The following is a 143,725-nucleotide window of genomic DNA, read 5'->3' as shown; positions in this document are numbered from 1 at the left end:
ACCAGTCAGTTTGCATGAATTACTCAGCTCACTGGCCTTTCCCCTGTTCTCGCTTGTCCCCTGCAGGCATGTCCATTCTGGTGGAAGTGCTGCTGACAGCCCAGTCTTGTCCCATTAAAAAACAAGGGTTCTTTGACACTGACTTAGAAGTGAATGTGCTAAAGGTCATACTGCAGAGGGAGTTTCTGTGGATTAAGGTAGGCTGTGACATTCAAAGTAGAATATCCTCCTTCCAGAAGAAGAATGCCCTGTCAGAGTACTTTTATCCAGGGGCAGCTGGGAAAGAATCTTTCATTTAGTTTTACTGTTTGGGAGTAGGGCCTCACAGAAGCTTCCCAACAGATACTGCTGGGATATTGTTTCAAAACCCCAAATCTCCTCATTTGTCAATGAAATAAATCTTTAGGATTTTTGTCGATTTTTTCCCCAGTTGTTTGTGTCTAAAATTAAGTCCTGAAGCTGTTTCCAGTTTTTTAGGTAGCTAAAGAAATAGATTCTCAATATTCTCCTGTTCTAACAGCCTACTGAAGATAAGTTGATGCTTTTGAAACTGTCATTAATTGTCCGCTTGTACCTTTTGGCACTAACATACCTGTGTGAAACTGGCCCACAATTCCCAAGGACCAGAGGTAAGTAGAGGTGGACAGACCACCTGCAGATTTTGAAAGATCTCTTCATGCATCCTCAGTGCAGTGAGCTCTTCACTTCATCAACATAACCAGGTTCTGTTTAGAAAAATATGAAACCAGATGTTCCAGAACTGACTTTTTGTTCTGTTTCTTTTCAAGGCTGAATTTAAGCTGTCACTCAAATACCAAATTCTGAGGCAACTGTCAATCCCTGTCAATGGGATCAGCACTGGCATACAACCTCACCTGATCCTGTTTCCTCATATTCACCTGTTGCCCGTGTTTCTTTTAGCCACTCCCTAGGCTTTGTGTCTACTGCTGACTTGGCACCGTCACTCATGCTCACCTTTTTTCCTAGAACAGCCTCCCACTCATGCCTGTCCATTGCCCACCATCCCCCATCAAAAATACCTTTATCCCAAATGAAGCTCCTTCTTTGCGATCTTTCCTCAATGTCTGGAGGTGTGATCTTTGCCTTGGTGAGATGGTATCTGTCTCAAAAAACTGATGCACTGTCTGTGCACTGAAGTCAGTAGGAGGTCAGCAGGAGCTGACTAACTTTTGTCATAAGTGGATCTGTGATGGTCTTGCACTCTCATAGGCCTGGTGCTGACAGTCTGTAATTAAAGGCAACTATTTGCTATAATGTTCTGGGATTCCCATTCATGTCTTTGCTCTGTTATTACTGTTGGACAAGAACTGCTGAATTCTGGTGTTGTGCCTTTCCTTCTAGAATCACTCTACACCAGAATGTTTCCACCATTACACACAAGACACTTTTATAATCCACGAATGCTTTTTGTGTAGTATAATGGAGCTTTAATACCCTTTTATTGTATTGAATGTGTCAACATCATAACCATGACTGTAAGTAATCACAAAAAATAAAAGGGAGAGCTACCCCTTTTATGTGGAAAAAAAATGATGACAACTACTAAGGCATTCTTAGAAGTGGCCCTAGAAAGACACAAAACAATGAAGTTGGCTAGGTACAGAACCTGCTGCCTGCATATTATGCTTAAACAGGCAAATACTGTTTAGATATTAATGCTGCTTGATAAAGTCAGTGAAAAAGAAGACCTAAGGATCTTCTGTATCCATGGAGACTTGCAGACAAGAACAGAACTGGGACAAGAATCTGAAGATGTGACTTTCACCTTCATAGCCTTGCTTCCTTGGTCCATTTCTGAATCTACTTTGTCCGTTGTCATTCATTCTAACCAGATCTTCCACACAAGGTAGATTTTTCCATGTGATGGTGTTGCATCTGTCCTTCTTGTCCAGGTCCATCTGTTTGGCGTGTACCTGTGAATAATAAAAGCAAGGAAGAGAAAGACAGCGAGCAGTAAAAGAGGAAAAGTCAAAGAAAAGTAGCTAGCACCAGCAAAACAGAGAAAGAAATGATGGAGACAGTGAGTGGCCTGCAGATGGAAGAACAAAAATGTATCATAAAGCTAGGACTTATGTGTGCAGGCAAAAGGAAGGTCCATACTAGTAGGCACTGCTCACTGAGAAAAATTGCTGTTCTGGTTGTCCTCCTGTGTTCAGGGAACAGCAAAGCACACTGGCTTGCCACATAAATTGTTCTAGTACTCATTTCTGACAGCTAGCTTTAACAGGTGGCCAGAGTAAATCACAGACCTGTCAAGCATAATGCCAGACTAGACGAGGTACGTGGAGTCAGAAGTTAGCAGTAAGCCTACAAAGCATGGAATAAAGCATGGATCGGCAAGGAAAATGGTGTCTGGACAACTGCCAAAATCCAACTGATTTCAGCCTTGTAAAATTGATTGAAACAAACGACACACTTCTTCACTCTATAAATAAAAAGAGAACAAGGAAGAGGAAGTGGTTCTACTTTGCAGTGAAAAGCAGCAGAGATGAAAGATAATATAGATCTGGCTCCAAAACTAAACGAGTACCTTGCTTGAGTTTCTCATTAGGACAGCAGCATGAAACCTGTGGGCAAAGACAACTTGTCTAACAAGAGAGTCTCTCTGTAAATGGAAACTACAATAGTCATGGTGGAAGCAAATTCTAAAGGGTTTGCTGTGCACAAACCGAAGGAAGCTGGTAGTATTTTTCTGGCAATATTAAAGAACTGCTTGGTGAAATTGCAGTTACAGTGAGGAGCTGGGTTACCAAATTCAGCTTGGTATGTTCTGGCTGGAGAGTTGCAATCAGAGTGCTTATTCTGAAGGGTGGACAAAAAGCCATGTGGGAAATTTGAGTCATTAGTCTGACCACAGAAGTAAATAGGATTTTGAAAAAAGTGTGATTGAAAAACTAATTAAAGTCATGTGGGTAAATGGGAATGAAAAAATGCTATAGAGATTTAGCTAAAGATGAAGAGTGTAGAAATAACACGCTGTCTTTCTAGACAAATGATACCTTAGGGAACTGCAATACATCTAGCCTACTTAGACTTCAATGAAGTCTTTTTTATTGTACCAGATGGGATAACATTAACTATAATAGGGTTAAAAAGAGGATGGCAGCCAGGTATGCCAAATGGGGAGCTGATGGACTGGAGGGAGAAGTCCCTCCGTGAAGGAAGAGAATTTGGGTGGGAAATACTTAATAGACTTACAAATGACTGCAGCAGGAATGGCAAAAATCCAGAGTGCAATAGTGAAATACGATGATGGCCATCATCAGTGCAGACAAGGACACTCATAATACCGAGTTAATTTTGCAAATTCGCAAGTACAATAAAAAAGCATTTTTTTCTTCCAGCCATTTCTGCAAACTGGTTAGAGCACCCTCCCATTTCTAAAGAGTATTTCCGACTCCAGTGACAAAGAACTACATGATTCTGAAGAAGGTATATATCAGAAGGTAATTCAGCTTACGTTAGCTTTGCCACATTACCCAGAGGAAAAGCGAAGTAAATATTTATTTTGGCCTGTGTATGGCATTTGTAGAGAAGATCTGATGAATAAGATTATGTCATTTTTTTTTCTGATTTCAACCTGGGTGTAAAGGTAAGAGTTAGATTAACAGCTCTTGGGCAGGTCTGTCACTCTCTGCAGTGAGATGATGAAAACCAAGGAAAGCAGGAAGAAATGCAGAAGCAAATTGCAGTCTGAACACTGTGATTTGCTCTATCATGGGCACTGTGCTCTGGGGTAGATGGAATGTTTAAGACCAGGCTGCCCCAGGGCTAGCCTGGGAGGTGGCAAGGAGGGCAGTAGACTGCAGGGAATTTGCATACAGACAGCTGTGGTCCCCTTTGGCTTGTATCAAGGTCCTCAGAAACTGAGCCAGCAGGGAGGGATATGTGAACCCTGTGGCTCTCTTTGGCTTGGACCATCACTGTGCCTTCCCGTGGCATGGCCAGAGCAGCCAAACCCTGAGACTTCATCCATGGGAACACAGAGTTCAGTTTTGCCTTGACTGATGGAAAGCCTCAGATTAGCCCCAGCCCAGAGAAATCTGTACTGACTGTGCCGTTATAATGACTAATGTTACAATATGGGCCATTTTCGGTCTCAGACCTGCTTGACACCACTTCCAATGCTATGCAGACTTCTTTAAGGACAGGTCAAAACCGCCAGTGAAGCACAACACAGAGCACACTGAATCAATGAAAGGCACTTCCCAAAGCACCAGCCTGCATGGCAGCACCCGGGCAGAGCCCAGCCAGAAACCAGGGAGGATGGCAAGACCCACAGCTGGTAGGAGCCACCAGCTGCAACTGCTCCAAGATGCCCAGAGGCCACAGGTGAAGAGCAAGGACTTGTGGAGAGGGAGGCAGAACCTCTTGGGCCACACTGCTTGGGGGATGCAGCACTTGTTGCCTTCCTCTCCATTGTGCTCAACAAGGGGATGCTTTATGAATATTTTTAGAAACCCATTAGAACTGCATCAAGCACTTTTCAAGTTCATTGGTCTTGCACCTTGGAGCCTCCGTGCTCCTTACCTACATTATCACAGGAACGATTTGTTCTGTTTCTTGAAGTCATCCTGCGGCAATCAGGTATAGCATTTCTTAACCTCTGCTGGCACTATGCAACAGATAAACTGAACAGCACCAGGGAGGCTGGCAGGTAACGCACAAAGCAGCTCTATAAAGGCATGTCAAAGAATGAGTCATTGTCAAGCCTGCAAGAGACAAAAAGATTGATTACAGAAGAGCTGAGAAATAGGTTGTGATGGTGACTCATCATATCCCGCCCTTTCTGCATTCACAGACCTGCCAGCTGATTCATAACTTGCATTCTGCATTGCTTCTTCCCCCTGTCAAGGCGATAAATCAAGTAAGGGTCCATCAATTAAACTTTCCACTCAAAAGAGGGGGGTTGTGTGCAGGATCACTCATCCCTTTGTGCATCCACACCTGGTGAACCCCTTTTTCTGCCCTTTAGCCTTCTGTAGGGCCCATCATTTTGGGGAAATGAGGTGCTGTAGAGTCAGTGTACAGGACACCACAAAAACTGAGGGATGGAGGGAGAGATGATATTTCCTTGCTGAATGTCTGGATTTTATCAAGTGAGATTTACCGTGTTCCCTATCTTCACCATTCTTCTGAGGAGATTTTTGGAGGAGTTTATCTGTGGTCTAACAGTTTTCACTGAAGCTGCTGCCTTTGCCCTCACAGCCGCATCTGGCCACCTCAGCACTGCCATCCACTCTGCTCAAAGGACTTTCCTCTGCCAGGGACATCCTACTCTCCCCATTGGGACCATCCTGAAAAGTCCCTCTGTGAGCCCATTTTTGCTACCCATGTGTTATCACTGAGAAGCCAGGAGACAACAGGGTGGGAAGGGTCAGAGACTGCAGGATGGGGGAAGCCTCTGGCCCTGGCTGCCATCGTGCCCAGAGGGCTGAGCATGCAGGTGCTCACAGGAAGGGGTTTGTTTGCAGGGAGCTGCGTGTTGACCAGCTGAGTATCAGCAGAGCAGGCTCAGACTGGAGCACGGTGCGGTGCTGCCAGCAGCGTGTGGGCAGAGGGCTGGCGATGGCTCCCAGATCCCCAGTGAGCATGCCAGGCCCACTGGTAAGGGCCGCCTTGGCAGGAACCTTCATCAGATGGCCATGGGAAATCACCAGCCTCTCAACAGCAACATCAGGATAGCCCAGACATGGGCTCGTTTCACCAATGTCCACTGAAAGGCACTGAGATTCCTCCACCAGAAATGCTGCAGAAGGGAAAGATGTATGGGAATGATGTGGAGAAGGAGCTGGGTCACCTTCTGTTGGCTTCTGAAATCAGAGGAGACTTAAGGGATCACAAGCAGAAAGCAAAAAGACACAAGTAGATGTCATCAGTTGCAACGTGACAGGCAATACAGAGCACTTCTGAAAATCCCACCCTGTGTTTTTAATATTTTCCAGGGCACCTAGAACCCAGGATAGACATCTTTTAAGATCAAAAGAGAACAAAAAAGTCAAATTTATTTTATTTTGCAAGGCGTAGCCTTTTTGATCTTTTGCCTACTTGCCTGAAGACTGTCAGAAAAAAAGAAGGTGAAATAGAATTGTCTTAGGGAAGGGTAAATACATGTCTATAACAAGAACCAGTCAAACACATGGAGCTCTTATCTAGGATACGGCTCTAAGAATAGCGCTGTAGGGTTTTGGGAGCGCTCACTCTCAAGAGGTCTCAGTGACTTCACCAGCCTGTTTGCCTGGGTTTACATTTACAAGTGGTGTCATCTGTTAGCACCTTTCCAGCACACCTGGCTTAGCTTCCCAAGACTCAGCTGGGTTCTCACTGCCAAATGTATCATCACCAGCAACACAAAATCCAAGGGGCAGGTTCTGCCACCCAGTACCCTGACTCGGCACTGGCGTGTTGGGGGGCTCGTGCAGACAGCAATGAGAAAAGGAGCCGTTCCTGTATCTGTGATGAAATCAGCGGTTCGATTTTCAGCCACTGAGACTTAGTGATGTAGTTCCTGAATGTTCACAGCTTCTTTTCACTGTTTCATTGAGCAAGACAAGGAAGGAAAAGCCAAGGGAGAACCTGAGTTGAGCCGCAAACAAGGAAAAGTGGTCAGCTTTGCTTTTCAGCAATGCCAAACTACGCGGGAGACTGGGAAATGCAGCAGACATTAGATGAATGCAGCTGATAATGCCGTTTGTGTGAAGTAGTGGTGCTTACACAGGACTGGGGTGTCTGTGTAAGAGAGGGCTGCTTTTCTTGGTCACTACAACTGGACAGCCACCTTTCCTCCACCATGATCCCTTGAAGAGGCTTGTGCTGTGTGATTACTGCCGAGGCCCAGAGCCTCTTCATATCTCAGAGCTGTAAGCCACATCCATTTATAAATGCAAAAACCTGCAAGTGTTACTAGCTGGGGTATTTACAGGTGCCATGTACTCGTTAATATATACTTACATGAGAACACCCTATTAACGGCCAGAGATTTTTGCATTCATAAATTCTGCACTGCACTTTTTCTGCACGTCTCCTTCCTTTCCCTCCTCTGAAGCTGCAGCTTCTTCCTACCACACAAGTGTGGTAGCAGCAGCAGCCCTCAGGCTCTTCCCTCCTTTCCCAGCCAAAAAAGAAAAAGGAAAGAGAGGGTCTTGTACTTGCTTGGCGCCTCTTCCCCGTGAAGCAATTGTAGTGGTGCAGCTGAAGGGCCAGGGCGGGAGGAGACCCCAAAAGCCGCTCCTTGAGCCCTGGCTATAACCTCTTTGCCTGGTGTTTGCAGGGCACCGAGCGTGGGGACATCCCCACCCGTGGGTAAGGGCTGTGAGCTGCGGTGAGGCTCAGGGGTGGTGCTGGCTGCTCAAGACAGCTCAAGTGATGCTGTTGGTGAGAAAAGGTTGGGGAGCAAATGAGTTCAGGAGCTTCTCAGTTACAGGTGAATGGGCACCATGGACTGGACCCTGGCAGAAAGTGTCCATTTGTCCCCACCACGGATCTGCCCACATCGCTGCAAACAGCATTTTTAGCACAGCTAGTGCTGCACCACAGCTCAGTGACAAAAAGAAGGTCACCGCTGTCCCAGGGGACTCCTGGGAGGTGATGACTTCCCTCCCAAGGACCAGGGCAAAACCTCCTCCCAGCCCGCTTGCCGGCCCCAGCGTGGGGTGAGCGGGCACTCACTGGCCCGGCACACAGGAACAAATTTCATCCTGTATTTCGATCCTTATTACTTAATACTTCAATTGTACTTAATTATGTGTTTTATTTTATACGCTGTTTTACTTTATGACTGTTCTCTTGGGTGGATTAATCTGTCATTAGTGCATCATGTTTTAAAGGCTTTTCTTTTCCCCTTTTAAACAGTTTAATTGGCTCAGCGAGACACTCCTGGGTGTGTGCTCTGCGGTCTGCCTGCGCACGGCTGGGGTGCAGCCAGGTGCCCCACACACACCCAGCGGGTGCCTTGGGGGCCAGCTGGGGCTTTTGGGCTGGGTCTCTACAGCCGTGGCTGGCAGAAAATGGACCCTACACCGCTACCTAGCAGGCAGTGTGTGGGACCCAGCAGTAAGGCTACAGACACGCACTTGTCCCTGCTACTGCATGCTGCTGCCAGGGTGTCCTGCCCCTGTGAATCCTGCCTGTTCGCAGGCAGGCAGGCGATGCCAGCCTGGTGTGGGGCAGCGTGTCCTGCGTGTACGGGACGAGCCTGGGTTCCCCCACACCCTGGGCAGAGTGGGGCACAATGGGGGAGCAAGGATCCCATGCACGCTCAGGTAGCACCAAGTCAGGCTGCAGCCAAAGTGGGAGGCAAAGCCAGGCTTCAGCAGTGGTCCAACCCTATGCACACTAATAAATACATAAATGAATATTAAGAATATGCTTATAGCCTGTGGTAAGTAAAATTAATTATCCTTGCTCAATCGTACACAGCAGCAGGATTAAGAACAAGTGGTAGGATTTCAACTTGTTGGTTGTGTTTGCCTTTACCTATAGTCATCCATGTATGAGAACAGATCATATTTGTGCTTTCTTTATATGGAATATGAAAAAAATAATGTATCAATAGTTGTTTGATTTCCATAATAAGAGATTTACATAATAGACCCACAGTGATTATTTAACCTACTGTGAGATCAGCTTTGCCTCTGGTATTTTCAGACAATTGTAGGGTTGGAGGAACCTCAGAAGGTCACCTTTTCCATTTCACCGCTTCTGCCTAGCAGAATGATCTGTTGGGGCTGACAACACACATACATAGAAACCTCTTTTCTTATCCACCTAAATGAATACTAACATGAATGAAAAACTTACCACAATGAATAAGCTTTTACATCCACCTTAAACACATGCGTGCATAGAGGAAGGTGAAACCAACCATCTGCCAAGGGATAATTCATACATCTGCAAACATAAGAGTCCACAAAACTGCTGACACGCGCAGAACAGCAGCACAGCAGCATGAGCTCGTTCCAAGACAAGCATTTCCCTTTGGTGAGTGCAAAGCTCCCAACGGTAGGTGCGATTGGAGTTGGGCACAGGCCTCCAAGCGATACCACACAGAACCAGATCCTAATCTACCCTGAACTTGAAGGGCCCTGATCCTGCAGATGTTTGAGTAGGAAACAGACTTACACTGCGACAAGGTCCCTGCACCACTGGCATTGCTATGTACAGCCCTAATTTTGCAATTGAATGCATGCACGTGTACAGTCATGCTTCAGGGAGGTCCCTTGGACATGTGAAGGGGCTTGGACAGGCGTGGGACCTCACCTGCACTTCTGGCTGCAAGATCGAGGAGATTTTTAGATCTCCTGTAAAACAAAGGTCTCAGACAGCAGCTGGGAAGAGATGGAAAGAAGGTAGTACTGATGTTTGTACAGAGATCCACCTCAGATAGTCCCACCAGTGTGTACTTATTCTGGCTCCTCTGAATGATCAGCTCTAATTAATTTGATTCTTCCTTTCAGCAGACTAGGCAGGAAGGAAGGTTTCAAAGTTTGATGCAGTCATCATGAAGGTGACCGTCTCCAGTGCCCCTTAATCTCAGGTCCAGAGGCTCCAGTTCAAACCAGCATTCAGAACTGCGCTGAAGTGATGTAGCTTACAGGACTTGAGCTCAAGGTTAAAGTCGAACACGTGCTTAAGTGCTCTTCTGCACCAAGACTGTGGCTTCACAGTTGGTTGTCCAAATACCTGGGCAGGACGGATCTTGCTGAAAGCCTGAAGAGGGAGAGGCAGAAGGCAATGACGATGCTGCTGGGGATGGCTTTGCTTGCAGTGAGGAGTGGGGACGAGGTTGCAGGGAGCAAGGGACATGGGGCATGGCACAGCAGGGACAACATGGTATTTGAACTTGATGCAGGGCTGGAGAAATCTCTTGTTTGAATGAAATCTCCACCTGGATATTCATGGTGAAGTTCCTAAGGATTATGCTTGAAGGGCTGGTAAAAGGGACCATGGGTGTAGCAATAAATATACAGACCAAGAGCAGGGAATGGGATTATCCCACCATCCCCACTCAAGAAGGTCTGCCATCACTTTGGTACTAGCACTGATGAGTTTCTGACTGTGTTTATTGCCTGTGGCAGAAATTTTCTACCCTTTCAAAGAAACTTTCTTTGGACCAAATGTGGACAGTGGAAAGGATGTTGATTTTGAGGTGCTGTGTGGTTAATTTAAATTCCTTCCTTGAAGAAAGCAAGCTTTGCTTCTGGCTTATGAGCCTGAACATCTCTGAGCTCATCTGAATTAGGTCAGTAAATGGTGAAACTGTAAATGGTAACTGCAAATGGTGCTCCACAGTCTCACCAGCACTGAGCAGGGGCTGCTTAACCTCTTGGGGAGAAACTTTCAGGCAGAGTGAAGACCTGAGATCTTGGGGCTCAGCAGATGTTACAGATTCCCTCTGCCTGCTGGCACATAACCACATGCTGCAGACAACCCCCAGTTCAGTTACTTGCTGTCACCCAGTTCCCCTGCCGCCCAGGCTGGACGTGCAGCTCTTCATCTCCCCGCTACCACCGATACTCCTGTAGTACTGTGCAGTTACTGCTCTTGACTCCAGAGTCCTGGAGGCGTAGTGAAGGATGATGATCACATTTGACTATACTAAACAGAAACAGAGGAGAAAGTCCTGTTCTTTCCTCAAAACATGCTCAGTCAAGGCAAGAGATGAGAGAGAGGAACAGGAGGAGATAATGAAGTGGAACTGGTCAGAATGACAGACCATGGGTGAATTTAACAGAACAAGAACATAACTAGGGTATTTTTTTTTTTTTTTGCAGGCACGTGGCAGAGGATAATTGAATTTGAAGGAAATTTGAACAATGAGTGCAGTTCAACATTATTCTGCCAGGTTTTGTGTCTTTATTTTACTGCTTACTCAGGGAATGCTTAGCCTGAATCATCCCTGCACCATACTTGCCTTTTTCACAGCCGTCACCAGCTCACATTTCTCCTAGCTCTGGCACATTAGGAGCTAACAGAGCCGGGCATGGCTCAGGCACTGTCCTATGGCACAGGTCAGGACAGTTGTCCCCAAGGGGCAAGTCTGACAAGGACACTCAGCTTTGGTGGGGGCATGTGGGAGAAGAGTGAGAAGACTCAAGCACGAGGAATCCCAGCAATAACCCTTGCAGACTGTTGCTAATAACCTCTTTCCAACCTCATACTTCTCTCTTCACCTTACCACCTTCCATGCAGTGAGCTCCCTGCCCACCTTGCAGCTCATGTACTAACCCGCAGCAAATCTTCAGTTTCTTTCAGAGGAGCAGCAAAAAATGCAAGTGAAAATCACGGGGGGGGAGGAGGGCAAGTATCAGGGAACCTCGTCCCTCTATAGCCACTGACTTCAGTAGTGCTTGTGTGAACTGCACTGAAATGAGTTACCAGCCAGTGGTATCATACCAAAAGCACTCTGTGGGGACACAATAAAGCTGAAAGGTTAAACGATTTATTAGATCATTTCTAGGAATGGAGAATGAATTTTTTTACAGCAGGTTTTGCACTGTGATCTTCAAACAGGCCGAAAAAATGAAAGGTTGCTTCAACCAGCTACCTCTTTGCCTCCAAAGAAATGTTGGTTTCTTTCTTTTAACCTCTGTGGATCACCTGACAGACATTTATGGTGGCTCACTGAAAAAGGCAGAAAACAGCAGTGCAGGGGCACAACAGAGCCGCCACGTCCTTGAGCAAGACAGCATTTCCCAGAGCACCTTTGCAGCCAGAAACACTGTGACGTGGAGCGGCACCTGCAGACCCAAACCTTCCTCCAGCCGCCGCTGCCTGGTGGTGACTCACACTCATGCCCAGGATTCCTGCAGCTTTGGGGGTGAGTGACTGCAAGCACATTTTTATCAGCTGAGTTGCTAGCCCAGCGGGAAGAAGATTTTAAGGAGAAAGAAAAGTGCCATTATCCTTTTGTTTCTCCTTTTCCCACAAACAGTCCCACGAGCAGCCAGACACCGAGAGGGGAGCTATGGTGGGTCAAGTGTCTTTCCTGAGTCCCAGCGGTGAACTGCAGTTGCCTTCTTGTTCTGCTGCATCTTAAGCCATCCGTGCAATGCAGGCCATCCTTCGTGGCAGAAATGTTGCCAAGAAGTGGGAAAGATGCCACATTTATCCCAGGAAAGTGAACAGGAGTGAGCAGGGCGTGGGCCTGGCCTTTGACATATGACTGCCTGTGCAGCTGGCACAGTCCCTGAAGTGGTTTTGGTAGAGACTGAAGTATTCTACCCATGGCCAGGGCCAGCCTGGAGCATGGCGTGGGCCAGGGACAACCAACAGCAGATCTCTTAATGCAGACTCCCTGTTCCGGAGACTTGAGTTGGTTTGCCCTCGGCTGGCCTCAGGACCAAAGAACAGCCCACAGCCCAATTCATTCTCCAGTGCAGATGTTGCTGATGCTTCTGCAGAGGAAAGGTTCGTTCCTCTGTGCTCCCTGCCCCCTTATTGTTATTTGTTCAGTTCATATATGAGTGGAGAGGGTGATAGCAGCCATTTTAGTAAGGTTTTTAGAAAGTCTGGTGGTGAAGTGCTTGTTTGGCAAACCTTCGGAAAGTTTAATTCCATGGAGCAGTGGGCTGCCTCTTTCAAAGTCTTGCTGTGGCTGGAGGTGGGCCAAGTACAGAAATCCAAACCTAGATTAGGTTTAGGCTAGGACTCGGTGATTAGGCCAGGGAATAAATCAAAGTTTTGGTCTTAGTTTTGAAGGATTGATTTTCATGAGAGCTTTTCTTGCAAAATTTAACCTCAAAACTCTGATACCTTCTGGCAATGAGATACCAAAGATTGCTAAGTATTACTGAGACTGTTACTTGTATATTAAATCTCACATTTAGTTCATCCAGTGGTCTCCCTCTGTCTTCTATTTCCTAAGAAGTTTCTGCCAAATAGTCTTGGAGAAAGAAAAACATTTTTACTCCCTTTCATAACATCCACATTTTGTAGTGCCTTCTCTCCAACCACAAAATCGGTGGCCATATACAACATCCAGCCTCATTAGCAGAGTCAGCTGCAATGTGTCTCCAGATCTGGTTACATCACGGTTCTCTTTATAACCTAATTCAGACGAGCTAATGCATTTTGCTCTGCAAAATGAGGGAGTGAAGATAGCCAGTAAGAGACTCTAAAAAGGGAACAAAAAATGGAACCATGTTATTAGTAGGTATGGGCCAATAATACATGGACTCACTTCTTGTGCTGCCATAGGGAGCTGGAGATGTAGTGTTCATGGGGTCAAAAAGGGTTTTGATGAACTCATGGTGACAGGTCCATAGACGGATACTAAAATGACTGGATGGCATTGCAGGCCTGAATGTGGCAGTGGACCAGAAAGGTGACCATGCTCGTATGCTCTCCTTAAATAGCATCTCCTGCTGCTGTCCTCAGACACCGGTTACTGCCTGGATGGACCACTGGTCTGACACTTCAGGTCCTTTCTCATGTCCTTATGCCCCTTCTGTCAGTATGTGCTTGGTGTAACATCTCTGCGTGCGTGGGAAGGAGACACAAGACAAAGCTGAGCCCAGCCTAATCGTTTCTGGGAGACTTTTGCCATCCCCACTCCACTAAAAGTCAGATGGCAAAATATCACACCCGGAGTCAAGTGTGAGCATCCCATACTGCTCAGCACGGTTCTCATGCCCAGCTCCTGCAGGAAGGTCAGCTTTCTTACCAGTGTCAAAACAGTGCCGTCCATAGAGATCAACAATTCCATTTTCAAACATCTGTTTCTAAAATAGCTTAACCTGCATATTTTCTCTACAACCTGAAAAAGTCCTGTATACGTTGAATTCAGCAGAGTTTTGGTTTCAGCAGGATTTGCAGGAGGTGTCTGCTAATCTTCTTTCTTTTTTTTTTCTTTTTTTTTCCTATAGAAAATACAGAGGAAAAGAAGTAAGCCAAATTATCACTGCCAAATACCACAACTAAGCATACTCTGTCGATCATACATGTCATTATCTTTATTATGGCAGCACTTCATGTGGATTATAAAATGTCATAGAAACGTCATTGCTCCCTCTGTCCAAAGATATATAACAATAATAATAGTCTCTTACAAGTTTATTTTTTTCATCTGTGGATGTCAGAAGCTCTTTAAAAAGGTCAGCATCATTATCCTCCCTTTATGGCAGGGGAAAAAAGACAAAGGCCAAGCTGTTCTTTCTATCTAGCTTTAGGCGTCTAGGATCCTTCTACCGTCAGCAAAGGCAGCGAGTAAGAAAGGTATGTGCAAGGAGATCTGAGTCACTTTTTGGAAGGGACACGTCCTCTCTGTGACTCCCACAGAGGATTACTGCCCAGGAGACCCCTGGTGCCTTGCTGGGGCCCCAGTCACATACCTAAAGTCTGGAGGGTGAATTAGAGCCTGGCCATTAGTGCCAGGTTTCTACCCATTCAACAACAGAGCACAAAACAGAGCCCAGCTCCTGATTCCCACCCTCATGCTGTGCCCTCTCTTTTTCTTTCTGAAATAACGATGATGGCGTGCTTCCAGCATTACCCTTGCTGTCAGGCTAGCACGGCTCTGTGTGTAGACAAGATTTAATGCTCAGTTTGTGGCAGAGCAATTTTTGCCTGCCCATGCATGATGGCGTAGTAGATAAATCACCAAAAGAAACGTGTACTGAATGTACTCTGCAGCCCTGCTTTCCGAAATACCTAAACTGTATGCTGTACTTCAGCTGAGGAACCTGATCTTCCCACTGCTGTGTTATGTCTGGCCACGGCTCTGCTCTGGGATGTGCCAGGGGGGACATAAGGCAGAAGCAGAGCCGTGCTAACGTGCTCCTGTTGCAGGTCCGCAGCTGCCAGAGCCGTGGCAAGAAATTCATCCAGCCAACAGCCCTCCCTGGTTCCACCAAGGACACTGCAGACAGCCACGGACCATGAATCATCACAAAGTGTGATTGTCTTTGACCATGAAAATGTCCTTGAATTCATCTCTTCCCTTGCAAAGATAATCCTAACATCGTCAGTGTTTTCCTAATTGCCTTTTTCCTTTCGCAGTGGAGGGTATCAGCATTATTGCCAGTGATTTCACTCACAGCACAGGCCAGCCTGGTGCGGTGGCTTTCCCTGCGTGCTTCTGGTATGATTTTTCCCTCTTGCACCTTTATTACACTTTAGTTCTCCTGGAAAAAAGATATCACAAGTATCTTGCAAATGCTGCAACTTCCACACAGGAAATGGTTAAGAAACACGATGCTTATAATAGAGAAAATAAGGGAATTATTCATCTAATTCCACACACACTTACACTAACATTAATGTTAATACAAATGTTAATGTAGGCATGTGTAAAATACACAAAGGAGTCCCACGACCCACCTGCAGAGAGGAGTTCGAATCTGCCAGGCATTTATGCATGCTGAATGGCATTCAAACTCATGAGATGCCCCCAAAGTTGGGACTTGGGTTACAAAAGCCACTTGCCTTGTAGCCAGCAATCCCATCTGCCTGGCTTCTGGGCTGGATAGGTCTACAGAGAGCTGAATTCCCTGGTCACCTCTGTGCTTGGTCTGGCAGCCCTCTGGATGCCCATGTCCAGTCCGGAGGTCTGTCCCTTCTCAAGTGCTGTAAAAATCCTTATCTGTGCAGAGTGCCAGCAGTCAGGGTGAGTTAATTTTGAAGACTCCTTAGAAGTCAGATGGGTATTGGTGGTGTAAAGTCCTCCTCCTGCACACTGGCTGAGTGGAGCAGAAGTTGTGAAGGAGGGATTTTATGCTGTGCTCAGACCACTAAGAGGTGACCACCGTGGGTATCTCACCTGGAAACACCAAGCTTCTGGCTGAGGCTGAGTCCTCGTGCAACCAGGAATGTGAGCAGGGAAGGCAGGAAGGAGAAAGCCTGAATCGAGCCTTGTGACTGGGACATTCACCTAATGGTTTGGGGACAGGGAAACCTAAGCATCTAGCAAACTGGTCTGACCCCATAGCTCACCCTACTTTGAGCAGGAGGTTGGATTGAATGACCTGAGATCCCTTCCAACCAGAATTATCCTGAGATTATGATCTCTTATTATGAGATTATGACCTGCCCCTGAAAATGCTTTTATTCTAACAATTTAAAAGGGGAAAACCATGCAGCTGACTTCCATCCCTTCCAGTTGGCTGCTCCAGCCATGGGCAGCAGGCAGGCTCCAGGCTCCCTTGCTGGTCCCACAGTTCTTGGCTTCAGCAGGAAAGGCCAAATGCTGTCACTGAGGACAGACCTCATCTGGTGACAGTGGTCTCAAATGTGGGTTCTTTCCCTCAGGCTGAGAAGTGCTTGAGATCTCAGTGTCCCATTTTGCAGATGTGCCCTCTGGCACTTAAAGTTGCAATAGCACAGCACTTCACTGAAGCCCTGAAAACAAGCAGAGTGGATCTGATCTGCAGCAGGGACTAGGAAGTTCAGGAAGGGCAGGTGAGCTGGAAACAGGGACCGAGCATGGGAGAGCTTCAGGGAACAGGGCAGAGCTCTGTGCCAAGATACCAATCAGCGTTGTCTAAAAAGTTTTCATCTAACAGATCAGAAAAAGCAGGAAGACTAGAACAAAATGCTCTCAGGTTAAAGAAATAATTGAAGATAAATCCAAGGCTTTTTCATACCACAGTAATCAGTTTGACGGGTTTCACTGTCACCCATGGAAGGACTCAAGAAAATAACAGCAGGTAGGTGACTGTGGCATGTTTTAACAGTACGAAGCTGCTTATACTGATTAGTCCTCCCATACTTCTTGCTTCAATAAGTTAGTACTCAGATCAAAACTCAAAGCATTTCTCCTGCTGTGTCACCTGATGTCTGAGGCTGTACAAGGTGCTGGTTAACAACAGTGTGCAGCAAAGGCCACTGCCCAGGGTGCTACACACGGGTCCCTTTCAGATGTATGCAGCTTTCCAGAGCACTGCAGTACTGACCAAAACAACCAGTAAAGAATAACCCACCCACTTCATTTCTATCGTGTTTGTTGTCTGCTCTGTGCCCTTTTGTATGAAAGAGCACATGCATGCAAAAAATAAAATAACTGTTGAAGGACACATTTTAAATTCATTAAGACCCGAAAGTAGTGCTTTTATTCAGGTTACCTTCTCGTCCTGTTGAAACCCTGAAAATTGTCTGAAAAGTAAGGTACAATTTGACATGAGTAAGAGCAGAGGAATCAAGGTCTTAATTTCTTAGAAGCCTACAAAATACTTTGGTCTTGCAGCGCACTTCTGCTCTCCCTTGATAACAGCACTGTAACAAAGCTGATAACAACGGACTACATGTTACACCTGTTGCACAGCTATGAATGGAATGAAAACAAAGGCCAAATGTTACCTATCCACATAAGGACAAGGTCACTCAATCACAATTAGTAGAAGAAAAGACGGCAAGGGTTTGGCTAACTCCATGGCATGATCACAACTAAATCCTGGTATCAGACTATGAATTGCTGCACAGTCAACACATTTATCTATTGTACTTAGTCAGAAATAATTCCTATCTGAGCACCTTTGGAGTTTTTTTCAATGTCAATCGATTGATCTGTACAACCTTCCAGTGGTGAAAGGGAGGCAGTGCTGACCCGTGGTGTCCCAGGCTGACCCTGGCTGGTGCCGGGGCTCTGCTCTGGCAGCAGACACAGCTGCTGGCTTCACCGCAGGCTGTCTGCCTGGCCACGGGCTGAGTTTTGGGTCTACCTGGGCCACCAGGGCCCACCTGCCCGAGAAAAGCAGACTATACTTTCTTTTCCACCTCTCTTCTTGGTATTTAGGCTTGGAGGGCTTTCACAAAGGGGATTCTTCCTTTTGTCTGTATCTGAAGGGCTCAGTGCCGGGATGCAGAGTCTCTCTGGCCCTCCATTTTGAGTAAAATCCACTTTTTTTAATAGCCAGTTCCCCCTGGATCTCCCTGATGACTCTATGCCCAGTGTTTTCAACACTGCAGACACTATTTGCTGTATGTACTAACCACATGTCCTCGAAAAACACTCCAACAATCAGTTTATAACAGATATTACAAAACCTGAGTCATTTGTGGACTGCGCTTTATTTCTTTTAAGTGTGGCTTAGGAAGAGTCATGAAAACACAGCACCCACCAAACCAGGCAGTGGTGTGTGGTGGGACAACATGCCACATCCCACCCAAGGGCTGCAGCATCGCATGGGCACGAGGTGGCTAATGTGGAGTGTCATGGGCTCCATCCCTTGCTGCGGGGTTTGAATCATTCCCGCACACCCGAAGGCGAGGTGAGAGCATGCACCGAAAGCTGTGCAAGGCACGGCGCTGCACCCATCACCTCCGTGGGGGCTAGGTGCTGAGCGGGGCCCTGGGTGAACACAGAGCACAGGCTCCCCCGGCTGAGGAAGCATCCCTGCAGGCAGTACCACCCTAAAAACACCTGAGTCATAATCCCTTGTCCTCCTCCTTCCTCCTGGGAGTGGCAGCAATTTGCTATCGGCGTAAGCCTGCTGGAGCAAACTGCTAACCCCAATCCGCAGCCAAGGGACAAGCCTCTGCCCCGCTGTCCACCTACACCTTGCCCTCCTGTAGCAGGAGGAAGGGAACAGGAAAAAGGCTTCTGCTTTCTCCTCCACGCCCGGGCCCCAGGTCTGAGCAGCTCTGAATAGTCAGAGGTGGTTTTTCCTGGGCTGGTTTTCTTTTTCTTTTTTTTTTTTTTCTCCCCTGGCGTGCAGAGGAAGAATTTGTTCTTGCTCTCCATCCCTCATGCAGGCACACTGCCAGATGCTGGCTCTCCAGCTGTCTTTGGCAGCTTCTTCTTAAAGGTGATATTCCACCCGTGATGCCAGACCATCCCTGGGACTGCTCACCCATCCTTTTCTGAATATTTTTAAAGATTAACTCTCCAAAGGGGGTAACACATGGCTCTCGGCAGTTTCTTCTTCATAGTCAGGGCCAAGTGCAGCTCCTGGAGAAGGACCCTTCCATTTAGAAAAGCAGGCCACCTCCTGCACTCATCTAGCTCACCAATTTAATAAATAATAGAGTGGGTAATGAATAACCATTTACCACCTTGGGATCTCCGTGCTGGCAAGTTATGGAGAAACAAGTGTCAATCCCAAATTCTGCATTTCCCTCCCCTCTGGACTAATGGAGCATGTGCATTAGTTCATTCAGGGATATATTCCTGGTCTCCCCATTTAACCTACTTATCTTAAACTATCTTATCCTATTTGCCCCACAATTTCTAAAAAGATCCTACCCAAGGACAAGATCATGCTTGTGAAATTTTTGTGTGTATTGGTTTAGTTTTGGCAAAGTTAGGAGGTACTTAAAATGAGACTTATAATGGAAAGCTAGCTGCTAGCGTCTCTCCATAATACATGTCTACCTTGCAGGAGAGTTGTGAGGATTAATTAATTTGTGTTTGTTAAGCACTTTGAGATCCTAAGATCAAAGGTTCTATAGAAATGCAAATTGTTATTATAATGATAAATTCTTTATATGAGCTCATATGTTTTGCCTTAGAGGCACAGTCTCACCCTGAGTTGCGTAGTTATACACGTAAATCTTCAAACATTATGATGAAAATATACCTCTGAGGGCCTGATCCTTCCTTTTGCTCTACCGCTTCATGCAAAGAGCTCCCCTTGACTTCAGACAGGTCCAGTCCATGGGACAATTGAGGGATTCAATATGTTTGGGAAATGAAAAGACCATTGTGTGCCTCTGGGCTTCGCACTTAACTTTCTGTCTCACTCCATAAAACCGCTGCTGCTGCCAGTAGCTACATCCATCTTGTTAATGAAAGGACTGAGCAATGACAAGACTCGGATCTGAATTTTGACCCTCCCAAAGCTCAGGTTTTCAGAGGCTTATTTAACCTGCTGGAGAAGAAGGGAGGTAAAAGCCTAGTTCAGCTGCAGCTTGCTGCTGTCTCTAATGGGTATCTCACCAGCATGGCCAAATGTCATTCCTGGTGCACAAGATATGCTTGTTTGGCCCTTCCCCCCCTTCTCCCTGCGTGCATTTGCAAGCGAGTGAGGAATACAGGTTTTCAAGGACTCGCTGCACAAGTTCCCAAAGGACATCAGGGAGCAAGGGCACAGCCGCACAAGCCTGGCAGCCCCGTGTCCCCCTCCCAAAGAGACCTTTCTGCTTTTCCTTCCCCCTTGCACAGGCTCAGAGCACCATGACATTCATCCCCTGCCTCCAAGGGCATCTGACTGTCCTGCACAACATCCTTGTCTGAAGCACTGGTCCAACACGCGGGGGCTGCACAACAGCTGGGAAGCAGGATTCTTGGGAGCAGCAGTCACCCATCTTCCACCACAACATCCCTCTCTGCCTTCCTTTCCGTGTCCCTGGCGTGCAGGCACCTCTACTCATACCTTTAATGAATTGGGTCAGAAATGTGTCGTGAGGTTTGTTTGCATCACCCATGGGCTTGCCTGAATGCAGAATGCAGAGCCAGAAAAGCTGGCTGGAAAAGAGGTCTCCTGTCCTGCCTCAGACTCAAAGTAGGGCTATCACCAGCACCAAATCAGGTCAGTCATGGCTTTTTCTAGCTTAAGCTTGAAAATCTCCAAGGACGGCCACCCCACCTCTGTCTCAGGGCTGCACTGCTCCCGTGAAGAAGTTTCTCCTGATGTCCAGATTGAACCTCCAGTGCCACAATTTATGGCCATTGCTCCTCGCTATAGTGTCTGGAAATACTGAGAAGACTTTTGCACCATCTTTGTAGCTACCCTTCAGCTAGTCACCTCTTAAACTAATTCTGAATGAAACTGCAGTCATAATCCAAAATTTGAGGCTTTCAGCTGTGAGGTGTTGCTTCATGGCTGTTTGCAGTGGGTATTGTGTAGGTGAGACCGCAACTTTTACATGCCCCTGAAGACAAATTCAAAGTAAGGAACCAACACACTACCTCTTCTACCGTTTGTTGTGTTGTCTTAAAAGATTTCTGTTGCATGAAAGCCTTTCCAGGAGCAGAAGGTATGATCCAGATACTGTATTATTATTCTCTTCCCCTGACATGGAAATGTTCAGTAGTTCTCAGTTAGTCTGGGAAGCCATCTGCTACATGATATACACCTAGTATTACCACAGAAGAGTATGAATAGTTGTCATGTTTAACATACCCAGAATTTATAATCTAAAGTTTACACTTGTCTCTTTTTGTCCTCCAAATGTTCTGGGCCCTGACACAGATTTTATGCCCTATCCAATATATTCACTTCTACCCTTCACATCATCAATTCCTCCCCTTGGAGATGACAACAGAAGTCTAATGTTGCCATAAAGCCCAGGAAACCATGCTACTTCTGAGGTGTTTCTTATTTTTTACATTACTGTAAGAGAAAAAGATGTCCTACATGTTCCTGTCACTTGTCTATCTGAAGACAGGAAAAGTCAGAGGAAGGCTGTAGTGAAAACCAAGACACAAAGCTTTCCAGCTGTCCTTACTTTTACTGCAAAGCATTAGTGTGTACTCAGAGCTCTGCGCTGGTACATCAATTAACCAGAAGACAAACTTTTGTGAGCAAATGTCAGTATGTGCAACATCCACACACAAAGTCCTACAGGGCTGGGCTCTGCTTACCAACACACGCTGCAGGCTGCTGTCATCCCCTGCCTCCTCACACCGTGCTGCACTGAACTTGCCACCAGCAATCGCGAGCGTGCTGGAGCAGTCTGTAACTTTGCTGTGTTTGCACAACACCTGAAGACCTGGTCCATGGGCTAGATCTTAGGGTTTAAATCTGAAAAGTGTTATTTTCTTCAAATTGAAGCATATTTCATATGTTCAGCTTTGGGCCCCTCACTGCAAGGGGGACTTGGAGGTGCTGGATGTCCAGAGATGGGCCACAGGGCTGGGGAAGGGGCTGGAGCACAAGTCTGATGAGGAGCGGCTGAGGGAATTGAGGTGGTTTAACCTGGAGAGGAGGAGGCTGATGGGGGACCTTATCGCTCTCTACAGCTGCCTGAAAGGAGGCTGTGGGCAGGTGGGGGTCGGTCTCTTCTCCCAAGGAACAAGTGACAGGACAAGAAGAAACGGCCTCAAGTTGCGCCTGGGAGGTTCAGATTGGATATTGGGAAAAATTTCTTCCCTGAAGGGTCATCAAGCATTGGAACAGGTTGCTCAGGGAGATGGTGGAATCATCACCCCTGGAGGTATTGAAAAAAAACACATAGATGCAATGCTTAGGGGCATGGTTTAGTGGTGGACTTGGCAGTGCTGGGTTAATGGTTGGACTTGATGATCTTAAAGGTCTTTTCCACCCTAAATGATTCTATGATTCTATTATTTCAGGTCCTGCCGCTGCTCTACTTGCCAAACAGTGTTCTCTTTTCTCAGTGGCCATTACAACATGTGCCAGGCAAGACACATATGGGGGTCAGATCCAGCACCAACATCATCAATGGTCATCGTCTGATGCGCCATTTGATACGCTTACAAGCACCAAATGCTTCCTCACTCAAAACCTGAAACCTGCTCAAACTCTCAGGCTCCTTCTGGAGTAAATCAAGGTCTTGCCTGTGGTGGGCTCAGAAGCTGGCTGTGAATTATGTGTGACAGCAGTGTCCCTTGACCCTAGCAATGCCTTTACCATGGCAGAAGCCAGTCCTCCATGAGAGACAGAGATGCAGTCTATAGGCTGCACCACAGTGCTGTGCTAGCAGGACAGGCCATTGCCTCCCCACTTGGTGTAAGCAGCACTCTGTGGGCTGTACACACAAATTCAGTCTTTCACTTCCATGGTTCCCTCTCCACTGATCCCACAGCACAGGCTGACCTCTGCTTTTCAAGATAACGTTTGTTTGCAAGAGCTCTTCTCACTCTTCCTGACTCTCATAGAATTTTGACATTGTCTTTGTTGAGAGCACAAAGAGATGAAGGGTCTCTTAAAATACAAAGTATTTTAAAACTCCATTATACCATTTTAATTGGCTATAGACTCCATGTATTAAATGTAACAAATGGCAGAGCCAAATCTTAGGATCTGGCACAGTTCTGGTGGGTGCTGAGCTCATGCAGGGGATGATGATATTCAACCTTGCTGTATCAAGTATGTTTATGAGAGCATTGACTTTTTCCTATTTCTTTTTATTTTTTTCTCAAATCTGTAAATGTGAAGGACTGGAAAAGCCTCAGACACAAAACTGGTGCTGTAATGTCAGTTATGTGCTTCACCTCATGGCATGTGTCTGTGAATGACTCATTTTGAACATACTGGGGCTACTTTGTCCTAAAAAAAGGCAAGTTAGAGAACAGAACTGTAAGCATTTCTGCAGTTGAGCTGCAAAGCAAAGATTTCCAGTCACTTCACAAGGATTTTGGTCACTCCACAAGGTTTTTGGTCGTTCCGTCTCCTTTAGTTTTGCCACTGCAAGGAGCTATTTTAGTTTGTTGCTATGACTCAAAAAAATGCAACATCACATTTGCAGCACTGAGTGGCAAGAAACTGCATTTGAATGCCTAGAAAATGTGTAATAAAAGATGGCAAAAACATATCCTGGAAATATGTTGTTTCATCTAATGGTCTTTTTGGAATGACAGAGACAATTCACAGTTTTTTTTCTCTGTGCAATGGCCAACAAACTGGAAGGGAGTGAGGAGCTGCTGCCCCAAAAGGGCCAGAGGTAGCCCCACAGGAGTCCCCCATGCATGTGTCCTGCACCCCACAGCCTGCGGAGGATCTCCACCTTACACAGGTCCACAGCTCAGCACACCCCAATCGGGATTTTATTCTCCACAATCCTGGGTAAATCACTGGAGCTCCCTCTGTGCCACTTTTTCATCCATAAAGCGGAGACACTATCCACTTACCTCCACGAGCTGTCGCAAGGCTTTATTTCTTAAGAAATGCAAAGCCCCTGGATAGACTCGGAGGGCAAGCAAGCAGCTGAGAAATGCCAGATGTTACCTTGGGGTTTCCTCCAGCTGCTGTGATGGTGTTGGCTGGGCACCCTGCCCCTCTCGCGCTGGGCAGCTCTCACAGCCTGGCAGGTGGCTGTAGGAACCTGGGGCTTGGTACCAGCTCCTCCCAAATTCAGGGGTCTGCAAGAACCAGGAGACCCACTGCTCAGTGAGACCACCAGGCTGCTGCTGCTGCAAGATGTAGGAGACACTGACAGCTATGGGGCAGCCAGGCAGTCCTCCCCATCCCCTGTCCCTGCAGTGCAGCAAGGGCCCTGCTTGGAGAGAAAGCGAGGAGGGGAAACATTAGGAAGATGTGGCCACCGTCTCCTGCCAACAAATGCTTTTCCAGTGCCCTCTTCTGGAAAACTTTTTTTGGCCCAAGCAACTGCTTCATGTAAGGTAGTTCGAGACTGGCAGTGACTTGTAAGGAGCTGCAGGAGCTTCTCCCAGCTCTTCAGATCGAGGATCTGCTCTGCTCCTGTCACCCGTGGATCTGTGCAGCTCCACACACCCTTCAGAGCAGCTTGGCCAGACCCTCAGGGCACTAGCCAGAAAATGGGCAGCGAAGGATGTGCCTCCTTGCTCTCTCCTGATGTGCCTGAGGGCCGTCCCTGGCTGTCCTCTGGATGGAGACCCAGGTCCAGACCCCTTCCCTCCCCGTACTGGGACACCTTCTGCAAACCTTAAACTCTTCACAGCCTGCCCTTACCACCGGCAGCTCCCAAGGAGCCTCCAGAGACAAAAAATGGGAGGGGGGTAAAACATTTTGGTAATCCCATCCTTTTGAGGAGTTGATATAACATTGCTATTAATCACCCAAAAACAGCTAACGAATGCGTCAGTTCCTCCGATAATTACACCCTGTGGTTGTTCTTGCTGCTTTTTTCCCTGGGAGCAGTCCAGCCTTTGCTCCTCAGGCTCAGATATGTCTCCGTGTTGTCGCACATCCATACCTGAGCGGTACCTTCCCACCAGCACCTGCCCTCCTGCCCCAGCCAAGGCTGGTCAACCCAGACCCCAGTGGAGATGGAGCCACGGGCTCTCCTCCAGCCCCAGCCAGAGGGTGGAAGGTGAAGGGGGAACAACAGCTGGTACTGGGGATGCAGTGGAACACCAGGGCCAGGTGATGGTTGATGACCATCCCCAGCCCTCACCTTTCTGCCAGCTCAGTGAGCAGCTGGCTCCTGCGGTGGTGGCACAGCTGTTCACTTTCCTCTCTGGTCACTTTTCCAACACCTAAATTGTATCTGCTGCCCACGAAGCCAAATCAAGAGGTTTGCAAGCCCCATTATTTGCCCCATTGACTGGCAGAGGAGGTGGTGTGACACCCCTCTGGGTTTTTGAGGAGTTACCTCAGCACAGGCAACACTCGTGCAGCGACAGGAATAGCTGTTGAGGCAAGGTAGCATCCTGGGGACCACCTGGTGTGGGTGCTACATGCTGGGATGGTTTTTCTCACTGCTTGCTTGCTGTTACTTAGAAAACCTTCCCCAGTTTGTGCCCCGGTGTGTGGCCACATACGCACATACTAAAAAATCTTTTAGGAGCTTTTGTTCCTTATTTCATTTAATTATTTTAACCAAAACCAGCTCGGTCCCTAGACATTTCTTTTGGCTGTGGCCCAGCTCACCTTTTGTCTCTTATCTGCTTGATCTTGGTGTTTTCCTTCATGTTACTCCTTCAAGGGATTCTTGTGCAGCCCCAGCCTCGGCCGCCCTGCACCCACCAACCCAGCTCTGGCCACCAGGGCCTGGGCTGGGGGGACAAGGATATCCCATTAATCCGCTTCTGCCTGAAATATGGTGGTTTTTCCAGCTGGGCCGTGTGGGATTGGTGGGAGGAGGGGACCTCTGAGGCCAGTGGGAACAGCCTTTTTGGTACCTCCACGCTTGGACACTGCAGGAGCCGGTGCCTCCCGTCACCCTTACCCACGTGGGGCCAACGGTTTTGCCCGCGGTGCCGTGCCCACCGGCCCGCTCTGCAGAAGGGCAGGGGTCCACCAAATGTCTCTGCCTTCAGAAAGCCATTAGCTCTGAATGAAAATAGCCACCAGTGTCTCGGAGGTGGGGAGCAGGAGCACCCTGAGCTCTGTCCCACAGCATGGGCTGCAGAAAGGTTTCCTGCCCGTCTTACACATGCCCCAGAGCCAGCTGGGTGTAAAAATCCGCTTCTCAGCCTGGCAGGAGCAGCCCCATCCTCCAGCACTCCCAGTACAGGGGCAGCGCTGGGGCTCAGTCCCCCGGGGCTGCGTCTGCCATGGGGTAAGGCCCGAGATTTTCAAAGTGCCGCTCAGAGACGCCTGTCCTGGCCAGGGCAGGAAGCGCAGGCGTCCCAGGGCTGGAGCAGAAACGTCGTAAAATCCTTTATACCTGCTATATATACCGGTATCCCTGCTATATATACCTGTATCCTGTATATATACCGGTATCCCTGCTATATATACCTGCATCCCTGGCCTTTGTACCTGCTTCCACCTCAGCTCGCATTTTAAACTTTTTAATTTAAATTTAACATTTAAATTAAAGGCAGCACCAGCCGTGCGGCGGGGGCAGGTACCGGGTCAGAGCAAAGCCAAGGGGACAAGAGGGTGAGCGCTGGGAGAAGCGCTTCGGGCTCGCCCAGGGCGGGCAGGGACGGGGCAGGCGCCGCACCGCTGCCGCACGGGGCCCACGCGGGCTGCAGGCGGGACGGCTCCGGGGGGACAAGCGCTCCGGGGGGACAAGCGCTCCCGGTGTCACGCCGCCGCCGCCCCGGCTCGGCGCTGCCTTTCTGCGCCCGGTGGCCCCAGCCCCCCGCCCTCGCGCAGCGCGGGACGCGCCGGGGTAGCGGTAGCGCGCGGCGGGGTGCGTGCACCTGCTGGCAGCGGGCGGGGCCGGGCTCGCGCGCACCACCCCGCAGGGCCGCGTGCCGTGAGGGCCCCGCGCGGGGCGGGGGCGGGGACGCGCCGCGGGGGGCGGGCGGCTGCAGGGACCCGGGGGGCGTGGCGGGGGGGCGTGGCGAGCCTTGCGCATGTTCTTCGCCGACGTCACAATAGCGGCTGGCCGGAGCCCCTGCCCGGTCCCAGCCGATCGGCGCTGGTTTGAGCTGGTGCGTTGCCATAGCGACGCCGGCTGCCCTATATATAGGAGCGCCGCGGCGGTGGCGAAGCTTTGTCAGCCGCGGCGTCCCGCTCGCTCCGCCAGCCCCGCTCCTCCTCAGGCGGCAGGGCGCCTCCCGCCCGGCTCCGCGCACCGCGCCCGGCTCGCAGGGGGAGGAGGCGGCTCGGAGCGAGGGGATCGGCTGCCGCCGGGGCTTGACAGCAGCTGCCACCGCTGCCTGAGGCGAGGTGAGGCGGGCGGCGCGGCGCGCCGGGCCGCGGCGCGGGCGGAAGGAAGGGGCCGGGGCGCGCGGCGGAAGCCGGCCGGCGCGGGGCCACGTGTCTCCGGGGCCGCTGCCAAAGCGGCGCCGGCTCGTGCCGCCGGGCACGGGGCCTCCCTGCGCAACCGGGGCGTTCCCGGCCCCGGCGGGGCGGGCTGGGGGCAGAAGGCAGGCCCCGGGCGGCTGCGAGCGGCCCGGCCCGGCTCGCCCGAGGCGGCGGCGCGTCCCGGGAGCAGGGGAGGGGGCGGCCCCGCCGGGCTGTTCGCGGAGTGGGGAGGGAGAGGCAGGTGCGGGGCGGGAGCGCGGCCCGTGGCGCCTCTCCTCGCCCTTGGCCGGGCGGCGGGGGTCACCGCCACGTCCCCGAGAGCGGCGGGGTAGGCTGCCGGGTGAGGTAGACGTCAATGAAGCCGTTTGCCAGGGGAGAACCGAAACGCCACCTCGGGAAGCCCCGGTAGCGTTCGGTGGCACAGCCCCAGCCGCCCGGGCCCCGTATGCGTCCGCCGGGAGAAGGGCGGCCCGCCGCTCCTTGCCCCGTAGCGCTCGGCAGCCATCTGCGGCCCTGGGGTCAGGAGCGCCTCGGGCAGCCGTTCTGGGCGCAGCTTTGCTGTGAGTGCCGAGCCTACAGGCGTGACTCAGCTGTGCCTAAATACAGCTGCTGAATAAGGGAATGTTCTGGAGAAGAACTTCCAAATGAATCCACATTGCCGTTCTTCTGGGAAGGTGCAGACCCTTTGCACGCAGTCCAAATAGAAATATACACAGGGAGGCAGGCTACAGTTTGCATCTATGTGAGCGTGTTCTGTCTGTATTCTGTGTAATTAAGCTGTAGTTAAAATTGTGCAATAAGCTGGGGATGGAAACCTTGCAAGAACTTCATAACAAAGTCTGCTGTGGCGGGCAAAAGTAACTCCCCATTTAGAGGTCGATAGGAAAAGTGCAGCTTTGCAGAGAAGAGGGTAAATGAAATTCTTCCTGATGGTATTCAGTTTGCTTAACCCACAGCTAGAGTGGTTAAGAGAAGTTAACGAAGTCCCTGAACTGCTTTGTGCAAAACTGCACTGTCTTGTTGAAATTGTCCTGCCATAAGATGCAGCTTCCCGAGAAGTTGTTTAGTTTGCTGTTTCTTAAGGTCCTTTCAAAGAGGCTTTTAAGAGAAGACTTTAATCCGGCTTCTGGGAGAATTAACACTGCATGTGAATGAGAGCGAGGGGAAGATGAGGCTTGGTGGATTGCTGGGGTTTATTTCATTAGAGTTAAAGCTTAATCTAGCTTGCATCTCAAATCTAGTTTGTCTCTGAGTGAGAAATGATCAAAAGGTGAGGTAGTTCTTGACACTGGCGTTCAGGTCACAGTTCTTGACACAGGTTCGGGTGCCCTGTGTGGCTGAAGGCTGAAATGAAGGTGTATAAAAACTGACTTTGAAAAGTCATTCAGTAGTAAACTTTCATTCTATACACTGTGTATACTAGAATCTATTAATGATTCTGGTCTTCGAACCTCATTAATCTGTAACAGGTATAAAACATGTTATTCTTCACACAGCTTATAGCTAGCCTTTTTGAAAACAGAAGGAACAGTGATGTAACTAGATGATGTTAGTGAACAATTTAAGGGTTTGCATAATCTGCAGTCTGAATCTGTATGACTAGGTTGAGTGCAAAAAATGCTGAGAGAAGGAAGAGAGCTGGACCCGGTTACATGAAACCATATCTTCCCCGTGACTCACTTGCAATGCTGAGGTCTCTAAAAGGTAGCGCACACTTCTGCTTGAATTAACAGCTTAATGGAGTAGACTGTCATTCTCTATTTGGGCTACTCACTTTGCCGTGGGCTTCATAGGTCTTGGGTGGCAGGAGAGTGCTTTTGTTCTTTAGTTCTGGTTCTCAAGGGACCTTCTACTTGGCTGGTAGATTTCTGTTAACAATGAAGATTTGTTAGGGACTTCTGTAAAGTCCTGTTACAAAGTGTTAATTGGGATCCATGTTAAGGCTTTGTCTGCAGATCAAGTTAACCACTCTCTTCAGTGTGTATCTGCCACTCCTGACAGCTGAGCTTTTCTTTTCATGAAATCTGGAGGTCATGGGTAGAACAGGGAAGCTGTAACCACCAACAGAGCAACTTGGTCTCATGGATGGTTTGTGTATAGTCTGAACTGCAGTGAGAAGCCAGGTATTGAACTGGCTTGGACCTAGTGAGAGTTGTTGCTGAGAAGTCAGTTAACATCCTCAGATTTGGTCTGTAGTTACAGGTAAGTCCTTTTCCCAGAAACTGGTGAGCTACAATAGTGCTTAGAAGTTGATTAAAAAAAAAAAAACCAAAAGAACCGCCACCACCACAAAACTAACAAGTAAAGTGATAAGTAGATTTAAACTGGCACTAGCCATAATAGTGTAACAGCTTTCATGTGGAGGTGAAGGAAAAGACAGCAGAAACTTCCAGGGACTTAGACTAAAAGTATCTGACAGTATTATTTTTTTTTTTCCCCTTGAATAGGTTGAGTACATCATACAGTTGCTGAACAGAGAAGAACTTGCCTTCAGACTAGCAAGATTTTGTGGAGTGCCTCCTTGGTTCTAATTAAATCTGAACTGTCATCTAGGTAAGCTCCTAACCTATGCCACTATTGGTGGTCGCTGTAGAAACTGTAAATTGTATGACCACGATGTAGTGGTCATATAACTATGTGAACTTCAGTGACTGCAAACTGTATGAATTTAAATGAAGTAATGAATGGTGGGGTGTGTTTTTTATCAACAGTTTGTACTTAAATCCTTAAACGTAAATCTGAAATCTTGGAAATCATGAATAGCTTCAGCAACGAAGAGTTTGAATTCACCTTCCTTGACGAAGGCTTTACTGCCAAGGATATCCTTGACCAAAAAATAAATGAAGTGTCATCTTCTGTAAGTATGATAAGAAAATCACTGCATTTCATGACAGTACAAATTTTTTTGTATAAATTTATACAAATTTGTTCCATTTGTTGTAACTTTGTATAAATTTATACAAGTTGTCTTTGCAGATCTTCTGCAAGGCAATCTCCTCCTCAGATGCTTACCTCTAGGCTTAACCTGTTTGTATCCATTGTTTGTAACTCTAAAATGTGTATTTGTTCTAGGATGATAAAGATGCCTTCTATGTTGCTGACCTCGGGGATATTGTAAAGAAACACATGCGATGGCATAAAGCCCTTCCTCGAGTAACCCCCTTCTATGCTGTAAAATGTAATGACAGCAAAGCTGTAGTGAAGACACTTGCTGTTCTCGGCGCAGGATTTGATTGCGCCAGTAAGGTAATATCCTGACTGTGTTCTGATCTGAGACGTTAGTGTATGTTCAGCTTTACAAGGTGTGTTCATGTAAAATTAAGCATTACCAAATGGTGTTGCTTTTTGTTGTGATTAGTTTGATCCATTTAAGAATACCTTTTACAAGTGTAATCTGGTCTTTTTTCAGACGGAAATACAGCTGGTGCAGAGCATTGGTGTACCTCCTGAGCGAATAATATATGCAAATCCCTGCAAACAAGTATCTCAAATCAAACATGCTGCCAGCAGTGGTGTACAGATGATGACATTTGATAGTGAAGTAGAGCTAATGAAAGTTGCAAGGGCCCATCCAAAAGCCAAGTAAGTTATGCTAATTATTCTATAATTCTTGCTTGGGTTCCCAAGTTATGGAAACATCTGCTGTTATCTGAAAGCCGTTCTTTCTTAGTTAAGACGGGCTGCAAAATTACGGGAAAATGAACATAATTTAGCCAGCAGAATCTAATCCTGTGTAGCTTTATCCTGTGGCACATTAGGAACAGACAGACAGGAAAGCTTGTATGTTTTAAGCTCAGTCTGATTTTAAGGTCACACCTGCCTGATAATGATGTGTTTTATACTAGAACCTAAACCCTTGTTTTTCCTGTTTCTAGGTTAGTCTTGCGCATTACAACTGATGATTCCAAAGCAGTTTGTCGCCTGAGTGTTAAATTTGGAGCTACACTTAAGACTAGCCGGCTGCTTCTGGAGCGTGCAAAAGAACTTGACCTTGCCATCATTGGAGTTAGGTGAGTTTGATAATGTCAAAATACAAAATACATTAAATATTATCATCTTTATCATATTAAATAAAATACCTTTAAGTGGTCTACCTGACTAGAGATGCCTTTGCATGTGGAGACTTAAGTTCGGTATAAACTTCTCAAATAACTTGCCAAATAGCAACTGATACAGTGTTTCTCTTTGTAGTTTCCATGTTGGAAGTGGATGTACAGACCCAGAGACCTTTGTCCAAGCAATTTCTGATGCCCGTTGTGTGTTTGATATGGGAGTAAGTCTAGTTCTACTTTCTCTAGAATTACTGCTCAACTGTTGTGGCAAAACAATCATGTATACAACTGTTAGGGGGTTAAAAGCTAGCTAAAGTAACTAATTTCAAGTTGGAGTTTGAGGTCATGATAGCTTGCATTGATCAGTTCTGCAAAGTTCATCTACAGATGCACTGAAATCAGCAGCTCCAAATCAAGTGGCTATTATTTGAAAATGAAGAGTTAGCTTTGTACCAATTATTAGTGAAATTACTTTATTGGTTTAGCGTAGAAAGTAATGTAAACTAAGAACTGCTTTCTTGACAGTGTTGCTGTTAATTTCATTTTAGGCTGAACTTGGCTTCAGTATGTATCTGCTTGATATTGGTGGTGGCTTCCCTGGCTCTGAAGATGTCAAGCTTAAATTTGAAGAGGTATAGCTTTGCTAAGACCTTGTCAAGTTGTGGAGTCTTTTGTTGATCTGGATTAAACAAAACCTACTTGTATGCGGACACGCAAGAAGATTTGTCTGCTTGGTCAGAAATTCAATTCAGAGGAAAAGAGGAATTAACCTGAAAACAGGAAATTGGATGAACCCATTAGATACATAACTAGATGTCTGCATAAACATGCAGAGATATCAGATTTGTAAAGCAGGTTTTAATTGCAGGCTTGATTCTTACTGGCATAGACTTCTTCCAGTTGATGCTGAACTTCAGACTATCTAGATTGGCAGTGCTCCCAAATAGGGTGAAAAGGTAGTCCTGAACCCATATTTTCCTGGGTGGCAGCAAACCAGACCTAGTTTAGATCTGATCTAGTTTAGAACTAGCTTTTGGATCATTTTTTAATTGTTCAGTGCTCTTCTGTCTATTTTCACACAGAAGCAGTTCTGCTTTCAGAAGAGACGAAGTGGCTGGGTATTTAGCAGGACTTCCACTTAGAGCAGTGCTATCAGAGCACCTGCCAGTCTAATGTACTGTGGCGGTAAATGATGTTAGGTATTTACACAAGGAGACAGCAAATAAGTTACATAAAGTTAATTTTCTGCTAATAATCTGGGCTGATGTTTTCTCCCCTGTAGTACCTCTTAATGAGGGCTGGCTTCTCACAGTGCAGTATTGGCTCACATGAAGCGTCAAGAGCAAATGATGTCATTGGGCTTTGTGGCATAACACAGTAATGCTGTGGTTGGCAGCAGCTTAATCATGGATAACATCAGAACTTGGAAAGAAGTTTCACGAAGGCAGCTGAATTTCAGGGGTGATGACAAAGCCTTCCGTATTAAGATCCTGTGAGATGACTTCTCTAGGATGCAGTGTGCTGGGCAATACTGAGTGATGGACAGAACTACAAGTGGACTAGAAATCAAAACCGAGGTGTAGGTACTTGCAGGGCATTAGTACTGGTTTAACGATGCTAGGAGGGGTGATTTCCTTTAGACTCAAACATGAGCTGTTTGGTCACTTAAGTTGCAAGTGATGCCTGCTTTCGGTGCTTTGTACAAACTTAATAGCAAACAAAACTTTGAATGGGAAAATAAAGCAAAAGCAATCAATGCAGATTACAGTATGCTAATAGCTATTGCATAATTGACCAGTATGTCATTGTGAGCATGAAAGTCTGACTTCATCTCAGACTTCTAAAATAGCACCTGAGTAACTGCTGAAGTTTAATATTGGCAATTGATTCTTACCTAGATCACAAGTGTAATCAATCCAGCACTGGATAAATATTTCCCTTTGGATTCTGGAATAAATATTATTGCAGAGCCAGGAAGATACTATGTTGCATCGGCATTCACGCTGGCAGTCAACATCATTGCCAAAAAAATTGTATTAAAGGAGCAAACAGGTTCTGATGGTATGTCAATCTAGACCTAATCTTGCTTCTAGCCAACTGTGAGGTTCTCGCCAAGCATTCTCTTACTTGTATCTCAACTTCTTCCAGATGAAGATGATGCAAATGACAAAACTCTTATGTATTATGTGAATGATGGAGTCTATGGATCATTCAACTGCATCTTGTATGATCATGCGCATGTTAAACCCGTTCTGCAGAAGGTATGCTCATCCGGAAGCATCGTGCCAGTCATGTAACGGTTGTAGGAGAATCCTAGTCACAGCAGTCACTTCTCAGTTCATTGCTCCTTTCACATTGCCATTTGAAAAACTTGGCATTTGACTTAATGAAGCATGCAGTGGACATAATTCAAAGCCAAGGGTGGAGAAGGATGTGCAAGCAGCTCTTCCTCCTCTTCCTTGTGAAGTGGAATGTTGCACTAATTATGATATTACTTCTGGAAGCTTTGTTTTGATAGACTAATTATACTCAACTCTCTTCCTCAGCGGCCTAAGCCAGATGACAGCTGCTATTCCTGCAGCATATGGGGACCAACATGTGACGGCCTAGATCGTATTGTTGAGCGTTTTAATATGCCAGAATTGCAGGTCGGTGACTGGATCCTGTTTGAAAACATGGGTGCCTATACTGTTGCAGCAGCTTCTACTTTCAATGGATTCCAGAGGCCAACAATACACTATGTGATGTCAAGACCAGCATGGTTAGTAACAGAGTATCTTGATCCATCAGTGCTTTTGATGCAGATGACTAGTGAATAGCTCATGTCAGTTGGTTGCCCCTTAACAAATAGGGCCATAGTTTTGGTGCCATAGCTCTTGTAAAACCTCCTTGTGGTGTGGAAGAAAGCAATCCTCTGAAGGTTTTTCCTGTGTGTTTAGAACAATGCTGACACTACTAATTACTCTTCTCTCTGATGTACTCACTTCCAGGAGAGGTGCTTTTAAAGGGGTGATGTTAGGAGTCTTGTCATTAACCTGGGCTCCTAGCTGTTTTTTCACTCTTGCACGACACAAAAATCATTACAGATTCTTTACAGTTAGCTTCTGTGACCAATAAATAGAGACTAGTCAGTCACAGTTCCAATAGTACACTGTCTTCTAAATTGATAGCTTGCTAAATCCTGACTGCAGGACACAGGAACATTCAATAATGGTGTTTCACAACATGATCTGTCTGTTTATTTGAGAGCTGTTCCTTGGTTTAGGTTGAGCTCTGGCTCATTGCTCAGTGCAGAGTGCTAGATCTTCATGGGAAGTTATTAAACAGGTAAGCAAAGAAAGCAGGACTGCCTCTTGGGTGCAAGGATACTGTGAAACTGCACCTTAAACAGTGGTTTAATGTTGTAACCTGGATCTTGCTCTGTGCAAGACAGGTTAATGGATTGCATTTTCAGTAAAAGTGGGGTTTCTTGTAAGAGCCCTTACCTCTGTATTGAAGTCTGTCTCGCTAAACTGGCAGAAAGCATCTGGGCAGGAGTATTACCATAAAGCATGATTAACTTTGATATTTAGTTGCTTTCAAATTTACTGAAAATGGAGGGGAATAACTGCCGTAGAAGAGGAAGCTTCCTCCATTCTTCTACTAGCCTTGCCTCTATAAGCAAGGCTTGTATTGCTTCTTTCCTTAAGGAAACATCTTGTCAACTGAAGCATTTCTCAAACCAAATGAAGCTTTTAGACTTCTCTTAAAACCCCAGACTTGTGTCTAATTGAACTAGAAGTGGCTCTGCAGGAGAATAGCTTTTTCATTGTAGCACTGGGTTTCTGTTACAATGTAGAACTTGGTCTGAGGCATGCTGAGCTTAATTATGCAGACATAACCATCGTCTAAGGCTACGGCCCTCTTTCAACCCTACATGACCGCCTGTGTTTTCTGCTTTGGCAAGAAGGTTGTGTGATACAAACTGGCCCTTAATGAGGGAGGAGGGGGCATGTATCAAGTTATGGTGCAGGTCTTTCTAGCAGAGACAACAGCTCTTTGGAATGTATTCTCCATGTATAAAGGTGTAAACGAAATTTGTGGCTAGATAGCTGAAAGGTATGGAACAAGATGACTATGCATGTCTAAGTAAAAGCTAGTTGTATATGGCAAGCCATGTAGTAGCACAACTTCTCACCTTGTGTTATAGTATAAGATAACTAAGTCCAAAATTACAGTCAACTGAAGTTCTTCTGAGCTTTTCTTGCAGTACGAGACCTATTTGAGTGTGGAAGGAGTTGCACGGCTCTCACTGGTCAGCTACTTTACATTCTCAGTCTGTCATGCATACTTCTATTTGATTCAAGTTACTCAATGTGAGGCTGTGGGATAAGGGATAATGACATAGGTCTGAAATTCTGAACTATTGAGCACAAAGTCACTAAATCATGTGGTATACAGATGTAGCTACAGATATTTAGGTGCATCTTTGCAGATCTGGATCCTAACCAGAAATGGCAAAAACAACTTGATATTGCCATTTGCCTTAAAGCAGAGACAGCCATAAGTGACCTGCATGGACTCTGTTTTGATTTCTTCCCAGTAATATTGTCTGGATTGCAGATCATGAGTAAAGAGTTAATTTCATGCTCCCTGGCAGTAAAAAAAAAAAAGCCAAAAAACCCCCAAACCCACCACCAACAAAAGAAAGTACTTTGCTCACTTTTTTGGCACGTCATTGTGAAACACTTCTTGACCATTATTTTTTTTTCTTTCCAGGCAACTAATGCAGCAGATCAAGGAGCAAGGGTTCCTAGCTGAAGTGGAAGAGCAGGATGTTGCTAGTCTGCCATTCTCTTGTGCCTGGGAAAGTGGAATTGAATATCCAGCGACTTGTGCTTCGGCTAGTATTAATGTATAGGTAATACTTAGTAATTTACTGCGAGGTTAGTCATTGAATTTAGGGCATTTGGGGGACCATTAACTTAATTCTTGCTAGAATTTTAAAGTGGTTTTTTTAAAGTTTAGGTTTGGCATAAACACAACAAAAATGACTAGGAGATGGGTCACAATTATCTGTGTTCCTATGGAAACTATTTGAATATTGTTTTATATGGATTTTTATTCCCTTTTCATGTATGCTACTAAAGACTGACCCTCAACTGTCAAACAAGTATTTGTAGCTTGTGTATGGCAGAATGGGCTAAGCTTAGTGTTTTGTGACCTACCTGTTTTAAAATAAAGTATATTGAAATAACTGGTCCTGTGTTTGGTTAAGCCGTAGAAAATTAATCTGTCGTGGATGGCTCTTACAGCATGTATGAAGACAGACCCAGATGCTGTGAGCCCAGAGCTTTATTAATGAATAACACTTGCCATCTCCTCCCCTACCCTTGCCCTTTGAACTTGCTGAAGTGAAGGACCACCTTAATGGGTAGGGAAACTGTCTTTTTTTTGTGTCATTAGAAGAAATTGACTGTCAACAAATTGAATTTTGGTGACATCACATTTGTCTTTCACTGTTGAACACTGGCTTAACATAGTCGCATAATGTACATGTGGCTGACTAATAAGCGATGACTACTCTTTTACTGTTGTTGCCTAGGGCTTCAGTATAAAATGGATGATAAGAGATGGGACTCGACATCCTTTGTGTGTTCAGTTCTGTTAGAAGCTCTTAGTTAATGTCATGAAAATACATGCTACCCTGTTAAACTTCTGACTTTAGATTAAATGTGGTAGATGACAGTAGTAACTACTAGGAGCTAGTAACAGGGTGTGTTGATGATAAAATTGTTGTCTGCTTACTGCAGTAGAGTATTCTGACTTCTGTTTAACCTGATGCTAGTTTGCTGCCACTTGTTGCATGAAAATTGCAAAATGTTTCTGGCAAGTTTATTGGTCCCAGACCTGGATCTGTTTTGTTTGCCAGAAGGTCCTGGACTGCAGGCATCCCTTAGCAAATGTAAAGAGCAAGTGTAAAGAGTGAGGACCTTAGTTTATTGAGAAAGTGTAAAGCTTAAGCTTGGAGTAAGTGTTAAAGTTGAAGGGTCATCCAGAGGGTAGCATTGCTGATAGAAACCGTGGCAGTTGCAAGACGAGAAATAAAGCTGCTTTCCTACAAAGTGTGAGAGAATATTCAACCTCTTTCAGGTGAGACTACATTCTTCACTAGCTGAACTAGTAGGGTGTACGAAAGCGATGGTACCTCATTCCTGCTTATTGAAGCATTCAAAGTGATTTATTTTTTAAATTTATTTGCTTTACTCCTAGCTTCAGGCTTGTGATTGAAATGGCACTTGTGTTTATTCTCATGCATATAATAGCAGTTGTTTGGCTACTGAACTACACTGGTGTGAACTTCAGTACATACACATAATAGAATGATAGCTTTGATCTCAAAGAATCTCCCAGCATCCAAACCAGGCTTTCTTTTAGCTTCTCCAAATTCATGTGGAAATTTAATGATTCTTGGCATGAAAGCAAAAGTGATATAGTATTAACATTTGGTTACCATTTAACAATTTCACATCTAATTCTTGCCCTTTGAGAGCTAAGTGCATTTGAATTGTGGGGGAAAAAACCTTAACGGGTATGCAGAAAAAGGGCTCTTGGAAAGCCTGTAGTTGTTTAAAGGAGATGTATCTACTTTTTAAACCTGCCTGTTGGAAGGCTGTGGATGGTTGAGCCAGAAGGGGGTACAGTAGTAGCGTGACCCAAGTTGCTAGTGCAAGTATCACGCAAGTGTGCTGGTAGGCAAGTGGCACAGTCTGGCTGCTTTTGCTCAGAGCTGGCAGAGACTATCTCCAGCAGGTAGTTTGATGGCAATTGCTTCTGGCAGCTAATTAGTAAGCTTCCCTGAGAAGAGTTGGGCAGGCTGCCAATTAGTTTCTTGATCTGTGTTTAATGTGATTGATTGTTCTAGTTACTTCATTGGGTTTTTTCTAAAAAAAAAAAAAAAAAAACAAACCACAAAACCACAAACAAACAAAAAAAAACCCCAAAAAACCAACAACAAAAAAAAACCAAACCAAAACCAGCAGCCCAAACTTTTTCTTAGAGTCCAGGACAGTGGCAACACTTAATCAAAATGTGTTTAACTACAGATGTTCCCTAAAGGAGATGTAGCTGACCTCAGCTCTGTACCTTCCTTTTCTATGACAGGCATGTCAGAGTCTTAGCTGGTGCTCTAAGCTACGTCTAAGGAGAGTATAAAGCACCTAAAAAGAACTGCTAATCTTGAACATCTTGTGTTTAAAAAAAAAAAAAAAACACACCCAAAACCAAGACAAACCCTCAGCAGAACCAAAAAATAACCAAAACCCCAAGCCAAACAAAACGGGGAGAAAAAAAAACCAAACCCAAACCAGAAAACAAATGGGTTTTATTAGCTGACTTCTAGTACCTGTGGCAATAATAAAAACACACCACCATTTCTGTAAAGATTTAAGCAAGGCCCATTTCTCATTTAAAGTTTGGGTTATCCTGAGCAAAAGTTTTGAGTGTTCTGAGCTTTGTAATATTAGAGAGAGATATATATCCTTTATCTCATACCTTCTATAGAATCTTAGTGGTCCATTTCCACTTCTTAAATTGATTTTAAAACACCTTAAGTGACAGGAATCTCAGTCATATGCTGCCTGGGGGGCTTCCCTACCATCCAAAATAGGGAGGTATGTTTCCCAGTGTAGTCTGGAGCACCATGTGGAGCAGCAAAGATGTAACAAATTAAGCAGTGAACTGCTGTGGTTTAGTTTGACCTCCTTTCCCCAAGTCTTGAGCTATCAAAGCCTTTGCACTGTTGTGCTGTGTTTATTGATCAAATCCAGTTGTTCTAACTGTACATCTTAGTTATTCTTCCCTGGAGCAAGCTTGTCTGATACAGGAGGGAGAGAGCAACTGCATCTTTCTTACATAATTAGCTCAACAAATATCAAAGTTGGAGCCAAGAATGGACTGTGCCTTTCAGCTTGCTTCTTGCTAACTGTGCTCCAGATGGTGCTGTGTCTGTCTCACTGCAGACTGCTGGCTTGTTTGCAGTGACTGTGGTGTTCCTGCTCCCAGTATCCCTTGGTAGTCGCTCCCCTTGCTGGCACTGGTGATGGTGGCGTCGGTTCTCTTGGGATCACTCTCAGAAAAAGAGTAGTATCTGAGACAAATACCAAGACATGTCCCTGACATGAGAACATGGTATGTCATCACCCCATTCCTCTTTCTTGAGTGGTGAAGCCATTTGAGATCTGAAACAAGTCTGAGACCTTCTGTAAGTCCACTTACAGCTATAGATGGCCTGTAGTAGAGTTCATCTGACATCATTTGGTGCAAATGTGGTTTCATATACCAAAAAAAAGTTGAGAAATGCTGGTCCTCTGAAATGATATCAGATGGAAAATCAAAGGTGGGAATGTTTTAAGGAGGGAGTGGAGCATGCTGAAGTAGAAGGAGTAGACTGAAAAAAGAAGGATGGGACGAGGGGGGGAGTTGCTGATGGCAGTGTACCATCAGGCAGATTTCCTTTGGGTTACTGCATGAGCGTTTAACTCACAATTTAATTTTTAAGCTGCTAACTTGTAGGCTACAACACAGACAGGCCTTGCAGACAAACTGTCAGTGCATGAGTCCCCTTGGCAGAGGCCTTGTTTGCACCAGGAGGCTAACCCAGAGCTGGGAGTGGCACAGAGCAGGAACCCCACAGCTCCACTGGCAGGAGCAAGGCTTTAGCTAGGAGCAAACCTGGAGCTGAAGGGAGAGCTCCTGTCACAGACCTCACCCTCAGCAAGTACTATTATTTAAACAGATCTTTTATAGCTAAACACAGTACCAATTTGCAGTGAGACTGAAATGGAAAGCTTTCTTCCCATATCAAACCTAACCCTCTTCCACATAAAAAAAAAGTCATTATCCACAGCAATGGATACACAACAGCTGAGATGAGTGTATTATTTGATTGTAAAAAAGTAAAAGGTCATTAATCATTGCAATATTAATGTTTTTTCATTCTCTCTTGAAGTAGGCACTGATCAGTACCAAAAGAAGTGAGAATAATTTGCTTTAGAAAAGTGTCCCTGGTTTTGATGAGTATCACCTTGGTTTTTTATGGTTTGAAGGCGGTTGGTATCTCAGTGGGTATGGTCTAGTTTCAATGCCTGTGTCACAAATGCCTCCAACTGCAATTTGTCTTTAGCTAGTTAAAACACTGTATTTTACTATCCTGAAAATACATCAACAACAGGGAGCATATATGGGGCTGGGACTTATATTCTGGCAGGCTTTGTTATTGCTTTTCAGAGCAGCTGAACCACAGCGGTGGCACTTTTGGAAAGCTGATGATGAATGCTCGGAGCGGTGCAGCCACCAAGACATTGCCCTTTGCAGTGCGAGTCTGTGGGCTAATGCAAATGTGAGAACTTTGGGCATGGACAGCAGCGGCCCCTTGAATTCCCTCCGTTTATGTAAGGAGAGGCCATCCAAGTCACAGGCAAATGCTTGAGCACCGGCAAGGGAAGGGAGCTCCCTCGGGGGAGCACACTGCACTCCTGCGTATGTCCATGTTGTCTTGCATGTATCAGTACACTCCAACTGGTATTAGACCCATATCTGCATGTGTTTCTTGATGCTTATACTACAGCAACAGTTTTCCTCAGCGTGGTCTTTGTGTAAAGACAAAACCATTAGCACGCTGAAACCCCCCCCCCCCCCCCCCCTAATTTTGGGAAGCTGGTCCCAGTCTTGCCCACAGTATTCCCACAAAAAAGAAGTGCCTTCCAGTTATACTCTCTTCATGCCCAGAGTGCTTTGCAAAGGACTAATTGGCTCACCCTGCTTTTGTGGTATGGAGCCAACTGCCGTGTTCCAGTCTGGAAAGCAGTCAAGGGACAGCAAGGCCGTGCAGTAATTCAGGGAAGGAGGCAAAGGCAGAGACACTTGCAAACTGGTGATGTTAAGAGACCAGTGCTCCCAGCTGGGTTGCTACCAACACCTTACCGTTGCTGGGGAAGGGCAGGGCTGGTCTATGACCCTCGGGAGCGCAGCAAGCACCACACACTGGCTGAGAAAGGGCACTTGTAGCAGCGCAGTGTGAAGGGTTCCTGCAGTGCTTTGCAGTCACAGGTACTGTTCCCAAGGTCCTGCACATGGGTTGGGGCAGCCCCCAGTACCAGTACAGGTTGGGCAGAGGTTGGGTTGAGAGCAGCCCTGAGGAGAGACTTGGGGGGGTATTCATGGACAAGAAGCTCAACGTGACCCATCGATGTGCTGTATCCTGGGCTGCAGAAGAAGCAGCATGGGCAGCGGGTCAAGGGAGATGATTCTGCCCCTCTGCTCTCGTGAGCCCCCCCCTGCAGTGCTGCATCCAGCTCCAGGGCCCTCAATATAAGAAGGACATGGAACTGCTGGAACAAGTCCAGAGGAGGGCCACAAAGATGATCAGGCTGGAGCACCTCTTCTATGAAGACGGGCTGAGAGAGTTGAGGTTGTTCAGCCTGGAGAAGAGAAGGCTCCAGGGGAGGTGTTACATCCTTTCTTGTAGGATAGCTGGAGAGGGACTTCTTAGAAGGGCATGTAGTGGTAGGAAAAGGGTGAGTGGCTATAAACTGAAAGAGGGTACATTTAGACGGGACATAAGGAAGAAATTTTTTATGATGAGGGTGGTGAGGCACCGGCACAGGCTGCCCGGAGAAGCTGTGGATGCCCCATCCCTGGAAGTGTCCAAGGCCAGGCTGGATGGGGCTCTGAGCAGCCTGGTCTGGCAGAAGGTGTCCCTGCCCTTGGGGTGTGGGTGAGTGGGAGTGTGTGTGTTTGACTAGGTGATCTTTAAGGTCCCTTCCAACCCAACCCATTCTATGCTCCTATGATTCTGTAAAGAGCAAGATACTAGCGCTAGGTCGGTACTTTTGCAAGGCATGGCACTGCAATGCTTGAACAGGGTAACGTGGATGAAGTTTTCAGTAAGGTAACAGAGGTGCTGCACAAGAAGAAAATCATCTATCGTGTTGCTAGAAAAAAAATCCTCTCAAGAACTCCTGTTACTTGCCGTTAACTCCAGTTCAGCAGTAGCAGCAGCATTTTGCCGTTACAGCTCCATAAATGCTCCTCAGCAACAACTGCCCTGATTTCCTGCAGTCAGAACTCACATTAGACCATTAAAGTGTCTGACCCAAGTGAAAAGCGAAAGAAGGTCCAACTGCCCAGGGGACTGCTGATTCGGGAGAGGGAAATTCCTCCTGCGCCCTGCCAGGACGGCTCGCCAAGCTCCCCAGGAGGTGGGTGCTACAGGGCTGTCTGCTGTGCCCTGTGTGTTTCATCCCCCTGCGGGCTGATGGTGCCCGACTGCGAGCAGAGGGAGGGTGTTCCTCCGACCCGGGCCAAGGGAGATCCTCTTGCAGATAAACGTGTGGTGACTAATTAGCCAAGCAAAAGCCCGCAAGATGGAGCTCGGCTCAAAAAAAGCAGAAAAAAAACCCCCTGTCTGTCAGAACCAGGAAGTCGGGAAAGAGAAATGGAACTTTTCCAAATGAATCCCAAACTGGTGTTAGACCGCAGCACGCGTGAGATGTTACTAGAGAGATCAAATGCAAATAAGAAAGTACAAGGAAAAAGTATGTACAAAGTAATAATTAAATTACAGCACAGCTCCAAAAAAACCCCGCTAAACAAAGCTGCCTTCCCATCTGTTCACAGAAATGGGAATCACAGTTTGAGGTTTTTAATACGCAGAAAACTTCAGAATGAGTGGCTTTTTTAAAAATTTATTAAGGCTGTTACCTGAAATGTCCTGTCAGCTTCCTGCTTGGAGCCCTGTCCAAGGCTTGGCTTTTCCAGTAACTATTTCTGTGACATTTTTTATTCTCTTCTATTGCTTCTGGGGGTAATTTAGGTTTGCTGTTGTCAGTTTTGGGTTTGGGGTGGGTTTTTTCAGGGGTTTTTTTGGGGGGTGGGGATAGGTCCATGGAAGAGATTCATGCCAACTTCTGTAGAGCGGCTTTGCAGGATTGCTGATGTTAAGGGACAGTGGACACATGCTGGAGCCAGGTGGTCAGGCTGGGTGCAAGGAGAAACTTGCCCCAAGAGGACAGCCAGGAAGGGACAAGGCTGCTGGTGGAGCTGGAAAGGCTCCGTCTCTGGAGGCTTTTGAGACCCGATGGGCCAAAGTCCTGAGCAGCCATGGACTGATCTTGCAGCTGATCCTGCTTGGAGCAGGAGCTTGGGCTAGAGACCACCTGAAGTCCCTTCCAATCCCAGTGTGCTTGGCCTCACCCTGCTCTGTGGTGGGTCTGGCAGTGCCGTGGGGCTGAGCCCCAACAGGGCTGTCCCCCACAGTCCAGCAGCAGTTCTGCCAACACCACCAGCTCCTCGGCTGCCTTCCCGTTGGTGGGGCTCTGCTTGGTGAGTGCCTGTGCCCCAGTGCTAAAATGGATCTAAACTGGGCGGCTACCTCTGAGGAGCTGCTGAGGAGAAAGGACCCACTCCTGCCTCACCAAAAAAGTGGGGAGAACGGGAGCTGGCAAGAAGTGCTAAAATGGATGCTAAATGAAAGCCACAGTGGGGCTGCTGGAGCAGAGGAAAGAGCCACATCCTGCTCCTCAAGGTGAAGAAGGTTCCCCACCCGGGAGCCCTGACCCTCATAAGCCGGCATCTCACCTTCCTGAAGTGGTTTCCCTGCATCCCCAGCTGAATGCGCTGCCCGTCAGAGTGGGGACCGCCGTTTGCCTCTCCTGGGTCAGCCGACAGCTACAGGCATTGCAGGGAGGAAAAAGCAGAGACCTGTCCCCAGCTTCAGGCTTAGGGCAGCGGGCATGGCAGTGGGAGACCCGCTGGGTCCAATATCCATGCCAGCATCAGGGCACGGAGGGTGTCTTCTCCCAGGGGTGGTGAATCTCGCTGGGTGGAAGGATGCCACCCAGCAAGCATGACCCCACAGCGCTCGCTGGATGCGAGCCCATGGAGCAGTCCAGGGCTAGGCAGCTGGCATGTGCCACACTGGGTCGCCCATCGAGCTGCTGCGTGTCCTGGCCCTAGGTACTGCAGCGGCAATCTCAGAAAGGGTGGGCTAAGTGCAGGGACCTTCAGCCATACCTTCTTCTTGGTGGGTCAGAAGAGGAAAGATGCAGAAAAGCAACAACTGGGACCAAGAAGCGGGAGCAGGCGCAGGCTGCGCCTGAGCAGCAGGCATGGCTAGATGGCAGCAGCAGCCCACACTGCGGCCTCGCTCCAAGCGCTCCCCAAATAAATCCCAAACCTGGGAGTCGGTGCTCGCTGCTCCTCAGCAGTGCAAGGCTTTCAGCGCTGGGGCCTTCCCCAGGCTATGTTTACTGCCTGCACGCTTCATTTTTTGGAGGGGAGAGCAAGTTTATTACCAGCAAATACACTGACCTGCACTGAGGCGAGCTGAGAGGGGAAGGGTGCTTGCAAGGAAAATGTAACTCCTTCAATCTTTGGCTTTTGAGCTGGGGGGAGGATGATGGGAAGGGAAGAGGCCAGTGCAGACCGCACCAGCACACCTTGCCCAGGATGCATCTCTCCAGATGGGTTGCCAGCCACCCCAGGCATCCTTCTACCTGATGCCACCCACCAAGTCCAGGAGTTTGCAGGATACGGCAGAGACTCCCTGGAGTATCTGCAGCTGCTGAGAGATGAGGGCAGGCTGGTGGAGTGAGGGCTCCCTAAAAAACCCTGTGTGAGATGAGCCTGGCCGTGCCCAGCTCCCTGCACCCCTGCCCATGTTCCCTTCCCAGGGCCAGGCAAGTGCCTGGTGGCCCAAGGAGGGCTGGAGCCAGATACCTTCCACGCGTATTGCATGTGGAAAGTGGGGGTCACCCCATACCCAGGGCTGAGCAGCTTAGCCTGGATGTAAGCAAAGGCTTGGATGCACCCTGCCATGTGGATGCACCCCAAAACGTGCCCTGGGAGAGGCCCTGAGTTTCTCCCGCTGCTGTCCTCTCCTTGAGAAGAAACCCCTGCTTTGGTACCAGGTTGTACCAGCAGGGCTGCAGCGAGGCAGAGCACATCTCTGCCTAGCTTCCCAGTGCTGTCCCCAGGAACGCCCAGGGACACCCTCTGCCACCCTGCCAGCCCCCCTGTGCTTCCCCCAAGCCAGAGTGCACATGTGTGGGCAGAAAGGGAAAAAGGAAACAGAGTGGGAAAGGGACAAAAAGCTGCCCTGGTCAAGCTGTGTATTACCTAATGAGTTTTTTTTTCTATCCTGAGCAATACCATGCCATAAAATATGATTTAGGAGAGATGGATGCAGCTGAGCTGGTACCAGACTATGGACAAAAGAGTATTGACGTCAGTCTCAGGAGCCTGGTGGCAGATGTTTAGCATCGTCTCCAGCCTCAGGCCAAAGGTACAAGCCTGATACACAAATTACCAAGGCAGATTTGCCGGTCTGCATTAGTCGCAGGGTCAAGATGGGCTGATCAAAACGTTCCCTGACGGCATTAGGCAGCTGCAAAGCTATTTACCATCGGTCTGCAGAGTACTGCTGACACTGTACGTGGCTTAGCCAGGTACCAGCTGCCACATAAATAGCCTGAAAGTTTAAATTGTCAAGCCAGGAGCTCCGGGCACAGAAACATGGGCATGCAGGCTGCACAGGGAGGACTGGCCACCTGTGCCTGGGCAGAAGAGGGAGGGTTTGGAGGCTGGTGTGGCTCTACATGATGGGTGCAGTGCTCGGGAAACCACCCAGCTCAGTAACACCCTAAACCCCAAAGCTCCCCAAAAGCTTATTTGTGGTAGAAACTGAGCACTGACCTGGTATTTTCAAACCTCTACCCAAAGTGATCCCAATATCATGTTAATCTGGGCCCTGAAATGTACAAATAGATAGAACTATGTTTTTTTGAGCACTTTTTTTTGGTAGTTAATAATAGGTAGCTTAACTAATCTTTTTACTGCCTGGTCATCAATATGGAGAAACACTTCTGCAATATTTTGCACCATTTCTGATGACCCTAGAAAATCCTCTATCACTAGCAAACTTCCTTACCTCAATGTATCTATCTATCCATCCCTCCCTTTTCAGACCATTTAGGAATGTGGTACCTCTTCATTCCTGCAGAGACTGCAAACGGATTCTTCAGGCAAGACGTCCATTTGTAAAAGCCCTTTTTGACTCTTCCCTAATACATCCCATTTATCCTAGGATCTGCATGTCTGCAGTTTGCTATCATTTCTACCAAATTTTTTTCTGGTTCAGACATCAGGCTTACTGATCTGGAGTTCCTCAGACTGTGCTCTGAAGTAATTTTAAAAAGTACTGCTAATAATCTGGTATCACGTTTGCCAGAGGTGATCTAAACGAGAGGTTACGCTGTTGTCCTTCTGCCGTTTGGGTGCACTCGGGTGAGTACTACCTGGTGTGAGCAATTTGTTGCTGCTCATTCTAGCAGGCTGCTGGAAAACCTTTTCTGTGGCCTTCAGGTGGCGACAGCTCCTCAGGCTGGGTCACTGTCACCTGTGGCTGTGGGGGACCACGCTGTAACTTTTGATTAAGGAAATGAACTGTTGAAGTTTGGCTTCTCACTGCCACGCTGGTGGCACAACTAGTAAAATATGACTATTCTGAGATGAAAAAAATGCTTGCTACTCTCAGAGATACAGATAAAGCTAAAAACCTGCCTGGGTCAAAGCCATTCACATCAGTTCTTCTCTGTATGAAACCTAAAGTTGCAGCAGGTGTCTTTGGGCACTGGTTTCATCCAGCCCCAGCTCACCCAGGTCCTCACTGTGTGACTCCATCCTCTCTCCCAGAATGAGACAGGGGATGCCTGTTGGCCCCAATTAATTGTCAATCACTAATTAGTCATCCAGAATGTCTGTCCAGCCTGTTAAAGATGTAGTCGATTCTCTAAAGTACCAAAAATCTTCTTGATCCCCTGGAGAGATCTAGTGAATGTGCCTTTGAGCTTGTCTTCCCCCTGCAGCTGGGTCTTAACACCTCCCAGCATCACTATTTTTTAGATAAAAAAAATTAATTTCCCCCTATTTTTAAGGGAAAGGCATGACCTGGAGTCAAGCTGGAGGGTAAATCTCACCACCACCCAATGAGGCAGGTGGCTACATGCCAGCAGTGGGGCGCAGGCTCCTACGTTCTTCAGGGCACATTTGCAACTACCTTTTGATTAAGCACTGAAACCTCTGAGTTTTAGAGGGTGCTCGGCAATCCAGAAAAATGCGCCCACTGTGGCTGTCAGCTTCTGGTGCAGGTGAAGGCAGAATGCAGGCAGGGACCACCACAACACCCTGGTAACCCCTCAGGTGTCTCCTACGGCCCTCAGAAAGTGTTTTTCTGTGTCAGTGCCATGCACAACAGAGGGATGTGCCATTTTTTTCCTGTTTGTACCCTGTTCCTTCATATACTCACGGCAGAGGAACCAACTGATCAAAGGTTGGCAGCCCCTTCTTAAAAACCTGTTAGAAATTAAACCCATTTCCTAAAATTACCTTTCTCTCATTTAAGGTGCTAATTTGTCCTTATTGCCACAAGATGTGGAAATGACTAGTGATTGAAGGGCTATTTAAATCACATTACTGAGGAAGGAATCAACTAGCAGTCTTGCTTCAGAAAAAGCCTGTAAGACAGAGCTGCGCAGCTAATAGAGGTGAAGGCTTTGAAGTGATGGGTGCTCTGGGGCAGAAGTGGGAATTGCTCATCCCAGGGGAGAACAAGGCAAACCCAGAGGCAGGACATTTAGCTTTATCCTTAGGAAAGTGCTTGTAAGTAGTGTAAAGCAATGCAGCAAGGAACCAAAACTGCTGAGGAAGTAGCTGGGAGACTGCTAGCTGCTGTGTACCAGAATCGTACCAGCTAGGGACCTAATGAGTTAGACCTTTGGAACTGATGAGCCTGCCTGTGTACCTTCCCGGCTCAAGGGCACTCAAGGACAGGGGTTATTTCGCGAGGTTGGATTCAGCCAGTGGCTCTGGGAAGTTGTGTTTTGTAACATCATGGCCAAGCTGCCTTGGCTGTTGTCAGGAGGTGCTGGGATTTTTGCTGCCGAAGGTTATTCCGTGCAATTCTGAAGTTGTTTAGGAAAGGTTAACTGAGTCTGCTGAGCCTTCTTTTCCTCCAGACCTGGGATGGATCTCTCTACTCCATTTCTCTGGCTACCCAGTCCAGGTAAGATCTGCTGATCATGTATTCAAGGAGCATCTGTGCCTGGCATGCCAGGCCCAGTGAGGAACCTGCTCCAAGCTCATTACCTCCTCAGAGGCCCATGCCATTTCTTGTTCCCTTGGGCCACTGGCATACCCAGCTGCAGGGGGCCTCCTGGGCAGGCAATGGGGAAACAGCCCCCCATGGGACCTGCACAGTGGCTGAGGGGTAGGGAAGAACTGCTTGTCAACCCATGGGAAATGACAACTGCTTTCCTTGTCTTCGTTGAGCCAGCAGCCAGTGCACCAGCTCCCCCTAAGGCTCTTCCCTGCCTGAAGCCAGCAGGGAGCTGAGCAAAGGCCCCCCCCCCCCCCCCCCCCCCCCCCCAAAGGTGAGCTCTGGCCTGGCAGCACGGCTTCCTCCCCCCCACTTCACGCAGTCCCTGTCTGCAGGCAGGGCGTCCCCATGGGTTAACTTCCACCGTGCCCAGCAGCCCCAGAGCACAACCCCTTCTGCACCCCCAGGGGCAGGTATGCTGACGTTGGCCTCAGCAGGATGGATGTCTGCTAGGACCTGCAGGAGCTAGCTCTGCCTCCTTCCCTCCAGCTCACCTCTGCAGCAGATGGTGCCAAGCCAGCCCTGCACGCTTCTTTGCCAGGTGAGCTATGTTTTCTCTTTGTGGCTGGGAACTGAAAGTCTGCAAGGTGGGAGGTGCCAGGGCCATTGACACAAAGCTTGCCCCACTGGGACCTGCGCCATGAGGTCCTGCAGGGTTCAGTCCCAGCTGGATATACCAGGAATGCAGAAAAACTCTGGGGTAGCATCTGCCTCCCTTTTGCACAACAGGCATCCAGATGGGATTTTCTCTGAGGCCACCTGTGCTGTGGGACAGCTGCTGACACCAGCCAGGCAGGTTTTGTTGCAGATGCAGTTGTGATGTGCAAGGCCAGATCAGCTGAGGCCACTGGCAATAAAGGTGGTAGTCTACCACCTGATTCCTGGTGATCTACAGGGACCTGGAAGATGACCAAGTAACCCAGCTTTCAAGGAAGAGCTGTGTCTGGGCTTGGACCGTTACATTGCACCTCCTGTGTCCTGGATGGATGCTGTCCCAACCCCAAAACTCTCTGGGGATGGTGAGGGATTGCTGGGCACCAAGCAAGCAGAGCAAACCCTTGCACAGAGCTGACCATGCATCTCTGGAAGAGCGTGCAGGAGGATGAGCTTGGTAAGGCACACTGCTGTCCTTATGGTGGCGTTCTCCATCTGACCACAGGGGATTTGCCACATTAGCAGGCTGATGACCTGCTGCCTGTTACCACATGCTGAGGAAATTAGGCAGAGACCCCCTGGGAGCCTCCACCAGTTCGCTCTGCCAAGCCTGAAGGAAGGCAGCAATGGCACACGGTTGCGTGCTGACTGACCCTGAGGCTCAGGAAAGCCCAGGCACCAGCACCTGGAGGTTTGGGCTGCTGGTGTGACCACTCATACAGCCGCGAGCAAGCGGGATCCCTGCTGCTGCTCAACAGGGAGAAGCACAAAGCTCTTTGGCTCCTGCTGGGCCAGCCCTACCTGCGAAGTGGTGCCCCTTTGAAATCTCCTAGTGTCTGTGAGCCTTGACCCAGCACTGCTGGCTGATCTGGCTGTATCTGTGTTCAGGTGACATCAGTGGAGGCTCATGAAGCCACACTGTCAGCTCAGGTCTTACTGGGCAGCTTAAACAGGCCCCCATCACACTACGACCTAATGACTATGAGATTTGAGGTTGGTCCAGAGCAGAGGGGCAGAATCACCTCCCTTGACCTGCTGGCCACACTTTTCATGTAGCCCAGGATGCAGTTGGCTTCCTGGGCTGTGAGCGCACATTGCCAGGTCACATCCAGCTTTTCACCCACCAGTACCCCCAAGCCCTTCTCTGCAGGGCTGCTCTCAATCCCTTCATCCCCCAGCCTGTATTGATACTGGGATTGTCCCGACCCCAGTGCAGCACCTTGCACTTGGCCTTGTTGAATTTCATGAGGTTTCATGGGCCCACCTCTCAAGCTTGTCCAGGTCCCTCTGGATGGCATCCCGTCCCTCAGGTGTGTCAGCCACACCACTCATCTTGCAGCAGGTTCAGCTGCGAGGAGGCTTGCTGAGGTTTGTGGCACACCCAAACCAAGCAAGCATGGGCTGGTAGGGGAATTACTGTCAATTTGTGCTGGCTCAAGCGTGAAAAGGAAGTTTAAAAACACAAGCCAAATAAGAGCGCTGAAACCTGTACCTGGGTGGAAGCAGCATACAAAGGTGGCTGGCACAGAAGAAACTCAAACTAAATGATGGTGGGAATGCAAGAAACAGCACCAACCTTGCTGGCTAGTGGAGGAATGGTCAAATGTCAGCTTTGAGAATCGGCTACCAGAACATGGAAACTCACTATAATTGTCCTTCATAGTCCCCTTCATCTCTTTGCTTGTATTCTGGGTGGTGTTAATCGCCCCTTGCCAAAATGCATGGCAGTGCAAACCACGGTTGCCCTGACAGTAACTTTGCTGGATGATTGCTACAACGGAGCTAAGAAACAAAGGGCTTTGGTACCCTTCGCTGCCACCTCACCAGATCAGTCCATGCATGGTTGCACACGTGCTGCTCAGCAGGGGCTTTTTGGCCCATTCAAGCATCCTGCCTAGCATGGGTGAACTGCTCAGAGAAGGGAGGCGTGCGAAGTCATCCGAAATGGAAAGGGAGTTTTTTCTTCAAGCAAGTTGCTCTGCTTTGAGAGGAAAAAAATAATTTAACTCCTGGCTCCTTTTTGGTGTTACCATAGCAACTGAGGAGGCACTGGCCTCTGCTGCCTTGAGAGCATCACCCAGGTGCCATGCAGTGGGCGCAGGAGGGGCCACACGCAGGTACAGCCAGGGTAGCCAGCATCTCCCTTCACAGGCACCACAGGAAAGCGTCGCACCCAAGGAAAAACCGAAAAAAATACTTTTCTTCCTGTATTTTTACCTAGTTTCCAGCAGCAGTGCTGACAGTATAAAAAGGGCTGAGCAGACTTGAAGTTGGTGAGTTGCATCAATTGACCAGTCCTGCAGGTTTCCCCAGTGTGGCCTGTGATGCCTCAGTCCCAAAAGACTTTGGGAACCCCACAGGAGAGCTGGATCCCTGGGGGGGCCTGTCTGGGGAGCCTTGCTATACCACGTAGCTGTCACTGGGTCCCACAGGGGACAGTGGGCTGGTGGTGGCATGCCTGAAGGGCAGCTGGTAAGACAAGCAGCTCAGCAAGAGGTGGCTGTGACATCTCTTGCCAAGTAGCTCAGAAGGGTTCACAGCCACCGCTTCCAAGCTGGCTTAAGACACTCCTGCTTGAAAATGAAGTTCTTTTCCTATATACAGTTATCTTTAGCCCATAGGGCTTTCCAGGTGGGGCACAAGGGGGCTACCGCAGCTAGTTTTCCCAAAGACCATGTTTCCCCAGTGTGGCCAGGGTGCCTGGTAGCAGCAGCTGGCTGGGGCATCACCACACACAATGCTAGCAAGATAGAGGCTGGCACAGTGTGGGGTGACCCCTGGCACCTGCAACCCGTTTCTAGAGCATCAGCACTGTCCACAGCATGTGTGCAGCCTTGCTCCTTGGCGTCACCTCACGCATGCGGTGCTGCTACCCATGTCCTTCAGCAGGCATCAAACCTGCTTGTCACGAGCCTTGCAAGTGTTAATAATTCAGAAGGAAAGCAGCACAAGAATAGCCACGGCTGTGCAACACTAACATCCAAATTAGCTGAGCTTATGTATTTTCTTCAAGGAAAGCATGTGCAGTGGTTGTGTTTTGTTCCTGGTTATGAATGGCATATTAAGGCACAGTCACCATGCTCACCTTTCCCCCAGAACCAGCTGCCAGCATTGCACCTGCTGTCCGTGGCATTCACTCAGCAGTGGAATCAATTATTTTCCCTGAAAAGGGTCCAGGAAGGTACTGAAAAAAGAATAAAGAGGAAAACTTTATGGGTTCAGCAGCAACCTGGCTCTCGGCTAGGAGGTTCAGTCATCACCACAGCCCCAGGAGGGTTGTTTGCTTGCACCAGCTGGGTCTGGTGGGAGGAGGAAGGGTCTTTTCTCTCACTACCCCTTTGCTATTGCACCTTTGTGATAAGGAGAGTGGTGGTCCCATATGGCATCCCTGGGGGAACTGGAGATGGGCAGCCTGCTGCTCCTTGCTGGCTCCAGCACGTAGGGGCGCCCAGTGTCCCTGAGAGGATGATGCTCCCCAGCTCCATGCTGTGATGCTCAGCACATTGCCTTTCCCTCGGATGATCCAAAAATACTTTTAAAAAAAAGCTCACAAAGACATCTTGCCCCTGAAGGAACAGTCCAAATGGAAGATGATTCCCAGCTTCAGGCACAGGATTATCTATACTGGTCCTCTGTTTCTCCATAAGAGGAGATGGGCCAATATCCTAATTATATGAGTTAGCTGGCACTCTCTTTTGAGCCTGGGCACCTCAGCGTTTCTCCAAACCACCCCCTGATTTCTCTTACTGGATTCTTGCCCCACTGTATTCACACGTTTGCCTTCAGACCCAGGCCAAGGAGCGCCCCAGCCCTGCTCCACAGACCCCCACACTGGCTCCCACAGCCATAGTGCAGTGAGCATGGGCTGTCCCTGCAGCCACAGCGAAGATGCAGTAGAAAAGTTCTCAGAAGCAACATGAGGCCCTGCAGAGGTGAAAAGGAGCAAACCCTGGGGAGGCTGCCTGCCAGATGCCTCCTTTGGACTTTTTGACTCTGCTCAGCGCAGTACTGGCTACAACCCAAACCCCATGTGGGAGGAAGAGGGTGTTTCTTTTTGCATGTACCCATGTGGAGACACCAGCTAGACATGGTGGTTTGCATTTTCTTCCTGTGCAAACAAGTCAAGGAATGCATTGGAGGTGCTGTAGTACACAGAAGAAATACGTGGCTGTTCTTGCCAGTGAGGACAAGATGGAGCAGGACCATGCACGGCCACATGGCCGAGGCTTTAGACTCATAGAATCACACGATCATTTAGGTTGGAAAAGACCTTTAAGATCAAGTCCAACTGCAAACCCAGCACTGCCAAGTCCACCACTAAACCATCTCCCCAAGCACTGTACCTACCCATTTTTAAATACCTCCAGGGATGGTGACTCAACCACTTCCCTGGGCAGCCTGGTCTAATGCTTGACAACCCTTTCAAAGAAGAAATTTTTCCTAATATCCAACCTAAACCTCCCCTGGTGCAACTCGAGGCTGTTTCCCCTTGTCCTGTCACTTGTTACCTGGGAGAAGAGACCGACCCCCACCTGCCTACAGCCTTCTGTCAGGCAGATGTAGAGAGCGATAAGGTCCCCCCTGAGCCTCCTTTTCCCCAGACTTTGCTGGAGAAAGCCTGGATTCAACCCTGGCTGAATCTGTACCCACACTGGGCTTTCAGGACATTAGTTTTTTCACTTTGAAACTAAAGAGCGAAATGCAAATAGCGACTGGAAAGACACCTGTGTCCTGACCTGGGAAAGATGAAAGTTTTTGCTGTGGGTGACACTGACAGCATGCGACCCTTAGTGGGACCTGTCCCCACTCCTGCTCTCTTCTGCAGGGCAACCTCATCCCCACCGCCGGAGAGGAGCAGGCACGGCCAGCATAACCAGGGAGAAAGAGGCTCCCTCGCTTGCACCTCATTACCTGCAGCATGGCCTGGGTGACAGGAGCAGGAATGCAGGGACAAACTTCATCCAGGATGTAATTCGTCATATTTGCTATAATATATCTGCGACCAACTTGGACTTAAGAGTGTGATCTGCCTTCTGCACCATGTTCCATACTGCTCCATGTCAGATGCAGTTAAGGCAAAAGAAGCTGTCAAGGTCCTGGGCAAAAGTGCAGGAAAGGTAAAAAAGTGCTGGGGTGGGGACGCAGGAGCACAGATTCAAGCTGGTAGTGCCCAGAGGTTTAGTAATGCAGCTCCCAGTGCTAGGTAGAGAAGACACCGAAGATGTGCTCAGAGCAGCAGACCTACAGGCAGGGGGGGTTTGGAGGAGCTGAGGATGACCCAGGGTGCCAGCCCTGACCCACCCGAGCCCCAGCAGCACCAAACACCAAAGTGGGAGAATGTACGTGGAGAGGAGCAGGGTGGGGAATTTCCTTATCAATCACCTTCAGGTGACAGTTGATTTCCTCTAATGACAGCCCAATTAGTGAAGATTTTGGTTGGGATAAATCGCTCCTCTACCAGGAACAGCCAGCTTGCTGGCAGCCTGTTAAAATGACCCACCCAGCTGGTGGTCGTGGGCTTACCCCTGTGTCCCTGAAGACACCAGGCAGCTGCTGCAAGAGCTTCCTCACCTCCTTCTTCTGGCCAGTAGTTTCTGGGTGACATGGCCATCAGCCTGGGATTCACCTGACCCTCTGGTGATGCACTGGCTGCCTTTTAACCACAGTAACCACGACAGACTGTTCAGAAGCATGGCTGGGTCCAAACCCTCACACCTGATACAGGTGGGCAACAGGTAAGGTCTGCTTGCAGGCACGCTGCTCCCAGATGTGTGGGCACATCTCCACAGCTTCAACACAGAGAGTCACCCTGCTCTCCTTCTCGCCTTTTCCTTCTTTTCAATGAAGTATCTCTCCTCCTGAAAGAGGTCATGTTAATTATGTGGTTCATCAGCAATGTACCTGCTGTCGTGCCTGGGGATTTCAAAATGCCAATCTGCCTCCTGGACCATTAAAGTTGATAGCTGTTCCTAACCTTTAAATATGTATACAGGGTGCTCTACATAATGGATCAGGACTGTCCACGGAGACCTTCCTCCCGGTGGCTGCAGAGATGCTCACGTTGTTCTTTGCAGGTGTTCACCACCCAGAGGCTAACAACTAAAAATATGCTGTAAAGGGCTTTATTTAAAAGCAAAGGGCCAACACAAACCTGGTGACAGAGAAACTCGACACCAAATCTAAGCACTTCTGCCCCTGTCCTGGTTTCAGCTGGGACAGAGTTACTTTACTTCTTAGTAGTTGGTGCAGTGCTGTGTTTTGGATTTTATGTGAGAATGATGTTGATGGCACACTGATGGTTTTGGTCGTTGCTGGGTGATGTTTAAACCAAGTCAAGGACTTTTTAAGTTTCTTGGACCCCGCCAGCCAGAGGGCTGGAGGGGCACAAGAAATTGGGAGGGGGGACAGCCAGGACAGCTGACCTGAACTAGCCAAAGGGATGTTCCATACCATAGAGCATCACGGTGAGTATATAACAGGGGAGTTGGCCGGGAGGGGCCGATGGCTGCTCGGGGACTGGCTGGGCATCGGTCAGCGGGTGGTGAGCAGTTGTACTGTGCATCACTTGGTTTCTTTTCTAGCTTCCCTTTGGATTTTATTCCTCTCCCCTTCTCCCTCCTTTCCTTCTTGTTCTTCGCCATCATCATCATTATTACTATTCTTGTTATAATATTTTAATTATTAAATCATTCTTATCTCAACCCTCAAGTTTCACATTCCTTCCCAGTTCCCCTCCCCATCCCTCCAGGGGGGCAGGCAGCTGTGTGGTGCTTAGTTACCGGCTGGGGTTAAACCACGACAGCCATCCAGGCTGGAGTTAAGCTGCAACCAGACAGGCACTAACTTAATTTGAAAGGCAATGACATAATTCTGAATTAGCTTAGTAGGACCTGCAATTCATACAGAAAAGCCTGAACTTATGTAGTAATTAGCCAGACCTTTCGGAGTGCTAGGTATCTCCATGGTGAGAAAATAATTACATAGCTTATTAAAGCAAGGTGGAAACGGACCCGCTGATGGTGTTTTTTGTGCTAAACTCTGCTTTCGCTAAGTTAGATTCCATTTTTGATTAAACATGCAATTTGCCAAAACACTAGTCACTTAACAAGTTTTCTATTAATGATTTGGACATAAATTTGCAAGTGATTAACCCGCTACACACCAGTCCCTCCCCAAAAGGCAGCCCCGGAGCACAGTGAGCAGTGAAGCTCTGTGAGCTCTTCACCAGTCTCCCCAGCGTGTTTGAACATCGCCCAGATCAACTCTAAAACAACACATCCTGGAGAACGAGCCTGGAAATTCTCCCCCCTCTTAGTCCTTGTTACCAGCCAGGGAAGAAGATGGGTCCTCGGAGGAGCTCTTCAAAGCACAGCCAAGATGTTTAAAGTTACTCAGTGACTGCAGATGCACAACTTCAGCCCCTGAAGCAGGTCTGATTTTCTGAAGAGAGCTGCTTGGCAGCAGCAGATAAAGCCCTTTACAGTACTTAGCTGGCCTGCAATCAAAAGGTTCCCTGTATCAGAAGCCACCTTTGAAAACCTCAGCCTGGCTGGGCTTCAGAGCATCTCCCTGGTTCTCCTGGGATGCTGTGCGTGATCACATTTCTTGGGCATCTTCCTCGCTTTCCAAAAGGCAAGCTGGGAGCACCTTGCTCGCATACCCTCGGCCAGCCCTGGTCTGAAATGGAGCTGACTCACTGTGCCCTGAAAAACTCCTGAAAAGCTGGGAAAACAGTGGGGGACAAAAAAAAAAAAAAATCAAACCTGGGACTCAAAAGCTTAAAGATGCAAAGAGAAAAGCAGAAGAAATTGGGCTGGATGAAGCAGGACACAATCTGTGTCTGCACGGGGCTGCCCAGCTCACGGCGGAGAGCAAACTCCATCGTGGGTACCTCGGCACATTCCAGAGCAAAATTGTAATGTCAAAGAAATGGCAAATTTTTTACCACTAAAATTCAAACTCTTCCATTTGGTTTCTGCAAAAACAAGGTCAAAATGAACTCTTATAAGGAGTTTTTTGAGTGTTTTTTCTTTTTTTTTTCCCCAATGAGAAGAGTTTGGGCTTTGTTAAACAGCACTTAAATTTGCTGTTCGCTACAGACAGAAGTAGAAACCAGAAGAGGTGAGATGTCAGGAAAAGGTGGAAAGGGTGACAGAAGTCCCACTTGCAAGAGCAGATGAATGATGACAGAGGAACTGCTGCATTTATGAATGCTATAGCAAAATGGTTTTTACATCCTTGGTACTTAAGAAAAGGATATTGTGCAATGCTTGACTAAAAATATGCCGGACTCATTTTAAGATCACACAAACTAGATTCAAATGCTGCAGTCCCTTTCAGAGGCACCATCCTGTGGCAAGGTCAGAGATGATTTTCCACATTCTCCTGAGTGCAGAGAGATGATAAAGCTCACGGTGGCTGATTCGCATCTCAACCTTGTGCTTCTGAAGAACCGCTGCCCAGCCTGTGCAAGAAGAATCATTAGTCTAAGAACATCTGCAGCATCTTTAACACCACCACCTTTTCTGGCAGCCAGCCAGCATGGACACAAACAGGTGGAGACAGACTATAAGCAACCACAGAGTTATATATTTTTTTTCAATAGTTTGCATTTTTTGCTGGGCTCACCCAGGGAAAGCAGGCAGGCTTCTGATCAACCTCGCTTTCAGGGTTACGCTCATCAGCAGGGTGTTGTGGTTGAAAGAACTGTTGGTTTAATAGCTCAAATCTGAATTTCTAGGAAAGAAATGAACACGCTTTTCTGCTTGGCAGCACTGACATGAGCCTGTATTGTGGACCAAGTCTGACCTAACAATGCATTTCCATCTGGATACTGCAACCATCCCTTTTTTTTTTTTTTAATATTAAAGTATTACCAGCTAACCACTACTAGCACATTCTACGCAGCAAAAATCCTTTAATTACATGCTTAACATTAACCTCAGGCCAAATCATTTGTTGATACTTTGTTCTGCAGAGAGGACAGGCTTAAGCAGCTACCTGCAGAACGTGGGGAAAACTGCTTTCCATGCTACCAATGTCAAACTTTAATTCCAACAGCACATACCTGGTACCTGACAGGAGCAAGGTACTTTTATTCTGTAAATCTGTGGTCACAACAGCCTGGCCAGTGGAGCTGGCAGCCTTCCTCCACCACCTTGAGCTGCTCCACATCCAGCAGAAACTGAGCTGTCAGCTTCCCGCAGTCGTCACCAAAGAATTGCCTTCACCCAGGATCCAGCTGGTACGGAGCAGGATCCCACAGGCGCCCGCCTCATCCTTCCCCCAAATACGCGATGCCAGGAACTTGTTGCATGACCAAGACAGGCAGTGACAAGAAAAGTAGTCTTTTATTTCAATTAATATTTCTTGGCATTAGGCAGATATTAAATAACACTGGAATGCACAAGACTATTAACATATCGACAGCAAAAGGGAGGAGGTGTAGCCAAGTCAAGAACAGCAGTGCGAGTCACATCACCTCGGGGCACTCAAAAGCCATTTAACGCAGCAACCACCAAAAGTAGGACTCCACTGAGAAATACAAAATGAGGATGAACTCCTTTCAGGTCTTTTGTTAATACAGTAATGTTGGAACAACTGACAGTAAAAATGAACAAATATTTGCATTCAGGAATTAAACAGAGTGAAATATCCACAAACTGCTAGTCATGCAATTCTTTTGGAACAGCAATTTGCTAATGCATAAATATCACAAAAAAAACAATCTCCAAGATCTGAATAAATCACAGACAACTAGAAGAAACGAAGCTCGAATACTACTTTATGCCTTAAATAGATGACCTAAATATTTAAAATTTTACTTCACCATATATATATAATTTATATATATATTAAAAGAAAGTAAAGACCATTAGATAAGTGCAAGCAATTTTCCTCAAAAAGAAAATTGGAACCATGCCCAGGAAAGCTGCTTTTTTTTTTTTTTTCCTTTTTTTTTTTTTTTAAACTTCCTACTCCATTCAGTCTGCTTTGTGTTTTGTTTTTTTTTTTTTTTTTACACAGTAACTTCTGAAGCAAAATAAATTATCTACCATCTGCTATGTCGGGTAAAAGTCCTACCTAGTATCTTCTTGGGATCTACTAGAACATCACCTTTCTTACCGACTAAGTGAAGTGGTATCTCACCAGAGATTTGAACTCTTTTGTAGCTGCATGTAAACATACCTTTCGATTAATGTTTAAAATGTGTAGAGTGAATCATAACATTTGTGGGGAAGCAGAAATGGAGCTGCCGAAGGAGAGCTGCACTGGTGTTAGCGAAGGGAGCGAGGGCTGGATCGCTCGGACACAGGCGCACACAACCTGGCAATGGGATCTTATCTGCAAAGTGTGGAGGGATGGTTGAGAAGGCATCCGTTTGCGAGCAAAGCTTGAAGGACACAAGCCGAGATTCTCTGTGCACACTGTCCACTTTAATCAGAACTGACTCGCGCTACTGGGGTCGCACTGTAACAACCGCACAATGGAGGGATCGCTCTTGGCACCTTTGATGAACTCTTCCAGCGACAGTTTACCTGAAAGGGAAGAAGACCAAAAGGGATGTAATTTTTAAAATGTCAGCTGTTGCCACCACCATTGCTGTAGCTTGAAAAATCCTTCCCTCCCCGAAGCAACACACGTATATTTAATCTATCACAAAGGCATTCAGGGGAATTTAGTGCAATGCACAGCAGCCAAATCCTACTCAAGCCCTTAAGCCCAGATGTATTTTTCTTCTGCAAAACAATCTAGCATAATAACTGTTATTTTTTTATTTAAAAAGACAGTACCAAATATAAACCCAACTGTTCTAATGTAATTTGGCAGTTTTTTGCCCAGAACCAGACTATACATATTACATGACACATGAACACGAGGTGTGGTACCTGAAGAGTACACACTTTGAAAATGACACTTTAAACCTAAATATCCCAAATTGCCCCACTCTGCTCCCTTGTTTGTTGTGACATGTAGGGCTGAGCAGTGATGGCTTCTCCTGCACCTACCAAAGCTCTGAGCAACCCGGTCTAGTTGAAGACATGGCAGTGTCACGAAGACGTGTGATGGCAGGGGGGTGGACTAGATGACTTTTAAATGTCCCTTCCAACCCAAACCATTCTACGATTCTATGACTCTACAAGCCACTTGCTGTGCCCTGCTGGGTGTGCGGGAACAGCAGCAGTTTCACAGGACAGCAAGAAAAGCCAGCCTTGGGGAGCCACCTACGGCCACGCATTGCTCCTGAGCGTTTCTGCTTTACACAGCTTTGGTTCAAGCCAGGGGCACTGACTTGGATGGACCCTGTAACAGTCCGTGGGTCTGAAAAGGCAATCTCTGGAAAAGCAACCATGAGGAGCAACCGCCCTGGCTCCAACAGTCCCATGGCACAGCATGGCTCGGTATGGCAAGGAGGAAAGATCCCATCTGGTCTGTCAGACCTCATCCCGGGGCAACCAAGCTTCCTGGCAGGTTTTTCCCAAACTCGAGACCAGACCCCTGCACAAATGTCATTGGGAGCCTGTAAGCAACCTCTGCCTTGCCTGCTATCACCAATACTCTCCTGCTCCACTACTCTGAACCATGGCAGAAATAAGCCATAGAAATATTAATGAGAAATGAAACACTTTTCCCTACGAACCGGAGGAGACAAGCATCTGCTGCGTCCCTGACACTGTGTCTGCTGATGTCCCACTATCTCATGCTCCCAGCACAACCTACCCCTACCTGCACACAATGCCCCAGGGCCGTCCTTACCCAACCCACATGCTCCACTCGAGACAGGCAGGACCCATGCATGAATATCTTGCACTTGGCAGCTGCCTGCTGCCACTTTTGGCCACGTGCCCCCGAAGGCAGGGAGGCACAAGCTCATTGTGCTGGTTTTCACCAGCCCCAGGATGCTCCCAGCCTGCCACAAGGATGGGGAAAGGACTGAGCTCGGTGGCCAGCACCTGAATCAGGTCAAACAGGTCAAAATAAGCAAACCTTCCTCTTGTAGAAATCACAGAAGCTAAACAACCTGTGGCACACTTCTGTCTTAATTTCTGGGGTTTAAGCCAATGTTCCCAAACCAAGCGTTCTCTTAGGTTTTTATCAGCCTGAAAAAGAGTACTTATAACTATCAGAACATTGATCAGTTTTCTTCTTTCCTTACAATATTTAAAAGCAAAGTACAAATCAAAATCTATTTGCAATGTCCAACAGTCAGATAGGGAAGAAGAAATATTTCCAGCCACCAAGAGCACACGCGCTTCCCCGTGCACAGACTTTACTGCTTGGCACTGCACGGCTTACAGGGCTGGTATTTTACTGCAAAAACGATGATGTTATTTCAGCAACAAAGTGCATCAGATGGAGGATGTATATAGCAGTTTTTTTGACCACTACTCTGTTGCACATCTGCATGCACTGCTACTTTCTCTGCATAAGAAAAAATACTTTAATCATGTTATTGTAGGGCCCTCCACATGTGAAGCCAGGGGATGAAGTGCTAATTTTGATGAAGTTAAAGGTAAAATATGCAAGGACTTCAGCAAGGCCAGGAATTTGCCCTGGGGGCTGCATCTGCAGATGCCAAAATACAGCCATAAAATTATTTTAAATAAAAACCTTTCTATACATAAGATCATGTTTTTTCATGTCTCCATATCTCAGTACTAGAAGGAAATCTTGGCTCCTGCTGAGTGCATCAGTAGGATACAGCTCCTGATTTTGATGTGGGGAGCTGCCACCTTAGCTGCTACCAGGATAATTCCCAGGAAAAGCTCCATCTCAAGTAGGATGAGAGGAAACATGTCAGCAGGCTGACGGGCAGAGGAAATTGTTTCATTTTGCCTGTGTTTTTCAAGCCTAAGGAAATGAGCTAGCTCAGGTGGACAGGCTGTGATGGGTGCACTGTCAGGTAATCTGTCAAGTGGCTCCATAATTAGCTCGGGAGCTGTTACATCCCCCTGCCACACGCACTGCAACAGAGTAAACACTGCAGATTCAAATGTGACCATGCATATATGGACACATGCCATAGACATGCACAGAAAAGAAGTATTATGGACCCAGGGGAATTTTTGCTTTCCCAAATTGGGTACCCAACAGCATCCCCAACCCACATTACCGATGACAAGCACAGGAGTGCAACTCGATCAAGGGCAACAGGAGCAAAACCTCGGTGCGTAGTTTATGCTATGCCCAAAGAAAACAACCCAAAGACTCACAGGATTTTCAAAGGAGCCTCTGCAGAAGGGGATTCACTCATGAAATGCGGAGGAAGGACTGCTCCCCTTCCAGCCCCACAGCAGGAAAGGTCTCTCACCCACTGCCCCCTTATTCACCCTATTTGTTATGGACTGCAGATGCTCACCGAGGCCAGGCAGAGACCAGAGGCGCTGGTGGAGACATCCCTGCCCTCTACCCCTCCTCCTGAAATACCACCATCTGCTTCTACCAGCGCTGGGCTAGAAAACCTCTACTTCTAGAGCCTATGAGGGGGTGCTGGTGGGAGCCTACCATCGTTGTTTGTGTCCATCTGTCTGAAGATCTTGTCTGTTCGCTTCTCGGGAGTGGATTCATCTTCCGGCATCTTCATCACTGATGAAACCATTTTGTAGATTGCCTGAGTATTAAAAAAATAGAAAAACAAAGATATAGGAAAAACACGACCCAAACAATAAAGCATCAAGCCTGAGAAAAAGAATTTCAGCCTGTAGCAATAAAAACAATGCAGCTGACCCTGGCAGGCAGCTGCAGGACTTTATAAAGCAAAACAAATAGGAGTTTCTGACTGCAGCCCTTTTTATTTTTCTTTCCTGTATTCATTCAAGCTTCAAAAGAAGCTCCCGCACCGCTAGGTCAGTTTAACTGAAAGTCAGGGTCTAGATTAACGTACGAGCAGGACTGAGCTAAAATACAGGAGGCAATGGTGTGTAATTCTCTTTTCTGCAACTGGGCTAAGCCATCACCTCTTTGGCTGGCTCTCAACATACACTCAGTTAAGTGTGTGCGTGCAGGGTGTTGTATGGATTACAGGTGAATATGAATAATATATAGGAATAGGGATTGCTTTTCTTTGTGGATGGGTAAGGAAATGCATTTTCAGACTTAGATGAGACCTCTTCAGGACGTCTGCAGTCCTAGCCCTCCTCCTAATGGTCCCCGCTCAGCCATGAGGCCTGATGGCCAGGGCGCTGGCACCGGCTGAATGCATGAGGTGCTTCCCAGAGCCCCTTGCAGCGCACTGGAGACAGATCTCAGCCCCAGCGTGGGTGGCAAGCAGCCCTCTGACGAGGCCGAGCCCCAGCCGGCGCGTGGGGCAGGGGCACCGGGAACTGCCTACACGCCCCCCTGCTACAGCCCATGGGCTACATGTTTCCAGCCTTCCGGAAACAAAGACATGCTACAGCCTTTCATCCAGAGCTCATGTTGACTCAGATTTGATGTTTCAAAGTATTCATTCTGAGATTAATCAGGTCAGTAACATTTGCATTGGGTCTATTTTGATCCCAACAACATGCCGCTAAGCGATCCCTGGGGAGAGCTGCAAGATTTTTGGCTGCAGGCCAGTTGCACAAGCGCCCTGTTTGTATCTCAGGGCCGTCTCTCATCTGCATCTCATAGGTCCCACCATGGACCCCAGTGTCCCTTTGGGAACTGTGGGCTCAGGAGCCTCCCTGGGGCAGCAGTGACCCAGCTCAGCACATCCCTCATCTCCAGTTCTACCTGTCTCAGGATGAAGAGGTTACAGCAGCACGAATAAAACATCAAATAGAGACGGCGCCTCACCTGCACTATTTCTAGCATTTCCCCACGGCTGATGTACCCGTTGCCATCCAGGTCATACATACTAAATGCCCACTTCAGCTTCTGTTCCAGCTTGCCCCGGGAGGTGACGCTCAGGGCGATGATGAATTCCCTAAAGTCAATCGTCCCGTCGCCATTGGTGTCGAAGGTGCGGAAGACGTGCTCTGCAAACTTCGACGCGTCGCCGTAGGGGAAAAAATTTGCGTATATTTTTTTGAACTCTTCTACAGTCAAATGGCCCGTTGGGCAATCTTTTAGGAAGCCCTTGTACCACTCCTGCAGCTCGTGGTCTGTGAACTCGGTGTTCTCGCGCAGGTCCTGGAGCACCTCAGGGCGCAGCTTGCTGTTCTGCTTCCCCATCCTCTTCTGGATCTGTGTTCAGTGGCTGTAAAATGAGACAGCATCCGCCTCAGCTCCAGCCCCACGCCGTGGAGAGGGGCTGGGACAGGCAGAGCCCTGTGGGAAATGCAGCCCAGGGCAAGGGGGAAAGAGGAAAAAAGGGATGCTGTAAGTCTAGGAAACTAGGCAATAGGAAAATTCATTTCATTTGGCCTTTTTTCCTCTCCTTTAGGCCCTCTCAGTTCTAGTACGCTGCAGAAGGACAAGGGAAGGTAGTTCAGGAGGGTCTGTTCAGGAAATACTAATCCTTATTATTAATCCTTATTATCTGCGAAATAATAATCCTCGTTATTTAAGTTCTCCTCTGTCCTGCTCCTCTTTCATATGGTTTGTGATGCCCAGGTCTGGATTCCAGCTCCTGACCCACCCCACCAGGCTGATCTGCTGTGACAATCGAGCAGGAGCAGCCAGGGACAGCAGCAACGATGAAAAGTAAAATCCATCTGTTCAAAAGTGAAAGTAAGCCGGGGTGAACAAGGAGCAGGAAGGGCAGGCGGCTCTGTGCCAGCAGTGTTTGCATCATGCAGATGATCTCTGAAACTCCTTGGCTTATGGAGCATCTCCTTCCTCCCTGCACCTCTCGCCCCACGGCAGCCCCCCAGCGCGGTGGGGCTGGGTCGGTGCTGCTTGCAGCACCATGGGGGTCGCAGAAGGCTGCAGCAAGGGTAAGCTCAGCACAGCCCATGCTCAACAGCATCACCCCAAAAGACTTCTCCCTCTTTTTCTCAACTGTGGGGGCAGCGCAAGCAGACGGGTCACTGCAACAGCAGCACCAACACAAGGTACTTCATCCTTTCGAGCAGATCACAATCCTCTGCCCTCCCGGACAAGCAGGGAAAAGGGCTTTTTACAGCAAAATGTTCGGCAAAGCAACTCCTTTCAGGTTTAGTGGGGTTTATACTTCTATTTAAGCTTATTCAGTAAGTTCAATATTCCCCAATGTGAGAAAAAAGGCATTTTAACCTCAGGATTTTATCAGGATGTCAGGAGGGGGCTGGGTTTGTCCCATCCACTGACAGTGCCCCATACGGTGCAGGTGACCATGCAGGTGCGACCACCCAGCAACAGGAAAGCTCCTTCAGGAAAATGAAAGGTGGTCTATTTGCACTTAGGAAACAACAGAAAACAAACAAAACCATAATATATTTTTGGCTTTTGTCCCTTTCAGCCTTCGATGGCATCCCAGCAATACCAACCCAAGCAGCCAAGCAAAAGGCTGAGCTGCGCCTCCTTCCCCGGATCCAAGAAGTTTATTCACAAGCTTTGCCCAAAGTCACATCCAAACCCCTCTGGTTTTGGTTTGCATAAAACTGGTCCAGCATCAATGACATTTCTCTGCACAGCCTGTTACGCCCTCGTTAGGCTTGCTCACAGCCGGTGCAGTAGGCAGGTTACACCACGTGGCCACTCAGTAAATGGCAAGAGCTAAGCAACAAAGAGTGCAGAGACCAGGCAAAATACAACACGGGCTAAGCACTTCCCAGACAGTAAGAATCCCAGGCACGCATAAGAACCTATTTAAAAAAAAAATGTTAAAGGTCAGCAAAAAGTAAGTTGCTCTACAGCAGAGAGATTTTCAACAGCTGAATTTAAGCTTGTTTTATTTGTACTCTACTTAGTCTCTGCATAGCCTCAGCAATGTAAAAATCCACATCCTGCTCTGTGGCTTAATGCTCAGAGACAAAAACCAGCCAGCTGCTCATTAGTTCAATGTATCGGGCTTAACAGAAATCTGGGTTGTCATTAGCACTTCTGTTTTCTAGAAAAGCTTTGGAGCTGAACTATTGGCAGCTTTATTTTTGCCCATTATATTGCAGAGTTTTCTCCGGGCCCATGACATACCTCTGCTTGCTTCCAACATGCAGGGATGCTACCACTCCCTGTCCCTGCCAGCATCATCTCTAGGAGAGCACTGGGCTGCCCTCCAGTTAAACCACTAACTCCCAGATGCTCCCGCTGCATATCCATCTCTGAATCTCCCCTGCTCCAGATACTCATCCTTGCAGTGCCAAGGGCAGAAAACACAATATTCTACTTAGCTGCAGTCGATTTCCAGAAAACAGCGGCTTGGAGCAAAAAAATATGTGGACAGTGATCCTTTTTTTTTTTTCAGAGCAGAAATTGTGACACTATGTTTCTGTCCTTGGGCAAGGAGGTACCTCCAGGTTCCATCTTTCAATGAACCCCTTCACTTCATGATGCCTGAGCGCTTTGTAAGAACTACCGTCCCCATCCAAAAGCGGTCCCTGCTGCACCTGCCACTGTCTCGGACTTCCCTGGGAGAAAGGCAGGAGGATTGGCAGAGCCCGTTCAATGCAGGAGCTGGACTTTAAGCAGAAGTAACCTCAGCTTTAACCACGCACAGGGTTAAGGGACCATAAAACTTCCAACTGCTAGTCAAAAGAGGTTTGAAAAGGTTCAATGCCATTTTCCCCTGCTCCTGTAATATCTTTATTGTTCTTGTTCCCTTTAAAATAGAGGGCCCCGGACAACAAAGAGGTAAGGTGTTCATTTCATTTATTAGATTTCACTACTTCTACTAGTGGTAAGATATATCCTGTTACTTGGATGGATGCTCATTTAACATCCGCTTCAAAAGCTTTATATTCAACTAGTCTTTGCATTCAACAAATCACAGGTTATTTCAACCTTTCTTCTTCTTTTACATTGTTTTATACCAGAAAAGTAATGTGCCATGCTCTGAATACCAACCTTTTTTGCACATCAGCTTTCTGAAAGGCTTCATAATGTGTTCAACCCAAATGCAACCCTGCAGTTGCTGTAACTAATTTGTTAGAAATAATTAAATATCCAACATTAACATTAATTTATTAAAGCCGATCTAAAAACACCCAGCTTCGATGTGAATTGTGTTGCAGGTAGCTCCTCCAAAGTGAAACGCCTAAATACCTCATTAATCATGACAGCAACCCCTGCTGCTGGCATCCAACTGACATTTCATTCGATTGCTATAAAATGCTTTCATCAAATCACTTTCCAGAGGCTCACCGGCTGATTTAGCCACAAGACCACTCAGAGGATGGCTGCTAATGGAAATCACAGGGAGTGAGTCTGGGATGCTCAGGTCAGTCCTGTGATTAGGGCTGTGGGACATTTCTTAATGAGCCTGTACCAGCCAAATCTCCTGCTGCAGTGGGTGTAGAAGGCAAGGAAGGAGAGACATCCTTGCACCCAACACTGCCCTGGGCAGTCGACGGAGTCCTAACTCCAATTACAGCCTGCCTGTCCCTCATTTCCCATCACGCCAGGGTGAAATCCAGGGAAGTGATGCTGCATACATTGCAGCAAGGTCTATCCCGGCTTAGCATGATGAGCAAAAGCCCTCAGAACATCCGGCACTATCATGGCAGTAACAAAAATCATCACAGGAATGCCCTTGAGGTGATCAGACAAGGAAAAGCTCGGAAGTATAACCGCAGACCAGTAGACTTCACAAGTGTATCACTGCTCATGAAAGCAATGCTCAGTCATGTAAGGCTCAAACAGGGGGAAATGCAGATGCATTTTTGTTCCAGTTTCACACCAAAATTTTTGTTAAAATTATGTGGTGCTGCTGCCTGCCTGCAATAAGCCTACATTCAGCCAGGCTAGAAACCAAGATGCCAGAGAACTCCTACTTGAATATATCCTCTGTCCTTCTAGGCTCAACAAAAGTAAGCAATAATCTCGTAGCAAAAGCCTAGCAATGAGAAAAAAAGGTCTCTTACTGAGGCCGAGGTACACACCAGTTAAACAGCTGAAGTAGCAATTCTGTGTTTTTACCAATAGATGGAAGGGTTGTCAGCATCCACGCCCTGAAGTATTTGAAATACTTGTAGCAAAGCTCAGTGCATCCTACTTCTACATGAACACTTTGTCAACCACCAGTTACTGCAGGTAGAAGCATTCTCGGAGCACACAGCCTGGAGAGCTGGAGGCCAACCCAGCTTTTTCACTGCAAACCTTCTGAAGGCAAAAATCCCTTGAACTGAACTCCTGATGGGACACTCTTAGTGCATCAGCTAGGGCTGCAAAAGGAGGAATGACTCCTTAGAGGTGCACTTCCCTGTGCAAACCCCGTTGAATACTGATTTAGTGTTAGTAAAAAAAGGAAAATTGATGAAATGCCTGTCTACAGGACAGAAGTGCTCTCCAGCAGAGAAAGTGCACAGAGAAATAGAATAAACACCTTTTATATTATCTGAGCTATCTGCTTTGCAGGGGGAAATCTGGCACCGTTTTTCTTGCAGTGATCACTTATAAAACTAAACAAGCATGTCTGAGATCTGTTACGGTTCTGAAGCTGAGGCACAGTGCCTCTGGGGCTGAGGAGCCCCAAGCAAATGAACAGCATAAGCCAGACATCAAATACTGCTCGAAGTTGGTCTGAAATGCAAGAACCATTCCCACAGGTGTGGAAGATCATTTTACTAAAACACCTCAAGTGTCAGATCCATCACTGGTGCCTTCTGCCTTGGGCTGCAGAAGAACAGACAAAAGGATTTAGCCCACAGGGACCTTGCGAGCATCATGTTAAGAAAGGCTTTGCTTGGAAACACTGCTTTATAGTGATGGTGGTCAAACACCAGCATAGGTTGCCCAGAGAAACTGTGAAGCCTCCATCCTTGGAGATACTGAAAATCCAGCTGGACACGGTCCTGAGCAATCTGCTCTACCTGAGCCTGCTTGAGCAGGGAGCGTGGACTGGACGATTTCTAAAGGTCCCTACCAACCTCAGCCATTCTGTGAAATAGCCTCAATATCCTTTTTTCTATGGTCAGGTGAAGACAAGAGCCATGAGGAGGTCCTGCTCCTCTGGGGCAATTCAGCAACTGTGGTGCCTTGTTCTGAGGCTGTATTTTTTAAAGTTTGATACTTGTATTAAAAAAACAAACAAAACCCACAGGTAGTCCAAATAAAAGCCTCAGTCACTAAAGATCTGTGCTGCCACACTTCAGAAACGCACCCTCGAGGAGAAATGTTCTGAGGTCTGGTAGCACCATTGCTCACCAACTCAGTCAATGCACAGATGTATTTAAGAAGACTCCAGTTCCTGCGGACCAAGCTACAAGAGGGAGCTGGGTTCTCGGGCACCCCAACTAGCAACAAATGTCTAGCGGTAAGAAAAGATCATGTAGCAAACAAGCTGCAAAATGGGATTATAATGACATCTTCCACACCGTGCTTTGCCCAGGGCTGGTCAACAGGTCTGATCTGAACTGGGAGGGGAAATGTGCAATTACATGGGCCTGGGATGGATAATGAACCCTGGACTAAAGGGCAGATTTTGTTACATGTTTTAATGCCAGTATCCTAAGCAACCAGTGTTGCAAGAGAGAAAGCACAGGATATACAAATACGTTGCTATAGATATCTGGTCCTGCCTGGTAAACTCATGTGAATTTCTTTCCTGCCCTGTGGCAAAAGCAGCCCCGATGCTCGTGTACCAGCTAACCGCAGCACCTGCTCCGTCTTCCCAAGCCATAAACTCAGGGCCACAAGCAGCAGCTTCTGATAAAGTCTGAAATGCAACAAGGAATATCTTCACCTCCTGAAAAGCTAATAAAGTAAGTAGCGAGACAAAAGAGAAATCTCAATGGATAATGCGGCAAAAAACTGAAACCCGGCAGAAACGCTGTGGGGTTTGAGATGCGAAAGGCTGGAGCCAAAAGGAGCTGAAGCTCCTTCTCCTGCTGCCTTTGGGGAAACAGAAAGAGAAATGAAACCTGACAAGCGAAGAACCCACCACACTAAATAAATAAATGGGCTTTTAAAAGTTTTCACTTCCAATGACTAATCACGCTTTTCTTTGAATAAGTAACATTGCTTACTTCCAACTTATTTTCAAGTTGAATGCTTTTCAGAAACTTATTAAAAAAAAGTAGGTGAAGGGGAAGGACCACCCCCTGTATCACCCACACGTTCAGCTCCAGAAAACTCAGTAACAATTCAGGTACATATAGTGAACATCCTTCCGAAATGCGCAGTGAGTCGGTAACGGACCTTGAGCCACCTTACTTTGGAATTTTACCCATGAACACGTACCCAGGAACTCTGTGGTCTCGAAAACCCAACTCCACGTCTGGGATGAAAACCCATTATAGGTAACCTTTCCCCCCTCCCAGCTCACCAAAGCAAGTTGTAATTAAAAAGACTCCAATCCTGCAAACAGCTATGTGAGAGGAATATTTCCAGGCTGGCACATTAATTTCATGGAGTCAGGTGCAAGGGCTGAAACCTGAGAAATTCACTTACAGGTCTCTGGATTGCTCTTGCCTATTGAAGTCCCTTTACTCAGAATTATATTCCCGATTTAGAGGGAAAAATCAATTAGTCTCTGACACTGAGCATCAATGCATTAACCCAAGAACCGTTTTTCGTTCATCTCATTGGTATGTGGTGCAGAGGCATTTGCAGATGACAGCGCAGCAGCTCCCCAGCCGCGGTAAGCACTGCGACAAGCCAGGGCACGCTGGTACCCGCTGCGCCCACCAGCACTGGCCCCCATCACCAGGAGATGAGAGTTTGCCATCGAGGGCATGGTTACAAATTCATTGCAAAGAAACCAAACAACCACAAAACACCCCCAAACACTCACAAATTGCTGCTAACGAGGAAAAAAAATCAGACCTGTGGTGGGACCAGAAAAGTGGCAGTTTCTTGGGAAGCTCTCCGTAATATTCCCCTGCTCAGGGAGGAGAGCTTATTACTGTAAAGGGCAAATATTCCCAATGCAAATAAGAAAAGCACAGAAATACTTTGAGTAAATTAGGAAATTGAATTAATTTGGGTGGGAGCAGATCAGGCAGCAACACAGCTTGCGATTGCAGACAGGAAAAGAAAATCATGAGTGGATTTTCCTTGTCGCCTCCCTTTGCCTCTTCCTTTTTTTTTTTTTCCCCCCCTAAAATGAAACCAAGGGAGGAGCAGCCAGCCCTATTTTGTCTTCAGATGCTGTGCAATGTTGGCAAGGCTTAAAATAAAAAAAAAAAATGGTTTGTTTACACAATATTACAGAGCAAGGAAAACATGTCAGCACAATGTCTTAGCACACAAGGTCTTTTTCTGAGAAGGTTGGGTTGCATGAGGAAAAGCCCAAATCATGTTCACCGAATACACTGTTGTGATACATAATTTTAAATAAAGCTCTGTGAGTGCAGGCCTGCAGGATAGGGGAAAATGCCTGATGGGAATGAGGAAATCAGAGAGTACATCACAACCTTTTAGAAAAAAGGGAAGTGACAAAAATCAGCACCGGGCATTATATTTTTAACGTAATTAAACCCCCAGAGTTAGCATGGTTGGGCTCTTTTGTCATTGGGTTTCGAAAGTTTCATACCATCCATTGATTAAATTGATGAAGGCAAATCACATAATAGTTTTCTAAAGAATAATCACAGCCTTGGGAGAAAGGAAGCTGGATTAAATTCAGAACAATTAGCCAAAATACAGCAGCATCAAGAACCAGCCAGTGGCACCTGAGCAAACCTGGCAGCATCAGAGCCATTTACGTGAAGAAGATGGGGAGTTTGGGGATAATGACACTTCCTAAAAAGTCAGTGGCAGACGATAATCAGCCCTCTGCAAGACCATCCTCACTGCTAACGATGCCCCTAAATGAAAAAAAAAAAAAATCAGAGATCTGACGCCCTTCATTTCCAGATGCAGGTACGGTGTTGGGATACAGGGGCTGGAGGAATCAAGGGGATTTCAGGGTAGCTAATTTGAAGGGAAGAGAATCGAGCTGGGTTTGCTTCCAAAGAGTGGGAAGAAACTTTTTTTTTTTTTTTTTTTAAAGCATTATTTAGCAGAGGTATGCTTAGTAAAAAGATGCTGAAAAATGTGGGTTTAGAGATCTGTCAACTAGCTACCTTTAAGAAAAATTCACCCAACATTTATTTAGATGTTTAATTAAAAATACTGAAACACTGGAGGGGGGGGGGAGGATCAACCAAAAGAGAAAGACTGTTAGTAACATTTTCATCCACTACATACACAGCTATTGCTAACAATTTCTATTACTACCTACTTTTGTGTTCCAAAAATCTCAAATCTAATATAAATTAATCTGTTTATTTTATTAATCTAGCTTTCTAAATAAGTTTGTTTGTGGTATTTTGTTATTTTTACACCCATCATAATTTTAAAATAGCACAAAAGCCACTGGTTAACTTTCTTGTAAAAATATACTCCACTAAACCAAAATTCTTCTCAAGACACTTATTTTTCCGCTTCAGTGACAACCACCAATGATAGTAACAAATTGTTTCACACCTTTATTCTCTTGTCTGTCGAATGAAAAACCCACATTAAAAAAAATGGAAAGCAAACCTATAGTTCAACTTTTTTTTTCCTTGCAGAGGTATAAAACCCCTGTGAAATAAAAACTCTGTGAAATACCTACACAAGAACAGCATCTCACCCTTGAGGAAGGAACCTGGTTCTGCTGGATGCAGCAATTCAGGCAGCAGAAGACCAAACCTTCTGCTGGTAGGAATCAGCCCAAGCTCTATGCTAGTGGAGGATATTACTCAAGTCTTGGTGCAGGTGACTGTACCAGCCTCACAGGGCTTTTTATAAATATTTGTTTTTAAAATCAAGGAGCCAAAAGTACAGAGACTACTATCATGTGCAGGACAGCCATGTCCCCAGCACAAACCTTGGACAAGAGCATCACACGAGGACCATGATGCGAGATCAGGGCCACCACAAGCCTTCGTGCCTTGAGAACACACCACCAAACACCTTGTATTGAATTATAACAAAGCCTGTGCTGGGATGTGGACACTCATCTGGGGCAACATCTTGCTGTCCTGCCCGGATAGCAAGGTCTGCACACGCCAAGGCCCGCCGGAGCCACTGGCTGTCCGTGGGCAACGTGTGCGAGGGCACAGGCGGGTGTCTGCCCAAGGCAGTGCCTTGGTGGTGTGAACTCCAGACCTGACGGTTGCAGGGGTGAGCAGGGCACTGGCGTTCCTGTTAGGTGGATTCTGAACACAAAGTGCCATTTTCTATACCCGTTGAAGAGATAAGAAGGGCATCCTTGCTTCATCAGTGGTGATATGACAGACCATCTCTCTGGCCATGCATGATGCTCAGTGATACAAGTCATACGCCCTTTCACCTCTTACTTCAGTTCCCGTTATTAAAAATGGGAGATCTCCAGAAAACAGGAGACATGGTATTACTTTGCGACTAGTCCCTACCAAATCAGTAAAAAACATGGGCAACACCCCTTCGCTGAGCTGTCAGGGACCGTGCTTGCTGCACCCTCCCCGCAGCTGAGTCCAAGGCAAGCAGAGGCTGATGCAGCAGCACAGCAGGACACTGCCAGTCCCAGACCAGGTGCTAAGTAGCTGCAACTTTTATTAATCCTCAACACTCAACAGTACGGTTTGCTTTTAAGTGCGTTCGCTATAATTACGCAGAACAGCAATATGACTGTCTGTCTCAGAGAAAGGGAGCGCTCCATATCACAGGAGACAGCTGAAGACCCCCTGACCCAGAGGCACAACATTTTTAGGGGCACTGAGAACAACCCTATGAAAATCCTTTCCTCTGGCGATTCTGCACAGCATTCAACACTCAAATGCAAATCATCTTGGAAACAAACCGTGCAATCCACACGCAGGCCATCACTTTTTTCATTAACCTCCACCACAGGGCTCCATCCCCAGCAACATCCACACCACATGCGCTTTTCTGAGCGCTGCGGGTGAGGGCTGCCTGGGGCCGAGCCTCTGTCAGCAGGCTGGGTAAGACAGCAAACGAAAAATCAAATCGTGCTGAATTTTTTATTTATATCTAAGCGAAGCCAGTAGTGGCCAAATGGGTGTATTTTCCTCCCGAACTGGGTATGGTAACAGGAAGGAGATGTGGTGCTTTGAAGCAGGAAGCCCCCCGACAGGCGTGGGATGAGAGCTGACCTCCACCTGAGACCACATACGGGGCACACCCCGTCCTGCAGCCCTGGTGCTGCACCAGCAAAGGGCTTGACTGGAAAAACAGGAAATTAGTGTCTTCTCTCAACAGCGATGTTGAAGGTGGACGTTCATGGGGAGAGAGGGGGACAAGGGAGAAAACCTACTCCTGATACCACCTTACGGTCTCTCTTTCATATGGCATTACCTTCATGAACTTTGTTTTAGCAAAGGCAAAAAAACCCCCACCTAATCAGTAAGGTTTTAACATATCAGGCCATGAACAAGTAAGCTCTTTTGGGTCCAGCCATGCCAGGATACTGACCTCAGCCACTTTTTGATCTTTTTATTTATTACTCTGGTCTCTGAAGAGACCCTAAGCTATACCTGGTATCAACCACTAGGCAGCTCCACTTCTAATAGGGCTACAGAAACTCCTACGAAACCCAACACTTTCAACTTCTGCATCTTTCACAAACCAAGATCAACGCTAGCCAACAGGCTGTCAGTTTGTTTCAATCTCCCTTCCCCAAGGACAGCATATCTATTTTCCTGGAAATTTTCAGCAACTTTTCTGCACAAGAAGGTATCCATGTCAACAAGACCTTTCCGTAAGTGCAACATTTGTGTAACATCAACACAATAATTTATCATTTATTTTTTCCTCTTGAGAGGAACAGGAAAAAAGTGTTTAAAGGACACAGCAGCGGTTAAAAGGAGGGCTATGCTGCTGCAGGGTGGTGCACTAATTGAAAGTTTCTGAAGTGGTGCCTTCACCTGGGGTGTGCAGACATCATCTTTCAGCACACAACCACAAGACTGCTTCCCTTCGCCTTGAAGCCTGCTAACAGCTTTTTGTGGCAGTACGTATGCCGAAAAGGAAGGGCCAGCAAATGTACCACCTTCAGGGTCAGAGGAGTCAGCTCCAAAACTGATGTAGATGTACGGAGTCACATTGGCACCAGGGAAGAAGTTCCTGCCAGAGGAAGGCGAAGCTTTATCTGCTGAAGGCAGTCTGGACCACGGAGGCACCAAGGCAGATCCTCCAGGCGATGCTCTGCCCTGGCTGAGCCTCCTGTTACAGTCTCTTCTTCTCCCGTATGCAAACACAGACACGACCTGCTGCTGGACTTCCCTGAGATACACCCAGCACAACAGAAATAGTTCAACATTTTCCCCCCCCTCCTCTGAAGAGAGCAGGCAGTACCTTGAAAGCATTTCAGGCCCTTACATTCTTGTGGTTAACATTACTTTCTTTCGTTTCTTGACCCTTTATTGCAGAGATCATGACTTGTCAGACCGACTTTGAGATCTCCCTTAAGTTTCACAACTAAAATGCAGCAGCAAGCATCAATCGGACTCCCAAAGGAAGGTCAGCCCCCATATTTCCTCTCGGCAACACCAGCATTCCTAACTGCAGGAGGGGTGGTGAGGCAGTGTGAACAGGCATTTCTATATCCCATTGCCCAGCCCAGGATGGCACTCTTTGACGTTTTGGTGCCGAAACCTTCTGTTTTGGAAAAGGAGGGGCTGCAGCTGAGGATGATCCCGCTGAACCAGGGCGCATGGCCCCAGCGTGCTGGGTTTTGGAGCAACTCCAAGCAGGGTGGGACTGTAAGGAAGTGGACAAAAGCTTTGGATAGAGATCTACGGGGAGGAAGCGCTTCCTACTTCCTATACTCCACAGAAAGGACAAGGGCTTTAAATAACCCTCCTCCCAAGGCCTGCTGAAGACCAAAAGGGTTGCCGCTGGAAGAAAGTCTGGTCTGGCTGGGACCCTGCTGAAGGCTGCCGGGGCTCTCCCACGGGATGTGGCCACCCCGCTGCAGTTCCCACCACGCTGGTGGGAAGGGGAAGGCTGGGCTGCCCACAGTCCCATTGTGACCAGCACCATCCAGATAACAAAGCCTGTGGAAAGCCCAGGAGAGGGCTCCCAGCTCCCCCACCAAAGGTGCTGAGCCAGACTGGCCCCCTGAGAACATCTTTCGCTGAAAAAGGAAAATCAAGATGCTACATTTACACTGTGCAATGCTATCTTGACATCATGCTGTTTCTCAGCCCCATTTACTTTTTAACCCTTTCACGTATGGTCTACAGGGCTGCAGCAGCCCCTTTATTCTGACAGACAGATACACCCAACTTGCTCCATCCATCCCTCCCAGCTCATTCCCTCCCTCCCCACCTCTGCAGCCATACTGGACCTTCCTCGCCTTGCAACAGTACTGATAAGTAAATAATTGGCATTGACAAAAAAAAAACCAACCCAGTCCTAATGAATACTGATGGAATATTGACTTCACTTGGATGTAACAGAACCAGATCCTAAATACAGTAATACATATTTGCAGACCACCCAGATCTTTCCTTGGTACAGTACTACACCAGTTACGTGTTCATTTCAATGAACATACTCAGTCTTCACACCTCTCACCTGCCCTGTTCTCCGCCCTGGGCACTGGCCCATGGGAGGAGACCTGTTTGTCATTTTTCAACCCATCCTCAGTGTGCTGGAGCACCCATTGCCTATTAATCCAACAGAAGATGACTTGTGCCGTGCCCAAGTTGCTTAAGTCTACATCTCTGATATTTATAATGGGCTGGAAGATTTAATAATGGAAAATAAGGGAGAGAAGGAAGGAACCCACAGGTCTGGAAAACATCAGACTAGACAGATTAAAAAGCAATGTGGAAAAAATATACTCCAAATTATACTCTCAAAACAAAAACAAAGATATAGGCAGGTCAGAAAGAACAGGGTTGTGCATACATTTCTGCTACCGTCTCTGGTAAGAAATGGCATTGCTTTGAAATGGGATTGAATAAACAAACATAGCCTTCCTGGAGGAAAAAATTAGTTCATGAATGGCTTTGCAAAAGGCAGTCACCCATGGGTTTGGAACAAACGTCTGTGGTTTTGACCTGCTGAAATAGTCAACAAAACTGCACTGGGTCCAAAACTGGGAGAGACAAGGTTATCAACTCCTCCCCTGTTTTACAAGGGAGTGGAAGAGTCAAAACTATTTCTCATAGCAATTATCTGCCGGGTTCTGCATTCGCTGGACAACAAAAAGTGTTCAATAAATGTACTGCTGTTAAAAAACTCCTGGGTTTTCTCTACTACTTCATATTATGGCAATAAAGTGAGCACTCAGTTGAGAAGGTGGCATTGTTGGGCTGAAATTAGACAAAGTGCAGTAAGAAACAGCCCATGGCAACCCTGAATTTGCAGCCAGGGGTGAGAGGGGCAGACCTGGCTGGGTGTCAGCCCTGGAGAGGTGGCGTACCCACCATGGGCATGCACTGAAACAAAGACACTGAGTGCCACCATTCCTGAAAATTCAATTTGGCTATTATAGGTTATTTCTCTTTTTCTTGTTGCTTCCAAGCTGTCTTGGTGTCCTATAAGCCCCCGTTACTCAGCTTTGTCCTAATGGCTTCCATACAGAGCTATGCCAGCATAGATATATCCAATATACTTGCACTTTATTGCAGTCAATTAGTCATTATTCCAATATTCCTAAAGATGAGCTGCTCCTCTTGGAAATGCCACGTGTGGGTCCCGATACAGCAGACGTAGCATCACTCATTGACTTTCTTCTTGAGCTTCATCCCAAAAGCCAGCCAAGCTTTGCTCCCACCACTCCGGTCATGGGTCTCATTCCTCTACCTGCTCAAAATCATCTTCTAACTTCCAGCCCAAATGTATTTGGTGCTGCTCACTACATTTGCTCTGGCTCCAACACCGTTTTCTCCAGAACTTCCCCTCTGCTACACACATGGAAAGAGAGCCATCACTCCCACATCAGCTTTGGCTTTCCTGGCTTAACTGACCAGGCTCTTTTTGCCCTGTCTCAGACACACATTTTCCTCTCCCTGTGTCATGGAAATCCTCCTCTGCACTTAGCGCAGCGACAGCCTCCTGACGCCTGGCCACTGGGACTGCACACACCATCCTGGATGAGGTCTCACCTCGGCACCGAGTTTCCTTATCTGCACTGGGAACTCATCCAAGAAGAGGATTTGTCTTTTCACCTTTGTGGTTTGGGTCAATCTGCTCTGCCCAGCCTCTCCTCTGCGTTTCTAGATGAGAGTTTCTCCCCCGCTCAGACGGACCCCTCCACGTTTCATGCCTTTTCTGTGACTACCATCCCCAGGGTTACCCCATTCTCTCAGAACCATGCCCTGATCTTCTCACATATTAATGACAAATGGCAGTGTCATGGCATCCGGCATCTGATCTGTGCGCTCCCAAACGTGGAGCTCCAAAACTTATCTGCTGAGCAGGTTTAATCAAAGAGGTGTAAAACTCAGTGGAAAAACAATGTTAAAAAATAAGCAATCCAATGTGTTTCTGGAACATCTGCACATGTAAAACCTAGTGGCACAAGTCACACAAGGATTTTCCAGTTCCTTCTCCAGCTGTAAGTGTTGGGCAACCAAGAAGGACCACTTCTACTGCTCATCCAGTACAGGAATAGGGAATAACAGCTTATTTGTTTTATAAACAAAACAGCAGGCTTGTACAAAACCAACCAACCAAGCAAATTAACCACAGCCATAACTAGGGGAGACCACAACCACTCTCTATTTGCTGTTCAATAGGAGCTGTGTACTAGAAAACATCTTCAGCAAGTGCAGCTTCTCACAAACATGTATTTCTATTTTATCCAAAATAAAGTTCTTTTTCCTCCTGAAGGGGGAGGTTCAGATCTGGCACATCAGAGGAACAGCTGTAACAAACAGGCCATTAGGCAGTTTGCTTTGATAATAAAATACGAAAATCCCCGTTTACTAGACCAGTGGAAAAAGGTGACTGAAAATACCATTGAATGCTACAAGCTGGTTGCAGCCCCCTTGGAGCATGGGAGCCTCAGGATCTGATGCAGGGGCAGGGGAAGCAGTTCAGCAAACACGTGTTCATGCACGCTTACAGACACATGGCGCTTGCAGTCAGTGAGAGATTTGGCACTGAGAAAATCACTTTTTGTGACATCAAGGGAAGCATGCCCTTTGCTGCTTTACCCCACAGGTGTGACCATGGTAATCTGGCACAACTCCTCCCCTAGCTCCAAGCAGCGCTTACACCAGACCAACATAGCACGACCCTCTGCAAAACAGAGAGGTGCCTTGGATTGGGTCACTGTGCAAGCAAACAGATGGGGAGAAACCATGCAAAAATGCCACAAGTTTGCCAAAACTTTGAGATATGCCATAAAAACAGATGGATATACGTTGGGGCACGCAGGTAGCTTTGGCCAGGCATAAGCCTGCTCAGCCGGACACTTGCTCTGATGGCCCATCGCTGCTGACAGGCGAGTTGTGGAAAAGCTTCAAACCCCTACATGCCTTGGCACGCCACTGAATAAAATTTGTGTGTGCATGAATCCCCCAGATTGACTTTTCCTATGAAAAGCCACTGTTTCTCAACTGAAACTGCTCTTTCCAGCAGGGAGGGGAGCTGCAGCAGCACGTCTCTCCAGGCTGCACCATGCAGCCGCAGGGGCTGCCAGGAGCACTGCAGGCACGGCTTACAGAGCTCCTCTACAACAGAGCACCACTCTCTACCCACAAATAACCCCACTAAAACACATCCAATTTCTTAATGCTGCTGTTGCAGCCAGCATTTCCAAGCCTGCACTTTCCTGGAGTGCACCACAGCATGCACACACTCCAGCCTGTGCGTGCTACGTTTAACATGAGCAGCCTGGTTTCATGCATCCATACAAGCAGTGGGAGCTACCATTTCTTTATCAGAGCACATCTTAGGCTGGTACATGTTAAAGTTAACCAGCGGTGAAGCCTGCTGCTCCAGCTCTGTGAGGGGAATTGCATCTGCCGGCAGCTGCCCCAGCCCAAAAGCAGGATGCTGGAGGGCTCCTGCTGCGATGCGAAGTGGCAGCTGAGATCTGGCCTCCGCTGTGCCAGGCACCATGCACGGGCCTAAAAAGAGCTTCTTGTTGTGCCAAAAAGCGGATAATTTAAGAAGAAAGGCAGCTGACAGGATTTCCCTGCTTTGCCAAGCAGCTGGCTGGAGAAACACGTCTTGCAGCAGCCACACCGCCCTGCATCGACGAGGTGGAGGGTCCTTTCAAATCACTCTTGGGCAGGTCAAGGAGAGGGGCTGGGGATAAAGCTGCCTGATAAACAGCAACATTTAGCAAGCCTAAAAAAAAAATAATCTGCTTCCTCTCCTTCAAAAAGGTTGCAGACCTCCTACTGTTGCCTCCCAGCCCATAAAATATCATTAAATTTACCGTGACTGAAAATATTAGATGCCTCACGCCTTAAATTTGAAGAACATTTTTTCCATTCAGACACAGGAATTTTGCTTACCTTCATCAAGCAGCAGTGCCAACAGTTGTTCAAGTACAGTATGACGATCATTCTTTGCCAGTAAACAAATGCAGATTTTGGTACCAGATCTCACAGGAACAATCACAGAATCACAGAATGGTTTGGGTTGGAAGGGACCTTTAAAGACCATCTAGTTCCAACCCCTCTGCCATGGACAGGGACACCTTCCACCAGACCATGTTGCTCAGAGCCCCATCCAGCCTGGCCTTGGACACTTCCAGGGATGGGGCATCCACAGCTTCTCCGAGCAACCTGTGCCGGTGCCTCACCACCCTCACAGTGAAGAATTTCTTCCTTATGTCCAACCTAAACCTGCCCTCTTTCAGTCTAAAACCTTTGCCCCTTGTCCTGTCACTACAGGCCCTGGTAAAATCTCTCTCCTCCTTTTTTGTAACCCCCTTTATATATTGAAAGGCCACAAGATCTCCCTGGAGCCTTTTCTCCAGGCCGAACAGCCCCAACTCCCTCAGCCTGTGCTCACAGGAGAGCTGCTCCAGACCCCTGACCATGTCTGTGGCCTCCTCCGGACCCGCTCCGACAGGTCCATGTCTCCCCTGTGCCGAGGGCCCCAGAGCTGGACCCGGCGCTGCAGGGGGGTCTCGCCGGAGCGGAGTGGAGGGGCAGAATGCCCTCCCTCGCCCTGCTGCCCACGCTGCTTCTTGTGCAGCCCACAACAACTGGCTTCCTGGGCTGTGAGTGCACACTGCCAGGTCACGTCCAGCTTCTCATCCACCAGTACCCCCAAGTCCTTCTCAATCCCTTTATTCCCAGCTTTATTGATACTGGGGATTGCCCTGATCCAGGTGGACTTGGCCTTGTTGAAACTCATGAGGTCTGCATGGGCCCACTCCTCCAGCCTGTCAAGGTCCCTCTGGATGGCATCCCATCCCTCAAATGCATCAACTGCACCACTCAGCTCAGTGTCATCTGCAAACTGGCTAAGGGAGCACTCAGTCCCACTGTCTATGGCATAAGTACGTTAAATACATGACAACATCTCACAAGGAAAAGCCCAGCTGAGGAATGCCAGCACGGACCGAGCAATTCCACATGTGGGACTGAAGAATGTATGCACAGTTAAGCTGGACCACGATTTCTAGAAACTGTATTTATGTGCTTTATTGATTTGTATTTAATGAACTAAAACCCTAAGTGCCAAACTGAAGGCTCAGTGACAATTCATACTAAACAAATTAGCTACTCAGATCATTAAAACACTTGAGAGCTGCTTTACTTCCTTCTGTTTATGCTCCACTAATCTCTCCACTCTCTCAGTCTGATAAAGTAATTAAAAAAAAATCCATTCCACTTTCAGTTTCTGACCAGAGAAAGCATCATGAGTTTACAAGCTACTGGGATTTTTTAAAATGAGAAATATTATTTCCCATATACTTTCAGTAAATAATCCCAGTGAGTTTAGGGGTATCAAAGAGATCTGCAAAATTAAATAGGCAAGAATGTAAACCTAGTGTCTCTGCTTCGGAATACTCCCAGCCTCACCTAAGGAGTGACTTGGCTGGAAAGTTATTTATCGAAACAAAGAGGCCAAGTGACGCACGAGTGCCAAAGACACGGCAAGGACAGCAGGGAGGGTAATGCCTAAGTCAGTTATGCAAGTGGGGAAGCACAGGGTGAAAGGACGGCAGGACTCTGCGGGACACACGGCAGCCAGGCTCGGAAAGCTCATAAAGAGCTTTGGCAGGAACTGGCCGCGCCGCCGGCGATGGTGAAGCCAGGCTCCAGCAGCACGGGCAGCGGGACCCCTCGCCTGGCACGCCGTGCAGCAGGGCAAAGCGCCCAGCCGTTGGCTGCCGAGCTTTGTGCTCACCAGGCACACGCACCGAGCCCACGGGATGCTGAGGAAAACAACAAAAGAGCTTTGATGCTTTCTCTGCCATCTATTCTGATTTTTAATGCTGGGTTGGTTGTTTTTTTCTGGGTTTGCTGCTGAAGTGCCCACGGACAATGAGACTATTGAGCATTTACTACAGCTTGAGATTAGTTTGGGTTTCAGTTTCTGCTGAGCCAGCTCATTTCCTTCCACATTCTTACAGGAACAGATGCTAAAATATAAACAGGCAGTCATCACCATAAAAGCAGAAAAAGGAAGATTCTTCATATAACAGCAGTTAAAATTATTCTTTTTTACAGCTTTAGTCAGAACCATTCAATAGCTTGTTCCTGTCTAATTACGTTACATTAAAGAGCAAAGGAGCTATTATTTTGTCTTTTCTTTAATAACAAAAAAATCCCACATCAACACCTCAAAATATCAAAACCCAAACCAACCAACAACAAAACTGGCCAAACTGGCCAGATTAAAAGGAGTCAAAGAGGAGCTAAATAGAAAAATTACTTTTGTCTCCTCCCATCACACATGACTGCAGTGCTGCCTTCAGACACCAAATTCAATTCTTGCAACAATTAGTCGCAAAATTCAAAGTGAGTTGAAACCGCCAGATACACCAAAAAGTATCCCTGCACTATAACCGGTTCCTCCCCCCCGGGGGAAAATGAAGCAGATGAATAACCCACAGTTAATAACAAGCAGCTAGCCATCCCTGGGCTGTGACGTCAGCAAGGACGAGGCGATGGCAGCCCTTGTTTAAACACCAGGCCCTCGTGCCACGACTCAGGTCAATGCAGGAGCATCTCTTCCCCAGGTGCTTTGGTACCCAGCAGCAGCAGCCCAGCATCCCCAGTGCTGTGTCCAGTGCTGGGCTCCCCCCGTACAAGAGGGACAGGGAACTACTGGAGAGGGCCCAGCGGAGGGCAACGAGGATGCTGAGGGGAGTGGAGCATCTCCCTTGTGAGGGAAGGCTGAGAGAGCTGGGCCTGTTCAGCCTGGAGAAGGGAAGACTGAGAGGGGACCTTACCAACGCCTGCAGATGTCTGAAGGGCGAGTGCCAAGAGGATGGGGCCGGGCTCTTGTCAGTGGTGCCCAGCGACAGGACAAGGGGCAACGGGCACAAACTGCAACACAGGCAGTTCCACCTGAATATGAGGAAGAACTTCTGTACTGGGAGGGTGCCAGAGCCCTGGCACAGGCTGCCCAGAGAGGCTGTGGGGTCTCCTTCTCTGGAGACCTTCAAAACCCACCTGGATGTGCCTCTGTGCAATCTGCTTTAGGGGAACCTGCTTTAGCAGGGGGTTGGACTAGATGATCTCCAGAGGTGCCTTCCAACCCTGACCATTCTGTGATTCTGTGATCAGAGCCCTGCTCCACCACACCAGCCACCTTTGTCTTTCCAACCACAATTACTCCCTTCGTGGTTACTCATGCAAAACTGCCTACAGTCTTCTGGAAACTAAACTGCACCCACCAACTTTATCGCTCTCAGAAAATCCCCACATACGGCAAGGTGCTCCCCCCTGCAGCTCTGCTGTTCAGATGTTTTGCCAGCTAGATGGGCAATCTGCAACTCCTCCAGGCACTTTTTAAAGTACCTTTTACATACAGATATAATATCCATCATCCACTAATGCTTTTAAAATGTTGGATGCTTCTCATCGGCTGCCCCAGATAGGCAACTCACCACTTGGCAAGCCTGTACCTCCTCAGTGCCACTTTGCCAGCCCACTGCTGAACCTGCAAATGCCATCTCCTCTGGTTGGGGGAAAAATACATTCATACAGGTCAGAAAACAGAAATCATGAAAGACTGAAACCACTGATTCCCCCATCAGGCTGCTTCATTGCTCAGCACAAATTTTTCCAGGTTGCTAAAACTCTGAGAACTAACAAGCTATGAAGTATAAACATGCAATGTAAATATACAGGCAATATATATCTCAGTAGGACTAATGACAAGAAATCACTGATAAAACTTAGGAAGACTTTCAGAGAAATCCTTCCAAATCATCAGCTTCTGGATTTGAGACAAGTGAAGTAGGTTCATGGAGGTAAAAACAAGGTTCATGGAGGTTCACAGAGTAAAACAGATTTAGCTCACATGGAGAAGAAAGTAAAGGTCCCTGCTGGCAGCTCAGGTCAGAACCAGGCTCTGCAGTATCTTACTGACCACAAGCTAGTGGAGTTTCAATCCTGCCTGTAAAGAGCAGAGAAAACGATGCAACTTCCTATTGCCTTGGTCAGTTTATTCATAAACACTTTAGTATTACGTACATTTTGACCACCTGTGCATCCCCTGCACAATATCATTAAGGTGTTGTTTGTTTGTTTTTTAAAAAAAGGCCCAACATATTGGGAAACGTAGCATCCTAAATGAAAAAATAAGCTCCCAGGGCAGCTCTTGACAAACACAGGATTTAGGATTTAAAGCCAACCACCCTCCCCATCACCAAAACGCTCAGCACCGATGGAGGACCTACGTGTTCGCACCACAACATATATTTACGGGCACAGAGGGACTTCACGCAGCCACCCCACGCAGCCAGACACCCACAGGGTGCCTACAGACTGACTGACGGCAGCGTGACTCCCTGCACCCAGCCAGGTGCTGCTGCATGCCACCAGCAACCTCCCCCCCGGCCACCCACTGCATGCCCCCTCACCTTGCCCCTCTGGCCCCCGCCGGCTCAGCAGGGGGGTTCCCTGGGCCAGCCCCGCTGCCCCATCCCTCCAGCTGCTCCATTACAGCCCCACGTGAACCAGGAAGTGGATGCAAGCCAGCAGTTTATTTTTAGATGTCTTTTTTTTCTTAAATACGAAATGAAAACACATGCACAAACCATGTGTTCACCCTCACTCTATCCAGTGACGAGTTTTACATTTTACATCCTTCCAACACTTAGAAATTCCTGGGTGGTGATGGAGAACAGATGTCACCGTATCACCCCATACGTTTTCATTATCCCCCCTCAGCATCCTCATTCCTATGCAGGCAAAATAGAAGTCTCACAAACACTGAATTAAGTCTCTCCACAAAGCAGGCAAAGCCTGAAGAGAGAGCTTGGAGGGGGAACGCACCCTTAGCACTGCTACAGCATAAAAGCAGGCAGGTGGCTTCACTCTCAGCTCATCTCCCTCTTTCCCTCCTCCCCAAAAGACATCCAGGCTCAGAACATCCATCCAGGAGAACCAGCAGAAGATGCAGGTCACATCTCCAAAGCTTTGCTGCATATGTTTCAGAGAAGGAAGAGTTAGCGTGGGATTATTTGTCCCTTCCCGTGAGTTCAAACACTGTTTAGAATCTCTACTAGCCAGGAGTTGGCTGTTGTCTCTTCTGCAGCTCCTCAGACACCATTACTTACAGTATCTTTAGTACATAGTTATATCAGTATAGTTAAATAAGATATGGGGGTCTTATGAGACACCCCAAACTTTAGTTTCAGAGGCGCAGGCAGGTAGAAAGGGTTGAAGGGTTTCCAAGCAGCTGATGGTTTTGCAGTCAACAGCTCCCCAGGTCAAATTTTTGGAGCTAGGAGACTACCATGCTGGTCACCCATCTACCGTGGGAATTTCTGGTACAGCACTTAGTTTCCCTCAAAGGTAAAATAAAGATAAAAAGTTGAAAGATCCCCCTAGTTTTCCAAAATGTGTCTATTGGAAATTCACAGATCTTTCTTCAAAAAAAAAGGGGGCACTAGGTCAGCACACACATATGCACACCTGTAGGAGCAAGACTTCTGCATCAAAGAGAAGAAAACCTTCAAGGAGCAAATACATTTACGCAAGACCCAATTTGTGCCCACAGCCTGACGTAGCTACATATTCAGGCTCTAATGTCAAAATTATCTGCTTCAACCTCTGTTCAAAGAGAAGCCCTATGACAGTGGAGGGCCACTTAGATGTGAACATTATTAATACAGAAATTTCTGTTTCAGAGCTTTGAAAACCCTAATTAATCACAGCATGGGGTTTATGAGTGATCGTTTGCAAATGCCACACCACCTCCGTGCCACTCTGACATCACCGGCAATGCCTCATCCCAGGCAGAAAAACTCCCTCACTGCTTGCTGGACACCATGATGCTTAGACAACAAGTGTAAGCTCTCATTTTGATGGAATCAAACTTGAAAGATAAAGTGAAGCCACTTGAAATCATAAGAAGGTATCTGCCTCAGTTTTAGCATATCACTACTGATTTTTACCTCCAAGACAAGCAAAATTTGGTGGGTATACCACACAGCAGCTCAGGGATGGACTGGACAGCTTCAAGCAGTACGAGACTTGGAAGACAAAAGCTTTGCTCCACAACTCCAACAATAATAAGATGTTTATGAACATAAAAAGGTGGAGGCTAAGACAGCTGGGTCACTCCAAGCAGTCAGTGGTCCTCTGCACTAGGATGAAAAGTTAATTCAATGCAGCCTTGCAGAAGCCTTAATTTATTCAAAAATCTTTTGGAAAGGCTGGCAAATACTTTTCTGTGTTTTAAGAAACAGAGCTGACATGGAACATCTTTTCCCAGTCCAACCCAATGAACACATGGTAAGAGACAGGCTGGCTTTAGGACAGCAGATTACGTTAGCCAACAACCATCCCTTGCTTCACTCTCACTCAGCCCTCCTGGCCCGCCTCAACCAGCCAGACTGGGTTTTCAAAGCAGGTCAGCGCACTGGGGTGCCCAGAAGGGACCAAAGCCAGCTGCACGCTGACATGCGGATCAGGCATGCTGCAGCCCAGAACCACCTTGGCCAAGCAACTAACTCATCCTGTCCTCGATGGAGGCTTGACCTCTTTTGGGGATGCCAAATGGGGATGCAAGCAGCACTGCTCTGCTGCCCCAAACCACCTCACCTCATGTGCTGCTGGTAGTGGCATCCTGAACGCATCACCACAGAGGGCAAAGCTTTCCACGCCTCTGCTTGCCTTATTGCCAGAAAATTTTCCTACACTGTTCACAAAAAACTAAATATTTTGTGGCAATTAAAAAAAACCAGAAAAGCATACTGGTGAGAAGAGCCCTAAGCTTTTGCTACACTGGAGGCATTTTACAAAAATATCACTGTAAGGCAGCAGGTGTCATTAGCCACCTTGTCCATGTTTTATCCAACTGCGTACAGCACCCATTCAACACTCCCCGGCAACACACCAAGGTGTCTGGTGCCACATTTAAGTAACCCCCTGCTTAAAAAATGATTTTATGCAGAATGACAGGGAGGTGCATTTGCTGGGCAAAAAGGGAAGCCTTATGCTGTACCCGTGAAGGAGACTTGACTTTAAAGCTACTTAACTAATGAACACCACTGCAAGGAGCAGCATGCTTACTTCTAGGAAGCATCACAGAAGCACCACAGTCAGCTATGATCTATTTCCTTGCTCTGCAGAAGCAGCACCTTCCCCTTCCTGCTGCCCAGGGCTTTGCCACACCACTTTGCTGATGGGCTGGATTTGAAACTACAGTGAAATCAGCCTCCTGCTCCCTTCCCACACGAGACCACCCATAGCAAGGCAGCTCCTTCTCGGCTCTCCACCAGGGTGGGCACAGAGACCCACTGATACCCACACCCCAGACTTCCAGCAGCTGTGAGCAGCACCAGTGGGCTCCAACAGGCTGCCAGCCCCGTCCAAGGAATGCTGGCGCAGAACCGCCACGCCAAACACGGGCAAGTTGCCAAGGGAAAGGCATTTAAGAGTCACGATCCCACCTTTCCAACCTCCAAAGAAGCCTACACAGTTCTCCAGCAGCCTATTGGACTGTGCTTACTGCTGCATCCTTCACTTTACAGGTCCAACATATACCAGAGAGCTAGCAGTTCTCAGCTAATCAGATTTCCGTGCAGACTGACAAATGGCTCCTAATAAGAATGTAAAAACTCCATAAAATAAACAGCCCCTGTAATCAACTTGCTCGATGTAATGCAGTAAGCATGCAGAAAGCTCGCAGGCTTCATTAACTCATTTGATTGCACTTTGCGGCAGCATCCTGGGGGGCTGGCGGTGGCACCCCAGCCCAGGCTGGCTGCAGGAAGGCGCATGTTCTCGCTGGTCTTTGCTCTTTGTGCTCCACTAACACTGTGTTACTTTAAAACTGAATTCGTGGCAATTCCTAGACGTACCACTAGCGTGCTCACCAAATGCCACACAGCTTAACACCAGACGGTGAACACACGCTCACAAAGGACGCCCTCGCCCCACCACCGGACCACCCCAAACTGGAAACTTCTTACAGGCATGTCCTTCCTACCTCCCCAGCCAGACCCAAAACGCATGAACTGACATCATGGACAGGGTGCATCAATCATCCTTCCCATGAAGACCAAGCACATCTCCTTGCTACCTTGCCCCTGCAGCTGTCACATTCGGTCCCTCCAAACTCCAGATCCTATGCACTTTACCTCAAAACATTTCAGAAAGCTCACTCATCACTGAGAAGAGCTTCAGAAGCCTAATGATATCACTGACATAGATACAGTGTCCCTCCTCCTTCCCACCACAGCGCTCGCAGTGACAGCAGGGCACTGCACACCCCCAGAGCCAAACTGCTGAAGCCAGTGAGCCAGGAGAGGAGCAGATGCTGTACAGAGAGGCAGGCGGAAAGTCATGACCTCCTCCTCCATGATGGTCTTCAGATGGCCTTAGAAGATGACCAGGATTTCTAGCTAAAACACTGGTACTTTTGGAGGTCTGCCACCCCAGCTGCTGAGCAGGTAAAGGGGTCGGCGAATCTGCCATGGTCCCCACTTAGGTGTAAGAGAAAAGCCCTGTGCACACAATACTCTTACTGCAGCTATAAATAGCTGTCTCTGAACCAAAGTTGTACACATTGTACTGACACTCCTTACTTAATAGGATTTGCCAGGGAGCCCAAACTAGCTCTGGCTGCTGCAGGGCAGCCTTGCAATTTTCGCAACACGTGCATACCGTATGGTGCTATGACCTGGGGGGGGTGGCGGGCACAGGAATAATCCCCATGTTTTCAGTGCCCTGGTCACGCTAAGGCAGCAGGAGACTCTGAGAAATTCCTGAAGGGTTGCAATGCGTTTCCATGCACAGCACAATGGGGAGAAAACTTCCAGGCTGATGTTTGGATGTAACAAGCTTATCCCACAGCTGTATTTCAGAAGCTTGTTTCTCCTACAAATGGTGTTTCTTTCTCCTTTGTATTAATCATTTTTTATAGTGGTAGAATAAGACAAAAAACTGATGCTCTAATAAAACACAGTACCATTTATAGAGTGTCAAATAATGTAAAATACCAGATTCTTTTCCTACTCAAGTTTATCATGTTATCTCACCTCCTGTAAATAAACTAATTCAGTTCTCCCACTGTCAGTATTGTATTCAAACAAATGTGTAAGATAAGAATTTTAATATCACTTATCTTTTTTCCTCCTAAAGAAATCCCACCCTGTTTAGGTTACCACCTTTTAACCCTAGATGCTGACCTGAGCACTGTTAACCAAATAAACAGTTACCGTATCAATCCCACCCCACCACCTTTGCCTTTGTGTTGTTTCACAGCCTGCCGGTGCTGCTGGGAATCGGGTCCAGCTTGTGCCTTGACCCTGTGAACATGCACAAGATGTACCCCCTGCCCTGGGTCCCGAGGCTGGGCTCTGCTGCCCAGGCACCTCTGCGGGATCGCTTCACCCAGCCCTGCCCCGTGTTCCATCATCTGCCTTCCAGAAGCGAACACCCATTGCTTCCATCACCTGACAGAATACTCAAAAACCTTGTCCACTCATCTGCTGTGGGGAAAACTAATACTGACACTTCCATCCCCAAAAGGACAAAGCGCCAAGGTTATTTGTAAGTCAGAAGTAAGCAGCCAGTCTCCTGACTGCGCAGCCACCTACCCAACCTTGCCCTTGAGCATCACCCTGGCACCCTGAGGCTTGAGCCACAGAGCAGGAGACAGCAAGACTTTATGTTGTACAGATGCAGAATGAAAAGGTGCCTTCTGGTACCTTATCACATCATCCCCATCATCACTGCCTCACAGGCAACAATCCTAAGAAAGGAATGAAGCAGGAGTTTCATACTGCGTATTCCCTACCAGCCTCAGCTTCCTTCAACTCCTGCATGACCACAAGCAGCACAGAAATCATGCAGGACAATTGCAAACACTCATCATCCATGTGCTAAGTATTGCAGGTCACTGACCTGACTTGCCCAGGACGAGCTCTCCAGTGGGCTTGTCGCTCCAGGCACACTGTGTCTCCAAGGCTTAGGGATGCAGTCTCTCTGTGCAGCACTTCTGTGTTTTTTCTGGGATGAGGGTTGGCTATTGGGAACACTGGGAATTTGTAACCCAAGAATAATAAAGTTGACCTCAAGCTGGTTCAATACACTATTCTGGAACTAAAGTAGCTAAAACATGATGCATAATTTTTTCCTACCACAGTTTTAACTGTTATGGAAAATGCAGTAACGAAGGAAGGGGCTGGCTCATGAGCTAACCTTACCTGTCTGCACCTCATCTGCTTCTTCAGTATGTACTGTATGCCACGGCAGTGATATACATAGTGTTTGCATGGCTAAGAACCCCAGGCAGAAGTGCTTGTAAAGAGACATGTAGTTTAAAATTTCATTAAAATGGCTATAATACAATCACAAGTCACTCAATGCACTGGAGGCTGAATGTTGCTAAGGAAAATTATGAGCCTCCCCCTGCAAATTTCTTTATCTACTCGCAACAGAGAAAGAGCTGGTAGTTTAACAACATCTTTATTCAGCACATGTACTAGACCAGAATAAGGTGATCATTAAATAGTTTAAAACAAAGAAGCTCACAAAATTTAATAAGCCTCAACAAACCAAGTGGAACAGGGCTAAGAGGCTCTAGAGCTACGCCTTGCACTTAGTCCCCCCTTAGGAAACCTTCTAGAGGAGTTGCAAGGACAACCTTCCAATCAAGAGGATTGGAATCCAATCCAAGGACTATCAAGAGTTTCCACACAGCATGGATGATGGACAGGTGGTTCCTTCTGCAAAACCCGTTTTCTTTATTCTGCACAAGTGGATAGTTCAGCTCAAGGGGAAGGAAAAAAAAAAAGGCAGAAAGGGAGGTAAGGAAAATGCTTGAATATTAGAATAGGCAAACTACTGAGCTAGAAAATCTAGATTAAATTAAGCATTCCTACAAATTTTAATAGAGAAAGGAATGGCTCCCATCTGGAAGCTAGCAAATTAACTTGGATCCTGGTTAAGAAGACAGCACCAGTGCCTGCTTCCACAAATGTAAATATCCAGCGTGCACTTGCAATCCAATCACAGGCTAAAAATACAAGACAACTCAGAGTGAAAATCTGATTTTGTCTACCATCTTAATGGGAAATAAAACAATTGCTCTCTGTAGACACAGCAATCTGGACTCATTCTTCCTGCTTGGAGAGATGCTACAAGATGTCTTTGTACCATGAAAGTCTTTCAGCTGTTTCTGATTGCAAGGTGACAGCTCACGTCTGGGGCCTGACTTTTCCCCATCATACTTTGCTTCTCCATCTCCTTTTCCATCCTGTGTCCCTGGCTGCTCCACTGTACTGTCCTCAGCTCTCCGTTTACTTAAAACATTTCATTTGGTCCTTATTATTAAGAGTATTGTGGTTCCTTGTTGCCCGAGAGGTTATTCTTTGGCCTTCCCATAACAGCTGAGGTGCTCCTGCTCTCAGTGTGCAGATGGAGAACTCAACCACAGGCAAGAACAAGGCTCAGGACTAAATTTAGCCCAGGAGAGGACAGTTTCTCTGCCAGCGGGACAAGCAGACTAGGAAGGCAATTTGGAGCAAGAGCCTGTTTTAGATGCTCCCTGGTGGTGCTTACCTCCCTCTAGGCTACAGAGAGAGCCTGGGGAGACCAGGCTTCACCTCTGAGCATCATCCCCCGGGGCTTTCTTTCAACACTAAAAAAGGAAGGAAAAGCCATTACAAGTTAATGTCATCCATATGGTTCAAGAACTGACACCACAAAGGAAGTTTTAGGGTGTTCCACCACCAGAAGGCATTCATGGAAAAAGGATGTTTCTTCATGGATGAGAGATGGCCTTCTGTGATCACAGCAGGCACAGCTGAGAGTTTTAAACTAGAGAAACAAAAAACAACCTCTAGAGACAGGAAAATCAGCAAAATCAGTTAATTCTCACATTGGGTTTTAATAAACAGACAGGGGGGCTGGCAAATGTGGACAAACCCCCACATAATATCATCCAAACTTTGGAGAATAAAGAACATATTAACATCAACAACAGCAGTCAGATAGGATGGTAGGTAATCAGCCAGAAATCCACAGATGATGAGCAAAAACAGAGATGAAGGATTAACATACTGATACTGGGAGCCAGGGCAACACAACAGAAAAGTCAGGAAGCAGAAGGAGAAGAAATTCAGGAGGACAGCAGTCATGGCTGGCCAATGGTGCTAAGGGGTCAACACTGCTTGGGAGAAGGGGGAGCAATGGCACGGGTTGTCCTACGCTCTATAGAATTTACACAGGAGTGCAGTGTAGATTGCAAGGTCCACAGCAAGGTGAAAGTGCTAACAGGACTTATCTTACTATGGGACTGTAATTTCCCAAAATATTCAACTGGAAAAGCTACTATTAACATTAAGAGCTGACCACAGATATTCCTGGAAGAAGCAGACAGCCGTTGTAATCCTCCAGCTGCTGAGCTAAAAAAAGGGCAATACTAAATTAGACACTGTCAGTAGCTCTAAGTACTCAAATGAAAGTAACTCTGGAGGCGATCATAATCATGTAGAGGTGGTTTAGGTAGAAGAACACTCTGAAGTGAAACAAGAAATTCATCTTTTCAATTTCCCGTTAAGTTTTGAGGAACCAAAGGAACTCGGCACAGAAGTCAACCGGACAAAGTGCTCAAGGACACACTTCTAAGAAGTGTTAATTAAAACACATCTATGGCAAAGATTTTAAAAAAATAATAATTGGTACTTACAACCCCAAGCAAAGTGGGGGAGATGTCTAGGGAATGAATCCCAATCTAACTGGAGAAACCATCACCAAAAAAGGGATTTTAGGACTAAGCAGACTGCCAGTGAGGAATGGAAAGGAAGGGTTGCTGGGCAGACAGCTGTGTCACGAAGGTCAGGAAGCAAAGAGGTAAAAAGAAATTGCCAAAGTCAAGCAGAATTAGATCATGCAAATAAAAATAAAGAGCAAAGATCAAAATGTTCTTCAGTGATAAAATTAAAAACCCCCAAAAGAGTAAGGAAAGTGGCAAACTAGCAGCACTTGGCTGATGCATCTTAAAATGAAAGCAAGGGAAGGCAGAGGAGCTTTTGCTGTAACCACATCAGGATGGTGAACTGCAGATGGAAAAAAATAAAACCACTGCACTGACAAAAAAAAACCCCAAACTATTCAACAGCCTGTGAGTAAGTTAAAACTGAAAGTGGAGCAGTTTCTAGTCAGGGAGGGAGGTGAACAGCCTCTCAGCAGGGCAAGCACCCAAGAGGGGACCTGCTTGTTCGGGTTGGAAGTCTACTCCCTGCTGACTGCAACAGCACGAGATGGGGCTTTGCAATCCACATGGCTTCATGAACTGCTGTTTTGAAACATGCTGACCACCAACAGCTCACAGAGAAACTAGACAACAGGATGATGAGAGAGTTTCACAATGCGTGGAGAAAACTATCTTAAAAATAAGATTAAATGGGATTAATTGCCACCTGTAGCCTTATCTTGCAGCACCCACAGGCAAGACTGCTCTTGGTGCCCTCCTTCAGCATCTCCACATCCCTTTCCAGCCCCAGCATACCGTCAGCCCTGTCTGACCTGCTTTGGCAGGAGCTGGAGCACAGGCTCCCACACCCAGAGGTTTAGAGGAGGGGAGGGTGCTTATTTTTAAGCACAGGTCATCTGAGTCCTTTTGGAACAGGCACTAAAGCTACACGACCAAAACAGCCATATCTGTTGCCACGCAGAAGCAGTCTGTGTCATGTTTACCTACTAAAATTTGGTAGCAAATAAGCTAAGACTCAAACCAAGCTTTGCTCTGAATAACCTTAACATAGCACAGATGTCTGCCTTCGCTCCCGAGCTCCAGCACACTGAGCAAAAGCCAACTGCATCATTTATAAGCACTGTCATGACTGTTTCTTCCACTGCATGGAATTAAGAAAAGGTGATTAATTTACCTGATAAAGCTGGGATTAAAAAAAGCACGCGGTATGAGCCAGCGTTTAAGCCTTCAAGTTCTCCAACAAAAGTGTTGCTATCAGAGCACAGGGTTGCCTATTAGAGATGAGAAAATATTTCCAAGTGCAGAGAAAACACTCTGTAGCTCCATCAAGCCAGTATTCAGCCATACGTGCAGTAACTGGCTTTGTGCCTGCATGAACTCTCTTTGTTGAGAGTTAAAACTCAAAACCTCTGCAACAACAGAGCTGCCATCACACAAGTCAGGGAAGCAAACCTGTTGCCCATTATTATTATATTATATGATTAACCAGAACAACTTAAGGAAAGGGTAAGAAGCTATATGAATAACTCCATGACTTATGCCCACCTCCACTGCTGCTCACCAGCTCCAAGCCGGCTCAACTGGGCGTATAACCAAATGTATCATTGCTATTCAAAGTAATGAGAAACAGCTTAACCTCTAACCTGAGGTCAGATTCGAGGACATCTCCTCAAACAGCAAGACAATTAAAACCAGCACTAGCACATTGGGAAGTCCACAGCGTCAACAGACACTAGAGGCTTTTTCTGAGTCAGTCGTCTCCATGCAAAGCGGTACGTAATGTTGACTTGTAGCTGTAAAAATGTTAAAAATGTACAAGTTTACAGAATGTATGAGGAACCAAATCAGACTCTCTTCTGCAGTCTTGCCTTTTCTCTCACAAATCACTGCATTTTAAAGCGTTCAGTCATCTCCCTAAATTCAGCTGCAAATTCAGCTCCTTAACTAAGTGCTGGGAAGTTCTCCCTCCATACCATGCAGCCAAAAGGAGAGCTTTGGAGAAGAGAACCAGGATGTAAGCAGGTATTCCCATTACAAGGGCTACTCCAGACAGTAAAACCATCAACAAGTATTTTCACAGGCTCTGCACATGATGCCACCAACTCAAAAAGAACAGCACTTGTGACCTGCCACCAACAAAGCTCTCAAGCATCGTTATTCACAGATTAAGCATGCATCTAGGCGCGCAAATAAATCCAGTCAATCCCATGATAATTTAAGCATGTGCCTCAAATGAAATACAAGACTGAATGTTCTTCTGGCTCAGGGCAGACTTTCACTACACACCTTTCAGTATGAGAAGAAAGCACAACGCTGAAGCAAAGAAGTGGACTGAAAAGAACAGGGCTACAAATCAGAATTTATTTTATTATCAGCATCTTATCTTTAAACCAGTCTTGCAGGGAAAGAATGGCAGGGAAGAGGCTCAAAAATTGTTTCAAAGATACTACTGCACTGGCTGGCTGCTAGTAGATTAATCATTTAGTGTCCACTTGGCAATAACTGTAATTGTTTTGGAAGACATTCATATTGCAAAATTGTAAGAGCACATAGTAAGAGTTAGTCAAGTCGAATCTAACAATTCTTCAATTTACATTTCCTTTAGATGTGTTATCTCAGTACAGAAAGAACCAACTTCAAGGAAAAAAAACAAACATCATGTGAATAAAGTTTATTGATTACCCAGACAACAAATCCAGCCCAGCAACTTGAGATCTCTCCAAGGGGAAAGAAAGAGATGGTATTTACAGAAACTGCTCCTAACGAGAAAACCTTAAGGCAAGGAAGGCAATCCTGAGAGCAATGAGTATCAGTTTTTATAAACAACTGTTTGCTGTTTTGCTTTTATAATTGCATTTCCCTTTCTAACTAAAGTCCCTATGTGCAACCCTCCTCCAGAAACACCCATGGCTAGGCTAGGGTGGCCAGAGCCAGGTTAAATCGCAGTAACTATGAGCAAAGCATGTTAAGCTCTGCTTAAGCTCACTTTGCCAGGAACAGCCTTAATTTTCTCAGTTTAAGAAAAATCCTGCAACAATCAGTGTCACCGAGGGACTGTCCTTTTCCCCTCTGTGATGTGAACAGCACAGTTTTGCACAGAGCACCATGATGGAGTATTCTATTTCTAAACTGAAACCCAGTGTCCTAAGTAGGTAAGTTTATCACTGGGCACTGAGCCCAAGGAAATAACTTTTCTTTAAAACAAACAAACAAAAAAGCAAAAGCTACTTCTCCCAAGTCTCCCCTCCTGACACACTAGTTTTGCTGAAAGCAATCATGGAGAAGTCTCCTTTGGTGGACCTGAGCCAGCAGGACTTGGGGAACCAACACGGGCCAATGCCCCTTTGTGGGGTTTCATATGGTTTTCTGCAGACTGAAGAAACTCCGTCCTGCATAGCTAATCCTCATTACGCTCTTTGTGTTACAGCTGCAGGATGCGGAGTGTTGAAGCTACAATACTTGGGGTAAGCAAGGAAACTTGACCACGTGGCTGTCGCAGTTTCTACAAGCACTTGGCTCTGCAGGTACTGGATTTGCTTTCGTCAGACATGAAGTACCTGCAGTTCCTCCGCTGTGAGAGAAAAGGAGCTAAAAAAAGAAAACAAGAGCAGCAAGCAACTATGGTTTAAAGAACGCTCTGAACTGGACTACAGCTAAGCTTGCATGCAAACAGATTTGGGTTTCCTGGACAAGCAGCCATGACAGGAGAGGAATTAAGTAAAAAGCCATTTGCCAAATACGACTTTCTAAAACAGTTTGTCAGAAAATGGCAGCTTTGGTGAAGTGAAGCAATAGGATGGAACAGACATTCTCACAGCATCACGTTTTTATTTAGAGAAGACAAATACGAAAAATATATATATATATATCTTGCAGATGGCCTGTCTCCGAGTGGCCCTGATAAAAGCCTCTGCGCCCTGACTCCAGGCCAGCCACATTCCAGCTCCAACTGCACAGCCTGCAGAAACATCAGCGGTAATTAAGAGAAGCCAATGGTAGTGATAAGTCAGACCTCTGTAAAAGAAATTCATGCTGTGCTGATACAGGTCTTTTTTTTTTTTTTTTCTTTCACTTTTTGGTGGACTAACACGGTAGGCTCCTTATAAAGACAATTTCCAAGCACTTCACAGTTGCTCCTCCACTCTTGACTCACTGAATCCCAGATGGGACTCATGGCATCACTCATCCCAGCAGGTCTCCAGGAGAGTGCTAAGGACTTCATATGTGGCCACCATGCAGATATTGCTCTTCCAAATTGCCACACAAGCGTCTGAAAGGCAGCTCCTGAAAATATGCTCCTATCTCACAAAAAGCATTGAGAACCACTGATTTAGTCCAACACCTCTTGATCCAAAGAATTTCTCCAAAAATTTCTGCATCCAGCCACCACCCATTTGGCCTACGCCACATGTTTTCAGAAGATATGCAATCCTGACCTAAAAGCCCTCAGAGGATGGAGAGCCTACCATAGCCTGAAACAATTTGCTCTGAACAGTGATGTTCCTCCACCGTTAAGCAGGTGTACAGCACACAGCTCTTTGGGGAGAGGAAGGACAGGGGAATTTGATCATTTCGTACCATCTCCCTCTCGGTACCATACACAGCTCAGCGCTCACTTGTGCGGCTCACTGGAAGATTAGTTGGCTCGTTCAGACAGGCAAGGGTAGACCCTTAAGACGGTTAAGTGATTTGGGGCAGGATGATCATCTGTCTCTGCCCTGCCCACAATTAACTGTTCCATGGCCCTCATCGGTGCTAGGGCTAAGCGCTGCTGGGGGAGCAAGGGAAGCAGATGAGATGAGCCTCTTCCAGCATGATCAGGAGCACCCATCCTCCCTCAGCTTCCAGGGGTTTAAAGAAAGTTGGCACAAAGGGGGCCGATCCCATCAGTACTCCAGAATCCTGCGCATCCCACCCAAAGCTCAGTGTTTCAAACAGAAATTAAGCAACAAAGCTTTGTGGCAAGCTAATAAATCATGTTGTGTATCTACGTTCAGACGGTCATAAAGAGCATGACAAACTTAAAACAGCCTGCAAATTTCCAAAATTAAATGGTTCTTGGTGTTACAGAGGTCAGCCATCTGTTCAAGTGTTCATGTTACAATTAATTTAACCTTTCTTCTTCCGCTCTCCTCTCCTGACTCAAGCATACTCCCCAGGAAGAAGAAAACACAGCTGAAGTCACCGCACTTAAGAGAGCTCTCTTCTTCCACAAAGAACCACCCACAGAAAACACATTTATGGTTAGGACAGACTGTGGAAGCAAAGGAGAAAAGAAAAGTGGTGGAAAGAAGCAGTATGTTATCCAGGTCTCACAGGACAGCCAAAGCCTGCAGAGAGCCAAGACTGCAGGTGATGTTCAGAAGAGAACTCATCAGGCTCTAAAAGCTGCACTCAGCGTCCCTGCCATGGCAGGAGATGTCAGGACCTCCAGCCCATCTTTCTCAACCTCTGCTTGGGCTTGCAGGGCTCCTAGAAAAACTAGAGAGCGTTGCAACATCCAACTTTACACTGTCATCTCATGAAATGGAGGCCTTCACACTGAAACATGACTGCTCGTAATGGATTTCACATGTATTTCTAATGTAACTATTTGTTTTAAAAAAATAAACATTTTAAAAAAAAATTAAAAGCAGTCTGGAGTTACTCAGCAAACAAGGCCAGCCCCAGGCTGAAACTAAGCTTACAGTGAGAGAAGTGGGCTCCGAGCTGTGTATGGTATGAAGAGAGATGACACAAACCATCCAAATTCTGCTGTTCAGCATCCTTTCACAGCCTGGCTTATTCCAACCTTTCCTCTATTCCTTGTAATAAAAGGGGGGGAGGGGAGAAGATGATGATCAAGCTGAAGAATGAGGGAGACAAGGAGACAGAGCCAAAACAAGCTATTTTCAGGAAGAAACCAAGCCTGGGCAAGGGAAAAGTTAAAAGTTAAAAAGAAATGAAAGTGGGTGGATGAGAATGAGTTGGTCTTCTGCAACTGCCAAACCCTCCTGAAATGCCTCTTCAAGGAAACTGGCCAATATACTTCAGATCACGGGTAGCCCTTGTCCATCAGGACCTCTCTGGCACAAAGGAAAAGGCAATACACGCACCTCTACACCTCCAGCTTTAAGCTGGGATTGATGGCTTCACAGGAGACAAGGCAACACGCTACTTTATTGTGCATCATTTTAAACCAGGAGTTGGAACAGGTTTTGATGGAGGTATTTCGATAAAATTCTGTATAACAGAGACATGGTGCAGAACTACCTACTGAGTTAAACACAGCCGAGTTTAGATGGAGAAAAGTGCCACCATACTCACTTGGAAGCCCATCTAGGAACAGGTGTGAATCCTTGGTATTGCAGGTGGCTTCATTCAGAGGAATAACAGTGAATGAACTATCTGGAAAAATTGCCATTCATTATTTCCTAACACCTCCAGCTTAAAACCTAGCAAACACTTAGCAGCCTGACCTTTGGGATGAATGTAAAGCAGTGCTACAGCACCAAAACAAAATATTTTCCTGTTTTTTTTAAGGTCAATAGAACCCATATTACTTGAAGAATGGTGGCCTAAGGGGAATCTGTTTCACTGCAAAACTGTTTAGGCAGCTGCCATTAGTTTAAAAGCCCATTTTCGTTTAATGACTGCAGTTTCACATTCTCCCAGTGTCATGCATCATAACTGTCATCCCTAAACCTTAGATTTATGAAAGCATCCAGCAGCACCATTGTACTCAGAGGTCTTCTGATATTCCCATTATTAAACCACTTCTTGCAAGTTTTGACTTGCACTTAGGTATAGCAAACCATGGATTCTGCGTGGGTGCTGTCATGGAGCTGGATGCTCTTCTGATCTCCCGGGGTGTCTGGGAGTCCAGGCAGAGCCATCGTCACCCTCAACCAGGGCATCTCACAGATCACGGGAGGCTGAAGGGAGAAGGATCCCTGAGATACAATGAGAAACAAAATCAAACTGTTAGATTTGTTTAGACAGAAATAGAACAACTCCCTTGCCATCGTGGGAAGGATTCAGGAGGGATGGAGAGCAGGGTAAGGCCCACTCTCCTGCTAAGACACACGTTATCCAGGGTGCAGAGAAAGCATGTAGCTGGAAGGGAATGCAACCACAGAGCTGGCAGACATCTGGAAACAACTGAAGAACCAGACAGTCTGCAAAACCAAACCCTCTTCCTCAGGGACTCAGCCTACAATCTTTAAAAGCACACTGACTCAAGAGGACAACCTGAAGTAATTTCCCAGGTACTCTACAACATTCAATATTTAGTACCTTCCTGCTTTGAAATATCTCTTGCACTTCCTATCTTCCATCAATCCTCCATTCAGCTGCCACTTTGCAGGTAAGTCCATCTCCCACTATCTTTACAGTGGTGAACAGGGACCATTCCATCCTATTACCTGATTCTAAGTGAGGAACAGAGCTTGTCAGATACCTTTGGGTCAAATTTAGAACAAAAAACCCAACCAAAACAAAAGGAAAAAGTGTTTTTCCTCAGATACAAAACACTTAGAAAGTATATGCAAACTCAGGGAAGATACTCCTAGTATATTCTGAAACCAGTCTGCTGAGAGCTTTTAACCCCTAAGTTTCTATTTTATACTCCTTCATTAACATATCTATTCTATGCTCCTTGTAACAGCGTTGAAATATTTATTTTGCCAGACAAGGTATTTTAACCTATAAGAAGACTTAAAACCAAACTGTCTTAGTGATTCCAGTATAAGTGATCAGAACTAGGTAATTAACTGCTCTGACATATAGGTAGTAAGGGCACATAACAATGAAACATGATATACATCGTTAAGGATACATGCCTTAACACGACATGCCACAAAACAACTTTTTGATGGTAAATCCCTAAAAGGAGACTTCCTCCACAAATTACAGAAATTAACATTCTTCCTAAATTATTTTTTTCCTGGCATTTCATTGAAGAAAATCTCAAATTATATTCTCCTTGAAATTCAGTGAAGACTGAAGATTATATTTTGTGGACTGAAAAATTCTGCAGTTGAACCCACCTTTACTGCAGTAGATTCACCACATTTTATGACCACGTTCCATTTGCTGATAAAATCAAAATTGAGACAATTCATTCTCAGGCTTTAAGGTGTAAGACAGACAGACAGCACCTAGCAAAGAAAATCTCTCGCACCCCTCCTGCACCAAAGCAGGAACAGAGATACCAGCTGGGATCTGCAGCACTGTCCTCTTCCAGCTCTCCCGTCCTGCCTGCACTTGAGCGGAGTAGTTCAGTTGGAAGGGACCTACAATGATCATCCAGTCCAACTGCAGATCCTGATGCTTCATCCCAGACAAGAAGATTTAGACAAGGGGCTGATGGCCACATCTGCTTCCCCCAGCGATACAGGGCAGCTCTCTGGAAGGGAGCAACTTGGATTTTTGCCTGCTAAGAGACAAGATCTTCTAGTAACCCAAGGGCAGTATTTTATAAATACCAAATGCCTACAGAGAAGGAAATAAAACTGTCTGGCTTAGCTCAGACCCTCTTTGCTCACACAAAAAGCACCCCACTGATGCTCTGCTGGAACACCACCAGAATGCCGTGCAGGAGGAAGGCAGTCTGGACAACGACCAGCAGATGCAACACTTGGTGGTGTCAGGGGGGAAAAAAAAAAAATCAACCCCTCAGCCTCCCACAAGCCCTAAACCAAGCCCCCCCCCCCCCCAAACCATTACACCAAAGCAATGGAGCCCAAGCCCCTGGCCGCAGCAGGAATGCAGCAACGAAGCTGCAGCTAAATGCTCAGGCCGGTAAGTCTGCGAGTGGTTAGCTAGTGAAATGGTTAACTTTGCCACCAAAACACTTAAATACAGCTAAAATACACGTTAACCATAAAAACGTGTACAATAAATGAGGGGTGTTGTTCTTTTTTAAAAACCCAAACACATTAGATAGATCAAACCCCTCAAAATAGGATGGGGTTTTCAGCCTTAACATTTCAAAGTTGTTTCCTGCCTTCAAGCCTGGCTATTCTCAAAACCACCATGCATCCCACGTCAAAATTATTCACATATTTTATTAAGGCAAAATTGACAACTTATGTGCATACGGAGATCAGACTTCACCAGCTGATTTCCATATCTAACCCAACAGCTCGTGGTCAGCAGGGAACAGGACTGAAAGACTTGGCAAGAAGCTAGCTGCGATGCTGCGCTGGCAAACCTCCAGCATCTTCTCATCCCTTCAGTGGACACTGTGCTGCCCACAGCCAATGGTGAGGCACCCAGCTGCTACCACTGGCTTTTTTTTCTGTGCAAGGTAGAAGTCAAGTAATTACTGAAATTTATTCTGCATTCCTGGTAATTAAGGAGAAAGCTGTAAAAATCCCCATAGCTAATGTCTGCTTCATTCAAATGAAGGCTTGGAGGGGATGGAAATGCTTATCTGTGTCTACATGTGTTCATACTCACACAACTGGAGACCACCCTTGAGACAGCCGTGGCTGCTCATGGTAGCGTTCCCACCAGGATCCTGGTGCCTTTGGGTGCCACGAGCCACTCAGAGCAATTAAGCTGCTCACCAGCCAGGGCACCCTGGGATGCAGAGCCCAGGAGGACACCCACACTGAGCTGCTCCATCACAATTCCTCTTCTCCTGTCAATCATCGCCTCTCCTTCCAAATGCCAGAAAGACTCCCAGCAACTCCCCCAGCAAGACAGTGCTGCTCTGCATCCCCTGCCCTGCAGCAGCCCCCCATCCCAGCAAACCCTGGATGTGAGAAGGTACGGGGTGGGCCATGTCCTTCCTTCCTACCGCGTTCCCCAGAGAGGGGACTGCACCCAGTCTGCTTACGGGAAATGATCCCTGGCCCATCATAACTCTTCTAGGCAATTCCTGAAGCACCAAAGCCACGCTGTGAAGCCATCTTTGCCCGCACAGCTGAACCAAACCATGCTGACTTTTAGTGGCAACTCCTCTGAGACCTATTGCAAAGGAAACTACTTTTGAGCAACTCCGTATTTGTCCCAGTTGAGGGAAATCATGCCTTACTTCTCACTGCATTCCCTTTCCAAGAAAGGCCATGCTGTTTTTTCCCTCCCCTCCTGGAAATGCAATACCTGGCAGTCTGTCTGACCCACAGGGATCCAGCCAGACATGTCATCCATAGATGTTTCTGCCTGCACCCCTCAGTCCAACTCAACCCTAGGGTATACATTTATTTTTGCTTTATCAGGGCACCAGGCTGCTGCAGGGTGATAAGGAAGAGAGGAACAAGAAAAGGATCCACACCAAATTACTGCATTTTTTTTTAATTAAGAGGGGTGGAGCCTGACATAAAACCAGCAAGGTGGAGGAACACGAGTGCTGGTACGATGTCCACAGGAGGTCTCATTTGCTTAAATTAGATGATCCTGCAAGGTGGATGAAATCCACTGCGTTCCCTCGGTGGCTGCCCAGGTAACTTCACCGAGCATCCCCAAACCCACTATCCTCTTACACCAAAGCCCCTCGCTTACACCAAAGCTTCTCCCAGCAAAGTACCAAGTCCCTAACCATAAGCCAAGAGCCCATTTTATTTCATTCCAAGCCTGGCCAACATGACGGAGGTCACATGAAAATTAAAGATGTAACAACTCACTGTAGACAAAAGGGGTGAGGTGGGGAAAAGCGTTGAGCTCATGACTAATCTTTGCAGTTCTTGCTATGGACAGGATTTGTCCAGCTATGTTGATTTTTTATAAAAATAGTAAATCGTATTACCCCCATGCTGCAAGACCAAAGATTCACAATGATACCTTAATACAGCTTAAACAAAAATAGCACTACCTGAGTCAATCTGAGCATGATAATGCTTTGTAATCCCACACTATTAGAGGATGAACAGTTGTATAGCAGTGAATCAACATGAAATACTTGCATTAAGAGACACTCTTTTCATGCTATATAGCAGCATCTATACAAAATGTAGAAGGCAGGTGGTGTTTGTAGGAGGCACAGAACATGATGGGGAAAACAGCGTATTACAAAATAATCCAAACCTGGCTCCCCACCATCTTCCCGCTTGGAAATCCTGGCTAATAACTTACATTTTTAAAAGCAAAGCCTGCTTTTAATTTTCCACCACCACCACCACAGTAAAGAACTAATGAGAGAAGTTTGAATTTTAGAAGCTTTTGAAAACTGGGCAGCCCTGAAGTCTGTTTGCACCCAGGCAGAAGATTCATTCATAAAAACAAACATGGATGAACAGTAGTGTTGCACATTTATTCTGCTTTTTCTTCCTTAATATCCTTGAATGAGCTAACAGTATATATGGGAAAGTAAATGTGCCATACAACATAGAAAGCCTCAACAGCGAAAATGCTAATAAAACCTATTTATAACAAAAATGTAGAAGACAAAGACTCAAATAGAAATCTTAAAGGTGGTAAGAAGGCAAAATTCAAGCTTTGATTAGTAACACATTAAACCATAATAAATTCTTCTTAATTACTTTGTTACATAAGCCACTCGCACAAGGTACTTCATTTGCTATTGTGCTCCCCATTTGTTCTTTTTTAAGACACATTTTCCAATTCATTGCACTTTTGCTGTGTTCCCCCCCCCCCCCCCCCCCCCCCCCCCCCCGTGGTACAGTTGTATGTACAGCAGCAGACATCTGGCCCTCGCAGCTTCCCCCAGAGAGTTTCAGTAGACTGCAGGGAAGATAACAGCAATAGGTAACGACACCGAAAGGTCTCCCTTTCCCCAACAGGATTTGAATCCTCAAACCAGGGAATTTGCCGAGGTTGTGATGCAGAGAATACTCAGGAAAAGGGAAAAACAGCCACAGATAGCCCCTTGTCTTGCCCGTTCCCTCCTCCTCCACCCCGGTGCTCAGCCTGGCTCTGTTGCTGGTTTTTCCTCCCTGCAAAGCTCCGATGCTCACAGGGAGGGTGACCCCTGGGACCCTGGATATGGGGACATGGGTGGACTGTGGGGAAGGCAGTGAGATGCTGGCAGGGATAGCAGAGGAGAAGCTGTGCCAGCAGGCACCAGGACTCAGGGACAAGGACATCCTGGTGAGGGGGGATGCCCTAGTGATGGAGAAAGTCCCAGAGCCAGGCCATGAGAAGGTGCCCATGGCCCTGCTCTACGTACAGGAGCATTTCCAAAAACACCCCAGCACCAATGGCAAGAGTATTGCCCGATTTCCATGCTAAACCACAGGTGGTCCTGAGGTATCTCCAGGAGCCCACCCTCCAGTACTGCATGTGACTTCCCATTCAAGGGGAGCCTCCTTCCCTTGAAAACAAAGGCTGCACAGGTTTCACCTCAGCTTTCAGTTTAAAAATAAAACATTTCTCAAAGCCAGTTTGGAAGGACAGATCTGTCAGTCTTTGGCGGCAAAATGTTCCCCTTCAAAATTCAAGGCCTGGATGTTGCATCGATGCATGCCAACTCTGGACCGGAGAAGCAAGGAGCCCTGTTTCAGCCACAAAGCCCCGTGTCCACGCAAGAAACAGGCAGTTTCTGCTGTTGTTCATGCCATTTCACATCCCACCACCCTCTACCTTTCCTGGCTTTGGGTCACAACCACTCACGTGCTCCTCCAAAGCAGCACAGAGGCTACAGTGATGCCACTGCTGCGCCCCTCCTGCATCGCACCTGGGACCAGGACAGCCCTCATGCCTACACGACATCTCCAGCCTCCCAGCACAACCACCCCAGCAGCATCCCGCAGACTCCTGAGGCACAAGACCACCACCACCAGCATGGGTGCCCATTTGGCCATCGGGCCCAGGGTGGCCCTGACATGGGTCCGTCCCCCATCGCATCTGGCTCCCCGGTCTCCGCTGCTCCGAGCTGCTTATGCGCTTACAGGCAGAAACACAGGTAAGCAGCTTGCTCTGTCAGAGCCTGCCGTACCCTGTCAGGAGAGCACCCAAGTGCCTGTTCCTTCCCCAGCCAGCACCCTCACCTCCAGATGTGCTCAGCTGGGGTAAAATTCAAGCTACTTTCAGGCACTTTCACATATATATTTTGTTTTCATGACGCTATACTTTGCTCTGAAGCTACCCATGTGCCACCATCCACACATTACGTTTTGGAAAACGCCCAGCTGGCTCAGCACCGAGCTGCCTTCAAGTCTGTCTCTTACGGCATGCTAAATACGGATGGACACAGCCAAACCCCCAGAAACTGTTACACTCTGGAGATGTGCCATCATACAGCATGGATCCTGAATTCCCAAACTGCAATAAAAGATGCACCTGAATTTGAAAAGACAAAGGGGAATACAGACCATTAAAGCAGAAAAAAAATGTGGTGTGTGAACACCTGACACCTCTATACTCTGTTAGCAAAAGTGCTTCGGGAGCCCAGGTTTCCCTGAAAGACCACAGGACCTTCACACTTTTGAAAGCACCACCTCAAGGGACTATACAGGAGAAAGAACCATTAACTGTGGCAAGGGCAGTCTGGAGCATTAACAAGTATTTTTTACTTATATTCAGGTGTTACCTAAAACGAAAAGAAAATCTAATTGTAAGTGCAATTTAAACTGACAGTTTAAAATTGCCTGGCCTTTACACACTTGGTGTTACAGCCACCCACCCCATACTCCCCTCTGCCCTCAGGAAAAGAGCTTGATTCATCTTTCAAAATCTCAGAAAGATCAACTGATGAATCAGGTCCCAATATAGCAATTACCAGTGTAAACAGCACGCAGGTTTGTAACACCGATCCAACCACAGCTGTGAGGCTGGGGGAGAGGAGGGGTTCGTAAGCTACTCACAAGAGCGTTTTAGCAAAAGGCACAATGGGATTAATGATTTAGCCTTGTAAGACTCATGTTTTAGGGACATTAAGTCTTAGTCAGAAGAACTGTCTGGGGTGAAATTAGGTTCCCTTATACAGAAAACATGGATAAATGCAGTTTATTAAGTAGATGTTTTCGTTGATGAAAGACATTTCATCGATAACATTTGTTATCGATAACAAATACATTGAAGGGGCATTGAATAATCCCCTTACAAATGCTGAATAAGCATTTTCTGGACAAAATGAACATGTATTTAGGGTGAACACCAGCACAGTACAACACACCAAACCCCAGAATCCTCCCCTGCTCCAACAACAAGCACGTGCAGATGGCTGGATTTCAGCTGTACAGACACTTCACATCAACCTGGGATCACACATATCAAAAGGCACCTTATCTATGGAAAATACATTGATCTGGAAGATGCAGAAGTCCATTAGAGGTTTGGGACATTCAACTGCAAGTTCATTAGCCAGCCTGAATACACAAGAGCTCTAATAGCTTGTATCCTGTGCACTAGGGAAATGCAACTAAAGAATAAACTTCCTGAGCAATTAATGGGTAATGATATAATTTGGTTAATCTCATTGGAAAGAAATCTAGAATTGAAAGAGGAAACAGAGTATGTATTTCTCTAGAAACAATAAAAAAGTCACCAAAGGGTGTCACAGAGCAGAGTCCCAGCTGCCCTTGCTGGAAATCGGCTCCACCACAGGAAAAGAAGCTGCGGTGATTTACACCAGTGGGAGAGGTGGCTCTCCAGCTGCAACCAACACATCGGCATTTTTTAGCAATCTCATTCTCCTGCAGCTCTTAACTGATTTAATGTTTTGTTTACTTACAAATAAGGACCTAATGAAGTGCATACAAATGAAACACATGAAAGTCTTGGGTGCAGGCAGGACAAAATCAGTCACGCATGGCAGAGATTAGCACAAATTATGCAGCTCATTTAACCCTCTGGAAGTTGCATTCCTTTAGATTAACACGGTCGGACAAAACAGAAAGGAAAAAAAAACCCTAAGGGTACTCTGACACAGAAAACACTTTGCCCCACTGCACAAAAACAGGCTTTTAGTAAAAGATACAGCGTAAATTGTTCAGATTTTCCCTCAAGTCAAATATTTTTAAATATACAGCATTTTTTCACTAATCAAGTCTCAGGAAATTCATTCGATGCAAAGGTAAAGCTTAACACTTTGATGCCAAACCCCTACTCAAAGATTGGCCCTGCCGGCTTTAAAATTAAAGCATGCCACAAGCTCAGCAAGTGCAAACCTCTGCACCCAATGCAGAACAAAAACCCAGCACTTGTATTTTCCATTACTAATTTAATTTTTCTATTACTAATTTAAAGAGTGCCTTGAAAGGAACAGGTTCTGGAAAGTACTCACCACCTATCTTGGAACCTCTTCAGAGAAAGTCCACAGGGCTTGATTGCCTGAAGGAGAAGACGCAAACCAAACACGCTTTACATTACAGCTTTCTTCCAAGTGACAACCTTCCCACCTTTTGGCCTCCCCTGTAAAAACCAATTTTCCCAGCTGAAAAAGAAATCAGAAGTAGTCTAAACATGCAAAACCCCTGCTCCAGATTTTACCTTACACTGAGAACAACCTTTTTGCCTTTATTTGCATTTTATTACTTGTCCTGAAATAGAAAACAGTTCCCATGTTGAAAAATGTACAGATTTGTCTTGAACACAGACAGCAAATTCTTCTGGTGTTCAAAAATCTGCTGAAACTACCTACCTACTTCAAATCTTTTTTGTAAAACACGTCTTTCAAAATAAGCAAGTATCAAGTTCAGATTCAGAAAGTTTGCTTGGCTTGTACCTCTATGTATTACTATGAGGTATTATGTATTATATAATACAGAAGTATTACTATGCCAAGATCTAAAAACAGGAGAAAAAGAAATAAACTATGAGAGCACCCGTTTCAAGTTTTCTGGAGCCATTAAGCATTGCTCTGAAAGGTTAGAAATCACTTCTCTTTCCATTTAGCACACTCCTCGAGAAAGCAGAGTATCATAATTTGCATCCCTTCAGCATCTGCCAGCTGTGAACCCTGAGGGCTGATCAGCGCTTAAGGAGTAACAGACCAGAGCACCAGGAGCAAGTTCAGCTGCTCCTGCGATTCCTAATCTCTTAAAATCTGTGGATTACAAAATCGAAAACAAGTGAATTTCTCTGGTTCCCACCCTCCTGCAGAGCTGACCGTGACTTCCACCACCACGGAGGCCAGGCACATCTGGGAAGCATTCATCTCCTCCAGCCCAACCACACCAACTTCTTTCCTGCCAGACCCTTGTCTGACCCAGTAACCCCGTAACTTCTGCAAACAAAATCCCATCGGGCTTGGGACCCTACCCCCAGGTACCTCCAAGCCCACCCCTAACACACACATTTGGTATGTCCAATGCAAAACCCCTGCCACAGAGACCCCAGACATTACCAAAGCCTCCCAACAGCCTCCTTCAACACTTCACCATCCCTACAAGTAGAAGAAGTTTCTTCTTTTCGTGATGCCACTCAAACTCATTAACACTTGCCCAAACCCAAAGAGATACGGGGCAGGGTTCGCGTATTTCTCCCCTTGCATCAGTCTTCCAGCCACTGCAAACCCGTTGTGCCAATCCTTTGCCTTCTCTCCAGACCAAACACACCACTCCTTTCCATCTTTCCTCTTGGTTCCTGTTCTTCAGATCCCCACTGGCCCCTCTCATTTTCTCCACGTGTCCCCCCAGATGCAGTGCCTCACGCTGGCTCCAGTACTGCAGTGATGCCAAAGCACCAGGAGACACAACGCAGGATGCAGCAAGTCCATCCTGATTACGGAAGTCCACCTGCTGCTGTCGGGGGCAGGATGATGCTGGTGAAGCGGCGTGTGACTGTTTGTGTGGCGCAGTTTTGGTAGCGGGGGCTGCTATGAGGAAAATTAACTCCATCTCAGCCAGACCCAATACAGTGACCCACCACGACCCCAAGGTGTTTTTCAGTGGAGCCCCTCCAACCACCCCTGGGTAGTCTGTACAGCCAACTCATTCACCGGGGACGATGGACCCTCCAAGTTAATTTTCTGGCTTTGTCCAAAGCTATTTGAAAATCTAACGCCTCCTCTCAAGTGTTTGTAACCTCCCCTAGTTTGGAGCTACCTATCGAGTCTGAACCAGCATTTTGTCAGACGCATCAATCACAATGACCCAAGCCACAGGGTCCACCTCTGGAAATCCCCACCCAATTCTGAGTTTGATGACATATGGAGCTAAGCCTGCAGCACAGTTAGCACACCTACACCGCACCATCCAGAAGTCAACAGTTTCACCAAAATTTCTTTTCCCTAGCTTCCTTCTGAGAATATCAAAACAATGCCAAAATCCTAACTAGGACTGATATCATCTGCTTCTATCCTCAAGACCTGTTACCCTCCTGTAGAAGGAAATTAGGATGTCTGACATGATTTGTTCCAGACTAATCCATGCTGACTGTTACTCATAAGCACCCAGAAGATGCTTAGGTGGGAAATAACTTATTAACTTCCAGGAAAATACTGTAATAAAATTCAGAGTGACTGTACTGCAAGTCCATCTCCTCCTCTTTAAAAAAATTAGCACTATAGTTTTTGCTTTCTCATTGTTATGGAAACCTCACAAATTCACCACAGGTTTTCACAAATGACCACCCAGAAGAAACAGAAAAGAAAAGAACCAAAGTCAAGCAGCCAGCTGAAATCCAGCTCCTACAAATCATGAGAATGAGACAAGTGTCATCGAGGTGAAGTCAGGGCACCCTGATCACTGGTGGTACTGGTTAACCAGCTTTTACAGAAGACCAACCCTGCCACATGTGTCCTCCCAGCATCTGGGGGGTTGTTTAAAACAAACCCTTCCCCGAGGACCAGAGAAGCTCAAAGAAAAAATAAAGAAAAAAGAGAAAAACCCTTAAGTGAGTGCTCCCTAAATGATTCTTTTCCTATTTTTCCCATATCTTCCCTTGTCAGTGCAGATGTTCTTCAGTCTTCTGCTCACAGGAAGGAAGATCCAAGACTCCATGAAATTTTTGATTACTCTTGAGATCCTGAGCAGCCACTTACAAATGTTGCAACCTGGCAGCAATACAAGCATTTAAACAAGTCATTTTAGCTTCAACATCTTTTTAGGAAGAAAACCTAGTATCCTCATTTTACGCAGGGATGGATGTTACCTCTCTAAGCTGCCAACCAAATGAAACCCAAGGGAAAGGCAAGGTAAGGACTGAACCTGGTCAATGGGAAAATAGGAAACACAACTCAGAAGCTCTTCTGATTTCTCTTCTGTGTTGCTGGTACAAAATTGTTGTGCCTTCCCGGTTCAACAGACCTTGCTGAGTAGTGCAAGATTATTTGGCCATATTTATATGGTCAAAATAAATGGCATTTCCCAGTCCTTGGCTAGATTCTGGCATCCTAAAAGATTTTTTGGAAAAAAACCCCAGCAACTTAAATTATTATAATCATACAAAACCTTTGCTCTAACACAATGGGGTAAACCAGACAGCACACATTAATTTCTATGTTAACAGCACATGAAGTATTTAAATCCATTCCAAATTAAAACTTATAATTGAATTTGCAGAAGCAACTTATGGCAGAAATTCAATTACAAAGCAGAATTAAAGAAAGAGGTGTCAGTAACTTTCGGAGGCTGGGCAGGAACAGGCAAGTGCATCAATCTGCTATTTTCAGAGCTGCTAGCAAAAAGCTTAAGGAGAAGACTGCTCCAAAGAATCATTTGTAAAGATCCTCTTTATAAAAAGAGCTTTACAGACAGACTGGAGAAACCAAGGTGACAAATGGTCTTTTTCAGACTATGCTTTGACCTAGCTGGCAGGGGCAAAACTCCTTCGCAACAGTCACCCCTGCCGCCCCTGTGGGCACTGCAGCTCTGCCACATCCTGCAGCATCCTTGGACCTGCCTTAGCTTGCACCAAAACCGTTGCAGGCACCTTTATTTTTCTTTTGTCTTGTTTTCCAAAGTGATTTTAACCCCATTCTTTTGCTTTGAGTCATAGACATTCCGTATTAAGTAGCTTTCTTTCGATGTGATGGAGAAGCCTCAAGTGTTGTGAGCACTTTTTTCCTTTTAATGGCCACAATTTTACCCTGCCCTGTTCTAGCCTCCATTTGCTCTCCTTTGGCTGATACTATCCTTGATCAATCTCAGTGCTGATTATTGGTAAGTCCCTCCCACACCTCCAAGGTTCAGCTTTCATAACTGCATTAAGACAAATCAATGCTGTTATTAATGTTCCTGCATTTATGGATGGTATGACCTGCCTGCAAACACCATGTGCAGCCATGGATATAATCCCCAGCACTACATGAAGTCTCTGCTCTGCCTTACTTGCAATTTCTTCTTCAATTAAACTCTGCTATTTTATAAGAATATGCTGGGTTTTCTTTTTTTTCTTCCAAATGCAAACTTGTGAGGGCTCATAGCGTATACAATTTTGCAGTTCCCCTTTACATGTGGGTAGCAATAGTCCAGGGGCAGCACAGAAACTAACCATTTGCTCTGAAGTTGGGCTACGTGATCACTGTAGGTCCCTTCCAACTGTCCTCTTCTGTTCTAAATTCTATTCTGTTCTAAATTTTTCTCTAGTCCCTGCAGCTGGCCAGCTCATCACCCACCACTGCACCTCACCTTTGGCTGTTGCACTTCTACACGTGCTTGCAGACGCATCCAGACTGCACGTGTAGCTGTGGCAGCTGACAAACTATTCCGCAGTGTGTCCATGACTCCTTCCTCCGTAGCACAGTCTCTTCCTACTCACCTCTTACCCCCTTTCTCCTCCTCACCTTTCACACCAGACCTGTCACCCACCATGCCTGGAGCCCACCCAGCAGCTCTGAAAAGTCCCACCTCAACGTACAATTAAACCCACAGTACAAGGATACTCTCAGAGGACTCTATCCCCCAGGTTTGTTTTCTTTAAGGCCCCTACATCCCAGAAGAGGCATCAGGCAATTCACCCTGTCCCTTAAAGGACTGTCACTACCTAAGCTTGCTGTCAACCTGCATAAGTCCCAGGTATCACTTACACCACTGGGCACGGCTCAGAGACCCCAGGTGGGACCTCAGCCCAGCGCAGGCACATTTCCCTCAGCTCCCGGGCAGGTTTTCCAGCCCATACTGAGCTCCAGGGTGCTACACCTATAGAGATTTAGACGCTGGCTAATGTAAAAGCTAATTCAAGTGTTCTCCTCAATAGGGTGCTATGGCTGCAGTACAGATCCATTTCAGGCTGCGCATCCCCTGAGGGGCTGGTATTGCTGAGAGGGATTTCTCTTGTGTCAACAGAATCAACTGCTGCCCCTCTTTTCTCTGCCTTCAATACCACTAGCTACACCTCTCCCATTACCATTTCACCTAAGCAATGTGCTTGCAACACCCCCAGAAATATTATATATAAATATTTTTTATATATATATTTATAAAAATACTATAATCCAACCACTGCAATGGGAAACTGATGTACAGAGACCCTGAGGCCTCCCCAGGAACATCTTGGGAGGTGTTTAGTTAAGCCAGAGACTGAATGTCCCTCCCTTGAGCCCTGGACCATCAGCCAAGCCACAAGTGCATCAGCTTCAGTAGCAGTCAGGAGAAGCGCCCTACACCTGCTTCCAGCTGTCATCACGATCATAACAACAGTGAATCTCAACTTGAACACATCAGACTGGACACATGCAGGAAGATGGTCAAACAGCCCAAAAGTTCTCAATGAAAGTTACCAGCAGTCATCAGAGTGAAGCATCACTTCTCGCAGGGAAGACTGCAACCAGGTGGCTGCCAAAGCATGAAGGAAACACCAAGCACTGACAGTACCAACAGTATCAGGAAACAAAGAGCGAGGAGTTTAAAACATTCATTGGAGGCCACGTTTGCTTATTTGGAGACCCTCCTGCACCTATTGATTGAAAAGGCTCCCAGGCTACTTTTGATGTCTCATGCTGTAAAGCAGCCTGCACTTTCAGAAGGTGTCCAACTCGTACCAGCTCTCTGCCTTCAGGCTTTCTCCCTCTGCAATTTATTTGGACAAAGTTCCAACAAAAATTTTTGCAACCTGAAGCCTGTTGCAACATCACTGGTACCTACAACTGCTCTTGAAGCCACCTTGACACAGACTGATGAATTTAACCTGTAACAGTGGGATGAAATGCAAAGCCACACCCACTTCTCAGCAGAGAAGACAGAATAAAGAATGGTGGATATTGTACCACTTAAAAAAACCCAACCCAAGTCAGGGAGAGCGGGGCTGCTGGCTGTTGTGGGGATGGCAGTGTAATCTCTGCCCCAGCAGAAGGTCGTCCTCCTTCAGTTTCCCTTGGCACTCAGGTCTATCAGGTAAGTCAACAAGAGCATGGCCTCTGCTTGAATGTGGACTCTCCAAGTAAGAGACCTACGCCTCTGTCTGGAAGGCTGTGACTTGTGCTCCTACCCAAGCAGGAACATCATGCCTTAGCTGTGAGATGGCCAAGCTGGGCTCACAGAAGTCACAGGAATCTTATGAACGCATCTATCCCCTTGATTCTTACTGTGGGATTTTATGAAACACTCCGTGCTGCCCTGCACTTCTGCCGTACTGGATCTCTCTTTACAGCACAGAAACACTTGGACTACAATCCAAAAGGTTTGGACCTAAATGAGTAAAAGATTAGGTCTCCAGTGAGTAACTGCTGTTGCACACCTCCAAAACCCCCCACTCTGAGCAACCCTGAAGGTTTATTTATTGAACACATCTGCAATGTAATGGTTAAACCATTGACTGAAGAACAGCCTGAAGTGTGCAGTCCAAGAATCTTGTCTCTGGCTGATGCTATCATAACACAAACAGTTATCCCTGCCAGATTCAGGGGAAGAACAGGGAAACCTATGGAAACCAGAAGAGGCCTGTGCAAAGGAGAAACGTGCACTCCAACAAGGCCTATCATGAAATACATCATGCGCTACCGCACCACAGATTCATCTCGTTGGAGGCCGATCCAATTCCCCTGGCTTCGGAGGAGTTTTGCTCACTTCAACCCAAAGCTGCAGATTCCATTTCTGCATTACACGTCAGTTTTGGCTCCAGTCCCTCCTGCTAAAAGACCCTCTCACAAGCTGGCCGATAACTTTTGGCCACTGAGGATGACCGTTCAGTGATGCCCCGCTTCAGAGGGGTGAGCAAGCTGTACAAACATCTCCTCTGCCCAATTCAATGAGTAATTAATATCTGCATATCAATATCTTTAGTACAGTTTTACACAAAGCTATTTGGCTTATTAAGCACATCCCCAAACCTGGGTTCCACAAAAGCAACTAAAAGGAAACCACAACAGGGTAAGGAAGCTTTGCAAATTCAAGGGTAGGCAAGGGCTTTTTCAGGACAGCATTAGGGCTAAGACTAGAAGCCAAGCTGGGTAAGTTGATGTTATCATAGAACTGATTGCTAAAGCAAGCTGTATAAGCTTACACACTGCACTAAATTCCCCTAGAAGTTGCATGTGCATGAAAGCAGGAAAGGAAGGTATGGAAATTTGAAGACTGCCGACTAAATGCATTACATTTTATTTAATCTAATTTAAAGTGTCAGAGCAAGATGAATTATTTTCATTTAAGTATTTTTCCCTTACTGAGTTGCAGGGTTGCTTTGGTGTTTTGTTTTTTTTCAACAAGACTACTGACAAATGCCACGTACTGCCTGGTCTGACCTGCACACAAGCAATCAGCCTACAGTTAAAAAGGATACAGGCAGTTGGGGGCAGAACAGTGCCAGTTATTTAGTCTATTTCCTCTTCTAAAGTTTTTTTCAATACAATTAACTAAGTTCTGTCATTACGGATTCATTGTCCAGGAAGTTTTTCTCTTCCCCTTTTAAGCCTCCTTTCCAGCTGCATTTCCCTGCTTCACAGGATGCTCTAAACTGAACATTACATGCAAGTCACACAATAAAGATTTGGGAGGGATGGAGGGAATTAGGAAGGTCATGGTAAGGGAGGTATCTGCTAAAACCAGATTCGCTAAGCAGCTACCCAGGACATAGTGTCAACTGTCTTTTATTAAAGCAGACTGCAAATTTGTATCGGCTAATATACCAGGTGGAGGGACGTAACAGAGGAGCAGCTGAAAGCATTCAAAAACTTTCCAAGGACTGAATTGAAGCCTGAATTTATTCAAAAAACAAATTACAGTGATTAATGCTGCTATGGCACAGCCAAGGTGCCTCATATAACCTTAACACACTCTGCATATTGAGGCTCTTCTATGCTACATAAAACCACACTCCTGCTACGGAATATGGAGCTGTATTTAAATTGAGTTTATCACAAACTAGTGCTCCTGGGCAGATCACTGATGCGTTTAAAAAAATTTACACATTCTCATCTTTACAAGAGGCAAAACACCTTGAAAGCAAAGCAAAAACCAGATGCACTGGTGTCTTGTTAACCTCCAGAGAGCTAGAAAAGCAACCTTAAGAGCAAAACCTCCTGTAAACATCAATCACAGCTTCAGAGGCTGTAAAATATCAACCTCAGGTGATAAAGGTTTTTCTAGGCTGATGGGTCTTCCCTGCTCTGCCAGGCCAGGCTGCCCCTTGCCCGCATGCAGCCCTCCCACAGCCTGCAGCTTACCTCAGCATGGGCTGTCCCAGCACAACTGGGGGACGTGGAGATGGGGCTCTACCAGCAGCAGGGCTGTCTGAAACACAGCCAGGTGAACCCCTCCTTGGGAGCCACAGGGACATATGGGTGACAGCACTGGGAGTCCCTTCCTCTTTGTACTTGGTGGGAGCCACAACCTGTGTGAAACCAGGCATCTGGAGAAGACTGATGGGTGACCACCTTGAAGACTACACTTTCGGACCTGTCACCATTGCTACTCCAGTTGGGGATTTTTCCGCTGTCCTTGCAGTGCTGACTGACATTAAGAAATGGGCTTAAATGGAGACCGATAATGGGAAGCAGGAGCCTGGCATCTCTGTGGCTTGACCTAAGCATCTTCCTCTGGTCTGATCTGCCCATACACCGGGCATGAGACAGCATGAGTGCTCGCATGGAAAGCAGGAGGCACAACACCATACCCTTTGCGGTATTTAAAAGCTACTGACAGTTTGTCTTTCTGCCTAACGACTGCTATACCAGGAGGCACGCTCATTACAAGCTCCTGAGCAGGCATTAACATTCAACAGCCAGTCCAGCCTTTTGCAGGCGTACAGCTCAAGAATACTGAAACTTCCCCCAAAATGTTTTCATGAAAACTGAGCAAGCAATGCAGAGCATTTCCATTAGAAACATGCCTCCTCACCAAGCGTAAAAAGCCAGCAAGCCCATTAACGAGGAATAAAAGACCCCAGCACTAGCCATGGACACGAAGCACCTGAAAACAAAGCTTGGCACCAAGAGGCAGCTAATGGCCCAACACAAATGGCACCGGCCAACGCCTGCCTGTCAAGCTCCCAGTCCCCAGAAGGCAGCTAAGACAGCTGCTGAGGAAGAAAATCATTGAACATATCCTGCAACAAGCCAGAGCTCTGGAAGCAGCCAGCAAGGGTACTTTCACTTCCAAACCATGCCTTCCGAATTACACCCACAATAATGAGCACTCAGCAAATGCACTTTCTACTTGTTTCTGGTGCTATCAGTCCATAACAGCTTGCCTCTCTTAAGGGACAGGGCTTCTGGAAAGCTGCAGCACACACCTTGCAAACAGCCTGCCAACAGTCCCTGTCGGGGGTGACGAAAGACATGGGCAAACATCAGATTTGAGAAGAGGAGAAATTGCAGTCGACGCGTCTGAGCAGCTCAGATCTGGCAAAACCCACGTGCAGTAAGACATTTTGTCAGAAGAGAGACCCCTCCTGTGACAGGCACAGCGCTTGCTTCAGCTCTCTGCTCTGGGTGACCCAGCAGTCAGCAGCTGTCAGCAATGGGATCTTCTCCTGCAAAGACTCCTCTCCTCCTCCTAGCTAGCAGGGAGATGTTACTGGAGTCCCAGATTCCTCCTCCTGCAACCACAAACTGCTTTGGAGGGCTGTTTGCAATCTGAATGGGATGAGAGGGACTCTTTGCTCCTTTGCAAAGCACCACCAAGGGCAGGAGGTTTCCCACGGGGACAGCCTGGCTGGGCAAGTCAGCCTTGCAGGCTCAGGGCATCCTTGAGGAAACTGGACAGGAGGGCTAGACGATAAATTAAAAATCAAGGGTGGTCTTCCCTCACACCACATATCTCCTGAGAAAAACACAGCTCTTAGTAACAGAGCTCTAGGACCAGATGTAGGAATTAATGCCATTTTAAGAAGCATGACACGAGCAGAACAAAGTTGTGGCTGCAGTCTACAGAGCTCACTCTCATTTGCTTTCACACTATTACCTCAGCTCCAATTACTCTCAGCTGGAATGAAATCCAATTTCCATTTTTAAAAAATTCCGATACATCTTCTGGCAGGCTCACACTGTCTCCCAAGGGGGACAGGCACACGTGCAGTGACCAAACTCCCGTCCCAGCAACCTCAGAAAGGGCCACAGCCACCACTGAGGACACAGCACCCAGTGAAGCCCCCAGCCCATCAGTTACCAACAGCAAGGGAGCCCACTGAAATGAAAAGGTCTCCGACAACTGGCTTCAGTGGGTTTGCTCCATGTCAAACCTAAGCCAAGGGGAACCATTTGCCATGGGATTTGGGGGAATCAGGCTCCTTACACCAGGGACAGGCTTGGCCTGCCACCCTGCCACCACCCACTGGACGCAGCCATCCCGGCATCACTGCACAGAGCCAGGAGAGCAGCTGGAGACAGCACATGCTCGTTCCCACTTAAACGGTTCTGGCTTTCAGAAACTGGTCACAAAAAGGTGACTGTCAAATAGCTGTATTTCCAACCTCTGTTTTATGTTGCCTAAGTGCCTCCTTTAATAAACTCTTCGCACACAGGAGCATCCATTTTCCGCAAAGCGCCCCAGAATCTCTCTGAAGCAAAGCTGACATACATGAGCTCAAGAGCAATAAAACTCAGCCCAGAAAAAATCAAAGCAGTGTCTAATCTCTGAGGGCCTTTTACACTCAGCCCTCTTTCCTCTCCCCTCTCCTCCGTACAGCAACTCCAGCTCTCTCAGCACAAGAGCTTTAGGAGGTCAGACACCAGTGACACAGGACACAGGGGTACTGATCACTCAAGAAGCAACTCGAAGCGGAAACTGGAAGGAACAGCAGAAGGCCCAGCTTGTTCCAGGCTGGTGCTTTGACCACTCTGCAGAGGACTACGAACGCGGCTGCCTGTGATACCCACCGGCCAGGCACCTCCTGCCAGGCCTGTGCTCCCCACACCTAAGCCTCAAGCCGCTGCCTTCCTTTCAGCTCTGGTGAAGGGGATACAGGGTTTTCAAGCATCTTCTAACGTATTTAACAGCTGTTGCTTCTAGGTCCTTTCCCAAGCACCGCAAACTACACTTGCTTTCTTCTGAACACACAGTTCATAATTAAAGTCGGTGCTAATGGTTACGCATCCACAGCACCCTCCCTTGTAACTCCTGCTCCCCTCCCACATACGAGCAGCTCTCATCAACCAGCCCCAAACTGTCTTCCAAAGGGAAGTCTGCATCTCCCCAGGTACGTTTTAAGAAAGGCAAAGCAATGCCTTTGGAGAAACACCATTTACCTGCTTTCACTAAAGAGAAAAAGGAAAGGATGTCTTGCAAATGTTAACTGGCTTTGACGGTAGCTATCTGCAGCATGACCAAAAGCAGAAAGCTTTCTCCCCTCGCACCACGGGTAAGCTGCCAAGAACAGAGTATCCTGCGCACAATGCCCTTTAGAAAGAGGGGAAAAAAATGAAAAATAATCCTGCTACCTCCAAGCAAGGAAAAGCATCCTTTCTGCAGACATGCTAGCCTGCGTGGAGCAGAAGTGAGTGAGAAGCATGGTGAGGAAGGCGTGAGGAAGGCTTGCAGCACACCCACATGCTGCCTCCCAGCCCCCTGAAGGTATTTCTTTTCCTCCCTCCTCCCACCGCTGCCACCCCTGCCTATTCTAAAATGACTTTGCATGAGCTGTGTGCCAACTTTCAAGCATCAGCAAGATGTATTTCCTTATCCCATGTCCAAGCTATACCATCCATCACACACTTGTGTTTTCAAGAACTCACAAGAATTTGGGGCTTGCGCACCAGAAGACACACGTGCATGCTGCCTCTTCCTGGGGCACTCGGCACGAAACACTTCTTCTCCGCCAGTGGGAAGTACATTCCTGGTGCTTGCACACTGCATGGTTGGGGAATCAAAAACAAACCCCTCTGCCACTCTGACTAGTCCACCGGTTAATTCATTCTGATAAAGCCACTGTCCAAAACAAAAACATAATTTAATTGCTAAACCAGCTGCCCAAGTTTAGCTGTTGCTCTTGGCAAGTGTGTCAGGATCTCGGTACGCCTCGTTTTCAGCAAGCATCTCTGGAAGCAATGCCTTCCACCTCTGAAGTCTCCAGGTGTCCCCATCACCCAAATCCAGTGTTTTCCAACCCAAGTGGATATTTAAAGGGAAACACCAGCTCTGAGTACTTCTCTGAATACATTAAGATTGCAGCACCTGAAATACTAGCAAGCATGCTTTTTTTTTCCCCACAGCTTTTAAACACACATTTATCTAGCTGCATCCTTTCCTATTTAGGCAGCCTGATCTCACTTGGAAAGAGAGGGCAGAGAAAATAAAATAAAGCTAAAATGTATTTGTAGAAGTCACCAAAAAAACTGGCAGAAGGTCTCAAAGGCACAAGCATGAGCTGGATGTAAGTACAGCTATGTCTAAGTTTTGTTGTTGGTCTGGGGTTTTTTTCCCCCAGGTAGACTTCAAGTAGATTGTGTGGCTTCACAGAGGGAGTTCAATCATCTGGAAACATGTGGCATGTGAGAGAAGACAAAAACTGACCAAGCTGTAGCTCGCACCTTTTGCACAGAAAGCTGCTGGAGTGGGTTTCCACAGTATCTTGACTAACATAGATGACCAGGCAGAATTCCTTAAACTACTTGCTGCTTTCTTTGACTTCAAAAAGATACACACCCAGAGGACAAGAAACACTGAAATACTCAAAGTACCATTGCCATCTCTTCCAACCTGGTTATTCACAGGTATCTACAAATGTACTGTGCAAATTATATGCAGCATTTCTTAATAATCATAAGGGCATATTTCATGCAGTACAATCCAGAAGAACGGCGATATTTCATAGATTCTGGGATAGATCCAGCCCCTCCAGCTCCTGCCTTATAATTCCAGGGTAATCAGTGCAGGAGGACGCATAATTCATCCCGCAGTCGACCTTATGGGTCTCTCAGTCATTAGGCGACATAACACTGAACTTCCAGAAAGGTCACATTTCCAGGAGGTTCTGCTGAAGAACGTTCTCTCCATTGCAAGACTCAGGGAGGGAAGGTGAGGAGCCCCTCCATGGAGTATTTGCCCCCATCACTTAAGGATTCACAATTACTTCATTATCAGAGCACAACAATAGGCAGAAGATACTTACCTGGGGAAGTCAAGAAATGCAGAAACCAATGAGTTAATTAGCAAGTTAGCAAAACACAACCAATTTGTGAAAGCTTTTACACAGCAAAAGGCTGATGAAGTGAAGATAATTGTTTGCATTTGTTATATTCTCAGGATGGTAGAGGATGATTGGAAAAGACAGACATTTCAGGCATTGATTGAAAACATTTTCTGCTCATTAAAGCTAAAACCCAACAATTTTGCAAGATCAAATCCTTCCACAAGCCATGGGCCAGACCCCACACAATACAGTAATACAGTCAACATGAGCTAAGATAAACCACCTCTTGCCAAAAGAAATTTGACTTCAGTCTGAGTTAAGCTCTATGAAGATGCCAAAGTTGGAGACAAACCATTTTCTAATACAGACAATGAGCAAAGAAACTGATCCCACATACAGACATTATGGGAAGCATCCTAGGAACGTGACACTTTTTTTTTTTTTAATTTTTTAATTAAAATAAAACCCAAAACATTTTTAAACGTCATTTTGTTTCAAAAAACAAAACAAAGCACGTCTGTTTTTCTTCCGTTCAGTGGAAAACATACTGCATTTGTTACTGAATATGACCTGAAAGACATACTGAAGGAAAGACCAGCAGTTCTCTGGAAAAGTGAGCCATCCTCTTCCCATGAGTATGCGTCTTGCACACGCAGACAGCACAACCTCATCCCTTACAGTCTCACATCACTAAAAGCAAGAAAAAACCTCCAGACAACATAGTTTCAATTCACACTGCCCCCTTGGTCTACCAGCATTCTTGTCTCACTCACATCAAAGTAATCAAGAGAATATTGTCTTGCTTGGGGAAAAATAAAAAATGTTGCACCAGTATTTTTAATTGCAGCCATTTCTAATCACAGTTCACATGCTTGCTTTTTTTTTTTGCCCCTCCCCCCCCTTTTTTTTTCAGAGTCATAATCCAAGTTTAACATTGCTTAGGCTAGTAATAAAAATAATCTCTATCATCAGCTCCCAACAACTGGCCCATGTTATTGCCATGCCTGTGAGCTCGGGTGGCAGAACAAGGTACCACGGCGCCAGCTGCGATATACAGCGAGCAAAGCATCGCCTGTGCCTCCAGAGCCACAGCTTCACTGGAGAACTCAAAAGGTTTGTCTACACTTGTCACACAAGTTCCTGCTGGTGCAAGCATCCAGCTGCAGGAGCAAACCCCACTCCTGCAGCTGGCAGAACTCTTCTCACCGTTGCAATTCCCTGAATGGACTAAGCTATGCCAACAAAAAGCATTTTTTTTGCCAGCATAGCTGACTCCTCAGCAGAGCTGCTGCCAGCGTTGCGACAGCCGCTCTATAGCAGCACACGCGGGTTTCCCCCCCCCCCCCCCCCTCAGTTTCCTACATTTCCACCACCTCTACACACAGAAACCCTAATTTAAGGCAGGAAAAAAAGAAAAGCAGAAAACAGGTGTCAGGAAGAGGTGATGCATGCTGTGCTGGCTGGCTGGCATCTCCCCACCTAACCCGAGGGAAGATGCGGGGGGATTAGGTGTTTCCCCAAGCCTCACCACACTAGATGAAATCAAACATATGCAGTTGTAAAATCCTTTCACCCAAGTCCAAGGGCTCCCAATCCAAGCACCTGAGAGGAATCGAGGCACCAGGAGCGAGGTGGATATTGGGCCCCACACAGGCTCCTCTCTGACACTGCTCCCCGGCCGCCGCGGGAAGCACCCGATCGATGGTGCTGGCGGGACCCCATGCAGGGCAGCGTTCTCATCCCAGGGGGCTGCTGAAATAGCCCCTTGGTCTTTGCTCTAGTTTCATCTCAGGCAAGAAGAGCTTCTGAATCCAAACCCACGACAAATAGCTCGTATTGGGAAAACTGCAGAATATTTCGGGGAGGGAGTAGCTGATGCTTCCCTTCTTTCCCCCAGACAGAAAATGTGATCTCCCTACCAGATTTTCACTTGTGAATGGCATTACGGGGTAATACTCGGTTCCAGTGCTTGCCTGTAAGCATTCCTGTGAAAAAATTCAGGATTTTGTCATAAAGGTATAAACGACCCAGCTGTGAGCAGGAGACACAGACCTACCGAACGCCCAGCTGTTTTTCTCAGCAAACTTTTCATTCCAGATGATGCATTACACGACCTTTTCCCAAACTTATTCACATGGAAACTTAGTCGTAAACACACCCGCCTTCTTTGATTCCCTATTCCTGGTGATTCCCGGTACTCCGGCAGCTATCGCACGCTGGAGCCCCGCGCCCCAGCGGGTCGCCCGGGCTGGCAGACGCCCTCGCTGCCGCGACCTCCCGGGCGCAGGGTGTCCCCCCCTGGCCCTGGGTTCAGGGGACCGGGGTAACCATGGCCACAGCCGTCCAGCCTCCGGCGCGGCCCCAGACATCTCCCAGGGGAGGAGACAGCCAAAAAAGCCTACTCACCAGAGGCGAACGCCAGCGTTTTTAGAGGCCGTTTGGGAAGGTGGCAAATAGCAAGGTGGGGATCCGAAGGAGTTGGCTCAAAGCGCCCCGCAACATCCATGCGGCGGGAACTTCGCCGGGTAAACCATTAACCACGGCAAAGCCGCGCCGCGTAACCCCCCCACGGCCGGGCGAGACCCACGCACGCCCCACGGACAGACACATAGCAGCGGCGGACGGACGGACACCGACACACAGAGACACACGCAGGGAGGCACATACGTGTTTTTTCCGAGGGCAGAGGAAAAGGCTGGCGCTCCCCGCCGCTCGGGGCGAGGCGGGCGCTGCCATCGCAGCCCCGCGGAGGCGGCGGCGGGGCCGGGGGGATCCGCTTCGCAGCCCCCGACGGCGGAGGGGACGCCCGCCCGCGGCCGCAATCCAGCCGGCACCCTTACAGCCCCCGCTCCCCAAAAATGTCCCCCCAAAAGACGGAAAGCCCCCCCCGCCGCAACCCAACTCCACTCTTCCACAGCCCCCGCCGCAGGAGAGGGCAGCGCGGCTCTCCCGCAGCCCGGCCGAAGTTCCCGCGGCGCTGCGCGGGCGGCGGGGCAGCCGCAGCCCCTTACCCGGCTGGCGGAGCGGGTCCGGTGGCGGCGGCGGCGGCGGCTTCCTGGGAGCTACAACTCCGCGGCGGCGCCCGGGCGAGCCGCGCGCCTGCGGAGCGGCGGCGAGCGGGGAGGAAAAGAGGAAATGAGCGGGAGGCGCATTGGAGGGAGGGGGAGGAAGGAGCCGTCGCCGAGGGACCGCGGAGAGCGAGGGACGGAGCTCAACTTCCCCGGCGGGGCAGCGGGAGCGACGGGGGGGGGCGGAGCGCACCGCGCCGCCGCTCCGCGGCCGCCCCGCGGCGTGCGCAGCGCCGAGCCCCGCGCAGGGGCGGCCCGCCCGTCGCCGCCGCCGGCGCTCCCGCCGAGCAGGGCCACTTGGTATCGCCCGGGCCGCCTCCCCGGGCCGCCGCCGCCGCCGCCGGGCAGGAAGTGCGGGGCCGGCGGGGCAGCGCGGAGAGGAGGTTCCGCGGGGCTGCGCGCCTGCGGGAGGGGGGGGGGCGCCGCCCCACCGGCCTCACCGGCAGCGCGGGCGCGGGGAGAGGGCTAGGAAAAAGTTTGGATTTTCCGGCGTTTGAGGGTTTTTTCCTCCCCGCCCCCCTCACCCCCTTCCTTTTTTTTTTAGCCCCAAAGCAAATAAGGAAGCGGCGGAGCGGGGCGGCCGCGGCACCGGCCCGTGCCAGGCCCTGCGCGCATCCCCGGCGCGGTCGCAAGGGGCGAGTCCCGGGTGCGCGGCGGCAGCTGGCGGCGGTGGCAGCTCGGGAGCGGCCGCCGGAGGCGAGCGCAGCAGCCGCGCAGCGCACCCCGCGCTTGCCCGCGGAGCAGGGCGATGAGGACAGCCCCCCAGCCCCCCCATGCCCCCTGCCACCCCAGCGGTCCCCCCCCCCCCCCCAAGGCTGGCAGCGGGACAGGTGAATTTGGCGCAGGTAAATTCGGCACCGTCAGCCGGGTCCGCGGGTGGGCGCAGTCCCCGCCGGCTGGCGACGGGCGCCCGCGGTTCCGTGCGAGGCATGAATTTGCGCAGCCCGCCCGCGTACCCCATCACAAAATGGAGGGGATTTAGGGATTGATGCTCATCTGTCTCCCGAGGGAGGTAATTGGAAGCGTTGCTCAGAAATACGACCTGCAGCACGGACAAAGGAGGGAAGCTTTCCCCCTAGCCCCTACCCAGCACATTTTCGAGTCAAAAATATCTGGGAGATTACCATAGCTGCCAACGCGCCTTACCGGTAGCTTTCCCTCTGCTCCCTCCCTCATAGGAGACCAAGTGAGCACATGCGGTGCAGTCACAAGGTAAGAACTGAACAGAGTTGAAATCAAGGCCACACCAAGAAAAAGATCCTTAAAAGATGTTAGCCACAAACCGAGGGGGAGGAACAAACACAACCCCCACCACCAAAGCAGCAATTTTTCAAAGTTTATCTCTGCTAAATCCAACAGATTTTTATAAGGAGAGCAAAAAGGGGCGGGCGGGGGGGGGGGGGGGAAGCCAAACCCAAACAAACCCTAAACCTTTCAGGTGTATTCCAACGCTTGAATACATTGAAACTGAATACATCCATGCGAAGAGGTGAAAATGTTACTCAACAGTAACTGTTTTCTCCAAGGCCTTTTAGAAACAGTTCAACCATTTTTCCAGCTTAAGAAAAATAATAAAAATGTCTTCCCAAGGCAAAGAACAAGCTTGGAGACTGAAGAATCTGAACAGTAAAAACTAGAAGTGACTAGACTGGGAGTATATAATGGAAAACTATGCAACCGCCATCACTGCCAACTTCACATACTTGAAGCTGGGTTCTCCTTGCAGGAGGTGATTACAAGTGAGCGATCTCCTTGATTTCCCCACAAATGCTCCCCTGCCCGAGCACCGCCCATGTAAGCAGGGCTGGCCGCAGGGAAGGGGCTGCGGCTCCCACCGTGCCTCTCTGGCTGCTCTACCAGTGGGGTGAGTGAGGACACCACTCTCCACCCAGGAAGGTGGCAACAGAGCAAGTATCTTAACTTGAGGCCACCTCCAAGTTTTACAGCCCTTGGGGCTGACTTCTGGCGAGAAGTGGCAGTTTATGGCACTCCATCCCACTTTCACTTTTACCGTGGTTGTCACTCGGTAGCCCTGAGAGCAGCAGGTTTTCCTCTGCACAGCGCTGCCCCGTGACCTGCAGTGGATGGGTTATGAGACAAGACCTGCAGCCACAGCTACTGGCTGCAGCGGTTCCTTGCAGGGATGCCCTGGTTCGATGGGGCTTGGCAGCAGCGAGCACCTGCCTTTGGTTTGGGGTGATCCGTGGGTGGGTGTCCTGGTGCTACACTGCGCTGGAACGTTTCTGTCAGGAGCTGCCTGTGCTTGGAGACTTGGGGACATTACTTCCTTGAGAAGCACCCATGGCTGCCTCTCTTTGAGACTTCTAGTATTCTGTATATTATCTCATGAATAATTGCATAAATATTGAAAATAATTATGGTTTCAGTGATTATTGGGGGACACACAACAAGGACCAAACAAGGTGTGTTACTATTGTTTATACCCAGCTTTCTTCTAGAATTGCACCCTCCCGGCTACGCCCAGATACAACACAGTACAATCCAGATAGCCAACCAAAAGACACCACCAAAATTTCAGATGATTTTGAATCCTAATGCTTGAGATTACAGAAATCCTGAGTTACAGAAATCCCCTGGGAAACAAGGAAGGATGACCTTAGAAAGTTGTCAACGGCTCACAAACAATCTGAGATGTAAAGCTGCAAATTCATTCCTACAGTGACTTTGTGAGGGCTGCTGCTCCCGCTCTGCAGCCTCCCAGTGCTGCTCTCCCCTTCAGAGAATGTGCCATGTGAAAACAGTCCAGCCCTGAATTTGCAAGTTAAGATCCGTAATAGGCAGTTACTTTCTCATATTATGCACTTAAGGATAAGTATGCTTGGGCATACTACTATGAGAACTTAATGTCTTGTGAAATACTGTGTTCAGTTTTGGGCCCCTCACTACAAGAAAGACATTGAGGTGCTGGAGCATGTCCAGAGCAAAGCAAGGAAGCTGGTGAAAAGACCAGTGAACAAGTCCAATGAGGAGCAGCTGAGGGAACTGGAGTTGTTTATTCTGGAGAGGAGGAGGCTCAGGGGGGACCTTATCGCTCTCTACAGCTGCCTGAAAGGAGGCTGTGGGCAGGTGGGGGGCGGTCTCTTCTCCCAGGTAACAAGCAACAGGACAAGAGGAAACAGCCTCAAGTTGCGCCCGGGACTTTTAGATTGGATATTAGGAAAGATTTCTTCACTGAAAGGCTTGTCAAGCATTGGAACAGGCTGCCCATGGAGATGGTTGAGTCACTATCCCTGGAGGTATTTAAAAGATGTGAGGATGTGGTGCTTAGGGACATGGTTTAGCGGTGGACTTGGCAGTGTTAGGTTTGTGGTTGGACTCTGTGATCTTAAAGGTATTTTCCAGTTTAAATGATTCTGTGATTCTATGAAAGCATTTGCAAAATCGGGCCCATGGGGTGTATCTGGCTTGTTTGAAGTTCCTCTTTTGATGGCGTATGTTCATTAAGCCTATCTGAAATGCTCTCATGATGACCTAGCCGTGGACCTTTGCAAACTTAAATCCATAGCTGCTCTGGCATATCACCTTTTGTTTGATTTTTGTTTCTGCTTTTCATTCTATTTGCACAGTCAGGAGCAAGAAACAAAGAGGGATTAAATTAGACTCATCTGCATCATTCCAACTATGCTGAATTTGAAGATGCAATGTGAAATTCCTTCTGCTGTCTGGGGTTTAATCACCAAGGGATTAGATAGAAACTAAAGTATTTGAGGTGTGTGGCATGCTCCTATTCTTTAAATATCTGCCATAACAATGTGAGCTTCATAAGGCTATTGCTAATCTTGAATTATTACCTGCCTTCCTGTGGTTTGGCATGATTAACTCGAGGAAGAGATTAAAGTGATATTTACTTTTTTTGAGCAGTTCATTAGCTTAACCTGGACAGCCCAGCATCAAAAAACAAAGGAAGAAAATGCTGGAAGGATTAAGGATTCAGCCTGTTCTTTCCCCATTGGTCTCCTGATACCTGTCATGGTTGGTGGGATGGAAAGCGCTGGTGGTGTCCTTGAAGGAGGCCAATTGCTCCAACCGCTTTTAGGCCAGATGTCTGGTGGAAAGCTTTTGTGGGTCAGACAGGCTTTCATCTGCCTCTTCCAGAAGAGCCGGACTTGCCTCCACTGCAGACAGTGACAGCAAAAGCATGCCTTCTGGCTTCGAGCAGGGGACATGGTCATCCTAGTCATCCCCACACTGTCCTTTTGGAGGTGGATGGCACTTAATGGGGAGCTGCTGCTTGGCAGTTCTGTCTGGGAAGGAGCTCCTGCCCAGCTGAGGCATTTGCAGGACAGCCTCACAGGAGCGGGCAGAGATGCATCCCCTCCGTCACTGAGCTTCCTCACAACTTACATTTGATGGAAGAAAGCAACATTTTGAAAGACACTAATTTTTTTCTTTTTCATCCTGTTTTAACCTTTCTTTTGGAAATCCCTCACTGAGGAATCACTTTAGAGAAATTCAAATGAAAACAGAAACAGAGAAGTGCAGGCAGTGTTGTTTCACTGTGATAAAGCCAGGCTGGATGGCAGGTGCTTGGGGAAATATGAGGGGAAATTGTTTATCATCAGAACAATTTTCTTTGGTAAGTTTTGTCTTCCAGTAATAAAAATCTGGGTGCTCATCTATAAAGCCTCTCATTCTTTGGTACCAGACGATGGGGCTTGAATCTTTGCCTGCATCGGTTTTAGCCCTTTTTGTTCTCCTTTGCATTTCCAAGTTGGACTTAACAGGCAAACAAACATATCTTGGGAAATGCCAGCTGCATGCATTGCTCTCACACACAGTATGGGCGAGCAGCATCGCCTGAACAGGCAGACCCAGTGTTTTAACGTACTACCAAAACAAATATGCCAAGGGGTTTTGCCAGTCATCTGGATCACAGAAACTGGAGGTGGAAAAGGTAGGTTTTTACAGTGCATTTTCCTGCCAAAGCAGGATCGTTCCCTGCAGCATCTTCTCAGTGTACTTCCGTGGCCTGTTTTAAATGACCTTGGAGGATGGGGAGAGGTGGGAGGGGGGAATCTGCTAGTACCCTCCAGAGTCTCTTTGTCTAGTTTGAATAATGCAATGTGGAGCAAGGGCAAATGGGTGTTCAGAGAGTTTAGCTACAACACAATATTTAATGTATTTTTTGCACGCTTTTTCATCTCCAGCCTACTTGCTATGCCTGCTGCTATGCCAGTAATATTAGATAGATTTTTTCTTTAAAAAAAATGGTAACAAAAATAGGGGCAGTACTCCACCTTTGCATGATATCTCTTCTTTCTCTTAGCAGGAGATTGTCTTAGGGGCTTTCTTTCCCTGTGAGGAAAAATGAATAGTAAGAGCTGCGATGATTGGCAGTAAGCCTGAAAACAGCAGATGTGAGACTGCACAGCTGGACAAAGAAAAAAATGCACTTTGCTACCTACATTTCTATTAAGGTTGCCCCAGGGATACCCCAATGCCAACGGGGGACTTAACCTACACGCAGCCAAAGCCATCGGGCACATTTACATATATAAGAACTCTTGGTGTCCTTTCCAAAGACAGAGAGACGCGATTAAAGGAACATAAAGGAAATCTGGCTGCATGTTTTTTCTCTCCAACAATAGAATGACTGAGGGTAGAAATATTAAAGAAGAATTAGGCCTGGCGGAGGTGAAGAATTTATGAATTATACAGGCACATTTTAATTTCATTTACTGTTGTCTACTAGTTTATTACTTGGAAATCTAAAAGGGACGTGATTTTGCCTCCCAGGCTGCAGTTACTGTGCCAGAGACTAAAGTTAGGTGTTTTAGATAAGATTTTAATATTGAAACATCGTACACAAGAAGAGAAAAATCTTGCAAAATCGGGAAAATTTAAAAGCCTCATTTTTCTCCGTGGCGCTTTACTGTAGTTTTGCACTCTGGGATTTTCCACAACATGTTCTGGGATTTATCATCAAACAAAGTTGTGGCCAGGGGCATTTTAACTTTATCTGTTAACAAAAAATTGGAATTTCCTATGCTCCATAACCTGCACAGGCTTATGTCAAGTTGCATCTACCAACAGCCCCATTCTCCCACGGGGTCTACACACAGGGAGACCCACTATCATTGCAGAGCAGCAGAGCCTTGGGTGCCGACCTTTGATCCCGTGGCATTCCACCTGGGCTTGGCATTCCCACCTGGGTTATTTCCTCAGACTGGCAGCAGAAGCAATTTCAAAACACAAAATGACATGTCTGATTCGTCTGAGCAGAAAACAACAGGGAGTCTTCCAAATGATTGAGGTCCTGTAGAGTGAAGTAGCCATCGAAAGGCTGTTGTGCCTGTGAGATGCAACGGAGTGAACTCTGGTTTTGTGGTCCAACACGGCAGATTGATGCTGAGAGAGGTGGGATAGAGTAAGAAGACTCAAGAGTTTCTGTGCAGCAGAAAATATCAGTGCTGTTACTGGTTTCTATTCTGAACCACAACAGGAAAATGCAAAAGCCAGAAATTAAGTGTGAAAAATACTGGTGTGTCTAAATGAAAATCAATGTTTTAGCCTGGCATTACAAAAGCTTTAAAAAGGAAAACAAAACAAAGTATTTTTGTTCAATCAGGCTGATAAAAAATAATATAGTAAACCTGGTATTTCCCCACAGCGACTTTCAGTTTTGCTAAGACTGCTTTTTTTTTCTTATGTTTGAACAAAGAGGAAAAGAAAGAAACGTGACAGTGCTTTCTGGGGTGTTGGAGCCAACAAGATGCTAATTTAGCGCTGTGCCAGCCAGTGTGCTCTGGGATGCCTTCCAGAGCCCTGTGAGAGCTGGGGGACCCCCCAACACTGGCATCAGGTTGCTGCTGCCCCAGCGCTCTGGGGTTAAGGGGCTTTGCATCATGTTTGCACTCCTCATCTGGGGCTCAAACCTTCCTGCTGGAACACCCGTGTCCTCACACTGCTCCCGTCTGCATAAATCCACCCTGAAACACTTAATATTGAAAATCCTTTCAATACTTAGAGGGGGCTTATAAGAAAGATGGGGATAGGCTTTTCAATTGGGCCTGTTGCAATAGGACAAGGGTAATGGTTTTAAACTAAAAGAGGTTAGATTCAGACTAGATATAAGGAAGACTTTTTTTTTTTTTTTATGATGAGGATGCTGAAGCACTGGAACAGGTTGCCCAGAAAGGTGGTAGGTGCCCCATCACTGGAAACATTCAAGGTCAGGTTGACGGGGCTCTGAGCAACCTGAAGATATCCCTGCTCACTGCAGGGGGGTCGGAGCAGATGACATTTAAAGGTCCCTTCCCACCCAAACCGTTCCATGGTTCTTTGAAAGTAGAGGGCTGCATAAAGCAGCATTTCCCATGGGGTCAAGGTCTCCCACTCAGTACCTGAAGGCAAAGCCATGTGGGTTGTTCAGTGCAATTTGGAGGAATTCAGACTAATTTTGGCACAGGCAATGGAGCACTCTCGTATTGCTCCTGTTGGTAATTAAGAGAAAGCAAATCACAGGGGAGGACAATAAAAGTATTAATTAACAACACTTTGAATAAGAAAAAAGTTAGTAATTTAGAAAGGTTGGCTTGTGCCTGGAGAAAAAAGTTTAAATATGGTAATGACATTGTTGGGCATTTGACTGACGTACACTAATAATTAAATGGTGGTATTGATTATGCATTTAGGTAATCACCACATCCCCTGTGCTGTTGCAGGAATGTCCCAGTTCTGCTCCCTCGAGCTTTGATTTCAAGTAGTGAAGAATATGCTTAATTTCAAGCATGCAGTCAACCGTGCTCCACTCACTGATCTTCACCTAAAAAATTGACGTGTGTTTCCCGTTAACTGGAGAGCCCAACACACGATCCCACAAAGCCACCGCAGCCTGTGGGCTGAGCAGAAGGCTCCACTGAGGTCTCCAACCTGCTGGGTGCTGGGATTAGCTGGGATGGGCAACACTGCAGGCTTGGTGGTGACCTGGTGGGTGCAGGAGGAGGAGGGGGGGGCAGAAAGACTTGTTGATGTGGTGGGCTTGGGGCAGGCACACAGGGGAGCAGCATCCCCCCTGCTGGTGCTGCTCACCCAGCAGGTATATCACAGCAAAATGCAGAGGACTTTTGCTGAAATGGGAGGACTTTTCCGAGGCAGGCTACTTTCTAGCCTTGCCATGCATCCTGCCACAGCACTACCAAGACACACGTTTTTTAATAAAACCAACAGAAGGAGGAGCAGCAACTTTGCAACTAAAAGCAATCACAGTTTTCAGGGATGTATAATCACCTTTTACCACAACACAAACCAAGAGGCAATTTGCTTCAAGCAGGGGATATTTTTTTCCCCCTCTGAACAGACAATAATCCAATAAAAGAGCCCGCTAGCAGGATCCCGGACAACGCGTGACACCATGTTCCCATCAGCATCCCACTGGTGTTCTGGCAAGGTACCTGGTGCTCGCGGGTGGCTGCTCTCAGCCGATTTGCCCAACAGCACTCAAAGGCAGTGGCACAGCTTATTGACACCACAGCAGCTCCTCTGCACTCAGATTGCTGTGCAAATACCATCAGATTTTTCATATTATCATGATACCAGGTGTCCTGCTTTATATAAAATGATATCCAGGCAAGTAAGAGAAATTCAGTTACTTACTCCATGCTGGGGCTATCTGAAAGACATTAATTCTGCCTGATAGAGATTTTAGAGACATTCCTTCATGCTGACAAAGAAGTAATAAAGGGCACCTGATGAGTTCCTAAACCAGATGAATTCCTAAAAAATGTGGGACTGGCTCACCTTTTGCGTAAGAGTTTCAGTGCTGATTAGTTAATGTCATTTGGCTTCAACCATGCAACAAGCACATTTCTGCCCTTGCACACATGAATTCCCCAGACCAACACAACTGCCTTGCTTTGGGCTCCTGCTGGGAACAGCCAGCCTTTAATGGCATATCAAATTTAATTTTCGGTAACAAAAAGGCAGATAAACAAGTTACACTAGCAGGGGCAGAAAGCAAAAAGTAGGGACTTTGGAGCCTTTGGGGTCTTCCAGAGTCTTCCTCTCCTGGCTGGTTCTGTGTATGTTTTTCTTTCACATTGGCAATGCATTTTTCCACTGGAAAAAAAGGTTGTTTCTTCTGAGTTATCTCTGCAGGAAATCTCCTGTTCTAGTGGGGTCTTCTCTGGCAGGCAGTGGTGGGAGCTGGCAGCCACCAGCTTCCCCAAGGCAGGTCCCATCTCTCGGTGGTAGTGTTGAAATAAAAATACAGACATACTATTAATAGCCAAACAGTAGACAATTCCAGATGTGGAATTTGGTTTCTGAAATTACAGACCCAAACTAGTAAAATTCGGCTGTGTTTCCTCTGACTCATAACTGTTTTTTCAGAGAGTTTTTCAGTGAAATTTCTTCAGCAATTCCTGTGTTGTTGCCTGACTCATACTGAAACACCAAAACCATTATTGAAGTAAAATCATAGCGAAGGGGATGCGAATACTTGGTATTTAGCAGCTTAAAAAGCATTAGAAACCATATTTTGCTATGGAGCATGCTTTGTCCAAGAATTAAATACTGTATTATTTACAAAATCAAACAAAAAAAATCTGTCATATAGGGCACAGAGGAAGTCAGGTGCTCAAGAAACAACCACTTGGAAAGGTAAAGTTAATTTATTCTTCAATAAACCTTCATTTATCCTCCTGATACATGTGTAATATTTGCGTTCAGCATCCTGTCCACTTTCAGTCTGAGGCCCCTGTCCCTGCCAGCAGGGATGAGGATACTCAGTGTGAAGGACGAATGTCCCAGGAATGGGCAGCGGTACAAAGCAAATGGCTGTGAGTGGCACTTCCCGACCATGGGAGCAGAAATGCGTGCAGGGACGGGGGCAGAGGTACAGCTATAGCCTCCTCAACAGTGCAAAGTGATGGGAGACAGGAGTCGGGCCAGTTAGCAGGTCACCGAAGCCTCCATCCCTGAGGAAAGACCCCCAAACCTATTGTGGTTCGCTTCTGTTAAAGGGCGATTCACTGCAGGAGGGTTGGTGGTGTCATGCAGCTGTCAACCCATCGCTCTCCTTTGTGGGTTTGCAGCATGGGAGCAGCAGCCCCTTGCCTGATGCAAAGCTGTGCCTGGGGGGGACCTGGTCCCCCACTGCGGTGGGAGCCCAGCTACACCTCCCTGGGTTTTGCAGTGCCGTAAAGCCCAGGGGCCTGTGAAGGTGGACCTCAAAGTTGCTGGGTTTGGGGGGAAGAAAATGCTGCAACAACGATTTCTTTGCTTTTTAAATTAAAACTCAAACTGTTGCTGCAGAAGAAAGGACTGCAAAAAATTCCCCAAGTCTGGGAGCTCATATTTACTTTCTCAGCAGCTCTGCAGATACTTAATTTGAACATTGCTTCATCTCCTGTCTCCCTCATGTATCATCGCTAATTAAAGTACACACTGCACTTACCCAAACGAGGATGTGGGAGGCAGAAGAGGCTCAGCCTCATTTTCCACTCTGTATTGCCTCTGCACAGTTGAACTGCAGGGGAAATGTCCTGCACAGAGCCCAGCGGCTGCAGCTCAGACCCTTCCTTCCACCGCTGCTCCGTGCGATGGAAACACCCAGTGTGTGAGTGGCAACCTCCAAGGGAAAAGGCCCAGTGAAAGCAGTGGCTGTGACTCCACAGGCAGACAGGGTGAGCCTGGTGAGGGAGGGAGCGACACCCCAATGCGGGCACTGCTCCCCACGTGCTTGCACTGGAGACTGCTCTGTCCCCAGATGAGGAAGCCAGAGGAGCTGTGCTGGCAGCAGCCATGTAGGTCCATGCTGGTGCCCCCATACTCCCCAAACACACCATCCTAACTTCCAACTCAAGTGAAAGCCCACAAAGTCTTATGGCTGTAAGAACACATCTCCCCCAGCCCGCACCCCAGAGCCATCCCTTTGGTGTGTCCCCCAAAGCCCGGCCACCCCCGACCATACATCCACTCGTTCCCAGCCAGCAAAATTGCATGGCTGATTTTGCCCCAGCTTCTGCTTCCAGTCTGCCTCCTTCAGCCCCTCACTGCACCCCTGTTCCACTTCACTCCCATCCCAGCCAAAACATGAGAGTGTTTTTGGCAGTGCCCGGTTCTGCAGCTGCCCTGGTCCTCACACTCACTGCAGCCCCTCCTACCCCATGAAGCTACAGGTGGCATCAGCCTTTAATGGGTAAGGGGAGACCTTAAAGCCTATGAATGCCAGGGAGGGAATACAGATGTTATTAGGCTCAGAGATTATCTAGGCCTGGAAATATTCAAGAAGAAGTTGTCAGAGGAGGAAATGCTGAATGCAGCCTGTTTAACATCTGGCCAAAGTCGTTCCCTTGTCCCAGTCTGAAGCACCAGTGCGCACTCTGCTATGCATGAGCCAAATGCATCCATGTCCATAAGAGCTGGGGAAAAGTGCTACTGAGAACTTCCACAGCTCTGAATAATTAATTCCCAGAACTATAAAAAGCTACAAGGGAATGAAATTTAGAAAAATCTGGGTTTAGGATAATTATAGTACAAATCAGGAGAACACTTGGATCCAAGACAGATCCATTAGTAGGACAGCTGAGCACAGTGGGTCAAATTCGTACTCAACAGAACTGCATAGTCTTCTACAGAGCTCCTCCCAGGATGGATTCAGCCCAGGGAGAGAAAGCAAACCCTGCAGTTAGATTGATGAAATGAGTAGAAATCTAAAATAGCACCTCTTAATATAGAAAGCATAAAAGAAAAGAGTGAAATTGTTTTGGATTAGCATTCATGCCCCAGGTGTAAATAGGGAGTGATATTTTCCAAAATATTTTGTTATAATGTTAATTTAACCTGCTTCCCCCCACCCTGCCTCCATTATCACATCTACTGAGTTACAACTGGTTCTATGAAATCTCAGTTTGTTTGCAGACCTTATCACATTTGGGCTTTTTTCAAAGCTTCAGATGCTGGAATTCACGTGTTGCTTGTGAACACAGACCTTCAATTTTCTAACCAGCTATATTTCCTGTCTGTATTTTTCACGGCAAGTTTGGAAACATTAACCCTGAGCCCTGAGTCACCAGCAAGCAAACACAGATGTTTTCTTCCAGTTTCCCAATTTTTAAGTTGGTCATTACAGCGTCCAGTTTAAGGCGTTGAATCCTTGGGGCTGCTCATTTAACTCACCACTTCTCATGTAGGGGGATGTGGGATTTTTATAGTTTGCATACTAACATATGTAGTCAGGCTGTATACTGGGCACATTTTAATTGAATACTGGAGAGGCCAGTGTTGGGTGACTGGTTTATGGCTGGCATCACACCACCCCAATGCCCTCAGCATCTCAGTGGGCTTCCTAAGGCTCCACACAGGGCTCCACAGGACAGACTCTGGCTTTTATGCGTTGCTTTCTGGTAAAAAAGCATACTCACAGAGAGGCAGGTTTATTGCCCTTTTTTTTCAATAACAACAACAGATCACCTGAGAATCAGTTTTATGCAAGCCAGAATTGGCAGGCTGCTCACAGCCTGACAAACAGGGAGATTATCACTACTTCAGAAGAGCTGTTTCAATGTCCAATGCCCTGTTTCAGCCTGACTCAGCATAGGACCAGGCACTTCCAGTCATACCTCCTGACTAAAGACACATACAGAATGGCAGAGGGGCCTGTTCCACATCAGTTCACATTTCCATGAGCTCCCTGTTATTCATTCCCAGCATGAAGTTATTGGGTACAGTCAGCATGCTATCGAATGAGCGCTCTTTTCATAGAGGTGAGCTATGATTTTCTATAGACTTCATGTATTAAAAGCATTGGCATTTTTCAAAGCAAAAGGCTCTCCTATGAGCCCATGCCATTCCTTGAACTTAAAATGTGCATAAGAGGAGGCACGTACTACAAGCAGATATCCTCTCCTTCATTTGTAAGTGCAGGAGCTGTTTGACATGACCCAACACAATTGGAGAGAGGAAGCCAATCAGTCAAAAAAAGCACCCAGCTCTGCGTTAGGATTCTTGCTGCAAGGAGAGCAAGGGGCCATCTCTATGAAACTCAGCTCTTTAGAGCTTTTAAGCTCTTGAGTGGGTGACAAGTAAAGCATCACATATTCCCCTTGTGTCCAAAAACATTAGGTCCAATTGAAGGGAAGAGCAGCTGCTAAGGGTACAGGTGATGAAGAAATTGAGAGTATGCTTATTAGCTTATAGACAAGGCAAAGCAAGCAGGAGCTGCAGGCACAGAGGATAGCAGGATGACAATTCAAAGCAATGCTGACAAGTTGGGGAAAAGGCCTGGAAAAAAGAATGCGATTCAGTAGTGTCCTGTTTTTGTGTGGGAGGTGGGCAGGAGCAATCAGCTGTGCAAACACAGCCTGGGTTCAGCTGCAGCAGCTCTGCCAAAAAAAGGTCTGAGAGGGTGGTTGTGGAATGCAGAGTGAACATGAATCAGCAACGTCATGTTGTTGTGGAGAAGACAGGTGTTGTAGGGTAGATACACAAGGAGCAGAACCCATACAACAGGCAGTTACCCCTCCACACCAGCTAGAGGGATGCACTGTGGCTTGAGGAATGGCACTTGCAGAGAGCCCGGCTGCCAAGTGGGGAGGTTGAAAACACCCCAAAAGCAGGGGCTGACCGAACTGAGGTTTAGCCTAAATATGTGAAGCCTGAAGTGAAACGTAATCCTCCAGCTATGTTAAGTGTTGTCGTCAATGGAGGGGTACGTCTGTGATGAAGAAGAACAATGAGCTTAAATTAAAGCAAGTAAGTCAGAGCAAGCATGGGGAAAAATAAATTCTGTGGGTAAGGGCAGCAGACCACCGGACTGTATCGCTGCGGGGGATTTGCAATTTCCATCACACTACAAGCAGGTCAGAAAAGTCATGGTTAGAGATGATAAAAGTGGTACAACCTGCCTCGAGCTGGAGAAAAGATTAAATGAGCGCTTGTGAATCTTTCTAGCCCTGTTTTTCTGTGATTTATCAGAGGATTCACAGCTGCAGTTTTCCACTTTTTCAGGGTTTAAAGATGTAGCTTTACTGGCCAATGCCACGGTGGAGGTATTGGGAGAAAGGGGAAGCTGCCTTGTCTAAGCCCAGTGACACACCATGACTTTCGGTGCAAAGCCCCCGTGAAGTCCCCAGCGAGCTGTGCTCTGGTTTCCATGGGACCTGAGAAAGGAACACTCAAAGCTTCCCTCTCCAGTTTTTGTGGGGCTGAAGTATCAATAACAAATTACAGATGGGTGAAAATAAGGGCAGTATTTCTGTTCAGTTTCCAGGTTGTTTAAGCCCTTTGTCCCCCATCATACCTCGCCAACATCTAGGTCTCTTCAAAGTCAAGGTGAAAGAAAAAAAACCCTCAAATTCCTGTCCTGGAAGTGCCAATGCCAAACTGTTGACTTTTCTGAATTCCTTCTGATTTTGTAGCAGAAATGATTCACTAATTGAACTTCACACAACCTTTCAGTCCCCCAGAGGCTACTGTGAATCTATTGGCTCCATTCTAGTTCCTTCATTTGTTATTTCTGGGGGAAGCAGCAATGCCTCCCACTGCCTAATAGCATGTTGGGTGACAGAGAAGGACAAAGCCAGGCTCTCTGCAGGTATGCACCACAAAAGGACGAGGGACAGCAGTCACAGACACAGCAAGGGAAATTCTGGTTACAAGTGAAGGAGAAATTTTCATCACGAGGGTGTGTGATCAAGCACAGGAATCAGCTGCCCAGGGAAGCAGTGGTGTCTCCATCCTGGAGTTTCAAAACTCAATGGGATGAGGCCCCAGACAAACTCACCTAATTTTGAAGCTGGCCATACTCTGAACAGAGGTGGGACTAAGACCCCAGAGGGCTCTTCTATGACACCAACAGAGGTAAACCAGAGAATTCCTAATTGACAGCAGATTTTCCCATACTTCTTCATACCTAGAACACACTTTTCCCCTGGATTTAAGTTGGCAACAACTAGTGTGTGTGCCCAGGCTGCCCCAGTCCTACCAAGCAGCTGACTCAGGACTTGCTGCTGGTTCTATTCCACACCGTATCCCACCCCTTGGCTCTCCTTGTCTTACTTCTCCTGCTGGGCTCTGGAGGCTGGTTGATAAGGACAAACATCTCATTTAAGCTGCATTGTTTCATTACAACAGAATGCAAACAAGCAACATATACCAATGTGGTCTTAAATAATATTAAAAAAAAGATAAATGAACACCCTTTCTTTCATTGCTGTGCCACTAAAGCGTGGGAGAGGATGATTTATGCTAACTCCTCTTCCTTTCTCATAGTGTTTGTTGGGTTTTTAGGGCCTTAGTAAATCCACCAAACGTCAGCCAGAGAAGACACACCACAGCAGTAATGGTTGTAATCAGTACAGCCCCAAAAAAACACTGTACAAAGACTGAAACAAAAAATAAAAACATCAAGACTAGCATGTTACTCACACCACAATGAGCACCTTAAAGCCTGGAAAGCAACCGATCCTCCCGAGTCTCACAAGTGTTTTTACATAGGCTTTGCTCAGAACTGCACTAAACAATACTTGCCTTCCCTTTACCTGCTGAACATCTAGCCGTGATTACAGGTTACCAGAAAGGGCAGAAACCATTCTGACTTTCACAGCCAGGGTGGTTTGGCAGAAGAGGGCTATTAGGAGATTATAGTCTTGTAACCAAGCCAGTTTAACACAGCTCTGAAAGCCCTATGCTGATGCAACGATGACAGTATATGTAAGAAAACTATCTTGACTTCTTGCAACACTTTTCTGCCTATTAGGTAGACAATACATTTTTAGGAGTGTCCTATTTCTTTGCATAGAGGTCAGATATCTAAAGCCAAGACAACGTCTAAAAACATCACAGAAAAGTCTTGGTTAAAACTAAAAATCTGGACATACCTTTACATCCACCCTTATAAAGGGATACACAGGGCTGACAGAGCTTTCCTTGCCTCCATGGTGTGGCTCTCTTGATAAGCGGGGGTACTTAGTCGTAGGTGGTGCTAAAAGAGCTTTTCCGGCTGCTTGCTTAGGGAAAGGATGGACGAGACAATCGATCTGCTTGAAATTAAAAAGACAGATTTATGAAGAATAATTGCCTTCTAACTTGGCAGAGAATGTGTACTGCCTTTAAGGGATTCACTGCTGTGTCCTGTTCTCGTGGAGTTAACTGAGCTTAGAAAAAAACATTTGATCTATTCTTCCTTCCTTAATTCAACATAGCTGAGAATCTCCCAGGATATTTCTATTTGAATTGCAGCAGGCTTTCCATTTCAACGTGTTGGCAGTGAATATCTGTCACAATGATGGCATTTTCTACGTGGAAAGTATCACTGACACTTACAGTAGACAGTAGCATATACATCACCCTAATGGCTGACTGTGTGTTGTAGGAAAAACAAGATGGGCTACCTTTTCCTTTGACTATGAATGCAGGTTGCCTTGAGCAACATGAGTTCTGCAGCCAGATTCCCAGATTTTGTACCATTTCTGTGCTAGATTGACATTGACAGTTCTGTCATTTAGCTTCATTTAAAGCTGAGCCACAATTAAGTACAAAACAAATAGATCAGGCAGCAGAACCATTCATGTTTGTAACAAGTTTCCAAACTTCATCCATCATTTCCTGCAACTCTGTGCAAAGATGTCTGACTGTCACCTTTTAAAAAGACAGATTTTTTTAAAAATGCATATTTGCACAGTACTGGAACACAGCTGGAAACTCCCTGTATAACCTTCCTCCCAGGGAGGAGGAGGTGGCAAAATCCCCTGCAGGAACTCCTGAAAAGTGACCACAGCACAGAATTAAATGAGCAATACAAAAGCCATGAGCCTAAAAGAAGAGGGAAAAGTAAACTTCAGCTCCAAAATGATATTTTCTTTTTTATTTTCTTTTTTCTTCTGGATAAACAATGCTGCTGCAATAGGCCTATGTTGGTGGTATCAGCACCAAAACCAGCACTCATAGAAATATGATGCAGCCACCACCAGAACCAGTTTGCAAACCGTCTCAGACATTATCTACCTGCCCTGACTCATACACTGAAGCTCATAATTTACCTTCTTTCACTTCTATGAAAAACTTGAGCAGAGTTACAGAAACATATTTCCAAGGTAAAACATCAATACTGACAGAAAAGGCTGTCCAATGAAAAAGTGTTTCCAATCAAGTGTTATTTGTACATTTGTGTTCTCTGTGTATTTTAAGCACGTTATTTCTCCATCAAAAGTGTGTCTCAAGGTTAGTTGCTTTTACGCAGACCTCTGTAAGGCAAGGAAAGGCCTGTTGGTGATACACACAATATCCGCTAGGCTCTGCTGGACACAGAGAGACCCAGACATTGCCCAAGTCCACGTCAGGACCTGTATATGTGCTAGCTTCTCCCTTTACTCTGCAGGAAAGAAACGCTGAGCTTGGTCCCAGCTGGCAGACTGAGGCTGCAGAGGATGGGGCCAAAGACAAGCGCCTTATTCCAGGCTCAGCCTAAGTGCAGGTGAAGCAGCACTCAATAGGAAATTTACATCAATATATTGTTATCATTAAATTGTTAAATTATATATTTCTGCTAAATCAAATATTTGAGAGTTTTGACTCCTACCCATTTTTAAAAGTAAGACTCTGACACACTTTTTCATCTTGATATGGTGGTCAAAGGACAATTTAGGCAATCTCTGCCAGAAAAGCATTGCTCTACAGGGGAACTTTTCAGTCTTGTTTTAAATACTCCTGCATTTCCCTGAGGGGCCATTGAAAGGTCCATTTCATGACCTGCATATAGAATTCTTCCTAGCATGTACAGGCTATACATATGCTAAAGGCATACAGAACTCTAGCAAGGCTTCAGGAAAAATTTCCAAATTAGTAAATTAAATTATTTGAGTTTACCTTTGCAAATTCATTACTATTTTCTAGCAGTTCTACAAACAAGCATTCAGTGACCACGGGATCATTCATGTAACATCCCATCAAGGTGGTCAGGACGTAACTGGCAGCTCTGAGAGCTGGCAGCCCCTCGCACTGCTGCTCAGGGGGGCTACCGAGAATGCTGGGTGATCTCCTTGCCCCCATGCCCCAACAAGACAAGGGTGCACCCCTGAGCTCCCTGCAAGACAAATCATCTTTCACAAAAGTTTCCTTGGTTGGATTCAAGAGCACTAAGCTTGTATTGGAAAGGTATTGCTCCTGCAAACATTACCTCCAATAAATATTTTACAGAGACTCAAGGCTGCTTCCTCAAAACAGGCTTGCATCATTCACAAGTGAAATACTGCTGCTCACATCTCCCTGGCTCTGAATGGAAGCGCAAAGCACCCACACACACACTCGCATCCTCCTGCCATCATGACTCAGCTGCATCCCTCAGTTCTTCCCCAGCCTTTCACTACTCCTGCTCCCAGCCAAGGTATCACACTCAGCCCATGCTGAAGCTGCAGGACTGTCACTTTCCTGTGGTCAGTGCCCCTTGGCTACCTGCTAGGTTTATAATACCTGCCTGGTCCATACGTTGCATCTCCACATCAACACTGCTCAAATGCTGTCAGCCCTTCATAGTCCTTTTATTGCCACCCAAGTGGTTTCTGCTGTCTGAGATAAGGAAACCCTTAAGCTAGATGGCAAATAAGTGTTAGGATGTGCCATATGAAGGTGAATGGATCGCTTCAGGTTTGGCATAGAAACACGTAGAGCTCTTTATTTTCTGCAGCTGGCGTTAATACAAAAGATATTAAGTTCAGTATCTCCTCTCTTCTGTACTTCTCTCCCTTGAAGTATCATGCATCCTTGATATGATGTGCTCTGCAGATCTGTCCCAGTTGTCTTGATGAAGCTTGGCAAAGCAACTCAGTCCTTGGCTGACATTATATAAGACACTGGAGTGTTCTGAAACACTTCTGCCAGCATTTTGATAGTATTATTCAAATGCTA

At 47.0% G+C, this 143,725-nt stretch overlaps 2 protein-coding genes across 10 annotated transcripts; one reads left to right on the top strand and one right to left on the bottom strand.

The window, feature by feature from the left end:
* Positions 1 to 26,831: 26,831 nt before the first annotated feature.
* On the top strand, positions 26,832 to 36,551 carry ODC1 (ornithine decarboxylase 1). 5 transcript variants are annotated; one of them, XM_056343970.1, is made up of 12 exons: positions 26,832 to 26,947; positions 29,711 to 29,816; positions 29,975 to 30,120; positions 30,336 to 30,509; positions 30,673 to 30,845; positions 31,139 to 31,273; positions 31,455 to 31,536; positions 31,864 to 31,947; positions 33,214 to 33,376; positions 33,464 to 33,576; positions 33,862 to 34,076; positions 36,074 to 36,551. In XM_056343970.1, exons 3-12 carry the CDS (start codon positions 30,019 to 30,021, stop codon positions 36,213 to 36,215), a joined length of 1,383 nt encoding a protein of 460 aa, XP_056199945.1. In that variant the 5' UTR covers positions 26,832 to 26,947; positions 29,711 to 29,816; positions 29,975 to 30,018; the 3' UTR covers positions 36,216 to 36,551. The 5 variants fall into 5 exon arrangements, with proteins under 5 accessions (XP_056199945.1, XP_056199947.1, XP_056199943.1 ...); XM_056343968.1 differs by having other exon boundaries at positions 26,883 to 27,185; XM_056343969.1 differs by lacking the exon at positions 26,832 to 26,947 and adding an exon at positions 28,742 to 28,967.
* Positions 36,552 to 58,494: 21,943 nt separating this feature from the next.
* On the bottom strand, positions 58,495 to 125,194 carry HPCAL1 (hippocalcin like 1). 5 transcript variants are annotated; one of them, XM_056343101.1, is made up of 5 exons: positions 124,802 to 125,194; positions 108,628 to 108,674; positions 63,942 to 64,344; positions 62,670 to 62,775; positions 58,495 to 59,701 (listed from the first exon to the last, which is right to left on the bottom strand). In XM_056343101.1, the coding sequence occupies exons 3-5, from the start codon at positions 64,317 to 64,319 to the stop codon at positions 59,604 to 59,606; spliced, it is 582 nt and encodes a 193-aa protein (XP_056199076.1). In that variant the 5' UTR covers positions 64,320 to 64,344; positions 108,628 to 108,674; positions 124,802 to 125,194; the 3' UTR covers positions 58,495 to 59,603. The 5 variants fall into 5 exon arrangements, with proteins under 5 accessions (XP_056199076.1, XP_056199075.1, XP_056199079.1 ...); XM_056343100.1 differs by lacking the exon at positions 108,628 to 108,674 and having other exon boundaries at positions 124,802 to 125,192; XM_056343104.1 differs by lacking the exons at positions 108,628 to 108,674; positions 124,802 to 125,194 and adding an exon at positions 124,197 to 124,352.
* Positions 125,195 to 143,725: the final 18,531 nt, after the last annotated feature.

Source organism: Falco biarmicus, chromosome 6 (genome assembly GCF_023638135.1).
Source record: "Falco biarmicus isolate bFalBia1 chromosome 6, bFalBia1.pri, whole genome shotgun sequence".
Lineage (NCBI taxonomy): Eukaryota > Metazoa > Chordata > Aves > Falconiformes > Falconidae > Falco > Falco biarmicus.
This window is presented reverse-complemented; position numbering and strand designations above follow the sequence as displayed.

Bases quoted from the DNA above. Each gene is read 5' to 3' on its own strand.
- ODC1 (XM_056343970.1), top strand. From the start codon at position 30,019: ATGAATAGCTTCAGCAACGAAGAGTTTGAATTCACCTTCCTTGACGAA. The intron at 30,121-30,335 runs GTAAGTATGATA...TATTTGTTCTAG, and splicing joins TAAATGAAGTGTCATCTTCT to GATGATAAAGATGCCTTCTA. The intron at 33,377-33,463 runs GTATGTCAATCT...AACTTCTTCCAG, and splicing joins GGAGCAAACAGGTTCTGATG to ATGAAGATGATGCAAATGAC.
- HPCAL1 (XM_056343101.1), bottom strand. From the start codon at position 64,319: ATGGGGAAGCAGAACAGCAAGCTGCGCCCTGAGGTGCTCCAGGACCTG. The intron at 62,776-63,941 runs GTGAGGCGCCGT...TTTAATACTCAG, and splicing joins AAATGCTAGAAATAGTGCAG to GCAATCTACAAAATGGTTTC. The intron at 59,702-62,669 runs GTAGGCTCCCAC...CTTCCCTTTCAG, and splicing joins GATGGACACAAACAACGATG to GTAAACTGTCGCTGGAAGAG.